Source organism: Nasonia vitripennis, chromosome 3 (assembly GCF_009193385.2).
Source record: "Nasonia vitripennis strain AsymCx chromosome 3, Nvit_psr_1.1, whole genome shotgun sequence".
NCBI classification, from domain to species: domain Eukaryota; kingdom Metazoa; phylum Arthropoda; class Insecta; order Hymenoptera; family Pteromalidae; genus Nasonia; species Nasonia vitripennis.
In genome coordinates, this window is record NC_045759.1 from 9,746,341 (window position 1) to 9,868,236 (window position 121,896).

The 121,896-nt window shown below is 46.1% G+C and overlaps 8 protein-coding genes across 25 annotated transcripts; 2 read left to right on the forward strand and 6 right to left on the reverse strand.

Annotated features, from left to right (window-relative positions):
- The first annotated feature begins 3,031 nt into the window (after window positions 1–3,031).
- Window positions 3,032–49,107, forward strand: LOC100119767 (ephrin-B2). Its single transcript, XM_001603440.6, has 5 exons — window positions 3,032–4,083; window positions 35,338–35,479; window positions 36,584–36,887; window positions 37,623–37,952; window positions 41,029–49,107. The coding sequence occupies exons 1-5, from the start codon at window positions 3,965–3,967 to the stop codon at window positions 41,184–41,186; spliced, it is 1,053 nt and encodes a 350-aa protein (XP_001603490.1). The 5' UTR covers window positions 3,032–3,964; the 3' UTR covers window positions 41,187–49,107.
- Window positions 49,108–49,683: 576 nt separating this feature from the next.
- Window positions 49,684–52,452, reverse strand: LOC100119738 (U3 small nucleolar RNA-interacting protein 2). Of its 2 annotated transcripts, none has more exons than XM_001603414.5 (7): window positions 52,248–52,452; window positions 51,686–51,819; window positions 51,512–51,612; window positions 51,205–51,432; window positions 51,019–51,128; window positions 50,406–50,940; window positions 49,684–50,260 (listed from the first exon to the last, which is right to left on the reverse strand). In XM_001603414.5, the coding sequence occupies exons 1-7, from the start codon at window positions 52,296–52,298 to the stop codon at window positions 50,025–50,027; spliced, it is 1,395 nt and encodes a 464-aa protein (XP_001603464.2). In that variant the 5' UTR covers window positions 52,299–52,452; the 3' UTR covers window positions 49,684–50,024. The 2 variants fall into 2 exon arrangements, with proteins under 2 accessions (XP_001603464.2, XP_031782554.1); XM_031926694.2 differs by having other exon boundaries at window positions 49,684–50,272.
- Window positions 52,453–52,530: 78 nt separating this feature from the next.
- LOC100119711 (low molecular weight phosphotyrosine protein phosphatase-like) lies at window positions 52,531–55,807 on the forward strand. Of its 4 annotated transcripts, none has more exons than XM_016984509.3 (6): window positions 52,531–52,625; window positions 52,908–53,098; window positions 53,182–53,343; window positions 53,421–54,616; window positions 54,843–54,958; window positions 55,045–55,719. In XM_016984509.3, the coding sequence occupies exons 1-4, from the start codon at window positions 52,589–52,591 to the stop codon at window positions 53,505–53,507; spliced, it is 477 nt and encodes a 158-aa protein (XP_016839998.1). In that variant the 5' UTR covers window positions 52,531–52,588; the 3' UTR covers window positions 53,508–54,616; window positions 54,843–54,958; window positions 55,045–55,719. The 4 variants fall into 4 exon arrangements, with proteins under 4 accessions (XP_016839998.1, XP_032454337.1, XP_032454338.1 ...); XM_032598446.1 differs by having other exon boundaries at window positions 52,535–52,615; window positions 55,045–55,807; XM_032598447.1 differs by having other exon boundaries at window positions 52,561–52,789; window positions 55,045–55,807.
- On the reverse strand, window positions 55,662–58,247 carry LOC100679490. The gene is made up of 4 exons (XM_031926695.2): window positions 57,061–58,247; window positions 56,668–56,994; window positions 56,180–56,599; window positions 55,662–56,102 (listed from the first exon to the last, which is right to left on the reverse strand). Exons 1-4 carry the CDS (start codon window positions 57,376–57,378, stop codon window positions 55,890–55,892), a joined length of 1,278 nt encoding a protein of 425 aa, XP_031782555.1. The 5' UTR covers window positions 57,379–58,247; the 3' UTR covers window positions 55,662–55,889.
- On the reverse strand, window positions 58,136–60,442 carry LOC100119601. The gene is made up of 5 exons (XM_001603326.6): window positions 60,340–60,442; window positions 59,641–60,244; window positions 59,240–59,566; window positions 58,530–58,949; window positions 58,136–58,457 (listed from the first exon to the last, which is right to left on the reverse strand). The coding sequence occupies exons 2-5, from the start codon at window positions 59,950–59,952 to the stop codon at window positions 58,245–58,247; spliced, it is 1,272 nt and encodes a 423-aa protein (XP_001603376.3). The 5' UTR covers window positions 59,953–60,244; window positions 60,340–60,442; the 3' UTR covers window positions 58,136–58,244.
- A 211-nt stretch (window positions 60,443–60,653) lies between these two features.
- Window positions 60,654–68,150, reverse strand: LOC116415680. Of its 8 annotated transcripts, XM_032598444.1 has the most exons (7): window positions 63,843–64,402; window positions 63,607–63,747; window positions 62,831–62,894; window positions 62,319–62,649; window positions 61,905–62,231; window positions 61,404–61,826; window positions 60,654–61,297 (listed from the first exon to the last, which is right to left on the reverse strand). In XM_032598444.1, exons 4-7 carry the CDS (start codon window positions 62,631–62,633, stop codon window positions 61,085–61,087), a joined length of 1,278 nt encoding a protein of 425 aa, XP_032454335.1. In that variant the 5' UTR covers window positions 62,634–62,649; window positions 62,831–62,894; window positions 63,607–63,747; window positions 63,843–64,402; the 3' UTR covers window positions 60,654–61,084. The 8 variants fall into 8 exon arrangements, with proteins under 8 accessions (XP_032454335.1, XP_031782551.1, XP_031782552.1 ...); XM_031926691.1 differs by lacking the exons at window positions 63,607–63,747; window positions 63,843–64,402 and adding an exon at window positions 68,037–68,150; XM_031926692.2 differs by lacking the exons at window positions 63,607–63,747; window positions 63,843–64,402 and adding an exon at window positions 64,626–66,550.
- A 2,618-nt stretch (window positions 68,151–70,768) lies between these two features.
- LOC100119494 (anoctamin-8) lies at window positions 70,769–90,920 on the reverse strand. 7 transcript variants are annotated; one of them, XM_032598517.1, is made up of 17 exons: window positions 90,597–90,920; window positions 86,341–86,426; window positions 81,850–82,010; window positions 81,401–81,677; window positions 80,888–81,076; window positions 80,310–80,495; window positions 80,085–80,237; window positions 79,863–79,998; window positions 79,312–79,367; window positions 78,440–78,514; window positions 78,101–78,367; window positions 76,894–77,091; window positions 76,251–76,545; window positions 74,058–74,372; window positions 73,717–73,981; window positions 73,265–73,637; window positions 70,769–73,189 (listed from the first exon to the last, which is right to left on the reverse strand). In XM_032598517.1, exons 1-17 carry the CDS (start codon window positions 90,832–90,834, stop codon window positions 73,022–73,024), a joined length of 3,438 nt encoding a protein of 1,145 aa, XP_032454408.1. In that variant the 5' UTR covers window positions 90,835–90,920; the 3' UTR covers window positions 70,769–73,021. The 7 variants fall into 7 exon arrangements, with proteins under 7 accessions (XP_032454408.1, XP_016840085.1, XP_032454407.1 ...); XM_016984596.3 differs by having other exon boundaries at window positions 74,058–74,393; XM_032598516.1 differs by having other exon boundaries at window positions 78,056–78,367.
- Window positions 90,921–94,502: 3,582 nt separating this feature from the next.
- LOC100679394 (mucin-5AC) lies at window positions 94,503–121,694 on the reverse strand. The gene is made up of 10 exons (XM_008215124.2): window positions 121,282–121,694; window positions 108,847–109,197; window positions 108,303–108,755; window positions 101,161–103,343; window positions 100,820–101,087; window positions 99,954–100,613; window positions 98,883–99,302; window positions 98,322–98,705; window positions 96,660–97,214; window positions 94,503–96,490 (listed from the first exon to the last, which is right to left on the reverse strand). The coding sequence occupies exons 1-10, from the start codon at window positions 121,282–121,284 to the stop codon at window positions 95,267–95,269; spliced, it is 6,501 nt and encodes a 2,166-aa protein (XP_008213346.1). The 5' UTR covers window positions 121,285–121,694; the 3' UTR covers window positions 94,503–95,266.
- Between the last annotated feature and the right edge of the window lie 202 nt (window positions 121,695–121,896).

A 121,896-nucleotide genomic window follows, 5' to 3' on the forward strand; every position in this document is an offset into this window, starting at 1 on the left:
ACCTGCGATGTAAAAATCTAATTGGTCATCCGGTCGACGACTCCCACTTGGAAAACAATGTAATAATACAAAACGAGTTTTGATGCAGGCCCCTCGGAGGCGCGAGAAAATTCGAAGCCCGGCGTATTAGTGCGACTAATGACTAACATGACTGTCCGTGGGTAGAGATACCCGTTTCTCCTTCGAGAGATCCGTGCGGAGAGATGCACGTATACACAGCAGCGCAGCGATTCACCCGTTTGGGGGCGCCACTTTCTTGACGGCTCGTGTGTATACTCTGGCAAAGGACTGCGCTGGGGAGAGAGAAGCCTGGCTTGGCTGCTGCGTTGCCGCCGCTGTCGAGAGACTTTCGCTGCGATGCGTAGGCTTACCTGCTTATTCCTCAACTCGTCTTATATGTATACGGATGACAACCAGGCGACGAAAAAACTCTCTTCAAAAAAATATATATCAGAGAATAAAAGTCAACGTCGCTAAAAATAAGGCCATCGATCGCTAAGTGTTCCCTAAAAAACGCTCCCATAGAATTTTTTCCTCATCGCCGCGCGCCTCATCCATTACTCTATTTTCCTTTCACCTATCATCATCCCTCACTTTCCTAAACATTCCAGAACAAAACGCAGCATTCGATTCATCACGCGTCGTGCACATAAAACTCGCCTCGACTGCACTAAAGACACAATTTTTTTTCTCCTCCAAATGACCTGCTCGCGCAGCTCGTCGCGTGTCGGATAAACTCATCCGCGACTCGCTGCGGGGAAAAAAAAGATTCCGTCGCCGAGACAAAAAAAAGCTCTCTATCCGAAATTGAAACGGGAAGAGGGCGAGAGAACGGAAAGCAAAGATCTACGAAGCCGAAAAGCGAAGAAGACGAGAGGGAAGCAGCAGCACTCAGGGCTGCTCCGCTAACCGAAGTCAAGATTAATGTGCCCGACTGCGCGAGATACTTCTAGACGATCGGCTGCTGCTGCTGCTCTTTCTCTTACACACGATACTACTCCCCCGGTTTTCCGGCGCGCGGTTATCGCTCTCCTAGTTTATGTATATAAATCCGGAGCCCCTTGCTCGCTGTAGCGTTCTAGTACGTGAAAATCAACTGATCGCCGGACTTTGTGTATTTAGGACACACACGAGAGAGGAGAGCTCTTTCGAGACAGAGAGAGCTCGATGTTTGAGGAAACGGTTAATCGAGTTTGGACGGCTTCCTGTTGGTTTTTCCATTAGCGCACGCGATTATTTACAATTATACAAAAATAACCGCGAGTTATACGGTATAATTACACTGCTCACCTATAACAGATGAGAACGTACTGCGCGCGAGCTACTCGGCTGAGCAGAACGAATTTTGCCGCTTGCGATGCGAAATTATGCGACATTAGCATAAGACTGATTGTTCCGCGGACTTAGGAATGCCATTCTTCCGATCTAATTGCACGCTTAGGCCTTAATTAGCGGGAGCGTTTATTAACGAGGGACTTCTGAGTTAGTAGAGAGAGTGAGCCGTTGACAGTCGTTTTTGCCGAGAATAATCATCGACTGATTGCAAAAAATCGCTTGTGTCACAAGTACTTGCGAGAGTTTCCGAAAGTGCGCGCGCGCGCGAAGCTTTCAAAAGCGGCCGCGCCGATAAAGAAATTGAGACATCCGACAAGGCGTAAAACCACTTTTTACTCCCCGAGTGTGTATTCTCGGCCTTTGAACCATACGCTCAGGAAAGTCGCCATAAATATCGAGTTTTTCTGTAGAGAGAAAGAGACCAGACGAGCGATGACAGCTACAGAGAAAAATTCATGCGGAGAGACGACGCGAAAAAGCAGCTGCAGCCGTATCGATTGTCGTCGAAAAGTCGCAGCTCCTTGTAGCACATACACTTCGCCGCGAGTTTTTAAATCAGCGCCGCGCTCGCGCGAGGATTTACAAGCGGCTTTCATAAACGACTCGCGCGGGGAAAAAAGATACGGCGTGTGGCTTTGGTGAACATCGTTTTTTCGCCGCTTTTTATCCCCCCTGACATATACGCGCTGATCTCCCGGATTGGAATTCATTGTCGAATAAATTAATAGCGCGCCGTACGGACGAGCGACTTTCTAACGGAATCGAGTGTCGTCGTCGTAGTTTTTTTCTTCTGTGTACGATTCCGACATTTTTACGACGAAACTATCCGCGCCGAATGTAACGTGTACTGTGGGACGTCACTTGCCTCCTCTAATTAAGTTTGATGTTAAATCACGGGATTAGAGGAAGACTAGCGCGCGGAGCTTGGAAATTGTAATCGACCATATAATATTATAGCTTTTTATGGATCTTTTATTTTGGCCTGTCTCGTAAATAATAAGATTGCAATACTCCGCGCGGACTGTAAGTTAAATATTTATAACTCGATTACGGAATGCGAGAGGAGAGTTAAAAGTTCCAGTGTAAAATATGCATGTTGAATAACAAGAGTGAAAATAAAAATGTATAACGTGCGACAGGATCTAGTGTGTTAGTATAGTATACAACAATAATGAGAAAGATATTTTAATCAAATCGTGTGTAATTTATTGTAAATTTATGCATGGGTGTATACAAAGTGCCACAGTAAGAGAGCGTCTCTTTTTTCTCGCAATATAATAATACACAAGTCAGTTCGGAGTTAAGATGTCCTTAATAGTTTCCACTTATATGTCGGGGCAATCGCATTACCGCAATTATTATTCTTGAGTAACGCGCTCGTAAACGTCGATTCCGCGGAAAGTTACGTTACCTCTCTTTCGTGAAAAAAGCACAGACTCACTATACGTATCGCACACGCGAAAATCCGCGCACTCGCGCTTTGAAAAGGCAGCATACGCAGGCGACCGCGAGCGGCGCAGCGTCGCTCGGCGACTGATCGCCTGCTCTCGCCAGTTCTCTCGTCGAACCCCGCGCTCGGCGTTCGCGCGTTCTCGGGCTGCGCTCCGGCAGTTCGGGGGACTCCGGCGCCGATCGGGCGAGTTCGGCGAGCCGCCGCGGCCGCCGCCGGCGCTGTGCGGCCGCCGAGCGCTCAGTCGCTCGCTCGCACCGCCAGACGCCTCCGCGACCCCGAACTGTGAGGACGGTGTGCTGTGCCGCCGTGTAGTACACACATCTCGTCAGCCCCGTCAGTGTATAGAAGAACAGCTAGCTTTTGTCAGCAGCTCGAGAGCCGGCGTGCATTATACGTGCTGTGCAGTGTGTGAAATTTTCTCTGCCGACGGATAGAGTCGCGAACGCGATTCTCGTCGGTTTTTCTTACTTTTCGTTCGTTTCTTTCGAGTTGTGCGCTTTTCTTCGAAAGACAAGCTCGAATCTCCGTGTGCTCCGAGAACGAATTCCAACGAGAATCGTTCGTGTGATATGAAGCGCAGGAAGCAGGAGCAGGAGCAATAAGCAGAAAAGTTGTTCGCTGAGCGGACTTGCCGAGACAGAAAGAGCGAGAGAGCGAGTGAGAGGTCAAGTTCGGAGCGGAGAAGTTGTGTGCATCACTGCGAGAGCGGAGCAGCGTCGGATCGCAGCCGCCCGTCGGACGCTTGTGCGAGCGCGCGATGTCAGGACCGAGCGCTAACATAATCGACGGACGCCCCGATGGGTGAGAAATCGCAGCCTTGTGATTTCCGCGCGAGTGGATCGTGACGATTATTATTTGAAAAAAAAAAAATAAATAAATAAATAAATAAATAATAATACCCAGTGATCGAATAATACGTGCGTGCTTCTTCGGAGAGATCGAATACGACTCGAGAGAGAACATCGGCTGCAATAATCCGAGATATAGTGTGCTAAAAGTGCGAGACAAAAAAGAAAAGAGAATAAATATCTCTCCCATCGCGCGTGGTGTCGTGGATGTGGCTGTGTGACAAAAGTAGTGGTGCCAGGTGTTGCTGGAAGAAGTTGACGGAGCTGGAGTCCGCGAACTCAAAGAGGACGACGGCGTCGGCTTGCGGAGCCGAGGACTGGAGCTACCATGGTGTCCACGTCCATTGTCACCCTCGTGTTCCTCGTGTGCCTCCAAACGGTGCTGCTCTCGACCGTGAGCAACTGCGCCAAGACCATCAGCATGTACTGGAACACAACGAATTCGATGTAAGTCCCCTCAAAACACTTACGCTTCATACCGACGGCTCTCTTATACTACCATCACTAGTGCAGCGCGTCGTTTTAGTTTTCTACAAGTGCGATGAAATTTCCGAAAGGTTATTAACCAGTAGTGCGACGACTCTCGGTGCGGCCGCGCAAGTGCGAAACACACGTAGGAGAGCGCGAGTAGCGCATAGAATTTACATTAATAACCGCGCAGCATTGTATTTTAAAGAGAGGGCCTGCATAAATCCATTTTTCATTGCTCTCGCGCGCGAGCAAGCGGCTGCAGCTTCAATTTTTCAAAACTCGCCCCGCGTGAAATTAATTTTAACAACAGTGTTGCAGAAAAACAAACGAGCTTCCTGCTGCTGCTCGAACAGAAAAATTTACTCAGTGTCGCGGGCGAGGTTAAAAATTGACGGCACTTAACGGCCGAGTCGATAAATCCGGAGATACCGAATCCGAAATTTTTTGTATGCAAATTCCATGATTAGAAGACAAAAAACTCTCTCGCGCGCGATATTGTATATGGAGCCTCGATGTTAATGAAGCAGCAGCAGCGGTGAGATAGAGTCCGAGAATAAGTGTCCCATGATAAATAGCGAACACGTTTTTACTCCTCTCGATATACGGCGATTTTTTTCTTTTAATGCGCAAAGCTTGTCGTCGTCAGAGCGCTGCAGACAGGCCGGGTTTTCTTTATCTGGAAATATCCTCTTGCTCTCTTGCTCTTTCTCTCTCTCTCTCTCTCTCTCTCTCTCTCTCTCTCTCTCTCTCTCTCTCTCTCTCATGCGCGATAAACGTCGTCGACGAAATTCCTCGGACAATGGTGAGCGGGAGGCAAATATTTTTCGAAGCAACGAACTTCTAACGAGGCAAACTCTCATGGGGCGAGCGCACTCGCGCGCAAGGCTCCGCCGCGTGTTATAGGCTCAGGAACATAATCGAAGAAAAATCCTCATTCTCTCTCGTCGTCGCTTTTCCGTTTTAAGGAAGGAGCAAGAGCCTCGTTTTTCTCCTTTGTCATTACGCGAGAGTAAGAACCGGCAGCTCTACACGACCCCTATATACTTACCTGTGTGTGTCCGTCCGTCTATGTGCTTCCGTATACTCACACCTACACACGCAATTTCGCGAGATGCAATTGGCATGCGTGCCAAAGAGACTGGCGCTTCTTCCTTGGCGAGCGAGAATCGGTTCCTCGCGCGAAAAACGGCTCCGTATGTGCAGAGCGAGGTGCCCTTCTTGCGTCTCGTTTATTCAACTCGGCTCTATTCAGGGATGTACAGGGGTTTCCGTGTTATTAATTCCCCCCCGACGTTAGTTGGACACGGATTAGTGCACCTTTCGGTCGTTGACATACAACTCCACATCAATTGCACGGCAGAGATGCAGCGTCAGCCGCGAGTGATCTAGTGCACAGTTTCTCTAGAGGAGGAGAAAAAAAGAAACCAGCGAGAAATGTGCGGCATAAATCTCCAGCGGGGTTGGAAAAAGGGCAATAATGAAATTCTGATTAATTTCTACACGATTTTTTAATGATGACGAATTACGCCCCATTCGGAGTTTTTCACCGAAGCGCGCTTCGTCCACGGGCTGGCCCTCGAAATCGTTTTCTCCGCAGGGCCCGACGACTTCGACGAACGAGAGAGCGAGGGCAAAAAAAATCGGGGAGAAAGAGACGGAAAAAAAGCCGAGCCGGAGAGAGAGAGAGAGAGAGAGAGAGAGAGAGAGAGAGAGAGAGAGAGAGAGAGAGAGAGAGAGAGAGAGAGAGAGAGAGCAGAAACGGAAAGAAAGAAACCAGCCGAACACTGTACGTGTGTACTTCTTTATGTACGCGCTCCAACAATGGAAAAAAGATACATCTCGCGCGCTCGCAGCGCGCGTGACTCTCGAATAATCGCGTATCGCTCATGGAAATGCGGAGAAAAAAAGGCTAAAGCCCGAGAGAGAGTCGGAGGAGGCTCCCTCCGAAAAATAACAAAAAAATCCAGATACTCGAGATCTCGTGAATTTTTCCCCCAATACCGCGGATCCTCTCTCCTCCCAAAAAGTCCGCTTTCCAATTATGCGTTCATCGGCCGATTTCTGACGGTGCGGAGACTCCCGAAATCGGTTCTCCTCTCTCTCTCTCTCTCTCTCTCTCTCTCTCTCTCTCTCTCTCTCTCTCTCTCTCTCTCTCTTTCTCTTTCTCTACCTCTTTCGCGACAAAGGGGCAAAGGTGGAAAGAGGGACAAGTCCTCTCTTTCGGATTTTAACGACCTACCGGCGACGCGACGACTCGTTCCGCAATCGGCGAAATTGAAAATCGAAAAGTGACTCTTTTACTGTCTCCTTTTAAAGTTTTATGTTATGACGATGATTGCAGCGAGCGAGTATTCATTGTATGTACAGCCGGGGCCCAGCCGAGCGGAGTAATTTGCTTTTGCGGCTAACGTTTCATTGAGATAAGCAGGAGCGTGAAGAAGGAAAAAAAATGGTCAACTCGCCGCGAGAATATCGACGCGTTGGTTTGATTAACGCGGTGAATTTCGCGAGAAAAAGAAGGAGGTCGACGATATAATTTTCGAGTGCACTAGATCGCGGTGAAAAAGGAGTCAATAACCTCGTCGGCTTCCGCGAACAGTTTAGTGAAGTACTTTTGATTATCGCGCTGTCGCGTACAGTTGCGTGAAAAATTTTGAAATTCGTCAGGAGTCGTGTAATAATAGTCTGTCGTCGCGGAGACTAACAGCTGACAAGTGTGCAGAGACGACTCGACCCGAAAAGTCGTTTGAAAAAAATGCCCCAACGGACAGACAGTTTAACTACTGACGCACCGCAAATGAGAAAAAGCCCGCAGCCCATTAAGAAAAACCGAATCACCGCTTCGGAAAAGAAACGAGGTCGGAAAAGCCATTACACTGCGCGCACGCACACGCCGCCGACTCGGACGGTCGACGGCTGCAGGAGACTTCGATGCTAGGACGAGCCGTTTCCTCTCTCTCTCTCTCTCTCTCTCTCTCTCTCTCTCTCTCTCTTTCTCTCACACAGACACACACACACTCTCTTCGCGCAATCGTCGATCACACACACACCTATACACATCACGCACACGCTTACAGAGGTCAAGTCGATCAACGTATCTCTTTGCTGCTGTATTTTCGGCGGACAGCCGGGATGATTTGCGGCTCGTAAAGTCTCGCGCGCGGGGCCGAAAAATTACCCCTCGCGACTATACGTGTGTGCGTGCGATGATAATTCTTCATTAATACACACGCGCGTATGCACACACGGCGTTAAAGCTTCGTCCATAACGTGCTATTACGCTCAATTTGTTTACGCAAGAATGTGCGCAGTGATAATTGCGCGCCGGGCAAAAGTGAAGAACTGTATTTTGATTGAGGAAAAGTGGCGCGCGTCTATAAAAGGCCGAGTATGTACAGCAGTGAGCAGCGGCCAGTGCGCTAGTAAACGTCTCCATTAAGGCTCTAGACTAATTATTACGGGATACACTGTAAACTGTCAGAGAACGTAAGGGCCCCGCGTGAGAATGAATGAAGCTTCAATTATTCTCTCCCTGGCACATGTGCTCTTCGACGAATTTTCACGACATTATATTCCCGATATGTGTATGCGTATTGAGCGAGAATAAGGGAGAGCATAAATAATGCCCAGACGACAGAGGAAACGAGCGGAAATTTGGCAAGTGTCGTGGGGCGTCGCGACGATCGGGCTATTCTTCATTTTTCCTTTCGGTAGAGTAATCGCACAGAGGGAGAGCGATCCGCGCGACAAGGTCGTTCACCGACCTTAGAGTACTTATGTCTTTTCCGAAATTACACGAATCTATCCCTGCATCGTTATCGCCGCATTCACGAATATTTAGAAGGTATTATTATTACAAGAACAACAATAAAAGTCCGCACTTCCTGGTCATTAAGCTCGGATTCCCAGTGCACACAACCTATCCATGCATCGAGAGAATTTATTAGCCGATTCGCGGAAATAACGGAAAGCGAGAGCAAAAACCCTCCTCGCTCGCGTGTGGTCTCTGGCGCGGAATAAATTGAGCCGTGCGCGAGCGCGCAAAAAATTCTGTTTATTGTATTTTCGCGCGGCTGTGGATTAGGCGAGCTTCTGTGTTAGAGGTATATGGGCGTTTTTTACCGCTTCCCTTCCTCCACACCGGCGTTTTCAATGTGGCGTGTGAGCCGGATCTTTTTAGAAACCCGCTCCCTTCGCGATTTTCGTGCTGCTACCGGGCTCTCTCTCTCTCTCTCTCTCTCTCTCTCTCACTCTCTCTCTCTTGGATGATTACGGGTCCTAGGAACAGCGCGTGCCGCCATTAATTAGGAAGATTATCGTTATTATATATTTTCTGCTTAGATTTTCAAAGCCGGTAGCAGCTGTATACGGAAATTGTAGAAAATTCTCCCAAAGTGTGTATTACACGCCGTCGTCAATTACAGTACACTATACAGCTTATTTACATTCTCGCATGCGAACAATCAAATAATTAATTTCATTGGTAACCCCGCAGGGCACGTATATTTCCTTTCCTTTCCAATACTGTGCAGCAATGCACGATAATGCATACTTTCGCTTTACGCTTGGCTCTTTTTTTCAACCGTTTCGCTATATGTACTGGGAGTCACGAAACGAGTGACAAAATTGCGTACACGCACGCATCACGCATGTGCATATTTGTGACAGGTCCGTACGCTTGGGGGACTTATGATTTCGAGGACGACTGTTATTTTTTTTAATTTCATTTTTCAAACGACACGCAATTGCAGCTACGTGTAATCATATTTATTCTTCATTGTCGTAATTGCACGTCTGTGTTCCGCTGAAAAAAACGGAGTCAACCGCACCGAAGCCTAACGCAGGCCGTTCTATGAATCGAGTGAGTCTCCCCCGAAACCACAGGCGCGCGCGAGCTGGCACATAATAGAGCGACACGAAAATTGAGTGACCGACTATACGTGTAATATGGTTTCGCCAAGTGACTCGGACTAGTCCTACGAACATTTTTTTTCGCGTCTCCAGCTCTCGCGCGGTAATACCCATCCCCACGGGGCAAAGTAATAACGACGACGATCTCGAGCGGGTTCTCTGTGCCGGATGGAAGAGAAGAAGAAGGAGAGGCGCGATCGAGAGAGAGAGAACAGGTTGCAGCCACTTGTACAGCATCGGCGGCGGTGGTGGCGGCGGCGGAAGTGCGCGCCGGGGGAAGTCATCGTCGTCGTCGCCGCGGCGCACGCGATCGGAAAAGAGCTCACATCGCTCGCGCGCACACTTTCCTTTCGCGCTATATACTCTCGCGCGCTCGAGAGCTGAGCGGCTTCATAACGATCTCCGCCGAGGCTTAAACACAGTATAACGCGTTACTGCTGCTATGCTACTTCTTCGTCTTCTTCTTTTCGCGTAATCTCTGTCCTGGGAGAAACGAAGCTGTGATGCTACTACGTGCAGTGCCTTGTTTAGGATCGATTAAAGTCGTTCTCGCGGCGCGCCGCACAAACGTTTACACCCGACGAGTCGCGACTCTGCCGAGTTTTTTTTTCCTCTTCTCTCGTTTCTCCTTATAATACATGATCGGCTGCTGCTCTACGAGGGGTAAAAAGAGAAGAAGCTGCACGGCGAGAGTCGTTTGCGCGAAACGTGCAATTGAAATCTCCGAACGTGAAATTTACTCGCGCGGCGGCTCTCGGGGGGTATCACAAAGCTAACGATACTGGAATTCTGTTGTTACGAAAACCATACTGCTGCAGTAGTCCATTGAATAAGAACAGGTTAACAACCTCTCCCTGTGAGTCACGGCGCGCACTTATCATTCCTTATCATTTACAAGATGATGAAGAAAAATCGGCGCGGCTTTGATTTACGGGCCGGATCCGTTTATGGGCATTTCGGCGCGCATTGCGTGAGCCTAAAATGGACAAAGGGCGAAACTCTTTCCGAGCTGCGCGCGATATAATGACGTTTTAATTCCGCCGGTTGCGCATAATCCTGTAAGGTATATGGTTGTGTTGCGCGCCGGCAGCGACCGGCGATAATTGGCACTCGAAGCAAGAGAAACTCGCCGTCGCTGCCGTCGAGAAACTGTGTGTTGTTTATAACGATACGCACACACACACCCCGGCGTCGCGCGCCGAGAGAAAAGCGGCGCTGGAGACAAAACGGAGAGCGAAATAAACTGAATCGATACCACGCCACCACGTGTTCGCGTAATAGTAGAAAGAAAGTCGCGAGGGAGCGGGCGCTTAATTAAACGACACATCGCGAAAACTCGTTATAACGAGTCCACTACATGTGCATCGCGGCGAAATAATCAGGGAAAAGTAGCCGGGCAGCTGTTACTCCTACCAACAAAAACCGAAAACCACGGGGGTCTCTTCTCCCTTACACACATACGTAACGCGGAGCTTAAAAATCCACTCCTCTTTAATCCGCGGCTGGTTTATACAGCCCGCGCGCGCGATTTTACGCGCTCTTACACACTTATCTCGCGCTGCATAGTATATAACGCGATTTGGGACTCTGCGGCTTGTACACTAATTTATCGCGCGCGGCTCGTAAAAGCCGCGCGATTTCGTGTGAGCGGCTCGTAAAAGATGAGCGTTCGAGCGCATTATCCTAGGCCGCTCGCGCGATAGATGACGAGAGAAATGCTCGCGCCGCTTATAAGAGGGGCTTTAAAATTACATTCGAGACAGGCGAAAGAGAGAAGGAGATATTCCCGTGTCTCTGGACAAGGTGTACCGTGTACACACGAGTGAAATCTGGAAAATACCACGGCTGCTTTTTTCTCCTCCGATGATTTATCCCCTCGCGGTCGTTTAACGGCTCCGCTGCTTTTGTAACTCTTCGTTTTCTCGTGAATCGTTAAAGCCGCTAGCAGTCCGTCTCTCTGCCTGCAGCGGAGCCGAAATCTCGCGTACGCGCTCGATGAAAAACCACAGATCTATCGCGGGGGCTATTTTGAAAGGCTAATTTATTGGTACAGCGCGAACGCGGCCTGCCGCGGCCGAGCTTTAAACGAGAGTATAAACAATCAACGCCGTGCTAGCTCGCGACATAAAAAAGCTTTCAAGAAAATCCGTGGATTTTCCGTTTCCGTCCGCACACACATAGACGCTACAGTCTTCCGGGTCTCTCTCTCTCTCTCTCCCTCCCTCGTATACAATGGCGATTTCCGGCTCTCCGCTATATGGGAAGATATTTTCCGCACGCAGCGAGCGACGACGGCGTGACTGACGTAGCTGCGTCGAAGAGAGAAAAGGGACGAGCGCGCTGCAGCGCGGAGAGTATAAGGCGGAGAGCGAGAGAAGATTGCAGTACAGTGCGTGGTGGTGCATGCACACACGCGGAACCGTCAAGCAGATTACACCTCGGGCTCGTCTCGGGGCCCAATCTCGCGCGCCCGAGCTCGTATAGGCGCTGTGTGGATGTGTGTGTGTGTAAAGAAAACAGCGCGAGGGAGCAGCGGCAGCAGCTCTCCTCGAGATCTGCGTTCTCATTTGTCTCCTTCTTTCGCGGCTCCCGCCGCAGCTCTTTCATTTCTTTCCACGTATCTCCCTTTATCTCTCCACTCGCTCGCCTCTCTCCGCTTTATATTGTCCCGCACGCACTGCACCTCGTTTTCGCCGCTGCGCTTTTTTCTCGCCGGATCTTTAAAGGGCAGCCGAGCAGCCGAATCCCTCATTGTCGACTCGGTAATTCGAGGAGGATCGAAATAACCCATTATCCAGTAATGAGCGACGGCGGCACAGCGGCAGCGCAGTCCTCTGGTCCTCCCTTATATACATGTATATATTCTACACACGTGCAGGTAATGCGCTTGAATGTAGAAAACGGAGAGGCTCTCTCTCTCGCTCGCTCGCAAATTGTGCTATTCATATTTTTTAATGATGAGTCATGCAAATTATGGATCCGTCGCGGCGACGGCGCTCGAGAAGAAATTAATTACCCGGTGTAAAACATATCGATTAGCGCAACGTGCCGGCTGAAAACGCCGCGTACTGCAATCTAATGAATGAACCAAGTGGAAGCGCGAACTCGTGGCGCTATGCATCTCGCCGCGCGGAGAGCAAGAGCGAGAGTGCATCGAACGCCGCCGGCTGCCAGACGACACTGCCAGCGCCATCTCTCGGACAGACGGGCAAGCTCCGGAGGAGAGCTCACCGACCGCGAGCTTGTTCAAGGCTCCGTGCGGCGTTATACCTGCGCTGCTGCTGCCGCTGCCTCTTCTCTCTCCCTCTCTTGTAATCCTTTATTTTTTCGCGCACTTTTTCACGGCTCTCTCTCTCGTGCGCGCGGTCTGACGTCACGATGCAATCGAGCGCGAGTTTGCCGACCCCCGCAAGAAGATCTCTCTCGATCCGACCGAAACGTACTCGAGCGTTGAATTTTTTTCTCGCGACGCTCGCCGCCGAGATGTATGGCTTGTTTGCTTATGGGCGCGAGGGAAAAAGCGTAATTCTACGTTGAGTCGATAAACGAAAATCGTGGGTATATAAGATACGGCCTTTTTTCTGTCTCTGTCTCTCGCTCACCGTCCGACAGTCGCCGTAGATCACTCGGACTCGCCTAAAATGGAGATTTGGGTCGCAATTAAGGGACGCGGCGCTCTATTAGGCCTCTCGCTCCTTTTTTCGGAGACTGACGAGGGAATTCTTTCACCGGGCCGTGAAAGCGCGAGGAAATTAAGCGGCGCTCATTAAAAACATCGGAAAGCCTGTAATCAAGCGGCCGTTCTTAATTTCTTCTTCTTTTTTTTCGAGAAATTTAGTAACGCTTTATTTGTACAGCTGAGGACTTGTCATTTTTCTCACTCGCCGCTGCTTCGTAACGAAGATTAATCCTGGGGCCTAGGCGCTTTAATAATTCACGCTCCTCTTCCCCCCCTCTCTCTCTCAAGCTCTCGATGAACTATCGAAAAAACGAAATTTCATTATAACGGTGTATCGCGCGTGTAATATCCTAGATACGGATGCAACGGCGTTAAAGTACATTCGCGACGATCGTAACTCACGCGCGCGGGCGACGAAAAAAGGAGAAGCGTCGAAAGGACGCTTTAATATCTGGCGGCGTACGTACAGTCCCTTCAGCGAAAGAGCGTAAACAGGATAGAGGAATAATCTGCATGAAAAAGCGAGAGAGGAGAATTTTTCCAAGAATCGAGTTCTCGCGCGCGCGCGTGCCGCTGCTATAGATTTTTCACGGCTCGTCGCGCTTGCGAAATATCTCTCGCGGCGCAAGAGATCGGCTCATTAATACCTGGCAAGTACCCGCTAATGCAGCCCAGCGGCGTGTCGTCGTACAAAAGCCAGCTCGCTCTCGCTCGTCGGATTATTATTCCGCTCGCATGAAAACTTTCAATGGCGAGTTTCCTTGAAGAGCAGCCAGCTCTCTCGTTGAACGGCCCAGCTGTAGTCGAGGCGCAAATTTTTTGATGAGTTATTAAATTCTCGCCGAGCGAGTGGCGGCGTCACGATTGACTCGCCGCGAAAAAAAGAATAATAACTTATTCATAACTCCGTAACAGTGCTCGAGATCGACACTTGATAAAGTGCGATTGCTCTCCCTCTCTGCAGTTGTAATATCGAGCGCGTGTGTAGGAAAAAAGCGAGATCGACTTTCCCACGCGGGGACAAAGCTGGCTCCCCGATATCCCCCGCAGGTATAGCGCGTGCTAATGTCCTAATCAAGGGTTCAAGCATGTGCTAATTCACGCGAGCGAGCGGGGCCGAGTTTTGAGTGGGTCCCTGAGCTTGCTCTCTTCTTCCTTTTGCGCTTCTTTTTCGCCTCGGCGCATATCGCACAATGCACCGGCACGCTTTCTCGGGCGCTACCTGCAGCGAGCGCGCGCGCGCGCGAGAGAGAGAGAGAGAGAGAGAGAGAGAGAGTCTGACACGTCGACCCAAAGTCCTTGGCTCTTCTCTTAATTTCGGGCTTTCGTCCAGAGCCGAGAGGATTAATGGGGCCTTGGGCCCTCTCGGATCCCATATACTCTTTCTCCTTATTCTTCCATCTCTTCCTCCTCCTCCTCCTTCTCTGGTATTTTTTCCTTCTTTTAAAACCTCCCTATCTCTCTCTCTCTCTCTCTCGTTCTTTCTCTCCCTTCTCCTTGTCCCATTTCGAGCCGCCGCTACTCATGCCGCGTCGTCCAGCGTGTACCTCGGGCAGCGCAGCGTTACCAGGTTCCCCGAAGCCAGGAATGCCATAATCTAGATAACCGCGGCCATAATGGAATACCTGGGCAGCAGCCGCCGCCGCCCCGCCGCCGCCGCAGTCTTCTCTCTTTCTCGTCGACGAGGTAAACGACGACGACGTCGTCGGCGGTGCGACGCGCCCGCGCCTTCTATTTCGCCGTAGCGCCTTCGCTCGCAACTCTCGGAGAGCAGCTCCTTTTTATCTGCTCCTCGATTTTCGCCCCTCCCACAGTTCTCTGTCTTCTTCTTAGTCTTCTTTTTTTCACAATCTTTCGCCGCTTGCTCTCTGCTGCAGTATAGAGGAGCGGGGCGTCCTTAAGATGTGAAAGCGAGTAAAAATGCTGATAACGTTTCCTTTTATATGCGCGCTGCGCGGAGCTTCTTCTTTTTTGTTTCCCCCGTGAAAAGTCGCCGACGGTTTTATACATTTTTCAAGGAGCCGCTGCAGCGACTCCTCTCCTTCCCTTCTGCGCTTATACATATCGGCGTATTCTCCATCGCGCTAATTAACGGATAAAGTCTGCGTGAGTAGCTCGCTCTTTCTCACACAACTGCAGCATTTTTCGGCGGAAATATTAAGATAATTGCCTCTCGGCTTTCTTTTTATTTCGAGTGCTCGACATCAGACTCGCACACACACACCCAGGCCTTTTTTCGGTCCTTCAAATAATTATAATACACGCGCGAGCGAGCGCAAGGTAGAAACTCAGGGCGATTTCACGCGATAAGACGAGCGCACGCGGCCTAACCAATCAGCCGTGGAAAATTAGAGATATTTCGCGCGGCTCCTTACTTATTATTACGCTCTCTCCGCAGCTTCTCTCTTTCTCGGCTCTGCGGGGCAGCTCTCGAGAAAATGAAAAAATTCTCGGAAGATATACACGCTTGAAATATAATAAGACACTTTGAGAGAGAGAAAGAGACGAAGCGCGGCGGAGCAGCGCTCACATCAGAAGCATTCCCCGCGTCCGAAAAAGTAGCATCACACGCGTGTCATTTTTCCGTGAGCTGTGCCGAGAGAGAGAGAGGAAAATTTCTGCCAAGGCTTCTTCTCTCCTGTATACGTACATACACGTCCCTCCTGTGCACAGGCTTTGTGCAGAGCAGCAGCAGCGAGGGGTCGTGTGTTCTTACACACAGCCGGAACGTCGGGTCATTCGCGATTGTAGTAGGAGGGAAGAAGAGAGAAGGGGGAGAGGGGACAGTATGCAGACTAACACACAGGGAAACGTGTGCGTGATGGCCGGCCGGGTTCTCTCTCGCTGTGCGTGAAAGGGCCGTTGCCGAGGGTATGTGTGCTGTACGCGGCGAAGACGCCGCTGTGCAATATTTCATAGGTTCAATGGGATGTGATATTAATGCCTGGCATTGGCAGCGACGGAGAGCTGCTTGATTTTAATTTGAGATAAATTTCAGTCGTCAATTATTAGCAGGATTAACGGGGGCGCTGCTGTACTTGATTTCTTCGTCAGCCTTTTCCCCCCTCTTTTTTTTAATCGAACGGGCTCTTTCGTACGAAAGGGAAATTAATTCTTTCGCGAGACAGAGGGCCCGGACGGAAACTTGTTTGAAAAAGCGCGCGCACGTAGCATCGGCCTATACAGATTTTTATCGGGCATTTCTATTAATCGGCCGCTCTCGATGTGTGCAGTATATATATATATAAATAAATTGATATTCGCTCTCGGCGCACGTGGTCGAGAGCGAGAGCCGCGAGCTCCGCCGCGGCGTTAATTTATGGTCCCGCGTACGAGCTGCAAAGCGCGGCGTAAATCAGCCTTAAAACTGTTTTTCGAACGCTTAAAAATTGCCATTATGTCGTGCCGGCTCTCGCGCGCACTTATTTATTCAAACAGATATTTTCTCACTTAGCTCTCTCTCTCTCTCTCTCTCTCTCTCTCTCTCTCTCTCTCTCTCTCTCTCTCTCTTTCTCTCTCTCTGGAGAAGAACTCGTAAATATCCCCCTTTGTTGGCCGCGCACGGCTAGTCCAGCTGATGATCATCATCATCATGATCATCATAAAAGAACAATCTATATTCGATCGTCCAACGCACGCGCGCATATAATTAAAATCCACACTCAAATACACACACAGAGAGGATAGTTCCACGCAATATCCGGATTTGCATAATCTATCCTAAGAGGCCATTTCATTAATTCCGAATGGACCGCGTATTTCCATATTAAGAGCGAGCGTATGCCATAGGGATATATATCGCCGCGCGGTCGTCTCCAGAAATATATAGCGGCGGCGGTGGAGTGAAATATCCCGAAATTTCATCTCGCATATGATGCTCTTATCTCGCCGATCCTCGGAGGAAAACACGTGTAAAGCGGCGACTACCGCGACGCGCGCCATACGGTCTTCGTGAAAAGAAGAGAGCCGCCGCCGCGGGAAAGGAAACTTATGGTTTAGCATATACGTCGAAGGTGTGTATCCGTGACATGTGCCATGGGCGGCGCCGGTAAAACCGTTCGGAAAAAGTCCTGCGTCTGATGCACTTCTTCTTTCACTTCGACGAAAAACGAGAAACGGATGTATGTGGAGTGTCTCACACACGTTGTATTTTTTTTTTCGATCGCTGGAAAATCTGGAGAATGTTAACCACGATCGAATGCATTAGCATCCGATTATCGCCGCGCGATATTCTTTATGCGCGAATAGACTCATTAGCCCGTGTAAAAAAGTCGCGCAATGATGAAGCGAACAACATAATCGTAAACACTCATCCGGCTCTTAACTCATAAAAGCCATTAACGGATCCCACTCCTTGTGTTTTTTTCCTTCTTTGAGAAATAAAGTAGAGGCTCGCTCGCTTCTGGGGCGTTAAGTTTCAAATCCCCCCGAAAGCAAGGAAAACGACTCACGCACTCGTGCGCTCGCAACTTATGACCCACAGGCGCAGCGCGAGACCTCCTTCGAAGCTCTTCTATTTTTTTCCGCAGCCAAGAAGAAGCGATGCAAAAAGGGAAAAAGGCTAGACAGTATACCGGTATGCAGCGCACGACGAGACTGCGGCGGTGGCGGCAGCGGCGGTTGCACAGCCGCATGCACGCATATCGGGCTTCTCCTTCTCTCACGGAGATAGGCGTATACGCGGGAGCCGGCTACTCGCGATATCGGATTACCCACTCGCTCGCTCGTGTGTGTCTGTACGCCCTTGGTCAACCTCCGATTATCCGTGTGTATGTGTGCGTGTAGGGGCCCTTTTCTTTGTGGAAGACGATAAAAACGCGCGCTGCTGCCGCTGCTATCGCCGATAACGCACGTTGGCCCGCGCGCACTCCGCTAATAAGGCGGTTCTCAAGCTGCTGCCGCTACCGTTGTTGACGCAACGTGGGCGCTTTTTTACACTTTGATAAAAGAGAGCCGAGCTGTATCTCTCCTTCAAGGAGCTTTGCGGATAAAGCACCGGCGAGTTTCTCCAACTCCTCGCAACGTGTGTTGTACATATCCGAATAATCGATCGAATAACCTGTTGCGCGCCGATGGTGAATTTGAATTTTCGAAAAGTTCGCGGTATTCGGAATTTATCCTCCGAGAAGGTATAAGTCATTCGCGCGATTTTTTCTAAGGCAAGTGTTAATTAAACACTCGATCGCGCGCGTGCGAGCTTTCTCGATTCATTAAGCGACGGTCCCCGGGCATAATCACAATAAATTAGAATACATTAAAAGCCCATCAATCGACTACACGTATAGAGAGTGAGGCTGCAGTGCGTGGCCCGGCCGATAAATATATGTAAAAGTGCATCGGTCTCTAAAACCGTTGCGCAGATAAATCACGCGACGACTGACGCGTCGAGTCCGCGCGCAAGAAACCGAGCGAATCAAACACTTTAATACGCACTCGGCCAATGAATACAAATCGGCGCCGTATAGACACACACACAAACGCGCGGAGGGCAAAACCACGCGCGTCGTTACCGCGGCGGGCTTCATGAAATTCCAATAGCGCCGCACCGGAACGCGATGCTGCACAAAGACTCTCTCTCTCTCTCTTTCTCTCTCTCTCTCTCTCTCTCTCTCTCTCTCTCTCGTGGCCCGTAAAAAGCGCTAATTGCGATTCGCGAGAGGATCACGCTCCTCTCCCCTCTCTCGGAACGAGAGAGCTACCGCCGCTGTGCATTTTTAATCGGCGGATCATATAATATACATGATCGCTAAATATTCGAATACGCCAATAACGCTTGAACTTTTCAAATTACCTGTTGGGAAAAAGTGTATCTCGAGTACTCGGGTGCGCGCGCCGCGGTCTCGTTATTGCGGCGGTACAACTCGCCTTTAAATCAAAAGGCTCTCGCTTGCTCGCGCGCGCGAGAGCGTCGGTCAGATCGATCGATCCGGTAATTAAATTAACCGGCGGATCGTTGCGAGGGCGTCGGCAGCCGCAGCAGCAGCAGCAGCTTCGAATAAAGCGCAACGTCTTGCCGGAGGCCGATGGATGGCTGTGCGCGCACTGCGAGAAAAAGAGTGGGGGTGAGCCAAATCGTTTTCTGCTGCAGCCGCTGCACTGCACACGTGTGCAGTGCACGCGCGGCTGCATTCTCGTCACGGTTCGCTCACGCATACCCGAAGCTATAAGCGCGTGTGTGCGTGTATCGAGAGAGAGAGAGAGAGAGAGAGAGAGAGAGAGAGAGAGAGAGAGAGAGAGAATATTACGTACAAGGCGTTGTTATAACCCGAGCGAGCGCATGACTTCTGTCGCTGCAGTGCACGTATGTGCACAAGCTCGTCTCCGCGAGCGATTATGGTAATAATAATGCGAGCTAGTGCTATATGGATCGATAATAAAGCGCGAAGCGGAAGTGCGCCTGTATTATTACGCGGGAAAATTAAATCGCTTTATTGAATGATAATGAATGCGGTAGTGGTGGTCCTGACTCGCTGCTTAAACAGTCGCCAGTCCTGACTGGCGCGACATCCTCTCGCACTGAAAAAAAAATATAAAGCAGGATGCAGCACAGCCGAGCGTTAAATTCGAATGTAATCCCGTAATATCTCAATTCGCAGAGACTTCCTTCGTTCTTCGGTAAATACACGAGAGAGAGGGAGTACCGTTTTCGATTGTACGCATCAGAAGACGCGTCGAGACGCTGCACATGTATACGCAGGAGAGAAAGAGCAACAGCAAGTCGAAATACTCCTTTTCTCATATCACGCATATTACGCCTGAATCCCGGCAAAACCCGTCCGACGGCGGAAGCCGGCGATCAAGGCATCACACACACGACTCGCCTTTCTCGTATACGTGTATCTGCACGCGCGTATATACACTGCCTTATTTTCTAAGCGCGCAAGCGAGAATATAATTCTCCCGCGCGCTCACGATAAACGCGAAAAAAAGGGGCATACATATAGCGAGCCTAGAAACAGGGGCGTTATATTATAAGATCCTCGCGCTTTCGTAATGCCGACAAATTGTCGGGTCTGCAGCTCGTCACCTTCCGGCGGTGGCGGCATTCTTTTAAATAGGGGCACCCCGCGATAACTTATCGACAATTGACGGTAATTCCAGGCCGCGCAGAGGCGCGAGCGCATGCACACACACATACACACGGGCGCGGAGAAACGATTTCTCGAGGCTCGTATCTCGAGCTTGCGGCTGTAATCGAGAGCGGGCTCCGCCGCGCTGCACCGACCATCGCCCGGGAATGTAATTCTTCGACGACGAGGAGGAAAATAAGGGATCCCTTTAAGGCTAGGCTCTATCGCCGCGGATCACCCGTCGACGTTGTTTATTATTTTATTCGCAATCGGCGAGGAGGTTGATTAAAAAATTTCGTTTCGTGGCATATACCCTCACACGTGTATATAATATAAAGAACATTTTTTACACCCTCTCGGGCAACGACACAATGCGGAGTGTCTTGCACAAAAGTGGGAAGTGACAAATCGCGCGCCTGCAGTTCAGTATTACAAGCCACAGAGAGAGAGAGAGAGAGAGAGAGAGAGAGAGAGAGAGCTGGAGGAAAAAAAGAAATCGTGCGGAGCGGAAACGCCGTCGTCGATTTACCTAGAGAGAGAGAGAGAGAGAGAGAGAGAGAGAGAGAGAGAGAGAGAGAGAGAGAGAGAGAGAGAGAGACGAAGCGCGATTCAGATTTCGTTGAATGGAGGAGAACCGAGAGAGTGAATGGAATCACAGCGTCGTGTATGTGTGCGTGAATGGCAGCACGTCGCAACGCGCGACGCATTATATCGCCGGGGGTATACCTGCAGCGTCGAAAGATCGGACAGAGATGCACACAATGCTTGCGCGCGCGAGAGAGCGAGGCATATGAATGTACGGAAAAATGTGCCTCGACAATGCTCCTCTTCTTCTTCTTCTGCATGCTTCTTCGCCTCCTCTCCTTCAGCAGCGGCGGCAGATTTTCGGATTTGCGGTGACCAGCGTGTGTTGACTCGACTGCTTGCTCCTTTTTTCGATAATCCCTGCTACACGCCGCTGCCGCTGCTTCTGCTGCCGGTGGCCGGTTCTGATGTTACCCTCTTTTCGGATAATCTCTCGTACAGGCCTGATGCGCGCGCGTTCGCCTCGGTAAATAATATCGGCTTTAAATTCAGTTTTTTCACTACTTGCTTTACTTGTTTGCACAATAGAAGCTGCAGCCTTGGATATGTGGATTCTCGCCCGTGTGCTCGAGGTTCTTCGATTTTAAACTAATTTTTTTTAACGCCTGATAAAGAAAGAATTTTCCCACGCGGGTATTTCCTTTTCCCCTAAAATTCCATTTATATACGCGCATCTTTATGCAACGTGAAAATCCCACTGAATAAAGCCGAGACAGAGAGAGAGAGAGAGAGAGAGAGAGAGAGAGAGAGAGAGAGAGAGAGAGAGAGAGAGAGAGAGAGAGAGAACGAGAGGATATCCCCGGTGAATGGACAGGACGACGGGGGATACCCGCGTAAGAAACACTTTTCTGGGCAAAAACGAGTCCGGTCATTTTTTTCCTCTCCTCCTCCGAGAACGTCTCCCGGCCGCGCACATGTCCCCCCGGGTTCGGATGAATAACAAAGCGAGGAGACCAGCTCGTCGCTTTCACTGCGGGGGGATGAAAGGAAAACACGCTCTACGGGGACCTCCATCGCACACACACGCATACGAGACACATTTCGAAAAAGCATCGGTCCGTTTAGCCAGAAAAGCCGACGCTGGACCCAGAGAGAGAGAAGCAGGTAACGCCTCGTGTTGCTACGATGACCGGCCACAAGTGCGCGTCTAGTCCTCCTCCTTCTCCTCTGGCATATAAGTGGAAACGAGGAGAGGGACGACTGATGGCAGGGTGGGAAAGGAAGGCAGATGCAACCCCGGCAGCTGCAGGCGTGTCGACCCTGTAATGTACCTCCGCGTATACGTGTGTGCGAGTCAGTGTTACAACACAGGCGTAAGTCGAACGAAAATCGACTGCAAGCGCACGCGCGCGCGATCATTTTTATATAATGCACGGGAAGTGAGTCGACGAAAAGAGCTATGTACCGATGTGCGTCTTATCGGCGCGACTTATCTCAATTTTTTTATCGCACCCTCGCGACGAAAAACCATACAGCGCGCTGAAAAGGAGAGAGAGAAAAAACAACGACAGCCGCGTGTATGTATACAGCCGCGCTATTTCTCTCTGCCCCCCGTTCGAGCGTGAGCGTCCGATAAACGAATCGCTTTTCATGGGGATCGTGCGAGTGTAAATCTGATGTTGCGCGCCGTAAATTCACGGGCCTTGACTTTAATAACGCTTCATTAGCCGCGTGTGCGCGGCCGAGAGCGCCTCGACTCTTCCTCTATCCTATCTCACTCTCTCTCTCTCTCTCTCTCTCTCTCTCTCTTGCGTTTTCGAAAAAATCCAGCCCGGATTTATCTGGGCCGGGTATCGTACACTGCGGCGGCGGCGGCGGGGCTTAATGCGTTTGCGATGATGAGAGCTCGACGTGATGTTTTAATCGAATTCCCCTGCGCGCGCTGGGATATGCGTTGTATTATACGCCGCGCGCGCGTGTTCGATATGGGAAAGGAAATTTCAAGCGCGAGGCACGATAAACGCTCGAAAAATTTGTCTCCGAGGCAATCATCTAATTAAGCGCATTAAAAGGCCGAGGCTGCGCAAAAAGGAGAGGAGCGAATTTTCGGGGGGCGCGCAGCGGCGCAGTGCATGCGATAACCCGGCACGTCGTTAATGAACACCTCTCTCCTTTTTGCCCGCATAACTGTCCCATCTCTAAAAAATAGAGCCGGGCTCGCGAGAGCATTCGGAAAGAGGAAGGTGGGGATAACCGGGTCAAGTGTAAAAAAGAACAGCCCAGCTCGTGTATACATATCACTTTATTCGCGAACTCGCTCCGCCGCTGATCAGCCGTGATTTATACGAGGTTCGGGTTAAAAATTCACTTTTTCGCCCGCTAAAAAATAACCGTGTATTTATCCATTAGTCGCGGCAGCGAGGCGCGGCTCCCTCTCTCTTTCTCTCCGCCATAATCGATTGCCATACGCGTATGGCTTTTCGCCTCTCCTGCGGAGCTCTCGAGAGGAGGCAAAAATTTATACCTGCGCCGGCTGCGCGATGCAGCGGACACTGAATGGAAAGAGAGAGAGAGAGAGAGAGAGAGAGAGAGAGAGAGAGAGAGAGAGAGAGAGAGAGAGAGAACTAGAAAGAGGAGAGGCTAGCTTTGGGCATTCAACGCCGCGTGCGCACAACTGAAACGAAAAATATATGGTTTCTAAAAGAAACGACTATACGCCGAGGAAGAGAGAGAGAGAAAAAAATGAGATGAGCGCCGACGAGGGAGTATAGCGTATAGAAAGCAAAACCGGGCCGCTGCTGCTGATTTCCAAAGAGAGAATGGATTCTTTGAATTTTCGAGCCCCTGAAGATTAATGCCGCGGCTCGCTTCGGACATCCATAACCGCCAGCTATCTCCTCCGCCTCCTCCTCTGGGAAGGAGAGCAGCGGTAGGGAGAGAGTATTGTCGAAAGACGAAGCGCGGCCTAATGATGAATTCCCTCTTGTACAATGTGTACCTATACACGTACATTACACACATGCGCTCGCGCCGCCGCGACGACGACTACTGGCTTCTGATGCGGCAGGTATGTGCGCGTATGCGATCCGATCGAGGGGGAGATTCCTCGGGTGGTCCCGCGGGAAAGGAGATATCTGCAGATTTCCTCTCCTGCTCGCTCGCTCGCATGATGACGAATGAAGTCGCCAAAATCCGCTGTATGCTCGCGAGCGCATTATCGTCGATTCATTCATCGTCCGGCGATGACGCGGGAAAGACGCAACGGCAGCGGCAGCAGCGGCGACGGTCCTTTATTGTAACCTCGCGGCTGCAACTCAATTCGAAAAAGATGCGCGCGCGCGCGAAGGGATCAACGTTTTTTTCTCGGTATCGTTGCAGTAGTGCATACCAGCGATGAATTAACCGAGAGCGGAAATTAAAAAGGAGGTTACGCGCGATATATACTAACCAAACATTTTTTTCGACATAATTTTGAGATATCGGCGCCGATATCAATAGGCGGAGATCTCATATGAATATGATTAAGTAGCACGCTTAACGAGTCGAGGAGATGCGAAATTGCCGATAAGTATCTCTCTCTCTCTCTTTCTCTCTTACGCGCAAGCGGGATTTTTTAACCGGGGAAATCGCGATCGAACGGCACACGTGCGCTGATATTTTTGGCTCTCTTTCTCCTCTTTTTTCCTCCTCGTTTTCGGCGCTTCTTGGAAGCTTTGACATTTTTTCCCTTAATAAGCCAGACGTCGGCGCGTCGATTTTTTAATTGAAATTCTAATTACACCCTTTCGAGCACGCCAGCTCGTATACACTACGTCAAAGTGTCCTCGGTTTATTAATTTTTCAACGCAGTAGAGAGAGTCTCATTATACTTGCGTCGATATTTATACATCCGCTCGAGAGAGGGACGCTCTCGTCTCGGGACAATGTTTAACGCCGACACACAGCGCGTACTCGAGAGAGAGAGAGAGAGAGAGAGAGAGAGAGAGAGGGAGCGGGTCGATTTTTCAAAAAATTTTCCGAGACATAAGCTCCGTTCACGCGCGCACAAAGACCGCATTCCTCGAAACTCGAAAAAAAGCAGCAGCAGCCTCTCCAAGATTTACACGTTCTCTCTCTCTCTCTCTCTCTCTCTCTCTCTCTCTCTCTCTCTCGTCGCGCGTTTTTGTCCATTGTGTCCGCAGGAGAGAGAGAGAAAAGCGCTGTATAGCTCGAACACACATTCTTAATCGCGTTTTCTCGAGTGTGCGCACGGACGACGTATAAGGCGCTTTTCTCGCCCTCGAGTGTCCCGTCATTTCTGCTCTTCGAAGAATGAGCGAAGAGAAAAAAGGCGACACACACATGCAGACTCTCTACGGTGATTTTCGAAAAAGCGCCCGTGTCCTACTAGGAAAAGGAGCCTATTGGGGGAGGCTGTGTATAGAGAGCTCTCTGCCTCTGAAAGGCAAGGGCCAGTTCATAATGCCGCGGTAGGTACTTTATAATAATGCCTGAAGGACTCGCTCGATCTCTCTCGGGGGTGCGCACAAGCTTATGGATCTCAGGTATAGGTACACGAGTCCTTGGGAAAGGACAAAGCCTCTATAGTCTCTGTATACACTGCCTATACACACTGATGCCTTGCATTTGTCTAGGATCTTCCTCCGCAGCGAGAGCCAAAAGATGCGTCCCATGGAGCAAACACAAGAGGAAGCCCCAAAATTCCTCTCGAGAGCTGCATCACAGTCGTAAAGTCGCGGCGCGTGCGAAAACGACTGTGTACTCCGCTGTTTACCTGGCCGCTTATAGCTCTCCTCCTCGTCGTTAACAAAACAGCGCGCGCGAGCGGGTGTGTCTTTCCCATAGGCACCGGAAATGCGCCCGCTGAGTGCGGCCTCTTATACACTTATACTTCGCCGAAATGGCTTTTTGCTTGTCGAGTGGATTAATTCCCCTTGTCAATCGATGGCCTCCAGTGTTTTTCTGTCTCTCCAGAGGGACAGAGTTATGGCTCGCGTTAATTAGGTAGAATCAACAGTTACAGGGGGGCAGCAGCAACTGAGAGCGTTTCTCCGAATTTTTCCCCGAAGAGCCGGAGCGGCGCACTCGCGAGGCTAGATCAAATTACTAGGATTCAATCTCTCTTTGGCGGAAAGCTGGAATCCAGGCTACAGGAGTAACGGATGCAAAGAACCAACTGTATGCACATGCTCTCCCGCGAGACACGCTAAATCTCGTCGGCGGCGACTCGAAAGGCGGTCGAAAAAAAATGGAAACGCGCTAAGCTCGGGGTGGAAAAATCTCGCGAAGTAGGTTAACTTACGGTGATTCTCCAGCAGCGGCGGCAACAGTGGGATCTCGATGCATGCGCGCACGCGATCTAGCGCATCTTCTTCCCTCTCGAGGAAGTGGGCTACAGTGGAAACTGTGCGCGACCGTTAAAGTCGATCGGCGCGAATTTATCGGCACCGCGGCGACAAATGACACGTGTCTCGAGGCGTCTCTCTCCCTTAGCGGGATCCCGAGTCACGCGAGCGGCGCAGCTCGTGATCTCCGCGGCGCATCCTCGTCGTCCTCGTCGTCGTCCTCCTCGTCACCATCGCGCGCGCACCGGGAAGTGACCCGAAAACGTCCTTCTCTCCCACCACCACCACCACCACCACCATCAGAGCACCAGCACCGCATATTCTCTTGCCGCACACGACAATGCCCATAAACAATGAAGCTATCTCCGGGTATCAACACGACGGCCGACCGAGGATCTGACCCCATAGAACGGGGCCCTGACCCTCCCTACTACCGCTGCACACAAGGTCCCTATCTATGCCATATCGCGCGCAACGACAGAAATGTCTCAATGTGCCGCGCAAGCAAGCGAGCGAGAGAAGGAGAGACAAAGGGCCGCATGTGCAGCGCTATTACGTTATAGCACGCGGCGCACCGGCCGGTGATTTGTAGCGCCGAGAGTTTTACGGCTCTCTCTCTCTCTCTCTCTCTCTCTCTCTCTCTCTCTCTCTCTCTCTCTCATACTCGGTGAGATCGGATCTTTACGAGGATTTGGGAAAAATTTTTCAGATTTTTCAAACACGACGGCTTGACTCCGGCTTTTTTTCTCTCTCTCCCCGCCTATCTAGTCGTGCGGCGCGCCCTCGAGATTGATTTTACAGTGTAACGTGTGTGAGACAGAGGAAAACGTGACGGACTCGTGTGGGAACGCTGTATTTTTGGCCTCCACGAGTGTTGAGTTGCCGAGCAGTACGTACACGCCTGCTTTCTTTCGAAAGTCCTCCACTTCACGCAACGCTGGAAACGTTTTTCCAGACGCGGAAAACTCTCGCGTTAATAATAGCGAAGAATTTAATCTCCCCCCGAATTAATAAGCTCGCTCGTTCCCAGGGCAGCAGGAATTTTAATTATGCAAAAGCCGCACTGCAGTAGTAGAACGTGCGTTAAAGAGCGTCCGAAAAAGCGGCAGCAGAGGTTCAACGATCGGTCTCTTTTTGCATAGCACGCGGCATCGCAACCGTCAATTACAGAAGTGCCTGCTTGCGGAATCGAGGTCTCTCGGAGAAACACGAGCGACTTGACGTGTGTACCTAGTAGCTAGCGGCGAATTGCAGAGGTCAGCATCGTCTTCCGCGACCTTGAGAGACAAGTTCCTTGCTCAGAGTGGATTCTAAATTTACCCTTAGCTGCTCTCTTTTTCCCCGGCGTGTACACACAACGCGCAGTGCTTCAGGCAAGGTGTTCTTTTTCCGACTGCGACCGAGAAAAGCCGAGTGTTTGTCAATCCGATCAAACATCTGCAGGCTGCATCCACGCATAAGTATAACAGTATCGTCGAAAAGTCGCGGTTTCATTCTACGCATTCATCTCGCCGCGCGCGCATCGTTAATAGCGCGAAGGGGCAGCCCAGCAGCAGCAGCAGCACAATGGCCGTTCGGTAAAACTCAATATCCTACACTCGGCTTATTAATCTCTCCTCTTCGCTCAGCCTCATTCACTTTTTCACTCTCTCGAGAGAGAGGAGAGTTGGCCTGCGCGCGTCTCCCTCTCTTTTTTCGCTTTTTGCGGTGCGCGCGCGCTCTCGCATGCATCCTCCCATTACAAGTCGTCAATGGGTCTCTCGCGTTCGTTCGTTCCTTCTCTCTCTCTCTCTCTCTCTCTCTCTCTCTCTCTCTCTCTCTCTCTCTCTCTCTCTCTCTCTCTCTCTCTCTCTCTCTCGTTGGCTTTTTTGCGGCGCATGCACCGACACGTACAGCGCAGGTATATGTCTCGCGATTTTTACGGGACACGCACACAGCAGCTAGACAAGGCCTTAGAATCGCAGCAACAGCAGCAGCAGCCTGGCTCCGACAGGTGTGTCCGATCGGGAAAAGGGATTCATCCTTTCATCGCTCTTCGTTCTTCTGCGCGTCTCTCTCTCTCTCTCTCTCTCTCTCTCTATCTCTCCTCTTCTTATGTATTCGCGTCTTTCTCTTTTTCCTTCTTCTTTCCCTCCGACGAGAGGTGCCTCCCTATCTCGGCCGTATACACGTTGCTGTATAAGTGTCCTCCTTTCCTGCTGCTAAATAAATGGCTTTTGCATCAACGAAACGTCGCGCGCGCCGGAAATAAAAAGTCCGATAGAAAAGAAGCTTATTGAATATTGGATATTTCCCATAGTCGGCTGGCATTACCTTTCAGGTTGTATCATTCTTATGCGAAAATTCGAGGAAAGCAAAGTAACGAACCTTAGATTAGGTCGTGTCGCGATTCAGCATCGACTATTTCTTTCGGCGAGTCCTCTCCTGTGATCTTGCTCTTGACACTCGGCGGCTGCGGCCTGTCCCACGCCTCACTTGTGTACGCGAAAAACGAAGAACATACCTACGCATGTACGAAACGTTCTCTCTGAGCTTTTAATAGGATGCAGTGGCGCAGTGACAGCCGGCGGCGTGTGTATAAGGGACTTGCGCTCGCGCGCGCGGCGAAACACACGTAATTCGCAGCGACTGTACAGCCGCACGCATCATCGATTTCGCTTGCTTTAATGTTTCGTGTCTCTCCTCTCGGCTAGAGGATTTAGAAGAGAAAGAGAGGATGAAAGGACACGTCTTCATTCGACGCGATTCTAAATATTTGGGGGAAAACTCGAGAGCATAATGGCTCCTCGGAAGATTCCTTCTCGAGTGTTTGGACAGCCTCGTCCCCGTTAATGGAGCGATAAACGCTGGCTATCGATCGGGTGTATCGTATAAACAGAAGTGGATTATAATTATTGCAATGTTCGCAGTCGCGAGTTGGCGTAGCCCATAGGTATATAAAGACAGAGAGAGAGAGAGAGAGAGAGAGAGAGAGAGAGAGAGAGAGAGAGAGAGAGAGGGCTCGATGGAAACGGACAAACAAGTCGCGCGACGTTTAAATGTCGCATCTACGCACGTGCACGCTCACGCGGAAAATACGCGAGGCGGAGAATACGATAAATATTTGAAGGCAAACTAATAATAACGCGCGTGCGAGACGACGGCCGCGGCGGCGGCGGCTGCGTTCACGCGTGAGGGAGAGACGAGAGAGCGAGAGAGGAACTTGAAAGGGAGCCGCCCGTCCAATCGCGACGAGCGCGACTGTTCATCGTAACTTCGCATAACTGTTTCTCGTATTACATCGCTGCCGACGACGTCGACGAGCTGCAGCTATATCCTCTCTCTCTCTCTCTCTCTCTCTCTCTCTCTCTCTCTCTCTCTCTCTCTCTCTCACTCTCTCTCTCTCCCTCCTTTGTATCTTCATTTTTCTCTTCGGCTCGCTCTTCTGCTGCGGCAACTCTCTTTCTCTCTCTCGCTTTGTCCCTTTTCCCTCGCATTTCACTCGTCTCTTACCTCTTTCTCCTCTTTTGCATTTCTTACTCTCGGCGGCGAGACTGCTCGACGTCGACTTTTCCAAAACGCCATTCTTTATTTAGACAGTATACGCGCAGGCGCGTATAAATTTTTCCAAGGGTATTTAACGGGGGCCCATCAGTTCGCTCGCTCTTTCCGAAAATATGACTGACGGTAATTCAGCGCACGGCGAAATTGAGCATTATAAATAATGCGCGTTTCTTATCCCCGTCGCTGCCGATACACACACACACACACACACAGAGTTGGCGCGCGGCGGCGATAATTTTGCCGGAGAAGAGCCAGCAGCAGCGCGAAAAAAAGAGAGTCGGAGATTTAAAGTACGAAATAAAAAAGGAAAAACGTGCCCCGTGGCGACGCCTTCCGTGGGAATGGCTCGGCGTCTCTCTCTCTCTTATTCTCGTTCGCGAAATCCGAGCACCCGAGGGAAGCAATCGAAGCATCGGCGGCCCTAACTACCGATGATCGTTCCCGGGCAGGTGCAAACGGGACGTTCCTTCTTCTTCTCCTCAAGCGCGAAATCCGCTTATCCGCTGCCACCTCTCGCTGCTACTTCTTCTTCTTCTTCGTCTTCTTCTCCTCCTCTGCAGAACTTCTAGCCCACTACGCTCGACTTCGCTCGATTGGCGCGAGAAAGCGATTTTCAGGAACGCGTGCGCGTACAAGTTTCTTCGGAAAGACCGGAATAAGCGACACCACTCGCGCACAAGAGTTTCACGCTCGAGCGGAGCCGATGATCGACATCTCACCGAGAATAACCTCGACGACGTCGAGCGTGAAAAGCGAGCGCATTTTGTTGCGCGCGCGAAAGAGAGAGAACTAGAGACTGTATACATACGCGCATTTGCATCGCAGGAATTTCAAAGGCGAAACAATTAGATTCCGGCGCGCGCTTAATCTACCGCTCGCGAGCAGATACTGGCGGCGGCAACTTTTCCTCGCTCCGTAATATCGCGCCGGAGTATCTCTCGTTGTAATTGGCTGCTCTGGTGTCGGCTGCGGCGGCGCGCAATTTGGCCGAAAATCCGTGTAAAGCGAGAAGCGCATCTTTTGCCGCCGCCGTGCTGTACGCACGCACTTTGCGGCTGCTCTCTTTGACGCCTTGACTTTGATATCCCTCAGCTCGTCCGCTCTCTGTGTGCCAGAATGTCCTCACTTAGCGGCTGCTCTGCAACCTCTTAAACTTTTTTGCCCTCTCAAGCTTCAAGAGGACGCTTTCTCCGAAGTAAGCTCCGCTCTCGCTATTTAAGAACAAATTTATTATTTATTCATTGGATCTTCCCCTCCGACCGGCGTGTATTCTTCCCCTTCTCCCACTTTACAGGCCAAACGAGCCTCGCACGTGTTGGCCCTCTTTTTGGTCTCTCTGCGCACCCACCTTCCCCTCGTCGGCCTGCGAAGAAAGCGTTTCTCCTATTTCTAGACTCGCGCGCGTGCAACTCGCTTTTGTCTCTAACAGTATACGCTTTTTGCTCGTCCTCTTCTTCGTCGTCGTTGTCGTCGTCGCCGTCTTCGTCGCCAAGAAGAAGCTTCCGATGCGACAAAGGAATTTCCTAACCTGCCGCTCCGCATTCGACACGAGGCTCTTTTCGCTTCGCCTCGTCGTTCGCGATCGGATTATATCGCGCGCGCTCGCCCCTCTTAATTTACTGGGCCTTTCTTTCATCCGCTGCTGCTGCTGCTGCGTCGTCGCGTATAAAAAGCGCGCGAGCCTTGGGGCCGGACACTGTCACTCGCCGAGGCGACAATGAAAATTCAATCGAGCCGATCGTCCCGGTAATTAGTTTCACGTCGCTCCGTGTGATTTCGCCGCCGTGTGGCGAATCGGCGCAGTCAACTAGCCGTGAGTTTACCCCCAGTATAAATACACCGTAGTGGAGAGAGAGAGAGAGAGAGAGAGAGAGAGAGAGAGAGAGAGAGAGAGAGAGAGAGAGAGAGAGAGTCGCATTCCGCGAGGGGCTCCTGCGATGATGCGCCGCAATGACGATGTAAGTGAAACTTAACGCCGAAAATCGATTTTTCGGATCGCGCGCTTGCAGCTCCTCTTGAATAATCCATTGTGAGCGCAAGCGATGACGCGCTTGGCTAGCCATGAGAATCCGCCGGCATCGGAATTCATGCCCGTGCGCGTATAACGTCTTCATTCTCCGTGCATGGTCTATATAATACATAATACATAAAGCGAATTTTATTGAGCTGGCGATCGATAAGCCGAGAGCAATTTTGAAAATTCGCGGGAGGAATTCCGCCGGCGCCGCGACGACACCCTCACGGCGGCTATATCCACCGCGGCCGCTGTATAATAATTTAACGCAGCGGCAAAATTTCCTTATCGCGCATCGTCGTCCTGCCCCTCGTCGTATGTATTTATCTTGCCCTCCTCCTCCCGTTTTTTCTCTCTCTTTCTCCTTTCGTCTCGCGTGCAGTGCAGTATGTGTGTGTGTGTGTGTGTGTGTGTGGATCGATTTTTCGGGGCGCATCGCGTTCGGCAATATCGACGCTGCTATCTCTCCGGGGCGAGCTCGATAATGACCGGAGACGCGGACCGGATTTTTGTGTGTACACACGTACGCGCACGCACACACGAGAGACGATATCTGTGATTCTGTGGGAGCAGCCTGTGTCTTTTTTCCCCCTGCGTGCATCGCTTTCCTTATACTCGTCACGTTTTCGGAGCGACTAGAAGCTAATCGGTTCCGGTATCGGGCCGAGATTGTATACGTATATTCGCCATACAAATTAGCCGACGTGGCTCACAACTTAGATTCGAGCCGTGAGATTAAAATGTTGAATAAATTAGCGAAGAGAGAAGAGAGTAATCTGATGGAATCGGCCGCTCTGCCATTACACTTATACAAATTATGCAATATATATTTGAGCGTTTTTAATTATATTCCAAAATAATGCTCATTAAAGTCGAATAGCCGCTACGTGTAATCTAGTTAATAAAACGCCCGTTTAAATCCCGCCTCGGAGATGCGCGCGCATCGTACTCAACTGGAGCATAAAAATACTCTTGTTTACAATTTATCTCTCGGCGGGCTTTCTTCGCTCTCCGCGATATCGAATCGTCGATCGCGAACACGCCCACGTTTCGCGATTTCAATTATTTCCCGCGCAACGACCGCGAGCGTACATCCTCCTCTTTCAAAATGACCTTTTTTTCGCACGCGAGAATTTCTTCAACAGCGCATCAGCGGCTCGAGATATTTCATTAACGGCGATAACGGCATTTCGCCAACTCGTTCGCGGCCGTCGCGCACGAGCGAAAATCGGGATGTTTCTGTTTATCCGGCTCATTGGAGCCCAATAATGCGACGCCACGGCTGTGTTGCTCAAACTGAATTACGCAACCGCTAAACCATGGGTAAACAAAGGCAGAGAGATACCGCGCGCCGTGTGTACGCGTTACAATACCTATGGAGAGAGAAACAAGCAGCTGAAGGGATCGTAATAGAGCCCACGTTTTTTCTTCTCTCTCTCTCTCTCGCTCTCTCTCTCTCTCTCTCTCTCTCTCTCTCTCTCTCTCTCTCTCTCTTAGGTTCTTATATAATAATAATAAAGAATCGTGCGGTCGCGCGCGGCACATTTTTCTCGGCTCGCTTTGTTCCACCTCAGCCCTCAAAGACTCATCCGGATCATCGGATTCTGGAGGCTCGCGTCCTACTCCTCGTCGCTTTTCACTCGGCGAAAACTGCTGCGCGCATCGCATAGAGCCGAAGAAAACGTCTGGATGCGATTTCGGTCGCTTCTTTTCTTATACTCGCTTTACTTCTTTTCTCATACACATTCCAGTGCGCGCACGTGTGGGTCAATTACTGATATATTTCGGGCGGGTCAATGCTGAATCTTATATACCCACGCTGCGGAGTGCATCATAATGACGCTCGTATTATCGTGCCTTATGTATACGGAAGAAAAGCGTCAGCGCCTCTTCGTATATAGGTATATCGAAATAAAAAGTGCATTAAAATTTAAAACTCGGCCTGCGGGGATGACGCTCGAAAAGTTTCCTCCAAATATAGAGCCCGAGAACAAAAGTGCGGTGAGAAAGATGCTGCGACGAGATACGTGAAATATTTGTAACGACGTAGTATATATAGAGGGAGAGAGAGAGAGAGAGAGAGAAAAGGAGAGGAGAGAAAAAAGAGAGCCGCAGCGGCGGCGGACGAGAGAGAGAGACAAAGAAAAAACCGAATGATACTGCACTTATGCGGGGCTAGTCCCTCTCTCGACTGCATAGGTGAGCCTGGCCGGCGGCGGGGGAACGGATATTATCGCCAAACGTTAATTTGCTCGCGACCGGCCTACCTTCCAATTTCTCGAGGCCAGAGAGGCTCACACGCCCACCTAGGAGAGTAGATTGTCCCTCGATGCGCGCTTGCTCACTCGCTCTCTCTCTCTCTCTCTCTCTCTCTCTCTCTCTCTCTCTCTCTCTCTCTCTCTCTCTCTCTCTCTCTCTCTCTCTCTCAGAAACGTCGAAACGCGCTTGCTTTCGACGCCCGCGTTTTCTATTCCGCCCTTTTTTCGTAGACCCTATGTGTCTGTGTGTAGCTATACCTGCGAGAAATAAAGGGACAAGCTCTCCTTTTTACGAGGAGAGATCGTGGAAAGATCGTCTGACGGCCTTTTTACGAGCGGCCGAGGTAGAGCGAGTGACACGTGCTCTATGCGGCTGTGCTCGGCTCGTTAGGCCACTTTTACCGAAATTATATGTGTGTGGCTTGACTACAGATATATACTCGCTAAATTAGCACTATATACGTACTTTGTTTTTCGAGAACGCAGATGGCCGGTACGTTTCACCCCTCCAGCAGAAAAAGCTAGAGATTATTGTTCGCTTTTGGCAACAAATATTCATTCACCCAATAATAACTCATCGCATGGAAAAAAGACCAGCCGATCGAGGCTCTCGAAACTCTCGCGAGGGACCGCAAAAAAGGGGGAGAAATAGAAAGAGAGCTGCGCGGGAGGAGATGATCGCGAAGGTAAAATAGGACGACTCGCTCGCGCATATTCGGCCGAAATATATAGGGCGCGCGCTCGATGTGAAGAAGAAGAAACACAGAACTCCTCGTGAGTTATTTCGTCGTCCTCCTCCTCCTCCCTTATGTGTACACGTATGCGCGCGGGCGCGCAGGGAACCGGTTATGCCCTGTAGGAACCTCGAGCAGCTCCTTTCTTCCTTTCTCACCCTGGACCCCTTATACTCCTCTCGCCGTCTCTTTTTTCCTGTATCTCTCCTGCTCTCTTCCTGACTTCTTTCTCCCGTTCTTTTATTTCAGCCTTTTTCTATATACCAGCTCTCGACATCGCTTGTAAATATTGGCCTCGTATCAATACACTCGGACTTTCTTCGATTCCGAGAACAGGCCGAATCCGCACCTGCCATACTCACACGCGTCTATTCCCTTTCGCGCGCGCGCATATATCCTTGACCTTTATATTATCCTCCCCTCGTATCTATCTCTCTCACTCTCTCTCTCTCTCTCTCTCTCTCTCTCTCTCTCTCTCTCTCTCTCTCTCTCTCTCCTCGTCGGCTCTCGTTCACCTTTCTTCTGCGGCGCGACCCGAAGAATAAGAAGAAGCAGCAGTGGAGAGAAGAAGGAGGAGCGTGTTTTTGCGCGTTCGTTTTTGGCAGATCCTCCTCCGCTGGCGCTGCAACCGCAGCAGCAGCGGCAGCAACAGCAGCCGATGTTATTCTGCACGCAGAGGCTCGTGCTCGCTCCTCACTGACACTCTCTCCCTCTCTTTCTCTCTCCGATGCAGCAGCAGTGCGCACAGAGAGAGGGCGCGATGTTAATACGTTGTGAAAGCTTGCGAGAAAAAATCCCTGTTTCTTTTTCGGCCCAACAAAACACTACACCGGCCTCGCTGTATTACCCGCTCGCGCGCACACGATGGAATTCAAGCTCTCTTTCTCTTTCCCTTCTTCGCTCTCCCTTGGCGCCGATCTCTGCCGCTGCCGCTGCTGCTGCTCTTTATTGCTTTGTTCGCCGCAAATAAGATTGTAATTAACGGCGCTGCTCGCTCCACGATTTTTTTTTTTGTAATAGTAGGAAAAAGGATTCGCGACTTTTCTACTGCGACAGAAAAATTCCCCTCATATTTCGTCTAATTGGCAATGATTTAATGTGTTACACGAAGCCACAGCTTTCTAACGAACCAACCGTTTCTTCTGTTTCAGATTTCGGATAGACAATACGGATCACATAATAGACGTGAACAAGAACAACGCGGCGTTCGAGTACGACCAAGTGAACATAATTTGTCCGGTTTACCAGCCAGGCACGTACGATGACGAAGCGGAGAAGTACATTATTTACAACGTAAGTATGCCTCCGCACAGAAAAACTACTACTTTGAGCCGCCGCCGCCACCACCATACGGCGTCGAATTCATTGCTCCGCCAGCGGACGCTATATATATATACACGCACACATACGGCGGCACCGAAAGGTGGTCCAATTGGATTTATGTGTCGTTGGGTCGATTTAGACCGAGCCACGCCGTCGTCGCGGCATCCTAAGACCGAGGCGGCGTTAAATAATAATGAAGCCGACATTCCGAGCCTCGGAATAATCGATTCAACTATCGCTCTCTCGGCGTTTTGCTCGAAAGATAAAAACAAAAGAACGAGCTTTTTGTCGACGCGACGCGTGCGCTCGAGGTCTGAGTAAACACAGAGGCTAAAAATAATGAACGGGCCAAATAAGAGCCATACGGGATAAAGGCATTAAACAAACAGAAATTAGCACCTCTTTAACGTGTCCGCCGCACTTTGCGCGCGCGGGGCGAGACTCGGAAATAGAAAATACTACGCTACCGCCGATCAATCTCTTGGCACAAAATTAGACGCTCTTTCTCGGGGATTGAAGAAACAAACACACACATACACTCGGCTGTTTACGATGTTAGAAATGAAGGAGAAAAAAATCGAAAGCACAAACAGGCATCACCCGCTAAGTGGCTCGTTATTTCCGCGTATCAATGCGCCGAATTAATGGAACGCATCCGGAGCAGCTTTTTTGTCCACACAAAAAAAGAACGCTAGACTGTTTAGACAGCTGCGCGCGCGCTCGCCTATAAATTCGGTCCTTGGTCGACGGCTTCGTCGTAGTCGTGGTATAGCGCGTTGGAAAAAAGCGATCGCGCGCGGTTGAAAACACGTGTCGCTGTGTGCGCGGAGCGCGGGTGATTGTTTTGTCCTTCGCTCTCTCACTCTCCGCTATCTCTCGGAATGTGACGTTTTCTCGCGCTTGGAACTCGCCTTTCGCTGCTCGCTCGCGCGTATTGTTGTCTCGTTGGCTGAATGTTTCCTTATTTCGCGCTGAGTGAAAAGGTAGAGACGGTGGACGCTTTTCGCGATTGATCGTCGGCGGCATCAGAGAAGTCGCGAACGTCCGACTAACCATGTGATGCATGCGTTGCAGGTGTCGAAGGAGGAGTACGAGACGTGTCGGATAACGAACCAGAGTCCGCGGGTCATAGCGATCTGTGACAAGCCCTTCAAGATGATGTACTTCACGATAACGTTCAGGCCGTTCACGCCGCAGCCTGGCGGCCTCGAGTTCCATCCGGGCCGGGACTACTACTTCATCAGCACCTCGTCGAAGGAGGATCTCCACAGGCGCATCGGTGGACGATGCACCACCCACAACATGAAGGTCGTATTCAAGGTCTGCTGCGGCAATGACGCCGACAGCTCGAGCTACCCCGCCACCGCACGCAACAACTGTGAGTTCTTTTTTTTTCATTTATTCCTCCTGCCCTTTGTGTATATCCCTCTAATGTGTGTTACACCTTTCAGGACGTTTTTGCAATACATTTGCACGTGTATACACTATACTCTCTGCTTTCATTCGAATATTAAATTCTCCTTTGGAGCGCCAAAAAAGGCAGCGGCTAAAATTTGACACTCGTTCGCCGGGGAAAAAAGCGCGCCTCTCGCATATAATAATTCACAATAAACACAAGGCGGCGAGAAAAAAAAATCCGGCGCGTTTCATCGATCAAATATCCAAGTACACTTTCCCCCTTTGTATACGTAAAAAAAAGCCATGCACTCTGCGGCTTTTACCGCGGCACACACATACACACACACACGTACACGTACACACCTGCGTCTTCCATCAAGCAAATTCGTTCGTTTTTTCTCGCTCCCCCCTCTCTCTCTCTCTCTCTCTCTCTCTCTCTCTCTCTGTTTCTCTTTCTCTCTCTCCTCTTTTTTCCATATCCTCGCCCTCGGCGTGACTCGGCGTTCGATCCGAGCCGCCGCCGCCGCCGCCTTCTTCTATTATCCCTAACGAGAAACCGAAAGCGGCTTTCGTTTGACCAAATCGTCCTCCGGGCTATATTACTCTCTCGAAATTACCCTACACCACGCACGCAGAGCGGCAATTTTTACATTTTACAATATTATTCTTTTACAACGCGTAAGAAACATCAGGACTAACCGATCTTTTGTTGCAGCGGTGGCAGTGACGAGCAGCACGGTGAGCACCAGCAGCAGCTCGACGAGCACGGCTGTGCAGAACGGCAACAACGCGGGCATGCCCGCGGCGATTCCGCCCTCGGTGTTCAAGGGCAGCGACCGGTTCTACCCCAGCAACGTGCATCACGGACACGATAATGGACATCATCAGCCGGGCAGCGGACAGGACGCCTCGCCGACGCTGTCGCACGTACCTCAGGTGCCCATGTTCCCCAACTACCCGCACCAGCAGCCGCAGCCGCCGATATACCAGGGACCTCCGGCATCGCAGCCGCCCAAGACCTCTATTACACAGAAGAAGAAGAACAGTGCGTACACTATTATATCTTATTGTTAGCGCGTATTGTAATATACGCATATCGTTGGTACTCGCGTGTGGGAAAATCATTATGTGGAGAACGATAATTTAATCATCATCGCGCAGTCTTGAGAACCGCATTAAAGACACAATCCGGCTCGGCATCATCATCATCGTCCAAAAAGGCTGTAAATCAGGCCCAAAGGACGCGCCGGTGTCTCACTACTAAAGCAAGCTTTAATTTCCATTTCCTGAGTAATCGCGCGCAATTTCCTCGCGGGCTTGACGAACGCGCGATAAATAATAACGTTTATGAGCGCGTTTACGACTATGCCGGAAGAATCGAGAGTCTCTCTCTCTCTCTTTCTTTCTCTCTCTCTCTCTCTCTCTCTCTCTCTCTCTCTCTCTCTCTCTCTCTCTCTCTATGTATCAGTGAGGACGTTGGTTTTATCCGTTGACGCTTAAAAAGGTGAGAAGTGAGAGGAAGAGAAGGAGCCTGGCGACGTCCCTGCAGCGCCGCGTAGCTATACTATTGTCTTCCAAAACAAGAGCGGTAAACAACACTCGGTGCGGCACCCGCCGCCGTGCTGCGCTTATCACGTCTGCGCGATCGGCAGCACGCGCACGAGTATAGGATCTTCCCTCGTTTATGTGCTCTCGCGGATGTATAACGCCGCGTGTATTCATGCTCAGCTTCTCTTGCATTTTTCTCGAGTAATTTTTTTCGAAATCGCTCAGTCGAGCGAGAAAATTCAGATCGGGCGAAACTGGATTTTCGAAAAACAGGAGAAAAGGAAGAGCCGTATACTAGTCGCGTAGAGAGGCCGGTCTTTCATATAAGAAGTTAATTACATAGAACACGAAGCAGTTCCGCGGATGGGCTTAAACGCATGGATATGTTTCTATTTTCTATTGAAAATGACACAGGAAGTCAATCTCGCGTTATAATTCAAGTACGCACACTTCCCCTGCTCTGCACAGTCGCTCATTATACGCGAATCTCGTCGGCCCTTCCGACTCTCGTTGAGTCCTTTTTCTTCCTTAATTTTCACTTCGCGCCCGTACTCGATGCGCGCAACCGGTGTTCAAGCCTCTCGCGCGTTGATTCTCCCCATCTTTCTCGAAATTCCTATACGCACATCGAAAAACGCTCCGAGCGGGATAAATCCATCGCGCGGCGAGTACGTAATAAACAAGTTAATTATTCATCCGCGTAGAGGCTATCGTGTTACTCTTTCTCTCCGTTGGCGCGCGGTCACCGGAGAAGCGCGGCTGTCGGGTTCAGTGAGGGCGCGGAAGCGTCAGTGACGTTGGCGAGCCGCGACGGCTTTCTGTGCTTTTTTTTCCTCTGCGGCGATCCGTCTGAAAAGCCGACCGCCGCGCGCCGCTCTTTATTTTCCTGCGAGTGGAGCTTGCTTCCTCTCTCTCTCTCTCTCTCTCTCTCTCTCTCTCTCTCTCTCTCTCTCACTCACTCACTCCAGCTCTTCGCCGCGGCTACCACACACACATCCGCTTCATTTTTCTTTATACACTGTATGTACGTGCGGATACGCTTTTCTTCGCAAATTAGCGTCGGCGAGTTCGCGCTAAGTAATGGACGCGCGGCTTGAAAATCAGCAGCAGCATAGCTGCGCTGGAGTCTATAGATAAGGGCCTTTCAGCCCTTCGTTCTCTCTCACTGCACTAGCAGTATGTATGAATTATGTGCGGGGTTTAGAAATCTCCGCGAATGAAAGAAGCTCTTGTTTAGAGGCGGCGGAATTAAGAGATTCAATTTGGCGAATTCAGGAACTTCCTCGTCGGGAGCAAAAAACGCGCGCGGGCGTCTCGAAGGAAAATCGAGTTTTCTCTGCTGCAGCTGCGGAGCCTTCTATGTGTGTGTGAGTGAGTACAGTCTGAAAAAGAGCTTGATAAAACACGCGCCGGCACAGACCGCCCTTTTCACGTAGCACTCACAATAAATGCTCTTATCATCATTTTTAATAGGAAAGCGCGCGCAGAGCTCGCCTACTATATGTATATAGAAAAAGCCCTATTTTGAATAGAGACACGCAGCAGTGCGCGGCGAGCAAGAAAGCACATGCACACACACACACAGGCAGAGAAAAAAGGGGGTTAGCTCTTCTACTAGCCTTTCTGTCTCTCTGTCTCTCTGTCTGTCTGTCTGTCTGTCTCTCTCTCTCTCTCTCTCTCTCTCTCTCTCTCTCTCTCTCTCTCTCTCTTTCTACACACTGCAGTCGAGAGGAGGCCAGTGGCGCTTTTTCCGACGGCCGCCATCTGTTCAAACGAAAGGGAGAGCCCCGGCTAGCTCTCGTCTTTCTCGTCGTCGTCGGCGGTGGCGGTGGCGGCGACGTCACCTAGTAATTTGACTTCGAAATAGGCTCATTTGCATCGGCCGATAAGTTTCACATCGAACGCGTTAATAAACGCGTGTTGTCGCACCGGGGGCGACAACCGATCCATAGAGGTGAAAGGTGGCACCTAGCCGAAAGGAAGTGCCGAAGCCTCATCGTCGGCTCACGTTTCCCGAGAGTCAGAAATCGCGCCCAGCCAAGAGTGAAAACGAACGTGCATGCGCGCACTATATAGCGTCTGTCTCGCAGTCTATACCTTAGAATTCGCGCTTGCTCAATCATCGCACTCTCGGTATACTATACATATACGACGAGAATTCTCGCGGTTTGCTTGCTTTTCTGCATAATGACTAGCGGCTGCTGCACCGCCGCCTACTACTGCTGCTGCGGCTCTTGCGCAATTCAGCATCAGCTCGCTTGGATATGGAGTTCTTCTGTTTTTGCATTTTTTCCTCGCTCTCTCGCTCGCGCGAGGCTTTTAGTCTTTATTTTTCGCTCTCTTGAGCGAAAGAGCTTGTTGATTAGGCAGTGGGAATACATTGTGTCTGGGATTTTTGGTGTCGCGGGAAAACTGGGCTTGCGTGTCGTTTCACACGTAGTTCTCTCTCGCGTTTATCGAGCACTCGTGTTATGTATGCGCGCGTTTACTTGCGGGTTGCGAGAACGCCTCGAAATTATTTACCATTTGAGTATTTCTGTGCATTAACGTGAGAATTTTTTTTTAATTTGCAGAGGAGTACTCGGACCACCCGAACGAAGTGGTGAAGAACGAGGAGCTGACGTACAACGGAGCGAGCTCGCCGACGCTGCGAACGCTCTCCCAACAGCAGCAGCTCGCGTGGACGCTGACGCTGCTGTGCGGCGTGCTCCTGCCTTATCTGCTGCGGTGAAGCGACTCACGGGCCACGAGTCGTTGAATCGAGCTGCGTCAATGAACAACAAACAACAAAACAAAACCCCCTTCTTCTGTGATTGTAATCCTACGTTTATAATTCATTTCCGCGAGAGAGAAAGCGAGAGACACCGCAGGCCGCCGGCTCGTACACGAGCGCGGCCAAGCGTCTCTCGACAGCACGCGGACGATGCAAATTTATGAAAGAAAAACGTAAACACGAGAAATGAACAAAAAAAAAAGATACGAAAGAAGCAAGTTGACGACGATATGAACTCTCTCGAGTGTGCGTGTGAGGATGTGCGTGCACGTGCGACCGCGCGCGGTTCGACGGCCAAGAGAAGAACAGCAGTAGCAGCATTGGAAGAGAGCGACAAGCCATATTAACTGTTAACGTCGGAGCGAATGCGATTGTGAAGAACTCTAAACTACTAGGCACTACCATAGTACGCCCACTATTATCACTATACTCTAGAGCGAACGAGCGAGAGAATATAAGTGCGGAGCGATAGTCGTGTATTTGGTTGTCATTCGTTATCACTACGCTATATGATTCTATTCCGAGTTCTAGGCGTGCGCGTGCTATTCGAATTTACGAAAACACAGACGGCGGAATATAGTGTCCTCGAGCGTGGAGCTTGTCCAAGTGAAACATCGTGCCTCTTGAGACTACCGTAGGCCTATGCCTGTGAGAAAAGCCTCTTCCGCGTCTCGAACCGTGCACGGTTTCTTCTTGTAATGCACAGTCGAGCAATCGAATCGCTCAGTGTATCGCGTACGCATTATCGGTTCATTTCTCAACTGTCGTTTATGTTGCAGACAATCGCCGCGAGTCGACCCTCTCCCAAAGTGCACCTGAAATTGATGCCATTTTCACGAGTATTAGTTGCTTTGAAGGAAAAAGAAAATTGTACATTTTTTTGTTTTGACTCCCGGCGATTCGGAAGTTCGAAATTAGCGTTGTATAAAGGAAGCGATTCGACTGGCCGATGCGCGCGCCTTATTAAAAAAAAACCGCGTCATTCCATGCGAAAGATGAAAGGCCCGGGATATCGTCGCGGCGCGCTCGATCGCGTGTCCTGGGCATAACGACATAAAATGAAATTAGCACGCCTCTGTGTAAATAAGCGAAGAAGAATATTAAGAATTAATCACAATTCCTAACGAGCATTGTACAAGCGGCTCAACGGGGAGGTCTAATGAAAAGCGCTTTTTGTAAAAGAAAAAATAATAATGGACAAAGGAACGTGTTCGCGTGCGAGAAACATGAGATGCAACGAAAGTGCATTCGTCCTTCCTCGGCGAATATATAAACAAAGAAAAGTAAATTAAAAATATCCTGCCTTTGTCGAGGGTGTGCTCTCGCCGCCGCCGTTCCGAATAAAAAGAGCCACTGCCAGGAGCGCTTTTGTTTATAATAGGCGACGAAAAAGCAAAAACAAAAAAACACAAAAAAAAAGCAAATTGAATTCGGACTGAAGAGTGTCCCCGCGAACGCCGCGAGAATATTACGAAATCCACGTGACTGTCAATTTCGCAATATTTTTCTTTGTGTTAAACTTTCTGTTTTATTTTTATTATTATTTTGTGTGTGCGTTAGTAAGCGACGACGTGAGCGAGCGAATGGGGGGAGAAAGTGCGATATGCGCGAATATGTGGACGTTGCACGCCTGAAAGAGCGAGGGATGCGAGAAAGAGGAGAGAGATATGATGGTACGAGTGTGCACGTGCGAGAATGCGCCACTAGCGAGAATGTTTAACCGAAGACTATTGTATCATAGCTGTATTATACCGAGACACCTATCTATAGATCTGTATTATATTTATTATCTATTAATATTACGACACTACGAATATTTACTCGATATTCTATTATTATTAGTAAAATATCAAATTTAATAGTGAATAAATTGCGAAATGGAGTGGGCACGTCCAAATAATGCGCCTGCTCCGTCTTGTTTTTATATACTACTTGAAAAACCGACGAGGCATTTTATCCACTTGCCAATGCACGATTAGACACCGTTCGTTTAACTCGACTTTCCTAGACCCCACCCTTAATTCTACATTTGTTCTTAATCACAAACTTTTATTTATTATACAGCGTCTGCAAAAAGCAAAACAAACGATATACAATATATACATACAAACGTGTGCACCCGAGCGACCACATCGATTATGGAAGGCAATGTGTACTTCGCGAGCATAATAATGTTTTTAATCTGTCGACTTATATACATATTGTATTGTTTACCGACTTTTTGTCAAAGCCTCACGCATATCATGTTGTAAAAGTGAATTTTCCGTAATGCCCGTATGAATAAACAACACTGCAATACCGACGAGATTTTCCGTTTGATCGTTCGAGGTGTTTTAACTAACGGAGATTGACTGTTCTGCGCCGATGATTTTTTTATTCGCGCGAATCTTTTACGATTTTTATCTAGGATGTATAAAAATTATTTTAATCCTAACTTACACACTATTAGAAAATAATTTTTATATGTGTACATAAAAATTGTAAAATATGTAGCATTATATATATATATATATATATATATATATGAAATTATAAAAATTCTTATTTAAAAATTATTTTTTAGTTGTCATTATTTTTCTTTGTCTCCATTATGCACTTATTATTTTATTGTGTTTATCCTGCATGTAAATTATGATTTCCTCCTTTTCCATTTTTACCCTCGCGCTTATTTGCGCGCTGCGGTTTCGACGTAAAGATGCGCCTCTCGTTGAAGCAATCGACATCGCCGAGAGAAACTGTCTTCGAGCGTACCGTTATGACGCAAGCCGCGCACTACCATGTAAATTTATACAAATTCGCTCCTACCCACGTTTATTCAATGTCACGCAGTCGGCAAAACGGTATTGTGCAAACAAATAAATCGTCGCGAAGCAAACAATGTTATATTCTATTTGTAACGAGAACAAATCTCGGTCACGCGTACAGGAGGGAGAGCACGTATCTCCGCGATACAGAAACAAAACGAGACAGCAACGATAGTCGGAAAATTATTTATAGCTCTGTTATTATATATTTCGCGCGTAACTGATTGGTTAAAACGGAAACATCGGCAACGAGAGATGTCTCAATGTATACACATCGTTCAAAATTTTCAAACCGTTCGCTTCATTCTCCGTGCGTCTGTTTACGCTTCGCCGTCGAAGGCAGTGTATAACCGCAAAGAACGAGCGGATCGTGTGTGAATTCGCAAAACGTACACGGGCGATATATGCGCGTCACGATGACCGCGGGAGGGTGAGCTCGCTGAGGCCGGCTGATGCTGCGAAAGAAAGAGCGCACGGATTCCTAAGCGCCTTCTAGTCAAGTGTTTCGCTAGAGAGCGAGAGAGCCGAGAGCGTGGAATTATTATCTGCAGCCGCGGGGCGGACGTGAGTGCATCCTCGCGATTTCTCTCGCGACGAAGCTCCGGTGCACGAGCAGCCAGGATTTCTCGGCCGACCTTATTTCCTCGACACTTTTTTCCTTTTTTGTTTCGTAGACAACTTTTATTCTATAAGAGAAATTGATTTATGTATCATTGTGCTTGGTTTTGTTTAGTGCACAAAGTAGCGCATTTTACTTTGCACGTGTAAATATACGATTTTTCGACCGAGAGCTGCATCAGGTACAATTTTGCGTTCTCGTTGAGGGAAAAAAAGAGCTGAGGACGGTCAGTCTCCTCGGGCGCAGCGAAACGTTCGGACGAGTATAAGAGAGAGAGAGAGAAAGAGCCGATGCACATACTGCGGGATATTGCCGTTATTTTGCATATGCTCGATTTCGTTTCTGCCGTTCCTTTATGAATGTACATGCAGCGAAACGTTTGGAGAACGATTCGATTAAATTGCACAACGAGCATTTTGCGATTGTAATTTCACAGAGGAGGTGCTGCGCGCGAGGAAAGGCACAGCGTAAACATCGCGCTTGTAATTTATACGGCTGCCGCGCGCAGCTGAAATATACATGCATACAACGATTTGCAATCGAACTAGATATGGTCACTCACACACACGTGCTTCGACAGACTTTTTCTCCCCTTTTTTTTATTATTTCTTAAATGCCTACTCCTCGACCGAGCCACATACCCGCAAAGGATAGAAAAAACGAATTTCGATTCTTTAGATTGCTACCTCAAACAACAATGTTATCACGTCATATGTACTTTTTCAAACGATTGAATGTTGAGAGATTTCCACAGACGAGATTTATTATTGTAACACACTTAATAGCTCATAAGCATAATACTGCCAATTTTTCAGTACAAGATGAACAATAGATGTACGGACTAGTATATTCAAATTTCGTTGAATGAGTATTCAAAAAGAAGGAAGACTAGAGAGAGAGAGAGAGAGAGAGAGAGAGAGAGAGAGAGAGAGAGAGAGAGAACAAAAAATTTGACTTTGGGCGATGATACTTAAGAAAAGAAAAAAAACGTAATCCTGTTGAAAGAAACTATTTATTGTTCGAAGAATCGGCATTCGTACTTTTTCAGCTGAAATCCCCTGCACGTCCATGATAATGCCGCATTCCTTGCCGAATTTCAATGATCCCTGGCGCTTCGTCGACTTTTCGTATGTTTAATATGACGTGTGTGCAGTATATAATATACATTTATACATATATTACGTCTAGAACAGACGTGGGCGCATTCAAGTGTATACAGCCGTTTATATTTTGGAATTTCGTCTACGTTTTCAACGCTTGCGCATATAATTATGAATTTATGAAAGAGTAATGATAAAAATGTCTATACGTTGTAAACGAGAACGAGACTGCGAGTATAACGAAATTAATCGTTTAAAGTATAATCTAGTCAATTAATCTCCAATATATCATTTATAACAACAGTTTTTCTCTCAGTATAATTTTAAACTTCGCAATGCAGCCATTTATAATCAATTTAATCAATAGACATACAAGCATAACGCATTCACTCACTCACCAGGAATATATAAGTATGGTATAATTATATTGTTTTATGCGCCACACACACCGATGAGTAATTGTAACGAATATAAGTATCATACGCATTTAGTAATTTAACAATAGTACGCGCAGCTATTGCGCAGCTGCAAACACGAAAGCCAGATTTTTGCATATTATATGGTTATATTGTAATATCGAAATAGAACGAAATAGAACAATCTGATTTACAGACACACAACACACACACACACACACACACACACACACTGCAGCATCAAGAGACAAAGCCCACGTCTGACCTAGTTGAAGTCACAAATCGCATTCTCAAAACGGCGCTTGCGTTCGCTAAATGAGGCGCGAGAAATAAAAAATACGCGAGCTATAGAGAGGCGATAGGACAACGAGTCGAGAGAGGAGAGAAATAAAGATAATATACAGATTAAAAGAAGAAAAGAGATAAATATTCACAAAAATGCCCACTTGTTTACAGAACAAATACGAGACGAGGTTGCTCTCGTCGATCAACGATGTACGTTATATATAAATATTATATATAAATAAAATATAAATACATATAAATATCGAAGAATAGAGAGGACGTGGAGGTTGAACGAATTGTCGAGAAGCTTGTACATAATTATCTAGGACGATGAGAGAGAAAGCCAGGAGTAAGAATGCGAGAGAGAGCATATAACGACGGGGGAGAAAGAAAAGTAAGCGATTAATGAATTAACGATATATAAATGAGTATAAAAAAAGGCGACGAAAGAGACGCGAGACGAAGTTTATATTAAATACATAGTAGGTACAAGATAGGTTTCTAATAACGATTTATTATAAAAGTGAATGTACGTTGATGTCTAAGATTTTTAAAGTGCGATGGGTAGGGAGGTAGGGTTCGAAGCCGGCGCGATATTGTAAACGTCGATTCGAAGGTCAGCTGATAAGAGCGAACGAAAAAAAAATAACAATCATCGAGTTAACGGAGAAACGCAAGCTGCAGAGACACGATAATTCGCATTACGATTATGATTATTATCGGCCGATATAGGTGTGTGTACTAATTAAACTCGACACGACGAGCAGAATATTGCAAATATAAACAACTAATTCACATAAGAATGTAACGAGATTATTTTGTGACAGAGAGACATCCCGTCGGTTCGCTCGCGCTCAGCGACGAGAAAGAGATCATGGATATACAGACACAATTATATTATATATATATTAAACATTACGAGAGCCTGGCCGCCCGATCCGCCACCTGCGACGCGATCGTCATCCTCGAATTATTATTGTTCTCCTCTGCGAATATCACGTGTTTCTTTCATTTTTAAACTCGCGTATATAACGAATAACTCTGAGATAAGGGGATTTTTCATTGATATATGAATATAATATAATATATGCGCGGCATTGTTGTTGTTGTTGTTATACATGCATACATATACAATTATACATATACTGCGGGATGAGTATATAAGCTGATGTCTATTATATACGCGAACTCGGCCTAACCATTCTGTTTTCATTCCGGGGCAAACGAAGATCGTGAATACGTACATACAATTGAGTTGAATTTTTTTTTAATTATATCTTTTCTTACAAGTGTAACGACGACATAGAAAACAGAAATTCATCACTCACACACAGACACTCATTATAAGAGGAAAACAAAAGATATAAATATGAAAGTCCCATCCGACGCATTTAGTCGACTGTATGTAATAAATAAAAAAAAATATGTAAAAGTGTATATCGATCGACTTTGCGATTCGTCAGAGTCACTCGCAACAGTACAAAGCAGTTGAAAGATAAATAAACGAGATGAAAAAATTATAAAAAAAGAAAAAGAAACGAGAGCAGTGGATCGCGCGCGGCGGATCGTGCGCGCGAGCGGTTCCGTAAGCAGGGACAATTTTTTAAAATAGGTTGCGTGTGCGCCCTGCACCAGCAGGCAGACGCACATTACCAAGTACAGATACGTCGTTCATACAATGCATTACAATACAATACAAAGTAGCGTAGAATTCATAACAGTAGTCCATCGTAGCGAAATAGTGTTTAAACAAGAAGAAACAGAAAATAAAAAACAGGAAAAAAGCGACATAATCAACAAAAAAATTGCAGATAATCGTACGTTAAACAGAAACAAAAAACATGGAATAACAGATGATCACATTATACACACATACACAGACAGTGCTAATATACGAGAATATGCGTGAACCCCAGCCCCTACCCCCCTCCCCCTCAAGTATTAACGAATTACAAAAGCGCAAGTTTAAAAATTTAATCATTTTTTCAATGCGTATGAAAACTATGTCCAATATTTCTAACACACACACAGACACCAGCATCACCATACCAGCGAGTTTTTCTCACGGGCAGATTATTGTTTGATTCTTTATACGTGTAGCGTGCGAGCGGATTGCGAATAAAAGAGAAAGATCGAGCGAAAGAGCGAAAATTGAGAGCGACATATGCGTAGTGTAAAAGAAACCAAAGTACTTTATAGGGATCTCGGCTGGGCGACGTCAAGAATTTATATACATTACGAGAAGAAATTTGTTATTTGCATTGTATAATCTCGCGAAAGCGTATTCTCCGCGACGACGCGAGAGTCATACGATGAGGAAAGGGAAAAAAAGTTTCGTACAGTCTTTACTTTCGTGGTGACGAAAAGAAAAAAATTGTTTTCGCGAAACGCTTGTAATCAGCTATTATACATTTATAAAGGTGGAAACTTGTTTATATTTTTCTTAAAAAAAAAATAAAGAGAAATGAAGATGACGACGAAGATGAAACGATGAGAAACGGTTTGACGATGATGAAAAATTTACGTACTCGTATACATACAAGACGACTGTAAAAATTTGATAATTTTCTAAAACACGTAGAAGTTAGTGTGAAGAGAATGTATAAAAAACGATGAGAGTGAAAGAAAATAAAAAAACACAAAACTTCAAGATTACGATGCTGCATTCGTTTATTCATTACCTCATCCCTCCCTCGCGCAATTCCTCGGGCAATAAAAATCCGCTGTTTTCCTTTGACGTCGCAATTTCATAATGTATTCGGCCTATTATTTATTGCCGAATTGATGGCACGTTCTCGCGATGCCGCGGATAACAAAAAAAGAGGAAGAAGCGGATGAATGGAAAAAACGGGACGAAATGAGCCCCATCGACTCCGGCACGTTTGTGCTCGCTCTCTCTCTCTCTCTCTCTCTCTCTCTCTCTCTCTCTCTCTCTCTCTCTCTCTCTCTCGAGTACTTATACGATACACCTCGCGTGAGAATCGTCTTTGCAAGTATGAAATGATGGCTCGAGACACGATAATTCAGCGGGTAATTTGCTCCTTTATAGAATCGCGCGCCGACGTAACGGAACGGAAGAGCGCCGAAAAAGAATTACAGATAATGCGCTTTTTCGCTTTGGAGAGAATCTGAAAATGCGTCTTGTTTGGAAGTGCCTACATATTTATTTTTTTGTAATAGTTTTCAAAGAGACTTGACGAAATAAAAATTAAAGTAATGGAAAACAAGATCTTTGTATTTTTCTTCGAGTTTTATTATTCAAACAATGATTCAAAAATTATGTATAACTGTTGAGATTTTATGTTAGACTTCTATGCCGAGACTTCGAGGTAAAAAAGTTTTTTATTGCTTAAATAAAAAAATTATTAACATTACTTTGTGTGCTGTGTATTCAAGGTATAGATACAGTGTCTTTCTTAAAAATATATGTCACTCTTTACTGTACAATAAAATTTCGTAACAAAATTCTACCAAGGACAGTAGTTACAACATTTAACGATGCTTCCCGATAGAATGTATAACACCTCTGGCTGGTCTGATGATCACTTACTTTCTAGACTGATTGTTTCAAATCACGTATTTGCTTGATTTTGGGTAAGTGGAATTATGGCTATACTATTTCTGGCTTCTGGAATTCGCCACCACCGACCCAGCCGGTGCTCCTGCCCTATTCCAGCGATGAGATACTTTCCGTCAGGTGTGAAAACGAGCGAATTGATGAAGCCAGTTATTTTGATGTCGAAAAGAGGTTGTAAGCTTCTAAATGATTCTCCGCATTTCCATAACCTTATGACTCCGTTACTGGCACCTGCAACAGATGCTAATTTTTCATCTGAACTTGTTTACATATGTATAAAACTGCAATTTTGCACTTTTAAACAAACAAATTTTGAATATACAAATATGAAATGAACGTAATGTCAATTTTTATAAATTAAGCATTGATTACAAACCTGAAGCGACCAAATCTGTGTTCAACAACGTAGCAATACTAGATATCCACATTGGTAAATTATTTTCTTCGTTTTTTCCATGAGCCTCTTGCACACAGCATAGCGGTTTCTTCTTCAAACAACCCCATACACACAACTGTCCATCATCACCACAACTCAAAAAATTTTCCTCGTTTATTAACTTTACAGAATCTATACTACCACCATGTCCATTGAAAATCAACTGTGATTCTTCGACAATCTTCCATATCCTCACTGTTCCATCAAATCCACCACTTGTGATGGCTCTTTCGCGTGCCAAAGCATCAATTGACGTTATACCATTTTGATGTCCAAACAGAGATTCGACATAAGCCATGTCATCCAAATTCCATACTTTTACACACCTATCCATAGATGCGGAATATAAAGTATGCGTGTTTTTTCTGAATACAAGACCAGAAACGACATCTCTGTGACCTTGTAGATCTTTTATGTGACTGAGATCTGCAGGTGAGAACACTTTTATATTTTTTGTTCCGTCACACCCTACGACCTATTGAAAAAACATTTTCATTATATCTTGTCATAAGATGAAATATTTTAAATTGACTTAAATAGCCTTTAAACTTACCAAAAATTTACTATCCGTACTGATTGCTATACACCGTATACATTTCATTCCATCGTGATTTTTTCCTTTGCCTTTCAAAGATTTTAATTTTCGTTTGTCGGATAAAGACCCTTTAAAAACAAAAATATGATTTTATATAAATTTCTGTGACAATTTTTCATCATGTACAATTTTTCTGATGCTTACATTTCACTAAGCTTCCATCTTTAGATCCAGAAAATAAGAATTGTCCATCATTAGAAATGCAAACGCAAGTAACAGAATTGTTGTGATCTTTGCATCGAAGAATGCATGGTTCTTTGTGTCCTGTGTATGTGTCAGCAACTACTTTTCTCAATCTGCCCTTTTCTTCCAAATATTCTTCTTTTAATCTTTTTGCAATGGCACCTTCTTCAAACTCTGCTCTATCTTTTTCTAAAATACACATGAAAAACAATGATCATCAATAACGCCATGAGCAACAACTATAATAACTGTTATTTAAATGGTATACCTTCTTCTTCAATTTCTTCTAAATACTTTTTGGCTAGCCTAAGACGCTTTTCCTGTGGAGTCTCTTGTTCTTCCTCTGATTCTTCGAAATCATCTTGATTTCTATACAGTAAAGAAGTAAGATGATTAGTAATATTATATTATCATCAAATATAAATTAATAAAAGAAAACTACCTGTTTTGCTCTTCAGCAAATTCTTCATCTGTACTGCCAATACTTTCGTTGTCATCATTTGTATATTTCTTGTTTATTTTTTTCTTTGACTTTGATGCTGTACTTTTAGAATCCTTAGTACTTGCTCCATTGACCTATAAAACATGCATTCTGATAATTAAATGGATAATAAATAATTTTTTAAAATTAAAAGCTTTAAAACAAATTTATGCTCAAAAAGTCATATCTATCATTTTATCAGCATATAAACAAAGGAGGGAATTGCATACATACGTGAAATACATAAATTTGATATTGAAAAAACTTACGGATGTAAATACTTTTCAAGTAACTAAATTTTAGTAATAATCAATGAAAAATTCCAAGAATAATGCAATGTAAATTTTATTCAAAGATGTAACAAAGAATTACGGTATAAGGCAGTCAAAAATTCTACCAATTGACATAAAATATGTAATTTTAACAGTAAAATATAAAAATATACAAAGTTTATTCTAACCTAAAAAATCGAATTAAACGCATGCTACTAAATTTTGTCGTATCATTGATTATAAGAATTTACCTTTCGCTTAGGGCCTCTAGTATCGCGTTGATTTCGGATGAAAAACGACATTTTTAATGTAAAAACAACTCAAACAACAAATATAATGATATTATTCTATCGCATCGCTAACCACATGGCCTCAGACACTCCCGAACTCTCTGAAGTATGAACACAGGCTGCGCAGTGAACGAACTGCGCTACTCAACGCATGCGCACTGCGAGTGCTGCAAAGTGGCGCAGACGCGAAGTTTGATTTTTGAAAACTGGATCTAATTTTATCGACTTCGTTCGATGCCAAGTATGAATATAAGCAACTAAAATTTAGTTCACAGTGTTAGTTTTGCGCAGTGGTCAAAAACATGTCGAAGAAGAAAAACGTTTTAATGGTTTGTTTTGGCAAGTAGTGGTTTTTTTTAATGCAATATTTTCAAAGCTCATTATCTTTGAGTTCTAAATGTATATATTGATTAAATGAACGATGTTAATGTGCCTTTGTCAATAGCCAATTTTATCGCTCAGCATATAATTCATGTTTTAATTAGTCGAGTCACTTATATAAGGTGCGATGATGATAAAAAAATTGTTAAAACTTCACTTGCATTTATACATTCTTGTAAATAATTGTTTATGTTTCGTATTTGAATATATTAAAATGACTATATTATGTTCTACTCTCAGGAAACACTTGTCGCTCTCCTATAGCTGAAGCAGTTTTTCGTAAATTCATCGAGAAACATAACATGAGTGACGAGTGGGAAGTTGACAGTGCTGCATTATTCGGATACCACGAAGGAAAGGGTATCAATGCAAAATCTTTGGAAGTCCTTGAAAAAAATGGTATCACCGATTATAATCATATTGCACGAACGGTATGGTTATTTTGAATCCTAATATATTATATCCGTTTAAAAATAATTCTAAAATGTTATATTTTTATTTTATTTTATCATAGATAAATAAGGAAGACTTTGAAAATTTCGACTGGATTTTCGGAATGGACTACTACAATATTGGGCACCTAGGTCGCATACAGCCACAAGGAACCAAGGCAAAAGTTGAGCTTTTAGGTCTTTACGATCCTGAGGGAGAAATCGTTATCGAAGATCCATATTTCGTATATTTTTATACTAATTTTATCATAAAAATTTGTAATTTTATCATACATTATATTTTTAAAATTTTTTGTTTTAGGATAATGATATTAGTCGGTTTGAAAAGGCTTACGAACAGTGTTCGAGATGCATTCCAGTATTTATTCAACGTCAAGATACATCGTAACTTTCATTTGATTACATGTGCATTTTCAACTCGAAAATAACATATATTTTCATTCGGGAAAATTGCTCACTGGTTTCACCTATTGCTAAAACCGATAAATGTGTTAGGGAATATTTTATCTGACGTTCGTGTATTATTTACAAAGGTCTTATCCATAACTGCAAAGCTGCTGACGTTATTACTATCAGATTTCCGAATCTTTTTTTTCTCACTCATTAATGATCTCGGAGTTTTCCTTCGTAACCTGTTAAGTGTTATCTTTTTATCTCATATGAGGTTTTATGAAAAATTGATCATGTATGTATGTATATTTGCTCATGTGATAAACTATGTTTCGTACTTTTAAGCTACCTTTTAAGGAAAGTCGTTGTTTTAACCAAAAAATAGTTCTATAAAGCGATTTTATATTTGTATAAAGCTTGTTTTTATTCGTTTGCTATTTTATCAATTTGAATTTGGCGCGCGCACGCACAAACTGATGAAAGAACATAATTACTATATATAACAACAGCTCGCAGTGGTTTTTGCATTCTCAAGTTGTAACACTGACGCGAAATCACTATAATACGCTAGAAGCAGTAAAGTTTCGGTTTCCCGGGGCACCTATAAGTATTTCCAGACGTGAGATAACTACCTATATATATAGATAAGCCCATCATGAGTAATAACAAATACGTTTCAAAGATGGTGCGGACAATGCTGTTCAAACGTCAAATCGCATTGTGATATCAATCTTAAAAGTTAAAGAGTAACGAAGTATCGATGTACAGAAAAAAATGACTCGCTCAAGAATCCAGAGGATCAAGTTTTTCGTTTTCCTACTGATATTCCTGCTATCTCAGTTGGCGAGTTGCGACGGGAATTTCCGAGAAAGACGTCAAGCCGCTGAGCCTGTGCCTTTAGATAATAAAAGTGGAAGCAAGGAAACCGCTGGTAAACCCGCTGCGGCAGAGAGAAAGGATGTGGTCAAGGAGTTGCCTGCACAAAGTAGCGCAAAAAATGCATCTGCCCCGATTGACGACGTTAAAAAAGCAGGGGTTGACATAACCTCGAAAGCGGCTCCTGGAGCCGCTTCGACTACTGCAAAGTCTGCATCCTCGACAATTCCGGTAAGAATTTATTATTTAAATACTTTTGAACATGATATTTTTGTATCGATATTATTGTGTTTATTTTGTGTGTACACAATAATTTTGGTAATGCTGTGATACAGCTATACTATTGCGTTATGCATTTTACTGTCTGTTTTGTTAATATAAAATCAATAACATTCATTTGATATGTTTCGCATTTTTTGAAAAACCTTACTTATGAATGAAAATATATGTTTTAAAGTCAACCAATGGGATGGATTTATCTTCTATGAATTCTGGAGCATTAATGAGGGGTGTTTTTGTTATACTCGGCCTTAGTGTGCTTGTTATGGCATATATGGTGTTCCGTAGTTTTAGGTAGGTTTTCAATAAATCCATTTTCACGTATAAAGATATTTTTCCTAATTGCAATGACACAGAATATTTTAATCTGTTTCACAAAGGTTAAATAAGTCACGTGCTCAAATGGTTAGGAAGTATGGTGTTCTTGCGCATAGGCAAGATGTTGAGATGAGGCCACTACCATTGGATGAGGATGATGAGGATGACACAACAGTTTTTGATGCAAGTAACATCTCTTCGCACAGATTGCAGTCTCAAGATTCATAAGTAAAGGTTTATTTTTTATACTTTGTAAAGGCAGGTTACACTTATAGTTAATTAGTGAAACTTGAGGATGACATTCTAAACAAAAAACGAATTGTGAGACTGAATTTATAAAAGTGGAGAAAAGTTAAAAACCCCTCTAAAGCTTTTTCTAGGTGTGAAAAAAAGATTAAAAATAGTTTATCGATGATGTGATACAATTTTTAAGATCATGTTTTGTGAAAATGCTTCTTGCTCAAAATTGCAGTGTCATGTCATGTTTATTCATATACATTGACTCTGCAGTTTCCTCTTTCTGAACTACATGTGATACATAGGTATATACATATATATATATATAAATATACATATATTGATATGAAAAGTTGCTATGGCATTTACTAATGAATATGCAATAGCCGCAAAAAAGTCATCAAATGAGTAACTAATGAAAAATGCTGTTAAACTAAAATACTACAGATTATGTATATTTTATTTAATTCTAATGTAATAAAGATAAAAATATCTCTACAGAAAATATTGAACTCTTTATTGTCGGTTGCAGTGACTCATATAAGAGTGTGTTTTAAAATGCGTAAATACATATCTTCGATAAATGCACACATATATCTGTACAATACCGTCAATCTGAAAAAAAGCTTATGATTGCATTAAAATCTAGCTATTTTGTCATGAGTAGTCATCATATAAATTCTTTTTCCACAGCATGTAAAATGATGTCAGCAAGTCTCTGTCTGTCTTCGGCTTTTTCTAGATTTGGCAATGTATCCAAATCTGCAATATCAGAAACTTCTTCCTTTATTGAATCTAAATCAAACACTGCATTCTCTGGTATTAAACTCAAAGGCACATTCATTAAGGCAAACATCAAGCCGTACAACGATTGCTCTTTTACCTAAAAAAAAGATTTATAAACTGTAAAGTATTGCTATAAATATTCAATTTTTGCTTTTGTCGATTTTTGCAATTTACCTCCTTTTGAAAAGTTTCCCATGAGTAATGCACATCTGCATCAGTTCCAAGTAGTTTCATTGTTTTTGTCAGTATGTCGTAGTATTCCTTCAACAATGTATCATAGTATCTGTCTCGAAGTTTTTTATCAGTGCATTGGTAAATGAAAAATACGACGTCGAGGACAGGACTCGCACATCTAGCAATTTGAAAATCTAGTATTAGAATCTCGGTTTTTCCGTGTTTCGTCCGACGCATCATAAAATTTGGCGCCCATGTGTCCCCTTGACTAATAACCGACGTCTCCGCATCTTTTTTTGCGCAAATATCAACTACTTTTTTATATAACTTGTCTGGTTCGTACGAGTTGAATACTTTCTCTCCTTTGCTGCCGGGGTATTCCTTAGCTAGAGCATCTCTTGCAATTCGAAATAAATCATCCTATAAAAATCACCTGAGTTTCACTGCTCATTTAAAAAATTTGTATTGATATTTGGACTAATACCTACGTTAAAACACTTGAACGAAGTTTCGAAAATATCTTCTCTGTAAAAAGTTTCGTTCAAAAGAGAAGCTATGCGTTCAAACTCCTCTCTATGTTCATTTTTATAAGCAAATGAAATAGCATGGAATTGGGCAATTGCTTCAATGATGTATTTGCATTCTTCATAATTTAGGCACGCATGACGCGATATCGGACTAAATCCCAGATCAGTAACATCTTGCAAAGCTATGAAGTCATTATCTCCGTCAAGGTGATAAGCAAAACAAAGAGGTATGCTCAATAGTTGAGCCTGACCCTTGGACTTCAAGTATTTCGAAAATCTCCTGGAGATCTAAACAGATAATTACAGTTTTTATTCGAGAGAAAATTGTTGATCCACTTGAAAAGAGAAATTCACCTCTGTATAAAAGATGATCTCATTGCGAAAATATTCTGCACTCCTGAGCAATTTTCTTCTAAACACGTTTTCCGGCATAGATTTTACAATAATCCTCGTTTCTAACGTTTTTTGCTGAGCTCGGCTTTTGATAAAAAGTCTATCGACGACTGATAAGTAATTATCACCCTTGCCGCTAATTTTTTCAAAATTCCAAGATAGAATTTCAATATCACTTTTATCGATGCTCTTCTCTTCGGCAACAATTTTCCGCAATGTGTTCTCGTCAAAATACGCACTAACTTTTTTCAACAGATCGAAATCTTTATTAATTTCCATTGCTTGATCAAATTGTCGATAAAACGCACAAAATTAAAGTTGATATCAAATAAATTTAAGTTTGATGCGTCTAACGAATGTAGGCTTTGTGAACATTCAAATAGTTAGTAGTGGACAATGTTAGTTGCGTAAAAAAATGTGATAAAAGTGCATGTGGAATTCGTTTATCTTCTTGTACAGCACTATCACTTCACGTAACAAATATTTCACTTAACTGTTCAATTGTAAGCTAACAATTTTTTTTTCCTAACGCGAAAACAATTTAAAGCACAAACTTTCTATCCTGAATTTTTATTTTATACCTCAGGGGTGACAGTACTTTTGATTACGCCTGCATGAGTCTGCAGACCGTGTGAATACGGTGCAACGTGCATAGCCTTTTATTTTATGTGTGTCAGCAACATTGAGGAGGGGAGTCATCTCTCTTGCAGACTTAAAACGACGATAAAAGTGCATATGCACTCACGCTCGGCGGATATGTACGCGTTGACGGAAAAAGCCTTGAAAGGTGAGCGGTAATTCGAAAGGATAAATGTGTCATTATTTGATGGTTTTCTCATTAACAATTATAGAGAATTAAACTTAAATTGATCATTTTTGCGTTGAGAAGAAAACTATATAAAATTCCCATGACGATATTTATTTGAAAAAAAAAAAATCTATTGAATTAAGTGTAAAACTCACTAAAAAAGAATTTAATGACTACACGTGACCTTTAATTGACTGATTTTAATTATTTGTGTGAGATTAAGCAAGGTTTTTTTTCAAACAAAGATATACTGTTTATTAAAATATATGTAGAATACTGAATATGTATAATAATATTGGGGTACAATTGTTCCTTACAAAAATATATAGATAAAGTTTTACAAAAATCCTCTGTCTGCTGCATGTAAGATTATGCCTGCTAATCGACGTCTATCTTCGGAAGTCTTTATATTTTGCACAGTCCAAACATCTGCAATATCTACTTTATCTTCTTTTATAACATCTAAATCGAATGTTTCGTCCGCTGGCAGCATACCAAACGTAACTGATTCTAAACCAAATGTTACTCCATGAACAAACTGCTCTTTTACCTGTAAACAAATTTTCAAAATAACCTTGTAATTATTATAATTTTATTAATTTTTAAAGAAATGTTTTTTTACCTCTTTTGAGAACTGTTCCCAAGAGTATATTTTTTCTGGATTAGATCCAAGGACCTTGATAGTTTTTGACAGTTCATTATGGTAGATTTTAAGTAAATCATCAAAATGTTTTTCTCGCAATGTTTGATCAGTACAAGAGTATATAAAGAAAGACAAATCTAATACTGGGCTCACACATCTTGCTAGTTGAAAATCAAGCAGCAATACTTCTGGTTTGCCAGTTGGATTTGTTCGTATCAAGAAATTAGGAGCCCATGAATCTCCCTGGTTAACAACTGATGTGGTAGCCTTCCACTGTGAACAAAATTCAGCACTTTTTTTGTACAATACACCAGGGGGGTAGGAGTTGAACTGTTTTTCTCCCTTACTGTTAGGATATTCTTTAGCCAATGCATCTTTAGCAATTTCAAGTAACCTTGCCTGCAATAATAGATTCATTTTATTCTAAAATGTTGATAAAAAGTTCTAAATGAAATTTTTCACCACATCTGCACCGAAAGTACCACATTCCCTCCTGGGCGCCTTGAGAGGAATGTGCATTTTCGGTGCTGGTGTGAAGAAAAATAGTATATGCACCACGGGAGGAAAATTGAACAGCCCATACCTCGGGTTTGCCACCCTTGCCTCTGGCTCGGGTGACAATTTACACGAGATATGGACTGTCCAGGTTTTTTCCTTCCTAGGCACGTAATATACTATTCTCTACTCACATGAAAACGTTTGTACCAATTTTTGTACAATTCATCTGTAAAGTAAGTTTCAAAAATCTTGGAAGTTATCTTCTCAAAGTTTTCTTTGTGTTGATCTTTATAAGCAAATGATACTCCATGGAATCGAGCAATTGCTTCTAACATATAACTGGATTGCTCTAATGTAAGGCAGCTTTGGCGAGCTGCTTGACCAAAACCAAGGGGACTAACGTCTTCGAGTGCAATGTAGTCATTCTCTCCATCCAAGTGGAAAGCTAAGCAAGTAGGTAGAATCAGCAACGAAGACTGATTTTTAGACTTCAAATATTTCTCATATGTGGCAGCAATCTGAAAATTACAGTTGTTTCATTAATATGTACAAAATTGATATAAATAAATGTTTTAAGCAATTTGATTAATGCCTCAGTATAGAACATAATTTCGTTATGGAAAAAGTCAGCACTCCTGTAGGTTTTTCTTCTTCCCATGTTGTTTGGCAATGATTTAACAACAATCTTCACATCCTTTTCTTGATTCTTCACTTTAGCCTTGATAGTAACTTTGTTAACAGTTGATAGATAACTGTCTCCTTTAGCATTTGCATCTCCAAAGTCCCAGGATAGCACCTCAACGTTCTTAACATCTTCGTTACTCAAAGTGCCTACGATATTTTGAAGTGTTTCCTCTGTAAAATACTTGCTGACATCTTCGAGCAGACTTTTGTCTTTAGCCATGGTGTATTATTTATTTATTGATAATTATAACACTGAGTGTAGAAATCACCTTCAGGAAGCCAAGTTACAAACTACTTGATACAGAAGCAGAATTATCGGTTAAATACTGAGACGTTTATCTGGTTAGTTAGAATTGGTAGATTAGCCCATCACTGACAATTCAATGGCTAAAGAACACGTGTCCTTTAGTCTCCTCTTTCAATTTTCATCGACGTCATACTACTGTCTACTTATTTTTTTAATTTTCTCCACGCGTCGTCACGTCTGCTTTGGGGGATTCACATTGTATAACCTACAAACATAAACATTCACATTCCAATATCTCATAGTAAACTATTCACTGATAAGGATTATAAACATATTTATCAACAAAGATATAAACTTTACAAGAAATGCTCGTATCGAGCAGCATAGCTTCGTTCATTTTTTGACTTTCTCCTAGATTAGACAAACGCGCTATACCCTTATATATATATATATATATATACAGGTGGTCAGCTGACACGAGAACAGGCCAATAAGAATCGGCGTTATCCTGGAAGCCATGATTCGAAGTTTGAAATAACGTGAGGTGATTGGCTTAAAACTCGAGAGGAATTATTTAAAAATTTTTCAAGTGATTTATAAGGAATAATTCAAAATCAGCGTATACGTATTTATGAAAGAATGAAAAAATAATCTTATCATTAGAGCAATATGCATTTACTGTACGAGTGTCGAATATACATATTTATTACTCGTAATACCTACATAGGTACATGCATACATTTCAAAGCTAGATTGAGAGTTGTAAAATGCTTAGTTATCTTATGTAAGCAACGTGTGGCTGTTCATAAATCACTCTTGCTTTGCTTTTCGTTTTTCGAAAACTTACATAATTGTCAGTCAAAGATTTTCATTAAATTTTATTGTCTGCGCTACAGCAGTGTAAATACGAAAATATAATTACATGCAGTCTTATTCCATGGTAAGATCATAAAAACATACAGTAAACATTAATTCAAAGTCAGCTTATTTTTAAAAATACAATGAGCAGTTCGTTAGGAATTGTGCGTATTTTTCACAGGCTTAGAAATTCTGTTCTTACATAAATTCGTCTTAATACTCGCGTTATCACATATAAAATGCAAAGTTATATAAATCCGCTATCAACGGCATTCAAAATCATCTCGGCATGTCGCCGTCTATTCTCGGCGGACTTAATATTCGGTAGAGTCCACACGTCTGAAATATCGACTTGATCTTCTTTAATCTGATCCAAATCGAAGGCTTCTTCGGGCGGCATCATCGTGAACGGAACAGCCTCTAACGCGAACGTAAATCCGCACACCGACTGTTCTTTTATCTGCAAAAGACGCATTTATCAAAAATCGAAGTACTGATAAAGCAAAAATTCAAGCTCGCTCGCGTAAAAAGTGCGAGTTCTGCTATTTCTACATTGTATATCGCACCTCTTTCTGGAAGACATCGCGTGGATAGACCACGTCCGGATCCACACCGAGCAGCTTTACAGACTTTACGAGCTCGTTGTAGTAATCGTCGAGAATTTTCTCGTAGTACTTGTCCCTCATTCGCTGATCAGTGCAGGCGTAGATGAAGAATGATAGATCGATTACCGGACTCGCGCTTCTGGCCAGCTGAAAGTCGAGCATGAGCGCTTCGATCTTGCCCGACTCATTCTCTCGAGCCAAAAAGTTCGGCGCCCAGGCGTCGCCCTGACCGATGACCGCCGTCGGCTCGTGCTTTCTGTGGCAAAGTTCGATGGACTTTCTCACTAAAGCTCCAGGCCCGTAAGAGTTGAAGACCTTCTCGCCCTTACTGCCTGGATATTCCTTTGCCAAGGCGTCTTTGGCGATCCTCGTTAGGACCGTGTCCTGAGAATACAAATTCCTACGAGTCAGGAATAAATTGACGAACGATCAAATGTTAAGGTGAGGTTGCTCGAAACTTACAAAGAAACGATTGTACCAGTTCTCGTAGATGTCCTCTCTGTAGAAGGTCTCCGTGAGCATGTCTGCCATCTTGGCATATTCCTCTGGATTCTCGTGTTTGAAGCCAAACGAAATCGCGTGGAATCTAGCGAGACTCTCGGCCACGCATTTACATTGCTTGTAGCTCAGACTGGCTTGTCGACAAAGCGGACCGTAGCCCAGTAACCCGACGTCCTGCAGAACCAGGAAGTCGTTCTCCTTGTCGTGATGGTAAGCGAGGCAACGAGGAATGTTCAAAAAGTCGCTCTTTCCTTTGGATTTCAGGTACTTCTCAAATCTTGGCGCTATCTGTGGAAAAGTACAATGTATAGTATACCGAATTGTTAACTGTAAAAATGTCTTCGAACTCTGCTTATCATGATCGCTGAAGATTACCTCAGTGTAAAAGATGATTTCCGTATCGAAAAATTCGACGCTTCTGAAGGTGATTCTCCTCGCCTTGTTCTGGGGCAAGCTTTTCACGACGATACGCGTCTCGACAATTTTTCCATCGATTTTGCTGAGTATTGTAACGCGATCGACTATTGACATGTAGCTATCGCCTTTAGCCGACGCGTCGCCGAAGTCCCAACTCAGTATTTCCACGTTGTTTGGATTTTCAGGCGCTACGACTTTTTTCAGCACATCTTCGGTGAAATAGATGCTTACTCTTTTCAAAAGACTGACGTCTTTGGCGTTTTTTCCCGACATTTTGATGATGTATTCTCTGAGATTAGAAGAAATGTATTACGATAATTAAATGCTACAAAGTGCGCAGTTGTTTTCTAATAACGATAATGATCGAACGAATTAAAAATTATAACAATATAATAGATAGTGGATAGTTGTAAAAGAATAATATAGGTTTATTAAGATAACTCGTGGAAAAATAAGTGAAAGCTTATTACCCGACTAAGTGATAAAGTTGCTTTAATTCAAGTCAGCAGTTGCCATGCGTCCTTTCTGGAGATTCTGGAAGACAAGTTTGGACTTTTAAGACGTGCCGTATCAGGACCAGAGTATAGGCGCGCCTGCTTCAAACACTAGGCGACGACTGAATCGCTTTGAAACACGTGGCCTTTAGCTTCTCCCACTTGGGACACACCTATACGTACTATAGTGTGTTTCTCTAATAATTACTATAAAGCTACAGACGTTCAAAAATTGTTTTAGATGTTTCATGATAAAGAGATAAGATGCACTTTTAACGTCTGCAACTATTATGTTATAACTTTGTTAGTATACATATCAAATTTAATGTAGAAAGTCAGTCTTTATCTTGTTTTACGCAGAATTTATGACAAAAAATACCGCAAGAGTTGTAAACTTGAAACAAATCAACATCTAACCGAATTTATTTGAAACAAGTTAGTATCTTATAAAAATATCGCATGTAGCATGCACCATCATGTATATACATTGTGTTATCAGTATTTTTACGTCAAGATAAAGTTCATTTTTAACATATACACTGAAAAAAACAGTCATTTCTGCTGTAAAGTCCGGTAGTTTTAACCGTTCTGCCACCGTAACGACTGTTCAGTAAGAACAACGGTGTGCCACTGGTAGTATTGGCGAGTCGCGACTCGTAAAATTGGTCGCTTACACGGGACACCAGCAAAAACGACCGAACTGATTCTTTAAAACTACTGAACTCTACGGTAATTTTGGCGAGTCTTCGTACAATGACGGATTACTGGTGCGATTTCAGTTAAAATAGCTGAGTTTTTTTTCAGTGTAGCAGTATCTCCTAACTTTTAGTAGTACACAACAAATCTTGATATGATAAAGTGGAAATCTGCACAGTTTATGCCCTCTGTATAAGCTATAGAGAGAATAACAAACTTTAAAAACATATCCGGATTAAACTACATTTGTCCGGATGATTAAATGATGTTTCAGACAAAAAGAATTTCCTACACTTTTACAATAGCTCTTATCTACTTTTATCAAAGATATCTCTCTGGAGCTGTAAGCTTTTCAGTCTGACACGATGTTCATTGTCACTTGATAGGTAAACGACTCGCACGACACTGTAGTGCATTATAGAGATACAAGGGAGATGGAAGATGCAATACAAACACTGAAAAAAAAACAGCCGTTTCTACTGTAAAACACGGTAGTTTTAGCGAGTGCGGCACAGTAGCGACTTTTCAGTAAAAGCAGCGAGTGTCCACTGGTAGTTTTGGCCAGGTCTCGGCGAGCTGTCTCTATCTCGAGGATATTTAGGTTATGTATCACCTTTTAAAACACCAAAAATCTTAAGAAAATAATTTTTTAATGATAGCATTATGATAAAATATAAAGTAATGGCCAATACTGGACTGATAAGTAACAAAGTTAAAAATGTTCATGTAACTTATTTGCTAATATTTACTCTGCATGCGATAATGGGATGGTAATAAGTTGATGGTTCTTATTCAAGGTATTTTTCTCTCTTATAATGATTAATAATAATAACTTTAATTTAATTAATCATATTACTCATTAAAAAAACTATTTTCTTAAGATTTTTGGTGGATTAAAAGGTGATACATAACCTAAATATTCTCGAGATAGAGACAGCTCGCCGAGACCTGTCAAAACTATCAGTGGCCACTCGATCTTTTTACTGAAAAGTCGCTACTGTGCCGCACTCGCTAAAACTGCAGTGTTCTATTCTATTCTATTCTATTTGTGGTTTGTGGCACCAGGGGTCTGTACGGTTATCAACAGACTGTTGGCATGCAGCGCATGCGTAGAGAAAATGCGGGAGAGTTTGAAAATGTGTGAGATCCCAGCTCCGGAACGTCAGCACCCTGCAATAGAAGAATGAACAAAGGTAGCGCCTCCCAAGCCCATCAACGGGCCCGGAGGAGACCGAAGGCTCCCCGGGCCCGCAGGGCGGGCGTCAAGGAGGCACTGCGCATCCCGTGAGGGATACGTGCTGCAAGAAAGAAAAAGAGTGCGAAGGGTGCATGCAGAGAGCAAGACAGATCAGGAGCTCGGGAGCTCGGAGAGGGAAAGAGCGGGGTTAAATGTGTAGGTCACAATCGGTTAAAAAGCGAAGGAGAGAATCGATTAAGTCAGGTCGAGGCTGGTAAAGAAAAGAAGAGATAATGAAGGGATGGAAGAGCTTGCATTTGGCAGAGCGTTGAACGCCAAAGCGGGAACAGGCCCAAAAGACATGGTTGAGGTCTTCAACCTCCTCTCCGCAAGGGCAGAGGGGGGAGTCGACAAGGTTCTTGTTGTAGAGGTTGAGGGCAAGACTGTAGTGGTTGCTGCGCATGCGACAGACAGAGGTGATTGTTGAACGATCCAGGAGAAGAGAGTTAAACCAGGGTTTAGTAGAATTGAGTTTGTAGACAGAGAAGTAGTTGCAACATGTGTTGGTGCGATAGTGGTTGAGGTAGTTATTAAATTCAATGCGGGATAGAGGGAGACTAAGAGGGAAGAAATCGGAGTAAGGAAGCAAGAAATCGAGGGTAGAGCCAGCGCTGGAGGCTTCTTTAGCAAGCAGGTTGGCTGTTTCGTTGCCGGGAATTCCGAGGTGGCTAAGAATCCAAATAAGGCGAACACTTTGGCTATCTTCAGAGAGGCGGAGGAGAAGGAGCTTAATTTTATAAATGGAAATTATAGGAGATGTGATAAAGTCTTCAAGATTAGAGATGGCTTGAATGGTGCTTAGAGAATCAGTAAAGATAGAGGAGTTGGGAATTTTATGGTCCAGAATATATTCCAGGGTAAGCTGAATGGCGAGGGCCTCTGCCGAGGCGATAGAAGCATGAGAGGAGATGCGGACTCGGAGATTGAGGTTCAGATTTGGAGAAAAGATGCCTAGGCCGACATAGGATCCCTCAGAGGATTTGGAACCATCAGTGTAGAAAGTAGTGGAAGAAAGTAGAAGAGATTGAAATGAGAGTTGGAAGGTTCTGGGCGGATTAGGGGAGCGTTTAATGGTGGGACCGAGATCCATGTCCGTGTTGGGGACAAATATTTGAGAGTCAAGGGAATAAATGAAGCAGGGTAGGACGTCCGACGAGTGAATGAAAGGGCGATATCTTTTGAGGCGTGCATATGCACGGAGTACTGGGAGTTCGAGAAGATTGAGTGTGTTGTGGTTGTTGAGAAGAGTGAAAGGTCAAGGTTGCAGGAGAAGCTGCTGCCCCAGGCTGTATTGTGGCAGTTGAGATCACCTGCCAGGAAAATAGATCTGTAGGAGGAGATAGAGTCAAGAAAATTACTAAGGTGAACATAATTAAAGGGTGTATTGGGGGGTCTGTATGCAGAGATGATGAGGAGTTCGCCTTGTGTAGTTTCTATGAAAATGGCGTTGGATTCCCAGTGATTGAAGGAGTTGTAGATGTTGACCGTTTGGAAGGGGATGGTGTTGCGGATGCAAATTGCTGTGCCGCCACCTCTGCCCACTGGTCTGTCATTGCGAGCTATCACGAAACCTTGAAGCGAGAAGTTGTGAAGGGGGTTGATGTTTCGCAGAGAAGGATAACATCATAGACTTTAGAGAGATCAAAAAGTTCAGCTTTACGTTGTCTAAGAGAGAGAGAGAGAGAGAGAGAGAGAGAGAGAGAGAGAGAGAGAGAGAGAGAGAGAGAGAGAGAGAGAGAGAGAGAGAGAGAGAGAGAGAGAGAGAGAGAGAGAGAGAGAGAGAGAGAGAGAGAGAGATAGAGAGAGAGAGAGAGAGAGAGAGAGAGAGAGAGAGATAGAGAGAGAGAGAGAGAGAGAGAGAGAGAGACACACAATTCACTGGACTAGACGAAGGTTTTTAGGCTGTTGCTGGTGTGAAGCCATTTTGATAGTTGAGGGAAGAGGAGTCAAAAAAGCTTGAGCAGGCTTTTGTGGTCTGGAGAGCGACGTCGGTTAAACTAGCTGCGTTAAGAGCAGGAAGAAGAGTTTGAAGAACTCAATTTAAGAGAAAGTTGATATGATTTGATGCGACGGATGCTGGGAGGGCAGGCCCAGGGATTGGAGTTGAGGTTGAGAAGTGAGAGGAATTAGAGGTAGTGGTGATTGCTGAAGAAGAAGGCATCACTTGAGAGTTGGGCGCAGAGCGCCCGTTCAGGAAAAGAAGGCAGTTGTTGTGGTCTGCGCGAGAGAAAGAGGGCGGGAGATCAAGATTCAAGCCAGGGGGATAGTGAAGGTTGAAGCTTGGTGGTTGAGAGAGGCTTTTGGGGACGGGGACGGGGCCGAGCGAGCGAGGGGGTTTGAAATGGCCTGGTTGGGACGAGGCCGAAAGAGGGGGTCTGTAGGAGCGAGAAATGGAGGCGTAAGTTGGTACGGGGGAGGGAAAGTTCGGATTGGGATAAGGGTTGGGAAAGTGGGTAGGGTGCAGAGATGGGGAAGATGTAGAGTCGAGGGGGGGGGGGGGGGGCATGAAATCAGTGAGAGCTTGGTGACTAGACATAGCGGTTGTTTTAATGCGGTTGTGTGTTGAGCGCGAGTTGTGTGTGGGGGGGGGGGATTTATACGCAACACATGGGGGAGCCTCGGTGAGAGAAATGTGAGTGGCAGCGTAAGTGCGAAGAGAATGCTGAAAGTGCCATTCGGGGCAAGATTTGTCCTTTGGCAGATGGTTTAGCTTGCAGTTCACACAAACGAGTTGAGATTGGTAGCAGGAGCAGTTTTCTACGGAGTCGTTGTCAGGTTGGCCACATCTTTGGCAGATGGGTTTGTTCCTGCACTGATCCTTGAGGTGACCGTACCTAAAACATTGGAAACACATCTTAACCGGAGGAACGTAGACATGAACAGGGTATCTAACGTAGAAGAGGTTGATAAAATCTGGAAGGTGTTGATCGGTAAAGGTTAGACGAATAGTTTTGGAAGGGACCAGCTTAGATGTGGAGTCTGGGAGGGTGATTGGCCTGTTGAGCCTTTCTGCTTTAGATACATGAGTGAGTGGAGTGAGAGATAGCTCAGCGAGGATGTCTTCATTGGAGATATCAAGGAGGACATCTTTGATGATGACCTGTCTGGAGAGTCGATGGGTTGGAGCACAAAAGCGAAGGTTGTGAGCTTCGAATGATTTGTTGTTAATGAGGTGGTTAGCAGATTGGCGGTCCTTCATAGTGATGGAGACTTTGAGGGAGCCCGAGGCAGAGATGGAAGCGACATTACCTTTATAAGTGGAGGCTACCAGTCTTCCAACGATAGTGGGATGAAGGTGGCCTTTCACTGCGTCTTTGTTGATGGGCTCTGCGAAGACCACAAAGGGCCCCTGGTTGAGAGCAGAACAAATAGTTGGAGAATGTGTAACCTGAGAAGGGTTGACGTCCTTTTGTTGGCTGGGGGTGATGATGTTGCCGGTGGTGATGGTAGTAGAGGTAGTGGTCGTAGTGTTGGTGGTGAAACTAGCTGAGGGGGCAGTGGACGAGACTGTAGTTGGAGTTGCAGTAGAAGTTTGCAGCTGAGAGAGTGCGTTGTTTGGCTCATTTAAGCGACTGTTAAGCCTGTGGATGGTCCTTTTGAGGAGGTGGTGATCAGGCTCAGAGGAGTTGCCGTTGGTCTCAAAGGCGGCTCTGTTCCTTTTAAATTTGCTGGAGGCATCACGACATCCGACGGAGAAGCATTGTCAGTCCCATCTGCAAGGTGTGAGATAGAATCAGATATTGCAAATTGGTGAGAGGGGAGGGAAGGTTGGTGTTGGCTACAAGCAAGGAGAGAGTTGGCTGCGGCCAGCTCAGGGTCATCTGAGGAGTTTTGGGTAGCATTGAAATCGGAGAAAAAGAGAGAATCAGAAGAGGAAGAATTAGGGAGAGGAGTTTGAGCGGGAGAAAGGGTTTGGTTTTAGTTTTCTTCGGACTCTAGAGTAGACATGGTGTTAGAAACAGGTACGGAGGAAGGCCGGCGGCATCCCGCCGCCTGATTGAGGTTAGGTATGGGAAGCAAGTTTTAAAAGGTGCGTTAAATGAGATAGAGGTAGTAAAATAGTATAGAGGAGAATAATAAGTAAAAGGCATTCACCGCGCAAACACTATTTAAGCACTAAATCACAGTTAAACAATCTTAAAGAGAGAGAGAGAGAGAGAGAGAGAGAGAGAGAGAGAGCACAGAGATCACATCCACTCGGTTTCCCACCGAAACGGACTCCCTGCCGTGTTCTACAGCAGAAACGGCTGTTTTTTTTTCAGTGAAGAGATAAATTAAGCAAAGTGACAGCATCTCATAACATGGGCTAGTGCCATCATCATTTCCGAGACTGCAATATGGTAAGAACAGTAGATGGTATGTTGTACTGAAGTTTGACTAGCTGTCGATAACCCTGAGACCATTTCCATCGATGCAAGGCATTTGAAAAGTGCGATTTCCGTTTTGCAAATAGAATCGCTTATTCTCGTTATGATGCAACGACACAGTTGGATTTTTTTTTTTACATGTCATTTGGAACTCGAAAGTTCATCGCCTCATCTACGCAAGCCTTCCACGCTGCCCTATATTGTGTCAACCCCACCCAAGATGCACCTCTCCGATCGACACCCACCCGTCCTATTTCTACTAGATCCGCTTTTATGTTGTCCTCCCATCTACGTCTAGGTCTACCTAGAGGTCGCGTTACCATCGGCCTGCCCTTCATGACACGCGCTGCCGTACGGTCGTCTCCCATTCTCGCTACGTGCCCTGCCCATCGCAATCTGCGCGATTTTAGTATTCTGTTAATATTTGGTGACGCGTACAGATTATGTAACTCATCATTGTGTAGTCTCCTCCATTCCCCGGTTTCCTCATCTTTCTTCGGCCCGTATATTTTTCGCAAGACTTTATTTTCAAATACCCTAAAACGGTTGTCCGCCTGCTTAGTGAGAGCCCACGTTTCGCACCCGTACAGAACTACCGGCAGTATTATTGTCCTGTATATTCTTATTTTAACGTTTTTAGACAACAGCCTCGACTTAAGTAAATTACTCACGGCGTAGAAGCAAGCATTACCCGAATGGAGTATCTTATTTATTTCGACATTAATCTCGTTTCTATCATTTATGGTCGTACCCAGATACCTGAATTCGCTAACCTTTTCAAAAGTAAAATTCCCAACTCTGAGATCTTCCTCCCCTCTGCAGATGCCTAGCTTATCCACAACCATGTACTTTGTTTTTGATTCACTCACTTCTAACCCTGTATACTCCACCGCTTTTATGAGGATTTCCGCGTTTCTTGCTACCGTTTCCCTACAATCCCCCAGTATATCCAAATCATCTGCGTAGCCTAGTATCTGCGTTGTTCCATTAAGCGTTGCGCCCAGCTGGCTAACCTGCATTTTTCTAACGGCATACTCTAACGTTAAGTTGAACAGCACCGTAGAGAGCCCATCCCCTTGTTTTAAAGCATCGCGTATCATGAAGAGTTCTGATACATTACCGCCTACTCGGACCTTTCCCGTGCTTCCGTTCAGACATATTTGAATTAATCTCACGAGTTTTTTCGGTACACCGAGAAGTACTAGAATTTGATTCATTTTGCTTCGCTTAATAGAGTCGTACGCTTTTTTAAAATCTATAAATAGTTGGTGTATGGTTTCGCAAAATTCCCACTTTTTCTCTAACAACTGTCTTATGGTAAACATTTGATCGCTCGTCGATCTGTTGCGCCGAAATCCGCACTGATAATCTCCTACTATATCTTCCGCGAATGGAGTGAGTCTAGCTTGTATTACGTTTGACAGAACTTTGTAGCACGTTGCTAAAAGTGAAATACCCCTATAGTTATTGCAGTCTGTCTTATCCCCCTTTTTAAAAATCGGTATAATGATAGATTCCTTCCAATTTTCGGGTATTGTTTCATTTTTCCAGATGGCACATACTAGTTTATAGATTCGACACAGCTGGATAGGCAATAAAAATAACTATCGTGTGTAACATTCTTTGATTTTTTTTATTATAGCAGATTTTTTCTTTTATACAAAACATCTAACAAACACATATGCTTAATGGACATGCCTGAACCTCATCTTTGTAGTAATAAGAAAGCGACTAAGTAGTAACTATCGATTTTCGATTTACATCTATACATCGAGTCAGGCATTGAATGTTTATGTGAGTGTGTGTGTATTCTAAAATAGTGTGCAATATATAGGTTTCTGCTCGACGCTGTCGCCACCTTCGTCGAGGCGTCTAATTAGTAACTATGAGTAGTGCGTATTTTCCTTTTTTTCTTTCTTTTGTCTTCTGGTCTGAATAAGGTACGAGGCATCTCTCAAAAAGTTTCCCTTGTTCGTCGACATACACCTTCATCATCAGCGACTGCGAGGACGGGGGAGCGCGCGTGTGCTAGGCCGTGTACAACGAATTTTACAAAAATTATGGGCCTCCGCTGCAACGAGCTTTTTTTATTTTATCTAATAGTTATGTACAGAGCGATCCCTGACATTTTTTTTTTTGACTTCTCATCCACTGCAGAGGAAAAGTCATCCGAAACTGTACAAATGAGTCTTGTGCACTTTTGCTTGCGTTGGAAGAAGGATAGAAACGAGAAAAGACTGCGGCATGTGTATGTTCGCAAAAGCCAAAACTTTAACTTATCTGAACTTAGGAATCGTATATAATCTTTTCAGTTTTCGTCTCAGCTGTGCATTTTTCAAACAATTAGTATACATTTACGCGTCAAACGATCAGGAACGTCTATTTTGCAATCGGAAAAATATACAAAGCATGGCTTGCGTTTAGTCGTTTTCGGGGCACTCGAAAAAGTGATCCAAGACTCACATCCTCAGGGATAATAACAGAAACATCATGTCACTGACTTTATCGCAAACCCCTTCGGCTCTCTTAAAAATGTCGCATGTTCTGTACAGAGACCTCTTTTAGCAAAAAATCTAGTCAACAGTGGGTAACAACTTAAAATTTAGCAACAATAACAATTATGTTTCACCATCGGTGGAGCGTACTATAGGTTCCATGCTAAAAAACTGTGTCTGGTGGTGTGTCGTGTTCTATACACAGGCTAAAATTTTTCATTTCACTTACGACAATTAGAGCTTTACAAACTCATGTATTATCATCTGCTTTTGTTTGCTCTGTGTGTGGATGGTATGGATTCTACTCTATCCTAGCCGCGGGCTTCCCTGTAACTGTTATCATATTGTTCGTTTTTATTTTGTTCATTATTGCATTGTGTTCGTAGGTTTATTCCACGTATCCGACCATAAAAATTCGTCCTTTTTTCTCGCGTCAAATAGGATAATTGACATAAATTTAATGCGGTTTTCCGGTTATCCAACCGAGAAAGTCATTATACGTTTGGTGCGCATGAAAAAGAATCGGCTTTGATCATTTTGTTCTTCTTTTATATTCCCCCTCCCACGACGACGTTCGCGATGAAACGAGGAAATGAAACGCGCAGAAACGAAGAGCCCGAAAAAAACTTTACGATCATTCCGGCTGGTGTCGTTACTTCGTAGTATCTGATCCAAATTACAAAGAAGCCTGCTGCTGTAAGGACAGGCCGTACATTATACGTAATACTGACTGTTTTTGCGTTTTTCTGCTTTAATTCATATTGCTACGCGTAACGACCTAAATCTTCGAGAGCGTAAAATCGAAAAACTATATTTTTCATCAACGTACTGTCCGGCTCGATTCTCTTTCGTTGCGTAGCACTCAAATCCTTTTTGGCTTGCGGACACGTCGTCGCGTGCCTCTTTATATCTGTTCTATTCGACGGAGCTTTTCAGTCGAAAAAGTCTTATAGAAACTGCTGCTGATGGTGATATATCGCGCGAAGACAAGAAGGATCTCTCCTACGACTATTGAAAGTATATAATACGACGACGAGAATTCAGTGATAAAGTCGATGTACAAAAGAAACGTATTTATACGTAACAATTATATTATGGTAAAAAAAGGGGCATATAACAGTATATCATATCAACGCGAGGAAACGCAATTATGCACATTATTTACAAAATCCAAAACGATTCTCAAGAGGCATATGAAAAGTTGATGCGTGACGCATAATTTCTATGAGACTTTTTTCAATCGAGAATCTCTCGCATCGTCCCAGAGGATCCGCTTTCTTCGCGTTATCCTAAGGAACAATATCAGCTCATCAGCGTCGCATCGCTGCCGTATCGGAATTAAGGATAACATAAAAAGCAGCAGCAGCGGCAACTAATGGTTCATCCTGCGCATATCCATCGCCGCGATGTCCTCGACGGATATAAGCTGCTCTATGGGGATGCATGAAAGCTCGCCGCCCACGCACGACTGAGGCTGCTGCCATCGTGCCTCCCTCTCGGCCTCTTTCGCCTTTACCTCCGCCTCTCGCGCCCTTCGCTCCTGAGAACAGAGATGGTGCGATGATATATTTTTACATCGGCATAATCGAGTTATTTTCATCAAACGCATACGTACCTTCAGTTTAAGGGAAAATATTGCAACAGATCGAGCCCTCTTCATCAGACTCTGCTTGACCCTGGTCTTCTTGGCCTCGCGGTCCTCCTTCGAGGACTCCTCCTGACTCGACGCCGTCCTACTGGAGTCTGACGCGACGCTCGGTTCCTTCTCCTTTTCCTTCTCCTTCTCGTGCTGTTGTTGCTGTTGTTGTTGCTGCTGCTGCTGTCGGTCTCGATCCCGGTGCTCCTGGACCGAGTCTCGGTGCAGCTGGTACTGCTGTATCTGCTGCAGCTGTTGCTGGTGCTGGTGCTTGTCGGCCTTGCTCTTCTCCTTCTCCGGCGAGACGAGGAACTTTTGGTTCCTCGGCGACGGCGCCCACGGGGGTATTGACCTGAAACCAGACGCGATTATATTCGCTGAATTTTCTCACCGGAGCCACACGTTGCTCGAAGGATGCCTGGACGGCTTACCGAAGTAGATCACTGTCTGACGAGGCCGCAAGCTCCTTGGAAACGATGCAATCGGTCGACCTGTGCAGCGCCATCTCGTCCCCGCTGTTGCTTCCGGTTCCCACCCCGCTGATTTCGGAGTCGCTGGACTTCCTGCCGCCGGTCTCCAGGCCCAGCCTACGCACCCAGTCGACGCCGCCGTGCGGGCCGATCGTCAGATGATGACTGTAATCTCCGCTTCCCGACGACTCCTGCTCGCCCGTTAGCCAATCCCTCGGCCTTCGTCCTGCAATTACGCGTACCATATCAGCCCTCCTCGTCTCTCGCCAAGCCGCGTATCGATCTCGCCGCGCTGCACTCACCCTTCTCTCCGCCAGGAATGCTGCCCCTGGGTATGTTGCTGATGTCCCTCGCGTTGTCCGCGAGAAAGGGGCTGCTGTGATCGCTCCCGCTGCCGGTGCTGCCGGGTGTCTCGGGCGGCAGGGTGGGCGTCTCCGCGATCCTGGGAATGTTGTGCGAGTGCGGAGTTCCTGGGCCGCTGGGCGTCTGGGCGCTGGACGACGGGACGGTAGGCGTGCCCGGCTGACTGAGGCCCCGGTAACTCGAGCGAGCGCTGGCCAACTCCTCGGCGCAGCGCTGCTGTTGCTGGCGGAGATCCTCTTCCGACGCACCGTCTGCTGGACTCACCACGAATCTCCCTGAGTGTTCGAGCGAGAGTAAAGTAGACCGCGGGTGGGAACGCCGCGATTATAGCGAGTAGTACCGATAGGACAAACACGAGACGGAGATTTTTGCTTTTTCTTTTTTGTTTATACTGCGGGGAGTGTGCGGGGATCGGTGCGCTTAGATAATTATGAACTGATTTCGGCTCGTTATTTTGCTCGACTTACCTGCTGCGATCGGTAATATGTAATGACTATTATTGATCGGGCGAGATGTGCTCAGTTATTGCGGTTAAAATGAAGAGCGTAGCTCTTTATTGTGCAGTACACGGTATATGAGAGATGATGAAATGGCAATATCGGTGACTTTATTTTTTAAAACCACATATTTACTCGCAGGTATCGGTGCGTGTGCAAGCACGTAAAAAGCTCATTCTACACTGAATGTTTGAATGTATATGATACGAGAGTGTGCTTAACTGCAAGTGCTTTAAACGGTTAAAAAATGTATCTACGTTCAGAACTACCAATAAATCGATGTTAAAGAATCTGAATAATGGAGAGATGATAAAAAGGTCGAACTAATAACGGTACCTTGAAAAATTAAACGAAAAAAGCTGATAAATATATTACAAACTGTAACTTCATTTATTTTGGTATTGAGTAAAATATTACTGTAGTAAGTAATGCATAATAGACGTGGGAAACATTTATTTACTGAGAAATTTTCTATCTACTACTTGAAAATTTACAAAAAACAAAATAAAAAAGAAACTTCACTGTGTTTCGCCGATTTAATACAGCATGCTCACTTATGTTACAATATACGAATAATTAACTAATCTGATTTATCCAAGACTAATTATTGTATACGTGTAAAATAGAGTTTGAAAACTATAATAGCCAAGCATAAAGGCCGAAATTTAAACGAATCATGTTGCGGTTACTTATTTTCAAACAAATTCAATGATCACATAGATAATTCGTGCAGACTTTTTTTTTATAAAAATATATGTATATATTACAAACACGCTGGTGATGCAAACTTCTAAAATTAAACGCGACCCTCTTGGAGGAGGCTGGATCAATAGATGTTTGACTGTTTTCTTGCAGTGCGGGGAAAAAGAATGACCCACCCTCTGGGTCGGGCATCGGCAGAATTTAAAAAGCAATACACGTGTGCCATATGGAAGCACGCTATCTCTTTTTTTCTTATAATACATTTTATATATTCGAAACATTCTTTCGCACTGGTAAACTTTAATCTCCGAGATCAATGTGTTTGGCTATTCCGTGCGGATATTAAAGGGAGAAAAAAATATTGAAAAAATATCCGTCGCACGTTCCAAGGACTCTATAGTATATACACACAACTTATGTAAAGAAAACTGCAAATAAATTTAACAGTATAATAAAATGGTTAGTTCGTATCTTATCGAATATCAACCGTACGGAGCTCAAAATTAAATTATGCTCGTATGCTCGTGGTTGATATTGGATATTGATTTATCTCGCGGATGAATCCCTCGCGAACATAAATCCATTTGCCTAATAGAATCGCAAGAAAAAAGCGCGGCTTTCAAACGCAGTGAGAGAAGAAGTCGATGTCTGAAGCATGAATATCATGTACAGGCGCGTGCTCCCGCCGAATCGATTTATGTTCTCTCGAAGCGACTCCTCCCTCGAGTCAGGGAGTGTAAACCCAAAATGTAATATATAATACACATCGTGATGAGCGCAAAAAACCAAGGAAGACCAGCAGCACTGAGATTGGTATGATCGTATAATATAATATACAATAGTAATAATAATAATAACGGCTCTGGATAAGTAGGGTCGAATAATATATAGATAGAACAGCGATATCGAGCATCATACGCTGGATTGGCATACCTATGACGGTCGCTGGCTGATGATCCGTAGGCGAGGGCGTCGAGGAGAGCCTCCTCACGGCCTCCCTGCGCAGAAACTCGACCTTGGCCATTTCGGTGGCGACCCAGCTCGGAATGTCCGGTATAGCGCAGATGATGACGAAGCGTATGGCCAGCATTATGTGCTCCAACGCGACTATCAGCAGTATTGTCTGCGTCGCCGACATCTCCGGGAACATTCGCTGCACCTGTCCGCTGAGACCGATCAGGGCGCAGTTGACCAGAATCGCCACCAGACCCATCGCCTCCATCGCGTTCTGAAATCACGAGACATTTTTTTTCTCTTTCTCTCTCTGCACTCTGACCCGGATATGCAAGCGAGCGACTCGGAAATTCTCAAGCTTACGCAAATGATTGTCGTGACGTGTTTAGAAAGAGCTTGCGAAGCTTTCGCGCGCGGGGCTAGACTCGGAAACTGGGTCAATCAAAATCTCTTTTAATGATCTGCAGCTTGTAAGCTGATTGTGTACATTTGTGTTTTGTTAAGCTCCCAGAGCTCTCTGTAGTTCTCAAGACGCTGAGAAACTTTCGCTCACTATTTCTTTTGAATGTAAAGCTTCGTCGTGTACATATAACGAAGAAACGCAAATTTAGCGCAGTCGTACCTGCCAGGTTCCGATGTTCGATACTCGACGGCCGAAGGGCCGCTGAAGGACGAAGCAGAGCTTGAAGGCATCCCCTCGCAGTTCCAAAAGGTTGCCCAGTAACGCGGCGAATGCGGCCAGCGGAAATGCGGATGAGAATAGGCAGACGTAGCCAAGCTGGGACAGCATTTCCAGGTGTTCGGAGAAAGCACCGTCGTACTGCAAATTCGAGCATTTCTTTCTCTACAAGCCGAAGGGTTATCCTGCTCCGGTATAGTTTTGTTGTTAATCGAAAATTTTGGCGCATGCTTTTAAACGATACATATCTGACTAGCTCTTCTGTCAAAATTTTCGATTACCGTGTGCTAGTATATTATTTCGTATGATTTTTGTGCAGACTTCGTGCGCATAAAACAAGTTGTTATTTCTATGCACAAAGCGAACAGAAAATAATGTGCTCAGTGAGTATGAGAAAGGGACTGAATTTTAATGATTTGAATTTTGACTATTATATTAAATGTATACTTTTTCTCTAAAGTCACGACTTGTTGTTACGTAATAGGTATACAGAAATACTCTTTAAACTTGGATGAACGTGATCATATTACCTTTTTTGGTGGTACCTGTGCTTCGTTGATGGATTCGGTGGAAAACGGAAAAAAACTATTTTAATCTGCAAAAAGTATCGATCAAAATACAAGACAACAATCATCACGCGACAAACGACGATACTCATAAATTTACGAAAGATCATTCGATACACCGCGAAAGAAAGACGCTTTTGCCTATCGATTCTAATCTTGTCTTATTTCGCAAGGCATGTGGGAAGAAGTAGAATAGTACACAGTGAGCGTGGAGAAAAATGCATGCGGTTTTTGTTGATGAAGATGAGAAAACTCTGAAGACAAACCGTCTTTTCGTTCCTCTTACGGTTTACCATGAGTACAGCGATATATCCTGATGTAAAAGAAATCGATCGACCTTACCTGCTCTCTCCCGAAAAACGTTTGAAAAATAATAAAAGTGGATATATCAGCGGTACCGCAAGGTAAACCATAAGATCAGCCACATTTAGATAGAGAGCGGGCACAGTGAGACAGAGGAGTAAAAAACAATAAGTAAATAAATGAACGAACAAAGAAGAAAAATTCGAAAAGAAAGATCGGCTAAGTCTAGATCAAACCTTGAAAGCAACGTCACTAAGTAGAGAATTAGTTGGGTGTCCTACTCTGTAGAGCGAGCTCTCCAGTTCGGCTTGGCTGACGTTCCTCGGCTGTTTGGCCTTGTGTTCCTTGTCCTCCTCGTTGTTCGTTTCCGCTGCCTCTTTCTCCTCGCTGGGCACTTCACCAGGTGGCGATCGGGCCTCGCTCGGACTCAGTGCGCCGAACAGCTCGAAGCTCAGACGGGCCAGCCTCAGCTGCTCGATCAAGTACGGCACAGCCGATTCCTTCAGGTTACCGATCACCTGCCGGGCTATCAGCAGGGCTGCCAATTGCTGTAATTTTATAATTAGAGTTAATTCTCTGGTTGGATTTTTTTCAGAAGTTCGTTAATAGAATGGGCTCACCTCTTTAAGTCTTTCTTGATCTTGGATGTAAAACGCAATGTAAAACAATGAGAGAAAAGAGTTGACGAACTGAAACTGAAAGTCGAGAAGGTCCATTTTATTGCTCGATGTTGGCGATGCCCGCGGCATTTGGTAACATTTAAACATTCAATAGCAAGGCACTACGGCACATGGTGAGCTACCCTCGAAATCAAGCTGCCGATTTTTTTCTTGCGAGGTACAAGGTCAATGACTCATACACAGCAGAGAGTTCTTACACCGTTCAATTATGTCGTCTAAATATATCTTCGACGCTTTTCATTTCGGCACTGTTTAGCACTTTCTAAAGGCACGGCCTTTATTTTCCATCGCGCAAAAAGTTTAAGACTTCATGTAAACGAGAAAGGTTTAAAAAAAGCTTTAGTGCCATCCCACACGTTACTACATCGGTAAGAGTCACTCGAGAATGTCTAAAGGCTCTAGAACACTCGTTGGCGTGTCTCGGCCGTCATCCACATTTCTTTCAAATCTTCAAGGTCAATCTTTCTCTCCCTCTTTGTTCTCTATCCGCTCGCCGGAATGGTCTAAATTATACAAAAGCTCGCCCCCGAGCTTCAGCTGTTTCAAATGTTTTCCTCGCGATCGTTTGATATAGATTCCACGTTTTTTTGTAGTGTTCATGCTCAAAGATACACCGGCTCGATATAAATTTAGATCTTATCATCGATCGTAATTTGCTTGACGATTGAGGGTAACTGCTGAACAACTGATCGAATGTTATGATGGATATAAGAAGATGCGGAACTATATATAAGTGCAATAGACCACACATACAACAACAAATGAGATAATAACGGCGATAAGTCACAAAACGGTTAAAGACTTTTCATTACCAGCGCCACTTTGTAGATCAGATGATTCTCGTACTCGGTGTCAAGGCGATAATTTTCTGCATCCAACAACAGACGAAAAAACCATAGATTCTATTTCTACCTCAGATGCGTTTATAGTGTTCTAATGAAATATCTAATTTATGTTACTTCGTTGAGGGATCAACTTTACCTTTCTATAATAATAAACCACTTTACGTTCGAAAGAAGAAAAGCAAAGTTAATCGCACTTCGTACATCTAATGAAAGCTAAGAGTAGTCTAAATGTGTTAAAAAAACTATAATCGTATAATACACAGACGTAATCCGAAAGTAGTCTTCCGAAAAATAAACTCGAATATACATTGCAAGCCTCGAACAAAAGAAGAAAAAAATTGAAACTCCCGCCGTTCATCATCGATTTTCCGAAGGAGATTACGCAAGTAGTTTGGCAAAAATCAATACAAGGTAGAGTCTGTGAAAAAGCTTCGGCGCAAATGAACCGTCGGCCAAAAAGGCTCTCCCTGCATTGTCTGCAACGAAATTCGGAAGAAGAAAGTCGATGCAAAACATACCCATGTCGTTGAGCCACACGGCGACTTTGAAGTAAGCCTCGTCCATCAGGGCGATTACGACGGCGAGGAGCACCTTTGGAACGTAGCTCAGCCAAAATCCATAACCGGCGGCCTCCAGTCGCCCGTCCCACCAGTCCTTCGTTCGAACAACACAAAGCACGCGATATCAGAACTTTTGCAAGTTCAAAAACTTTCCACTTGTATCATCGATTGTTATCTCACCTGAATTTGGAAGCTAAGGATCATGACTATAAAAACGAAGAATAAACAAATCGCGACGATCGGCACGCTGACGAAGTAACGAAAGACGTTTCTCTTCCACCTCGGATAGGTCGGTTCGAGCCGCCCCGTCACCGGCGAAATCTCCAGAGTCCCCTGCAAGTCGAAAGCGAGAGATCCTCTCGTTGGCTTTTACTCTCCTTTTTATAAAAAACTCGTATAGCTTACCGTAAAAAGTGGCCTCGGCTCGACGAGCAGATCATCCCTCTGATCGAGGGTTCCCCACCTGTAAGCGAGCTCGGCGCCCCTGCGCTTCCACGTTTCCAGATAGACGGTCGCCCATATCACATTGAAGACCGAGAACAGCACGTAGGCCACGTCTTCCACCGCCTGATTCCTTCCGATGATGCCGACCTGCGCATCGAAAAGCCATTTCCATTTCTCAGTATATGTGTATCTTTTATATTTTTCCCGAAACGTATATTTTCCGTAACGAGAATCCTTATCGGTCTTTGTACACGATACGCTATTAGCATTTTCGCGCAGGGACGATGGAAAAATTTGCATAATACCGAGCGCGAAGTTTTTTCTTTCAAAATAAACTAGAATTTACAGCCCCAGCGCGTTCAAACTTTCCTTTCCCGCGCGCGCGCATCGTGCGTTTTTGTTCTGTATGCAGATGCGAGCTTTGAGAATTACGACTCCGGAAGCTTATTCAAAGCTGCGAGCTTTGTATAGAGGCAATGCGAGATATGAAAAAGAAAGCTCCGCGTGTATAATATTGTCTTAACGAGAGGAGACATTACCCAGTATATGACACCCACTGCAGCTGGAACAATGAGGGCGGTGGTGTAGTGGCCCAGCCACGCGAAGTACATTGTGATCTTGACGCCGAAGTACCTGGAAATGTCGTCGAGGGGCTGTGGACTCAGAAATGCCCGGACCCACGTTCGCTGGAGTTTCTCCAACGCCGGCAATTCGTGCAGCGGGAAGACCTGCGAACATAATCGTTACGCACGCAAACTGCCTTTATCAAGTGCCACTAATACACCCTCGAGAACGATCCATCTCTCGGGTGATGCAACGGTTTATTCTGACAAATTTCTGTCCTCGAGCTTTCGAGCTTTCCGTATTACATATATACGTTGTACGAAAGTTCGAGCGCGTCGCGCGATGGAAAAAGTTTCGTACATCAAAATATGTCGGATTAACATCCGTTTGTTTCGTGCTTTGATAATCGACTTTCTCAACTTGCGGCAATTTGTCAGTAGTCGACACAAAGTTTCGACGTTAAGTGGATATATCGACAGAAGAAGTACCTGTGAGATGATGCCCGAAGACAGGCATTTCGGAATGATCGCCTGGCCGTCGACAAGTTTGAGGCCCGGTATACAGTTGAGGTCGTGGGGACCGGCCCGTAACGTGTGCAAAAGGTGGAGCACCAGCGACTGGCGTTCCTGGGTCGTGAAAAACAGACTCTCGTTGTCGCTGCCCTCGAAGCACATCGCTTCCGAGCCGACGAATTCCTTCAGACCGCCTCCGTACTCCTGGCGCAGCCGCTTCGGTAGGTGCACCTCCTCCGCTGCTTTCAGAAGCCTGCGAATAACGCGCGTCATGTACAGTTATACACCGTGTGCGATGGAAACTTTTCGGAGCTTAAGTGCGGAAACTTTTTCGCTATTTTTCATCCCTCTCCACATAGAGGGCTGTGAAAAATTTTCGTTGCGTGGGTGGAAGAAAGCGTCGATCAAGATAATACGCTACTCACACCGCGAACGGGGCTGTCAAATAGAATCCATAACTGTCCGACGACGCGTGATGACGCACGTGCACGACCAGTCCCGGACTTCCTGCTCGGAGTCGTCCCAGTAGCCACATCAGGGTCTCGTCGTTGCTGCCGCTCGGGAACATCATCACGACGTCGCATTCCTGTAAGACAGAAACTCGCTGTATACACACATCCCACGGATTAATTATCCCCGATATCGCATTATAGCCAACGTCGTTCGATCATCATCAGCGAGCAGGTCGGGTAATTGAGGCAGAGCTTTTTTCCGAGCTTAATAGAGCGCGAGCTGCCGGTAATAACGGCTCGGCTCGCGAATAAAAGAAGAGAAACGCGCGCGAGAATCCTCTCGCGGAAATCCGATCGAGAGCGCATTAGAAAAAAAGTCGCTGCACCGATGCGAGTGAAGAAAAAAAACGAGCCAGTCTCTTTGCCTTATTTCCAAGGCTTCCTTCCCGTATAATCGCCCTGGCGGGAGGGTACAGTTCGATACGGATTCTGGCACGAGGGCGACCGGAGAAATGGAGATGAATAGCGGCGATAGATAGACGAGAGGGAGAGAGGAAAGAGTATATATAGATAGGCTGTGCGGCACTGGCTAACGTCCAAATTTTCGAACGCGCGTGAGTCTACACGTGCGGACACGTCTGACCTAGTCGGTGGTCCTACTACCGGAGGCATAATCGCACGCGCGGGGATTAGGCGGATGATACGAATGTTATAACACAACGCTTCTTCTTTCTTGTAATCCTCCTGCGGCCATTGTCGCTTTGTGCTGAACGTATTTTCGGTACAGGAAGAGCTCAATCGAAAAACATTAGCCCTTCTCGCGCTCCTTTTCTCGGATCGGAGGGTCGAGGCGAGAGACGATAAAAATATTTACAGACGCACTCGACGTGTACTTAAGACGACTGTAAAGACACTTTTGCGTAGCGTCGTATACATTTTCATAGCCAATTCAAAGCAGGGAAAACAACGGGGTTATCAGACCGTCTCCCTTGATCTCTCTACATACGAAGTCCGTAAAATACAGCAGCCGTTTTTACAACGCGTGTATACGTACATGCATACACACACCCTCGCGCAAAGAGGTCGTCGTCTATTTGTGCAGCGGCGCCGTCGCATCGGATATCGCGCCAGCGAGAGGGAGAACTGCGTGGTGCTGGAGATCTTCCAGACGACTGGTTCGCGCGGGCGTTGAACGATTTTTCCCCCTGCAGTTTCACTCCACGTTGCAGTCGCGAGTATTTTTTTTTATTTCAATCTATTCTTTCATACACTCGTCGCTCCGATCATTGTCGGGTATCACGCGCTCGGCTAGTCTCGAATTCGCCGATTATCCGCAGCGACGCGATGGAGAGATTTTTCGATTTTAAATCGATCGGCTGTGTGTATAACGTAAGCTCGTGAGAAAAAAGTGTCTGCGTGTGTATGCAAATGGCCGCTTTTAAATAGAGATTTATTTTGCGTCGGCCCGCACTCTAGATTCGCATCTATCTGGCCTACATCGCTCGGCAATTCATAAACCATTTGGCTTTTTGCGGCGGCTATTTTCACGCGTGATTCGGACTTTTCTTTCGGAACGTCGCAGTTGGTATAGACCGTGAGGCTAATTTTTTTTGCTATACAGGATAGATATGTAGGAATCGTCGACGTGTTCTGGTTCCGGTGCAAAGGGCAGAAAAAATACAGCCACTTGAGAAACGCTTAAACAAGTCGACAGCGCGCTCGTGTGCGGGACGTCTCGAATTTTTTTTAAATCTTGGCATATTTATCGCGTATAGCGAAGGTTCTTGGCACCGCTCTTACACCGAGTGAATAAACCATGTCCATTGGTATTCTATTACCGTTTTTTCTCCTCCGTAATAAGCATATCCCGGTAGTTTACGTCCTCCTTATCTATACACCGATGCTATGTCAGTGTACACACATACACTTGCAGCCGTATTTATTTGGCCATCCATTTCCGAAATTCGGCGGTGCCGCGATATCGAAGGCACGACGCAACCTAGAACTGTCAGGCCTAGGCTGCATTCATAAATCCAATACCGATCGATTCTCCGCCGATATTACGTCTCAAAAGCTCTCCCTGTCCCTCGGCTGGGATTATTCCGTTAATGCGCAAGTATATAGTATACATTGATAGTGTCTCGCGGTTTCTCCAATAACGCGTGTCCGCTATAAATATCCCCCAGCGCGCGGCTCCGTAATTATAAAATAGCGTCCCCGTCCGAAAATCGATAGCGCATTAATTAAACGTTAATCCCGTAGTGTATACTCGCGTATTAGTTCCGCGAGTGACGCAGCCTCGAGGTAACTCTATACAAGGTTCCGCAACAGCTGCGCAGAGAGAATTGGAATACGGGCGCGCGGATTCGAATATTCCATATCCACGCGTGACAGAGGGCGAATCAATAAGCGCGTCGTCGCAAGCTCTGAGCATTACTCTGAGCGCCGCCGGAAGGAACTACATAGTCGCCGTCGTGTTATTTCTCCCACAAAACGCTTGTAGGTGAGCGTGTCGCTGAAGGAGTGACATGTTTTTTCAGGCTTATCCGCGCGATCTCGGCTTAATTAAAACCGATTCTCCTCGTCCTCGTCGCGCCTCTCATGGAGCTGTTAGCCCGAGAGAGAGAGAGAGAGAGAGAGAGAGAGAGAGAGAGAGAGAGAGAAAGCTACATAAATTTCCCTGTTTGGGGATTGTTTCTTGGGTAAACAGGTCGACGGTTTATTTATGCGAAAAGTTCTCTGTGCTGCTCGCGCTAATGATTCGAAAGGGCCGCCGCTATACTGTAAAGTTTCTTCTCGCTCTCTCGGCTTATTACTTTGCAAACGCGTCAAAAAATGAATCGTTTTCATTCTAAACATATTATATCGGAATTTATAAGCAGTGCGCGCGAGACAGGAGCACAAAGTGCGTTAATCAGCGGAGGAATTACGGAACAATGCCAGAAATGCGGCTGTCTATGAGATCGATGCCGCACGCGCGACTGCTATTATATAACGGAGCTCTCTGCGGGGCGGCGTCTGGAAATTCGAGATAAACTACTTATCGAAACCGCAGCAGCTGCGAGAGACTCAACAAGTATTATATATTGTACGCGTTTGCAGGTGTACGACGTGGAGAAAATTGCGGGAATTTCAAACAAGTCCCATATTTTCTTGCGGCTTATTTCGAAGCTGGATGCGTCCGATTGAGCGACGTTCGGATATGGTATTAGGTTTAATTTGACGAATTCGAGGAGCTTCGAAAGTTTTTACACTCGGAGAATTATCGTCGGCGCTTCCAATTTCCATTACACCGCCGTAGGTATACATACCGAGAGCTTCGAAATATAAACGAAACGACTCCTCGTCGTGTAATCTTATAAATCAATTTTTAACGGCTCGGCAAACCGCGAAAGGTCACGTACACTTTTCCGGAATAGAATAGCGGTTTCTCAGAGTGCTATGTATAGTTAGGCTCTCTTGAAAATTTATAACTCCTTAAGAAACATTAAAAGCTCCCAACTCGAAAAGCTCCTTCAATCCAGCTTAATAAGTAAAAATTCTCATCCCCGCGCGCAAGCTCTCGCGAATTTTCCTCCCATGTACGTAGAGATCGTCGAGGGGGATAGCGCGCACACAGGGATGATTCGATTACTTCTGCTCATTTGCGATATGCAAATTCAGTGACGTAAGCTGGCGCCGAAGGGCAAGCGCGTCGAAATTCGCGCTTTGATCTAATTATGAGGCATGTTCGCGCGTGTATCAAGGGTCAGCTGTTGCCGCGATTGTTCGCTCGGGCTATTGTGCGTTATATCAACGCGCGGGCATGACAAAACCATCGCTAGTTTCGACTAATTATCCAAACCCATGACAATGAGTGTGCGGAGTTTGTGTAACTCGCCGTCGTTGGGGAAAAAGTTTTCGAGTGTAAAATCGCAGGGATAAAAGTTTCGCTAATTAAATCCGTTATAAACGTAACGACGAGTAAATTTTTCGCAACGAGAGCTCGACCGCCCACTCAATTAGTCGACCGGCAATTTTTCCTATGTATACACTCCGAGAGCTTAATCACCGCGTTGTATAATACACGTGGGGGCTAGAAAATCCTCGGAATCAGGTGCACCGCACGTACAGCTGAGCTTGCGCTAATAGCAAGTCGCTATCTTGCTTATTAAGGCCTCGGCGCTGACCCTGAGGCGATGAAAAGCTATACGCGACGGGATGATTGTAATGAACGATTTAATAAGCGACGTAGAGCCATTAGATGCGCTTGTTATACGCTCTATGTGCAACGGTGCAGCTTGAAAGGACGCGTCAGGTCGATGCGGCGCCGAGATACGATAGACCGAGTGATTTACGGCTGGGAAATACTCTCGGAAAGCTTTTCGTCCTGCCGCTCGCTCGACGATGAATCGAAGAATATAGATTAGCTGTATATACTGATGGATTTATAGTCTGTGTGTGCGAAGAAAGAGAGCGACTCACTTGCGTTGGAACCTTTTGGATCCATAGGCGGCGGGGGGTCATTAGGTGGCCGGTACATGGTATCTTGCGCCTCAGGAGACGAGAAGCTGAAAGCAGAAAGGAGAGAGAAAAAAGTTATAATCAAGAAGGTAATTGTTACGAGAGGGCTAAGCGATAGTATAATTGAAGTTCTCTCTCGGGCACGAAGCACGCTTATACTTTGAAACCTAATTAGTTGCAGCCTTAATCTTCCAGATGAGTTATTGAGCACTCGCGAGCTTACGTATTATAGATACGCGTCGTCTGAATTAAAAGGCGCCGGGCGGCGCGTAATTTGTTTCGCGCGATAAAGTCAATTTCCCCTCGGCTTTTCGTGCAGCGCGGCGCAAGTTTCGAAGGTTCTGATTATCATTTCTCGAAAGAGCTTATAAGTCGATGGGGGGAGAAACTAGGCCACGAGGCATATTCGATGACCACGTTTGTATTTAATAATCGTGCGCAGTTTTTCCAACTTCCTTAATCATGGATTTCGACACAGGGTATACCGTTGTTTTTATTTCGATTTTTCTTCGAAACGATCTTTCGTGATACCAGGAAATAGTGGCGTACACGTCGTCGTCCCGTCACGTGTATACGCGGATACAAATCAAATTACTGCTCTATACGTCTGTCTCGGATAAAAGTAAATACGCTTCTCAATATTTCATTGCACATCAGCGGCCATGTGTGTGTGTGTGTGTGTGTGTACATCGAGTGTATACCATAGCCGGCGGATAAAATCAAGGCACAAATTGCATCTCACGCAAGAATTTATATCTGATTTATTTGGCCTTGTTTCGACTCCGCTCTATGATTTATCGTGTCAGCTTCGCGATTTCTACGCGGCCGGCTGCGAAAATCCTTTCGATTTTTTCGTTTGATCGATGATCCACGAAAATGCTTGTTTGTCCTGCTTCATTCATATAGGGACCCCGTTTTTATCGAACGACCTATACATATACCATACACTGATTTATTTGGAGAACGATCGCATATATCCTTCCTCCGAATTTTAATTCATCATGTGTGCAGGGAGCGACGTCGACGCTTTTATTTTAGACTAAGCAAAAGGAAGGTCGCCTCTTTGACGTTCAGGCGCGATGAAGGGGGATTTTCGAGTTTTTATATGCGGCTCGTAAAAAAGCTTCCGCGCATAATAAAGGCGCTCGCGAGTGTGTCATTAATATCCTCGCTTTTAATAAAGCCATACCTGATTTTATTCCTACGCTACTGCGACGCGCTTAATTCGCAGACGAACAAATGCGTAGATATGGTTTTACGCCCCGTCCGATAACTCAATCGTCTCGAAAATTGCAGAATCGATTCGCGGCACATCATAAGCGCTGACTGCAAAGAGTCGAGCTTGCATAACAAAACTTGATATACGTGCAGTATACATCATAACACAGAGAGAGAGAGAGAGAGAGAGAGAGAGAGAGAGAGAGAGAGAGAGAGAGAGAGACGAGATCGTCGGTGTAAACGCGATCTTTGACACGAGGGTTCGCGTGCTGCAGCTGAGCGCCAGAGTCGAGCATTGGCCTGAAAAGCTCGCGCGCCGAGAGCATGGAAATAGAACTTTATTGTCGGCGCGCCGCAGTAGTGCCGCACACAATATTCGAAAGGCTGGTCCTACACACTGCACGACGACGAAGTCCGGGTTCAATCGCTCGTATGATTTCCGCGAAAGACGCGAGCTTTTTTACTCCCCTGCGCACGAGTGTTATCTCGGCGAGAGAAAGAGGCTCGATTGATATAGTTTCAGCCGAGAAATTGAATAGAGTGCTTGCTACTTGCTCGTTATTATAGGGACGCGCGTGAAGGGGATTAACGCAAGCGGAGGAGTATAGCGTGTGCGTGTGTTGCTTTTATTGATTTATCGACGCGCCGACGGCAATATTTTCGTCGGGGAAGAATACAAGCTTGTTATTATAGATCCGCAAGCGTCGTTTTTCTCGAGTGACGGGGTATTAATTGACGGGTTTCGCTGTAGAATGTTGTTCTTCGGTATATCTTGGCGGATGCCGTATGCTTTTTGGAATTTCCGGAAACGCAAAGTACCCGGCATTATTCTCCTTTGATATATCGCGGGCGGAATGGCAACGTCCGTTCAGCAATTTTCGAGCTTTATTCCGAAGTTGGATGAATAATTTTCGATTGAAATAACTCGAAAATCCTAGCTGTATGGACGAAGGTATTCGCGCTTTAACGTCGACGTCTATTCAGAAAATAAAGCGTCGATGCGTAGCAGGAGCAAAAGGCGTGTTCGACAGAAACTCATAGCGATGAATAGTGAATAACCTGTGTAACATCGATCGCCAATACACGCGAGGAGCGTCAGTTACAGCGGCTTTCGATTCTCTCTCTCTCTCTCTCTCTCTCTCTCTCTCTCTCTCTCTCTCTCTCTCTCTCTCTCTCTCTCTCTCTCTCTCTATTTCTTTTTCGCAAAAGGAATATCGCGAAACCTCAAAACACAGAAGCTACTCGATTTCCCTCAAATTCCCGCGATAACTAGACGTGCGGATCGTCGAGAGAGATCCAATTAACCGTTCATTCTCTGATAGTAAAAATAGCGATTTCACCTCTGCTGCTTCGAAAAAAGCGCGACGAACGAGTCCCGGAGCGGAAACTTGTTAAAATGCTAATTCATCCGAAGGTCTTCTCTGGGATGACGAGATTAACGCGATGTACAAATCCGTATTACCAGCGAATTACATACCGTTATGACAGCGGTGTGAGCAGATCGTTTTTGCGTGTGCGCGCGACCGAGTTTCTTTTTTATCGCCGCATCGTTGTGTAATCGTCCAGAAGTTGTTACACCGTCAATTTCACCCGAGTTTTTATCTTCCCCAGAGGTATCGAGCTTTGCACTCTCGTTTCGTATACACGATAATAAGCGACCTTAATTACATTTTTTACAACCATTTCGCGAAACAAAAAGCTGATGTCCGACGGAATTCGCGTTAGACTACTGGAAAAAATTTAGTTCCTCTATACAGTCGTCTCATACAGCAGCTCTCGCGTTATAGCCCGTATTATCTAATCCCGCGCGCGCTCATCGAAAATGCGAAATTCGGTCAAATCCGTGTCAAACGTCGTCTGTGTCGCGTGTGGGCTACATACGCGCGTTGGGGGACACGTCCAATATTTTGGGCACAAATCGTCCCAATCGCATTACTGCAGCGCCTGTCACCGAGAAAAGTAAGAATTGATGCGGCCGCTGATTGCGTTTCGGCCCGGCATTATCGGACTTGATTATACCTCGCGTTCGCGGCGCGCTTTCGGCTGAATTGGATCGGCTAACGATTTATGGGCTTTGCGCGCGAAATTTAATATCGACGATTGATTTTTGGAACGAACGTGTGTACGGACGTATGCACAGGCGAGTTTCGTAGTTTGGCCAGCCCCGCGCTAAACGAAAACAAAGGAGCGAACAAAAGAGCACATTTAGGGATTCCTTGTTCCGCTGTATAGAAATGGGCCAACACACGGTAAATTATTCAAGCTAGTTTGATATTCGGCGCCGCCTCTCTGTCTCTCCCCGCGAGATTTAATGGATGTAACTATTGTGGGCTTTTCATCCCGTAAAATATTCTTTTCAAATCGCCGCGAATATTGCCTTTCCGATGAATGAATCTTTTTTCGCCAAATATCAAAAGCGATATGCCGTCATTGTTTAAAGCAAAGCCATTCATAGAATTCAATGAACACAGAATGTAATGTACACAAGCTATATCTTAACGTTCTATAGGGAGAGCATTATTGTGCCTCATAATTATTGCACGAAATCGACCGTGAAACTTTCGCGGCGGTGTGTAGAATACATAGCCGAGAGCGAAGTTACGCGCTTATCGAACAGTTATGTAAAAACGTCCGGAATTACAGAAGCACGAAGGTGACTGATCTTAATACGCTTTTTGGCAGCATATCGAACTCTACTGTTTTTCGGCTCCGCCTCGTTTTAATACAACTCCGCGAAAAAGACTGGGCGTTCTTCCCTCTCCGCCGCGTTGAAGCGAAGGAAACTCGAGTCGAATAGGACCTCCCGCGAGTCTCTTCGTTAAAAAACTTACTACGACAAACTCTCGCGCGCGTAGATCGATGTCAAAGCAGCCGCAATAAGGTCATTGCCCAGCGTTTTTTGCACCCGCACTTCACTTTCTTCAGTTTCATGCGCACTATATGCGTCATCACGCACGGGAACAAAGTGTGTGCGTGTGTGTGTGTGTGTGTCGACTCACCCTTGTCCAGGGTCTCTTTAGCCGCGTGTATGACCTTTCTCCTCCTGAGGCCGTCGGCCGCCAGTGTGACAGTCGGCTCGGCTGATGCACTTGTCGCAGCGGTGCTGTTACCGTTCGCGCACTCCTCGTAGCTGGCCGTAACCGCTGATGCACTGGTCGTCATTGTCTCGGGGCTATCGCCGCCGCGATTGATCGGCTGCTGCTCAGCAGCCGCCGACCCCTCGCCGCCTGCAGGCATGCTGCTTCCGAAAGAGAGAGCTTTCGAGCCGACCGCTCCCTCTGCCCTGGACTTCTGCGCTTTTACTGAAGCCAGAGACGCTCGCTCTCTCACTCGTTCCTCTTCGGCTCGCTACTGCTGCGGCTCCTCCGCTAACGCGCATGCTCCCCGCCACCCCGATCTCTCAGCCCTGCGCGCGTGCAATCGTTGTCTCGCTGCTCTGCTGCTTCTTGCGTGTACACGTCTGTCCGAGCTAGCCTACATTCGCTTTTTCTGCTCTCGGCTCATAACTTCCTTGGATTTATTCTCGGCGCGGAAATGGACGGAGCGCGAAACTTCCTCGTCTCGTTCCTCGCTCTCTATATATACTCTTATCTCGTCCCTATACGACAGGCTCTACACACGCGACGACCTTCTCGACACACACACACACACACACAGGGGCGTATACCTTGCATTGTCGAAACTCGATGCGCCTGTACGCTTTTGGATATGTTCCTCGGTGGTACGTCGATAAAGCGCGTGGCGAACTTTTTTTCCGCTGCACAGTCTTTTGAAAAATGGCGGGAAACGCGAAAAGCACATCGGTCACAGTGAAAAACGAGCTCTCGCGACTCTCGTCGATTTATAACCCGAGGAATTTCACTTTTCAAACTACGTAGTGCGCCGTCTGAGTTACGGATTAACGCCGCCGCTCTCCGCGAGCATGTGTGCGTGTCTCGCTGGCGCGCGCGCGCGCGAGAGAGATTGATTGGACTGATTAATCGATATCCGATCGAATTTATCCGCTGATTGACTGGGACAAGCGCTGCGGCTGTCTCTCTCCCTGTGTGAAACGTCACGGAGATGCGATTGAAACGCACGATGCATACACGCTTGATTAAAACGTTATTCCCTCTGCATCCGATGTGATTTCGAATTTTGAACGCTCGCGTGATTCCGGAGGGTTAAACGCCTTTCTTGGTATACATTCGAGGAGAGACACACACTCCCATCGCAGGGGAAATCATTGCTGCGAACGATGATGCGAAAAGCTCGTCTCTCTCTTATCCGTATACAATCGTCATGGGAGCAGTTGGCTATATTTGTACGGGCCTGACGCTACTCGGCTTTTACTACTTGCGCTGGTACTATATTGAATTTTAACGCGCGAATAGTTTTCTTTAAAAAAGTCGAAGGGAGGAATTTAAAAAAAAAGGAGCAAAGCACTCTCGAGAGTCTTTTTTAATTTTCTTTCAACCGTTCTCGCGGCGCAGCGCAATTCTGAGAGCTATTTACTCTGCGCGTCTAATTCACGTAAACGGATGCCTCGGTCGCGCTATATACATCGTTCGTTAAACTCCTCGGGATTCCTCTGTAAACACTCGCTCCTATAGAGGAAATCACGTCGCTCGAACTTTATCCCAAAAGCGCAAAACGACCATTCGATCAGCTGTCTTCCTAATTCAATAATCTCCACACGCACCAAAGGAAAAAAACTCTCGCGATGGAAGCCGAAAATTAGACTCCAAGTGTGTGTGTATGTGTCCAGAGCAGTGTATACCGGAGAGATGCCCGGCACGCCATCTGGAAGCGGCGGCGTTCCTTTCTCACACTTGCGGGGGGTAGTTGCGCGATCGATCGCGGGGGCGACGGCGCTCGCGCAAAAAGGCACACGATCGCATAAATTGTTGCGCGCTCGAGGCCCGCTAATGACGGATCAAGAGGATGGCCCGAGGAGCTGCTGTTCTCATCCTCTTCGGACGTAAGGACGAGACGAGATAAACGACGGGAAAAGAGAACAATAGACTCCGACGCTGTGTATAAAAGAAAATGGCCAATTTCCAAAGAGGAAACTTTCCTCGGAACATTTCGCCAGAGAAGAAGTTCCTCTGCTCGCGAATATCAGCCGACGACCCCCAGGCGGATAAAACTGGGTCGATCTTATATACCATCGATCTCTCTTTCTCTCTCTCTCTCTCTCTCTCTCTCTCTCTCTCTCTCTTTTCGAACGATCGAGTTAGCCTAATTAACGCATGACTTGCCTCATGAAAATACATATCCTCTCGTTCTCCGCTGACACGGCACTCCGGCGCAGCATGTGTAAATAGAAATTTAAAGAGAGAGAGAGAGAGAGAGAGAGAGAGAGAGAGAGAGAGGGTGACGCTGAATTCGTAAACCGTCGCGAGAGGGTATACTATACACGTGTGCACGCGAGGAAACGATAAAAAGACAAACGCGCGTGAATAATTGCGAGGAGAGCACACGTATAGAGCGGTGCAAACAAAGGCTCGAGAGCATTGTCTCGCGAGCTGACGCTCTACGCTCTCAAGTCGCCGGAGCTTGACGTCGCGGTCAGCCGGAAAAAAGAGAAGCATTAATTCCACGCACTGTATAGCTACAGCTCTCTCGTCGAGTCGTCACGAGACGAGAGTAGGATTCATTTTCATTACGCCTCGCTGTATACGTATACTTACAGCCGGAGAGAATGAAGTGGGAGTCGTGTAACGTAGTGTGTGAATTATCGCCCTTTTTTTACTCCTCGGCGCTGTTCCTTTTGAAAACGCAATTTTCGACTCGGAAAGTAGCTCCCGGTGAATAATGCACGCGCGTCACCCACTTTTCTCGCTTGATTCGCGTAATTGCGGACGTGGAATCACGCGCGGTTCTCGCAACAAAAATTTACGGCTCCGAGCTTTTATGTCTTTTTAAAAATAACTCCGGCGCGGGGGCCGATCGATGCGAATTATCTCGATATTTGAACTAGAGGGAAGAAGCGCAGTGGTTAACGCGCCGATTTGCTTCGTACCGCTAAATTTTAACGAACTCTCGTAAATCAGCGCCGAGTTTGAGCCGTAAGCAGGTTACGGGATGACTAATCCCAAATGAGCCCCCGCGAGAGAGAGATTCCTGAACTCTACCGGCTATATGACCTACATCCTGATGTACTCGGATGTGTAATTGCGCAGCGTGTGTTGATGAGAAGCTACGCGTTACTTATACTTACGTTCGAGTAGATTCTATGGTTGAAGAGCTGGTGAAAAGATAAAAAGTTTGATGAAGAGTAGAATCTTGTGCCGCGGTAATGGAAAATAAAAAAACTTTTACTCTTAGATAATATTGCATTACGTGAGTATTAAATGTTATCCTGGCCTTTTATAGGTCTTCGGCAGGCTCTCGAGCGAAACCGCGAGACACTGGATATCCCGAGGGTCTCGTCTCATCCGACCCTTTATCCATGAGAATAAACGCTTTTTCATCTCCTTAGATACGCAGCTGCGTTTACGCCATTTTTCGAAATATGAGTATCCAGTACTACGAGTAGGAAACGTTCTTTCGAGATTTTATAAACAATAATTTACCGACGTTAATCATTGAATTTCAACCCGTCGCTCGTTGTTTTACTCTACTTTTTCTCGGCTTTTTATCTCTCCCTCGGGGGAAGAAATACGTTGCTTCCCCTAAAGTGGATTTCTGCCCACGTCACACGGTGTTCTCTCGAAAATCCCGCACACGAAGACAGACGGCGGCTCTCCGTAAGAAGGACATTATCCGCAAAGAATAATATATAAAAAAGCTACTCGGCGGTTTTTTGCGCGGATGCGACGATATCTCGTTAGAGCAACGCTTCGCTCGAATGCAATATTGGAAGCATTTCCGGCTGTAGAATTAAGGTGACGTAGAGGTAAAAAGTGAATCGAGGCCCTTGGTTGTATTTTAAAAATGTTTATTAAAATAATGTGTGTTTTCGCTCACCTTTTTATTATCACGCTTAGTTTATTACAATTATAACTTAAATACGAGCGGAGTATTATCAATTAAATACACTTACAGAGCTATGAATACCTTAATTATTATACGAAGGGATTACGCGTATACGTAGTACATACACAAGTTATATAATATATACGCGTTAAAATTAAATACAAAAACTCGCTTCTCGTCTCCGTTTGCTTGGACGGATCCTGGTGTGTATCGTACAGAATTTAAAGCGGAATATTAGTATACGCGGATTATATGTATAATAATAATTTTTACCCTTAGATCAAAAAGAGAGCAACGTTGAGTACACACGGCGCGTCTCTCTTTCTCCACATACGTGTGCAATAACTATACAAAATCCGTCGCCTTTGCAGTTCCACAAAGATTTTGGGCGCAGCCCGAGAAGTAGCGGGCCAATAATAAATACGTAACGATCGCCCCTTCCCCTGTCCTCTTTTGTCATTATTTGGCTTACTTATACGATTGGGTCACTCTCCCTCTGCGATGCGATGAAGTATAGGTATAGATTTGAAAGGTGATTTCGAGATGAATTTCAATAAATACATATATCAGTGCCCAGTGACGTGTGTGTGTGTGTACGTAATGAATTTGACAGTATAGATTATAAACCGATTGCGACAAGCTGTGAAGTTCGCTCTGATCGACAACTCCAAAGCATCATCATCTCAGCTGGCTTCGCGAGCTATCTCCTTCATCTCGAGACGCCGTCCTTCTTCGGTTTCGACATGACGCAGCGTCCGCGGTAGCAGATCTCGGTCATCTGGGACACTTTGGTCGTCGTCGAAGTCCTCAGGATCTTGCCGAGGTTCGTCTCCAGCGAGGTTTTCTTCACCGGACCGCTGCTCATCATCGACGGGACGAACGGACCCAACGTCGCTGGTTCCTGAGTCGTGGTGGTGGTAGTGGGGCTGCTGCTGGAACTACTGCTGCTCTGGCTCCTGCTGTAGCTGACCCTGCTGGAAGTGGACACCGAAGTCTTGATTTCTGGCGGAGGTGGGGTGGTCGCCTGCTCGGCGAGCTTGGCGCTCTGGTGGTGCTCTTCGTCGGCGCTCTTGATGCTCTCGAAGATGGCCTTGACGTAGTCGGTGACGCTCGAGTTGTCGGCTTCGCTGCTGCTGGCCGTTGGCTGCTGCTGTTGCTGCTGCGCCGACTTGTCCTCTGCCGTCAGGTTCTTGGTGTTCCACTTGGCGAACTCGAAGAGGGACTTGTCGCTAGGGTAGCGGACCTCGCTCCACTTGGACCTGTGGTTCTTGGGATGGTCCGGACTGTCCTCGGACAATTTGGACTTCTCCTGGCTGCGCAGGTACTCGCTGAACGCCGGGCTCTTGGTCACGAAGTAGCGCAGCGAGTTCTCCCGATTCAGCGACTGGATCACGTTCTCGCCGCTGTTGTTGTTCTTCGACTCTTCCGTGGACTTTGGCGTCGTTGTGGTGGTTGTGGTGGTGGTGGTGGTGGTATCGATCACCGTCGTTGGCAGTTCGGTGTTATCGACCAGCTCTTCGTTCTTCTGAGTCGTCGGGCTGAGGGTCGTTACCTCTTGGGCCGGAACGATGGTTGAGACACCGGTCCAGGAATCTTCGTCGTCCTCCTGGGAACTGGTGACCACCTCGGGTGCTACGGTGGTCGGCACCTCGTCCTCCCCGAGCATCTTGTCGAGGAAACTCTCGAACACGGACTTTTCGGTCTTCGGTGGCTCGGTCGTCGTGGTAGTCGTCCTCGTCGATGTCGTGATCGCGGAAGCCGTGATGGTGGTCGGTTTGGCGGTGACGACGAAGAAGTTGCGGAACTTGTTGGCCTCGCGAGGCAGGTTGTTCAGCGAGGAGTCGTAACTCTGGCTCTCGGCCGTGACGAAGTCCTCCGCCGAGGCTCCAGCCGGTCGAACTCTCACTCGGACTCGTCTCCTCCTCAGACCGGCCTGAAAAATATATAGGCCAGCGTTTGCATTTCGTTATTATTTACGCAAGCACCTACCGGGAAAGTCAATAGTCGCGCGGATGAAATTCAAACGACACTATTCCGAGCCCCAGACGGTACGGAATATTTAGCCCGAGCCGAGTCTGTTTATTTTTAGATCAGCGCCTCACCTTCTTAAACGTGGCGGTGTTGGCCCTATTAACTTCCGGAGTGGTCTCGGTGGACGACGTGCTCTCGGGAGTGGTAGTTGTGGTAATCGCCACATCGTCGGTCATCTCGGTGACGCCCATCTTCTTGCCGAAGTCGATCATCGACTCCATCATGCTGCCCATGATGGTCTCCTCGGAGCTGGACTTGTGCTCCTCTTGCTTCGTCTCCTGTTCTCTCTTCTCTTCCGGCTTCTCATCATCGGAGCTGACGAGAACCGTGATGGAGGGCACATCGGGTCCTGCGGTGATTATCTCCGGAAGATCCCCGGCCTTCTCCTGGCCCTGACTCTCGGAATCCTTGCTCTCGCCTATAGGCTGGTTAGGGGTGTAGCTACTGGGCTGGAAAGAGTTTCCGGTGAGTTTCGTGGACCACTGACTCTCGGCGCCGTAGATGTCGGAGGACGAGGAGCGACTGGTCGTCGGTCGATTGTTATTGCGACGACGCTCTTCGTACTGGTCGTCGCGGTTGCGGTAATTCTGCGACGCGCCGTAGTTCAGCAGGAACTCCTGGGGGTACTGGAATCGAGAGACAGAGACGGGACACGTGTGTGAGAGGATAGTATAATACAATTTCTTTGAGAGGGACGGGCCTGTCGCCTGGGGAAATGACGCTGGCAATTTCATCTCGCCTTGCAATTTTATGACGTTATTATATTTTTACCGTCGTTCTTGGTAAAAAGAATTTCAACGGCGAAAGCGGCCCTTAAATTTTAATTCCGCGCTATCGATCTCGCGGAGCGACGTGCGAAGGGTTCAAGGCATTATCCGCGTCCGTGACTAATTGCATCGAGAGGAAAAAGAGAGAAAATAAAGAGAGAGGAAATCGAAATTAGAGACAACCCACGAGAGAGAATGAAAAGGAGATAAGATATATACTAGTGTAGGAGTGCAAGAATCGCAGAAGAGCATAGCATGCAGCGACTGCAGTGGGAAAAATTCAGGACAATCGATTGCCCGCCGGCGTAAGTGTGCTAGAGCGTAATGCGCGCCGCTGAAAATCCAGTCGCGCTGCTTTCTTATTTTCCTTTTTTATTGCATATTGCCAGCGCGTGGGCGGCGACGGCAGCTCCGAGGAAAATTTTAATTACGCGCGATTTATGGAAATCAGATATGTATGCTAATTTCTTCGATTTCGCGAAACGTCGATGTGCCCGGCTTGCCCAGCGAGATATCAAGCAGTAATGCTATCCGCAAATGAGATGGTTACTGTGACTTGTTACTTTTGTTATTCTTTATTACACAGCGTTTAATAATATTCATGACATTGTAATCGAGTCGTGTTGTTACGAAACAAGGGTACCTAACACAGTTTCTAGTCTCGATGCATATATTCATGGACATTATTTTACATAACAATTATATAGTATAATTTAATGCACTAGAGAAATATAACGCAGCAGCGGGCAATTTTCCACGATAAAAATCTCCGAAAATAAATAATCACAATTTGTTCGTATGTACACACAACATAATAGGAGTTCAAACGAAGCACTGGCAAACTGATCACTCGTATAGCGTTACGCAAAGGAAAAACACGCACACACCCATTGTATTCCCCACGAGAGATCTTATCGACCCCGCACCAACGTAACGCCTTCTCAGGCGCATTTTCTATACACTCACGTTCTCGTCAGCGAGATCCTCTCCGCGTCTGGCGGCGTCCTGTTGTATCTGTCCCGGATGAATCCTGGGGTAGTTCTCATCGAGGGGCAGCTCGTTGTTGTCTTCTAGGGTGGCTTCGGTAGTGGTGGTCACCCGCCTCCTGGCCCCGGGTCTACGCAGTCTTCCACGAGCCTTCGTCGGTTTAACTGAGTCGGTTTGGCTGCTGCCACTCACGCGACTACGTGGTCTGACGGTGTAAGCCGTGTCATCGGATCTCGGGGTTGTGGTTACTCTCGAACTGCTGGAAGCTGGCCGACGGCCGTTGGCTGACAAATACTTCGCGCGGTTCTTGAGGATCTGCGACTGGCTGGACTCGGCTGTGGTGGTCTCGGGGATCTCGGTTATCTGGAATATCATATCTAGCGTAATTATATAGAGCGCTTTCTTAACGCTTAGAAAGCGACTTTCGTTCTGACCCGAATCGCGCTTATCGATTTGTGAAGTAGAAGAGCCACTTCGCAAAAGAAGAGGAAGTCCCTCGCTCTGTGTACTCTAATTAAAGAGCAAGCGTATAATACCGACCTGCGCCTGGGTAGTTTTGTAATTAGTCTGCTGCGCCGGCCTGTAATTAGGCTGCCTGATGAAGCCGTAATCCTCCTCGTCTTCTTTAGGCTGTTCCTCGACGGTCGTTCTCGTAGTGGTGCTGGTAGCGGGCTGTCTGCGCGCGCTGCTACTCTGTATCCTCACGTACTCCTGTCCCTCCGTCTGTATCGGCGAGTTACCGCTGGGCTGAGGTCGAGTCCTGGGTCTAGCTCTCTGGCGACCGTTGGACCTCGAGGAGCTGTCCTGGTTCACGGCGCTGAAGCGCACGTACTCGTCCTGGGAACCTCGTGGACGTGTCTGGATGGCCGAGTCGGTTGTGCGACCTCCTAGACGTCCGCGGACTCGTTGACGCGTTACCACCGGAGTTTCGGTTGTCGTCGTCGTCGTAGTGGTGGTCGTCTGCAAGGTATCATATTCGAAAAATCATTGACCCGGTATGAAATTGGCCTACCGGCTCGAAAGTTTGCTTGTGTGTATAGGTGCACAGCTTGCACTTCAAGGATCCGCGCGTCTGATAAAGATAGGCAATCGAAGAGTAGAACCTTGACTTTCTCCGCACGCGATACCAGTCCGCGCCGAGAAGTTTCTCCGAGATTTTGCTCGCCCTTAGCTTAAATGCACGTGCAAATTGATTAAGATCAGTTTGATTAACTGGAAAAGTTTGCGAACTGAATTATTCATTCGACCACTGACGAGACCCAATTTACCGGCTGTTTTCACACACGGAGTGGCTTAGATTTGCCATCGGTTAGTTCGTCTTCAAATATTTATCTTCATTAACGGCTATTGATCGATGCTCTCTTTACGCTCTCGCACAAAGTATATACAAGTATTTTGAGCTGACAGCCAATTTCCGATCTGTCGAGGGAGAAAAGTCGTATCGATCGGTGGGTGCGCGTGATTGAATCCAACGAAGTCCTTCGGTTTCGAAATAATATCGGTAATGAATTCTACGCGATAATATGCGCTTAAATAATTGTTTCTCAGGAGATAATCGCGCGACTAATCCGTTGTAAGAACACGTGTAGAAAAATCGAGACAAGAACTCACCTCGGGAGCTTCGGTTGCGGTAGTCTGATAAGAGTACTCCTCTTGTTTATCGTGGGAGATCGGTAAGAAGATCGGCGACTCCTCTTCGCTGCTGCTGCTGCCGCTGTTGCTGCCGGTCGATTCACGATAGATCGGCCTGGGAGTCTCCCCGGAGTCGAAGGAATGATAGACCGGCGAGAAGTCCTGTAACTGGGACCTCTGCACGTTCGGCAGATCGGTAGTGGCGATTGGCTCGAAGAGAACGCTCTCGGTCTTTCCAGGCCGGAAGTACGGGTAGTCCCGGGTGGTGTGGGTCTCGTGAGTCCTGTAGTTGAACCCGTTGACCGGCTGCTCGTCCACGTGATCGTAAGAAGGCGAGGAACTGGAGAAGCTCGGAGCGAAGGTCGACTTCCGGGTGTACTCGAGGCCGCTAAGTGGCAGGATGGAATCTGAAATGCTGCCGGTCGAGTCCCGATGCGAAGAGAAGTTGTCGACCGACGAAGCCGTGGAGGCTGAATAATCGTCCTGCTGATAGACCGGGATATTTAAATCCGCTGTGGGTGCACCACCGGAGGAGGCGGGAGGGGCGGAATCGATCAGGGGTACGTTTTCGTAGGCGTTGCCGCTGCTGCTGCCGACGCCGCGCTGACCTTGTTCACTCGGAGCATTTGAATCTACGATCTGCAAAGTACGTGAGGCTTAGTACGTGAGATGCGTTTCAGAGATAAGCTTTTCGTTGAGATAGCCAGCTTCTCTCCGCCGAATCGCTCCTCTGAATTCGTAGAAACTTCGATTGAGTTTCTCTCGTCGCGTAGTGAATGCGTCGGTAAACTTTGGAGACTTTGAAATTACGACTATTCACCTTAAAAATAATTCTTTCTACGCACCTGAGTCTGAATGGATTCTTTAGTTTCCTCGTCGCGAGGCTTGTAGTGAGAGCGAACTGTCGGTCTTCTGCTGTGACTGTCTTGGTCGTCGTATCTCGAAGTGGTGACGGAGTTTCTTCTCGTGGGATCGTACGACGAGTCGTTGTATTCTTCAGTAGTGGTCGTGTACTTTGACTTGGACCTATTCACCGGTCTCCTCGTCGCCCTTTCAGAGTGTCCTCTGCCCGGTGGCGACAGAGTGGTGGCTCTGGGTGCGCTAATTCTGCTCCTGTAAAACCATATTCATCCATTATTAAAACTGAATTCACAATCTTGCTTTGCACTAGTAACGTTGAAATTACCTCTGTCGCGAACGAGGCCTGTAGGTCGTCGTAGGCGCTTCGGTTGTCGTTGTGGTCGTCGTGGTGGTAGTGGTCGTGGTCGATGGAGTTGGTGGGTGGATGGTACTCGGTATGGGTATGTCAGGTTTCTCAACCAAGGCATTCACCAATCCAGGGAGTTGGGGAGAGATGGCCGGAAGTTCAGCAGGCAAATTATACTGAGCCGGATCGTCATAGTTGGAAGGATTCGAGAAGTACGTACTGGTGACGGAGTGACCATTAGGATCAACGGGGAATCTCTGACGAGCTGGTTCACGTGGAGATTCTGATTCGGGGAATCGGTGGTGACTCGTTTCGCGTTGAGGTTCTGGGTCAGGGAAACGGTGGTGAGTCGTTTCGCGTGGAGGTTCTGGATCAGCAAAACGATGATGAGTCGTTTCGCGTTGTGGTTCTGGATCAGCAAAACGGTGGTGAGTCGTTTCGCGCTGAGGTTCTGGGTCAGGGAATCGAGGGTGGGTCTGCCGATGATGACCGACGTTCTGATCAACCAGATGAGAATCCACACTGTGATGCATAGGCGGTTCTTCCTCGTGGTAGGAAGGTGTTGACTGCGGGACAGTTTGCTCGAAGGAAAATGCGGATACCGTCTTCGGGCTGAAGTAGGTGGGCGTAGTGGACACTTCGTTGGGATTGTAGTAATTTCTGGTCTTCGAAGGTCGTTCGAACTTGCTCGTCGGAGTTCGCTCCTCGTGATAAGAAGCGGCAGTTACTGCGGATGGTATCTCAGTCGAGGGCTTATTCTCAAAGAAACTATCGAATCTCCATTTGGTACTTGATTGACTAGCAGGCAAAGACGATACTTCGTATCTCGGTGTACTGGATTCTTGAGGGAAAGAAACCGGTGTACTGACATCGTAGGCAGACAATGGCTGGTTGCTTACAACGTAAGAGTTAGGTTCTATCAGTGGGGTCGGGTGCAGATTTTGATTCTCATGCGGCTTGATTTCGACGTTCTCTAAATTGTTGATCACTACCGAACCGATGTGTGGGGCTGGGAAGGGGATTTTCGAATAACCAGGTGGGGGTTCAAAACTCAACGGTGCTACGAAGAAAGGCAGTCTGTCCACTTTCCTCTCCACGCGATTGTTCTCAATCGAGGACAGATACGGTAGATCAAACTTGGCGTAACCCGCTGGAGGATCCAAATTTCTAGGTCCCACGAAGACTCTAGGAGTTTCAGGACCAAAGCTATCGAGTACAGCTATGGTTCTGGCGTTCTTCAGTGTCTTCAGTACGTCGCTCAATTGAACGCGATTGTGGTCAACCAGAGAGCTTCCCATGTACACGGAAAGTGGCGGCTGATTCGGCGAAGGAGTTGTCGACTGGGATTCGGCTGAGTCGTGGTACTCCGGTTGTTGTTGTTGATGCTGTTGATGGAAGTGATGCTGCTGTTTTCGCGGCTTGTTTCTGTGCCTGGACGGCTTGTTGCTCTTGTGCGTCACCTCGGTCAGATGTTGATGGTGGAGCTGGGTATCCTGAACCAGCGGTTGGGCATCAGGATGCTCTTCGTAACTTTGGGTCTGTTGTACATCAGCGAATCCGTGGTCCGGTCTCGTTCTGACATCGTGTTCACGGCTCTGGTCGTATTCCTTCTGACGTTTCAATTCCTTCTCCCTCTCGTACGTGGAAAATCTCTCGAACTCCTTTCGCCTCTCCTCTTCTTCCTTGTCCTTAAGCTCGGCCAATTTTTTCTGCTCCAGTCTCTCTTGCTCCCTGATCTCCTGTATTCTCTGAAGCTCGCGTTGTCGCGCCGCTTCTTCCATCTTCTCCAACTCCTTCCTCTTCTTCTCGGCTTCGCGCTGCCTCATTAATTCTTGTTCCTTCCTGACGGCTTCTTGATGCAATCGGGCTTGCCTCTCCAATTCCTTCTGTTCCGCGTGTAATCGAGCGATTTCCTTCTGGCGCTCCTGATTCAGGTACTGATTCTTCTCCTCGTGCTGTCTCTGCAACTGGTGCAGAATCTCGCGAGCGTACGCGTCGTGGAACGGCAAAGCTGTCGAGGCTGATTGTCCATGATGTTGTTGTTGCTGTTGCTGTTGTTGTTGATGATGACGATTGGGATGATGCTTTCTGGGTTGCGACTTGTGAAGCTTGGCATGTCCTCGCTGTGCCAACGTCTCGGCCGGTACGTAAACCAACTGAACCTGTTAAGGAAATTGTTGTATCTAGAATATTCGACGACTGGCGCAAGCGCTTAAGCGAGTATGTATAATATATATATGAAGGTGTGTATAGATATGTGAACATGAATATTTTTCTGGACGATAGGCTCGGCGCGAGCATCAAGCGACACGATAGGCAGTTCTAGTCTGGCCCTCGATATATATGGACGGGTGATATTTTCGGAAGCCCTCAAGTATGTTAGACTAAGAGGTGGAGAGTGCTTTGTTGAGGTCATCTCTCTTGTAACTACAATAAACTCTATTATAACTACACTGCGCCTATTTTACATTTTACTCTGCTCCTATAATCCTTAACAGGTTATGGGCCCAGGAGCGTACTAGAGTAATAGTGCAAGTGTGAAAAGTGATAACATTGATTGCATTATATTTAAGTATACCGCAAACCGAAGCGAAGACAATCAACATGGCAACAGCGAATGAATCACCGATACACCTCAACAAACTCGATGGCACAAACTATCAATTATGGAAATTCCAAATGCGCGTAACACTAATGGCTAATGGCGTATTTGAAGTAGTCGACGGAACCACCGAGAAGCCAGCAGATTTAACGAATACCGATGGTAAGAAATGGATTGCAGACAACGCAAAGGCTATGTGCTTATTGGCAGGCTCTATGATGCCGCTTCAGCTTGAAAATTGTATTACTAGCGATACTGCCCACGAGATGTGGATGAAGGTCAAGCTCATTCACGAGCAAAAATCCGAAGCTAATAAAGCGAGCTTGCTCCAGAAGTTTTATGCATGTCGAATGGAGCCAACCGAGTCGATTGTGCAATTTTCCACGAAAGTGATGAATATGGCTCGAATGTTAGAAGACTTAGAAGAAAAAGTATCGGAGCTTGGAATCGTTGCTAAAATCCTGGGCAGCTTACCAACGAAATATAATAATTTTGTGACAGCATGGGACAGTGTCGATGCCAAGGATCAAACCCTAAATAAGCTCCAGGAGCGATTAATTAAAGAAGAAAAACGTCTTAGCGAAATTGAAGAAGAAACGAGCGCGTTTATAGTTAATACGAAGCCTAATATTTATGAAAAACAAAGATTCGATAAACGAACGACGAGATCACACGATAACAGAACATACCAAGGAAGAAAGACAACAACAGGATTAACATGTTATTATTGTAAGAAGACTGGTCACTTCGCGAGAAACTGTCCCAAGAAGAAGAGAAGCTATCATAAAGGTAAACAAAACTCCGAATCAAACGCGGTCGCCCTTGTAGCGACGATTAATGATAGACAGTTATATTACGACGCTGCGAACCAGCGAGAAATTGCTAGAATATTAAAGCTTGATAGCACGGACGTTTGGCTGACCGACAGTGGCGCCTCAAGACATTTAACTTATCGAAGAGATTGGTTGCAAGATTTTTCGGTATGCAGCGGCGAAAGCGTGACTCTCGGGGACAACGAAGAGTGTAAAATTGAAGGCAAAGGAACAATTTTTATTAAAAAGCTTGTCGATGGCGAATGGATCTCTGGAAAAATCGTAGACGTGCTCTATGTTCCACGTTTGCGAAAGAATCTTGTTTCGGTCGGAGTATGTACATCGAAAGGATACCGAGTTAGCTTCACAAAAAAGTGGAGTTTTTCTTTGAAGGTATCAAGGTCGCACAAGGTATTAATCAGGGGAATGAAATATATCGGATGCTGTTTCGAATGGTCGAGCGACCTGAAGCAAATGTATCTACAGTCAGCCTGCAACGGTTACACGAGCGCTGTGGCCACGTCAATGAAAAAACGCTGTTAAGTATGGTAAAAACGGGCATTGTAAAGGGTGTTGATGTCAAAGCCGAATCGATTTTCTCGTGCGACTCATGCAAAATTGGAAAGTCGCACCTACACCCACATAAGAAGGACCAGGAGCATCGTAAATGGCTGCCGGGTGAACTGTTTCATTCCGACGTGTGCGGTCCGATGAGCGTAACATTACTAGGAGGTGCGAGGTATTTTCTAACTTTTATTGACCACGCTTCTAACTACAGAACGGTATCTTTCCTCAAACACAAGGCGGATGTCTATGATCGATTTAAAGCATTTGAACGTCAAGTCAACACGAAGTTCAATCGTCCAATGAAAGTTCTGAAAAGCGACAATGGCACCGAGTATTGTAACAGATCGATGAGAAAATTGTTGGAAGATAAAGGTATTAAGCACGAAACGTCTGCGCCCTATGCGCCGCAGCAAAATGGGAAGTCTGAACGCGCCAATAGGACCATTGTAGAAAGCGCACGGACAATGATGCTCAGAGCGAACGCACCGAGATTTCTATGGGCTAAAGCAATCAATACAACCGTGTACCTGTTAAATAGAGCAACCTCAGACAAGGAATCAAACTCTACGCCTTTCGAGGCTTGGACCGGACAAAAATCCGACTACAGCAATCTGAAAGTATTCGGATCTCCAGCCTATGTGAACATACAAAAAATGTTTCGTAAGAAAATGGACGCAAAAGCATTCAAGGCAACCTTCGTTGGCTACGAAGGAGATTCCAGGAATTATAGGTTCTATAATCCGGCAACCAAGAAAGTAATTCAGTCAAGAGAGGCGGATTTCCATGAAGATGGTGTCGGAGAAGCATCAGAAGATGCGGTCGATTCAGCAACTATTTGGAAGCATAAAGGTCAACCTTGGGAAATGGAACGGGAGGAAGCTGTTGAGAGAGACTCTCCAGCACCTCCATCTCTAATTCCAGAACCGCCGTCGTTACCACCGTCTCCTCGACGAATCGCGGACCATGCGGCAAGGCCAGTAGCGTCGCCACCACCGGAAGTCGAGCCAGTACCCGCTAAAACGACGAAAGCAGCATACTCAAACGATCGCCAGCTGAGGGACCGGAGCAACATCAAAAAACCAAGCAAGTATCAAGTTAATATAATCGAGTATAATGATTTACAGACCTATCAGGAGGCAATCACGGGACCCGATGCTGTGCGATGGAAAGCAGCAATTAATGACGAACTACAGGCGCATGCTAAAAACGGCACATGGGAGTTGGTACCAAAGCCTACCGGTCACAGCATAATCGATTCGAAATGGGTCCTGAAGTATCAGGCGGCGAAGGCCGGTAAAGAGAGTCGCTGTAAAGCGCGCCTCTGTGCTGAAAGTTTTGGACAGGAGTATGGCAAAAATTACCAGGAAACTTTTGCCCTGGTAGTTAGATATGACGCCTTGCGAATGCTGCTTGCTATTGCTAATCAAGAAGATTACGAGATTGTCCAATTCGACGTAAAAACGGCCTTTTTGCACGGTGTTTTAGAAGACGAAGTATATATGGCCATTCCGGAGGGACTAAATATAAGAGGCGAAGTTGACGATGTGGTATGTAAGTTAAAAAGGGCCTTGTATGGCCTAAAACAAGCTTCCAGATGTTGGAATATTACCTTTAAAAATTGTATGTTAGACCTAAACTTTAAACCGTGTGACTCAGAAAAATCTATATTTGTAAGCGAGAAAAATAGCGAGCTTGTATATGTTATATTATTTGTCGACGATGGTCTCGTTATGGCCAAACAAAGTAATGTATTGACTAATATAATTAGTGCGCTAAAAGAAAGATTTGAAATTACTGTGTGCGAACCGCGTACATTTGTCGGTATGCAGATTGAACGCGATCGGGCTAATCGAACCATGTTTCTTCATCAGTCAGAGTATGCGTGGAAAATTTTGAAGCGCTTCAACATGCTGGACGCCAAAACAGTATGTACCCCTGTAGAGAAGGGAATAGATCTGAACTCGATGAAACAACATGATTCTGAGACAGTGAAATTGCCTTACCGAGAACTAATTGGCTCTTTAATGTTTCTATTTACGGTCACGCGTTTTGACATGATGTACGGAGTAAATTTATTTAGTCGTTTCTTAGATAATTATACGATTGCACATTGGACAGCAGCGAAGCGCATTTTGCGATATCTTAGAGGTACAGTCAATCACGGTATACTGTTCAAAAACAGCGGGAGTAATCACGAATTAATTGGGTTTTGTGATTCGGATTACGCGGGCGACACAGAAACGCGACGATCTACGTCCGGATACATTTTTCGTTACTGTGGCGGTCCGATTTCGTGGAATGTTCAAAGACAAAAAAGTGTAACACTCAGCACCACCGAAGCCGAATACGTCTCGGCTAGCAACGCCACGCGAGAGGTCGTATGGTTGAGAGAGCTTTTGAGGGATGTTGGATTTCCATGCACAAAGCCTACCATTTTAAACATTGATAACCAAGGTGCAATTCAATTGATAAAAAACCCTGTTTTTCATAGGCGTTCTAAGCATATAGAAGTCCAGCATCACTTCGTTAGAGAGAAGTATGAGTGTGGAGCGATCGATGTGAAGTATGTACCAAGCGAAAATCAGCTCGCCGATGTCTTCACAAAAGCATTAGCGCGGGAGCTTTTTGTAAAATTATGTAAGAATATAGGTTTAAGCTTTGTTGAAAATCTTAAAGCGATTGATGTCTCGGAAAGCGGGAGTGTTAAGGAAAATTCCTCGACATTGTATCTAGAATATTCGACGACTGGCGCAAGCGCTTAAGCGAGTATGTATAATGTATATATGAAGGTGTGTATAGATATGTAAACATGAATGTTTTCTGGACGATAGGCTCGGCGCGAGCATCAAGCGACATGATAGGTAGTTCTAGTCTGGCCCTCGATATATATGGACGGGTGATATTTTCGGAAGCCCTCGAGTATGTTAGACTAAGAGGTGGAGAGTGCTTTGTTGAGGTCATCTCTCTTGTAACTACAATAAACTCTATTATAACTACACTGCGCCTATTTTACATTTTACTCTGCTCCTATAATCCTTAACAGAACCTAGTACGAGATAGGGTATTTTTAAAATATTGCGATATCGGGTAAAATAGCGTAAGAAGCTTAGAGCTCCTAGAAGCAAAGTGTAATATATTACCTCTTCCTGTTCATCGCTGTCGTCTCGTAGAACGACGCTCGTGGCCGGAGTGACAAAGTTCACATGAGAAGGCTCTTCCTTATGCCTCTGCGCTCCCGTCTCGTAACGGCTCTTGTGCTTCGGGCGGTAATCTTTTTCGCCGTCCTCGCGGGGACGACTAGCTCGCGGTGGAGGTATCGATTCCTCGTGAGTTCGCCGGTAATCTTGTTCGGAACTCGTGGATTGTGAATTTTGCTGTTGGCTACGGTGGCCGTGATCTCGTTTCAGGTCAGTTTCCGGATGGAAATTCTGCGATCGGAATACCGGCGGTAGAGCCTCGGAGGATGGAACTGGCGGCACGAGGACTTCTGGCGCCAATTCGGGCAGCGTCTGGAGATTGACGATAGTGCTCTGGTGCAAGGCCTGCTTGTCGTCCTCGGCATTGGCGAAGTTGTTCGGTTGATAGGCTTGCGACTGTTTTGAAAATTTTGCGTTGTAGAACACTTACCACAAAATTCTACTTTGTCTACTATCTCCACACACACACACACACACACACACTTACCTGCAAGAGCTGCTGCTGGGCTTTGAGCTGCTGCTGCAGAAGCAGAAGTCTCTGAATGCTCTCCTGCGTCTTCTGCAGCTGGACGAGTTGCTCCTGGTACTGTTGTTGCAGAGCTGGTGGAAGGGTCAGGGCTTGAACTTGACCAGCAGCTTGGGCACTGCTGTCAGTGGCCACAGCCGGAGCTGCAGCTTCCGCAGGAGGTGCGACGTTCTGTACCCTCTGGCTGATACGAGGATCAGCCAGGGGTATCCACTCGCTGTTCGCTATTTGACGCGACCATCTGTCGCCATCAGCCCGCACTGTACACAGGATCCCGATGAACACAGCCCATGTCAGTGCTTCTCGCACGATCTGAAGAAGAAAGCCGAGTCGTTGAATTTAACAAAAGAAAATTTTGTCACAGAAAATGCACAAACGTGCCGCTCATCATTCCGCTGTAATGTAACATAACACGACGAGGGGCTAAACGCGTTGCAAAAGCCTGGCAATTGGACATCATTAAAGACGGTGCAGTTATCATAATAAATAAGCGCGCGCGCGTTCTGGGAACGCAGCAGCAGTCTTGTTCCGAGACGAGGGACGTGGACTGGCTGTGCAATTATACGAGAGATAGAGAAATGCCAGCGCAATTCGTCTCGGCATATAATAACACGAATATAATGGAAAGTGATTTTAGAGAGAAGGACGCGCTCGCGGAGCTCTTTTATGAGAAGCAGCAGTTTCAGGTCGCCTGCGGTGGGGCTAATCGTGGGACACACGCTCTTGAAGAATTTTAATAGTCCTATCTCTCTCTCGGCTCTTTCTACGATTTTATTGTGCCGATTGCAGGCGTTTGTGGCAAATCGATATTTCTTGCACGGGCGATTTCGCGCGTTGCGTAAGACGAGGAACACAATGAGATGTATTTTCGCTGCGGCTATGCAGCAGATGTAACTTCGGCAAATTACTCAATCAGTGCCGATTGTTTTTACTCCCCGTCCGCGTCTGTATCTTCCGAGACATGGTTTTACGACTTCGCGGAGATCCACGACGATAAATCCCGTCATCCGTGACAAGCTTTTCCTTAATTTTTGCAGAAACATCGATGTTTGATTTCGCGAAGCCGGAAAAAAAGCCTTCGCATTTAATTATCGTCCCGGAGGTTTAAGTGCCGTCATTTGGCTGCTGTGCTTGCGCGATACGCGCCGCTAATGATTTACGTGTCTGAATGTACTTCATCATCATTCGTGCGGAAAGCGGGTGTATACGTATCTCCTAGCATACGTGAGAAACCTTTTTCCGTATAATTATTAGATAATTTTCGCGTCTCGAAGACTCGCATTAAATTTCAACTTCGGCGCGGTCTCATTTCCTTCGGCTTAATTCACGACGTAGACTCGAACGTGTACTGTATACAGTGGAGGCTAAAAAGCAATCTGCGAGAGATTCGTTAATGAAATAATGAAGTGTCTGCGCCATCAGGCATGAAAATGCACAATAGGCTATTACACGGGCTCTGCGATGCGGAGAGAAAAATTTTAACGCCACTACAGCTGCCCGAGAAATAAAACGATCGGCTCGTAACGCTAAAAGCAACCGAGACAGCTGCAGCGCACTCGCTCCTTTTTCTCCTTTTTACCGTAACTATAGCCTTTCCGTCCCCGTAGAAATATCTCTCCCGCGAGAGGTGGCGGCAACTTTATAGCTGCAAGCCTCGCTATTCTCTTACGCTCGAGCTACACTCCGTAGCAGCAGCAGTGGTGAATGTAGTCGACCTTACAGTTTCTGCGGTTCTGTCGCGCGAAACGCGCGAGTGAAATGAGCCGCGATAATAAGTTCGCGAGCCGGCGGTTCAGTTGATTTTAATAAAGATCGGCGAGCGTTAACGCCGCTCGCTAACTTATTAGAAAGTTTGATTATTTCATTTATACACGACTTTCCACGCAACGAATTCGAGGTTGTGGGATTCACCGGTGCTATCTGTCGTCACACGTAATCGCGCGAATTTTCGAAAGACACTTTCTGGGTCTAGGCTAGCAAATCGTTCAATCTTCGCGCGCGACCGCATACCTCGTGATTGCAGTGTACGCGGCGCGTACACCTAAAATTGCGCTGAATCGCTCTTTAATGACCGAAACTAAAGGATATACCGCGAAGCAAACGAATTACACTCGTAGAAAAAAGAAACAGGAGTTAACCTGACACGAATACCCGATACACGGATTTCTCGTATGCGTAATAACAATATAAACGTTCGAAAAATCAATCTCTCGCAGCTGATAGCCTCGAAAACACCTCGTGTGTGCAAGAAGCTGCATCTTAACGAGAGGCTGTATTATACACCGGTGTGTGTTTACGGCATATGTAACGGCGACGAGATTATAGCAGCTCGTTTGCGATGCTATCGTTACAGGGTCGCGCTGTGGAACGAGGATATCTGGAGTGAGACGCGGCTCTAACGAACTGCGAAGAACAGCGCGTGCGTGATACGCAGCGATGCTGATGATTTTCTAATTGAACCTACTCGTGTCTCGCCCGGATCCGGAAGTTTTCTCCGCCTTGGCTAGAGGAAAGTGACGCGACGGCGAGATAGTTTCTTTTATTCTCTCTGCTCTCGTAATCGCGAAGAATTCTAGGCTGTCTTTTTAACGCGCCGCAGAGACATGAGGAAGCTGTTGAAGTGTGTACGAGTGACGGGTTTATTGATTTCGGTCTTCCGCGGACGAGTTATGGCTTTATATTTATGCTGTTTACGGGCGAAACTTGGATTATTTTTCTAGCGGAAAATCTTATGGGATCGCTAGCGCGTGTGTGTAAGGTTTGATTTATGCACAGTGTGTTTGAAAAGTAATAATGATTTCTGTCCTGATTAGCAAAATGGAAAGTAGGTGTAATGAATTCGATTAACGATTATGATATTAATTTTATGGATTATCTATGTAGAACGTGACGCACTATTTAGTATACACTGTAAAGATAGGTGACACCGAGTTACTATTAAAGAGTCTGTTATAATATACTACATTTATGTATACTTATTTGCAAAAATTGAATAATAAGATCCTTGTCGGTTCGAATTTCTCTTCACAGATTCATACGATCGATTTATCTTCGATACACTTCTACTCCTATTCGGGGACACCCAAACCAGTATCGAAGTATCACGTTTTCATTCCCACTCGACTGTATAAATTATCGACACTTCCCCCCTTATCGAATCTGTAAAAACCAAAGTGACCCGCAAATTTTACTTTCTCCACACACATACTCTCGCGAGCGATTATGCCTGATAAACAAACGCAAAAAAAGAATTTCTCTAACAGACATGATTTTCACCACTCGCCGTGTGTACCATTGGATTCACACATATCCTCAAATTAACAGCCTCTTAAAAGTGAGCAAACATCGTTCAACTCGTTCTTACGCGCGTATTCGTCGAGGCTTTTCCGATTTCCCGTTTCGTCGCGGCGACATGTAATACGCACGTTAGTGTCACCAGAAAGGAAAATAAAAGGGGAAAACCGATCCGTTGCGCAATATTAACTCTCGCGCGAAATTCCACTGCACAGCTCTAGAAAGTCCGTTGTTTGTCCATTAGCGCTGTACGCGCCGATTTTTCGAGGGGCATAAAGTGTCATTGCGGCTGAGGTTACGTGACTTAGAAAACATCGGCCGAATTCATCTCGAGACGAGGAGAAAAGAAAGGAGGCTTTTCGAACCGTCGGTGCAGGTGTAAAGCAAACTCGACAAATTTCTTATTTGCTCGCTCTTCCGGCTATCGGTTTTCACTGTCATTGACGTGATCTGCTCCTGTGATGTTTCATAACGGCGGACTTTCTCGTCGCCGCGATCGACCGAATTTTAATTATCCCGGATCATTTACTCGTGAATAAATTACGTTATGCTCCTCGACCCCACGAGAGAAAGACATTGGTATTCTTTCTCTCCGATACCTTACTCAAAGCGAGCGAGCACTTGTTATAGTGTTGATTAAAAGTCGTTATACAGCAGCAGCGTTAATTAATACAGAGAGCCGGCTGCAGTAATGCCGCGAGAAAATAATGGTCCAGTGATTTACGAAGTCCTAACTCGCAATTAGATAACTGTTGTACCCGCTGCATCGCGCCGAGACAACTGTCATCAGCGGTGCAAATTGCTGTTTGTTATTTCAACGCCGTTATTTTTTCCTAACGATTTCTTCTCGTTACAGCGACAGCTCAGCGACGATCATTTCGAACTTTCCCTGCTCAGCCAAAGATGAAAAAATTCTGACGCGTTACAAATAAGCCATAAATCCTTTTTACGCGTGTCCGTGAGACGCAGCGCACGCGTGAGCCGTTCCGATCCAGCGAAAGTGGCGAGCTCATCGTCTTCAGAGATACGTCGCGTAAAGAAGAAGCACAGCGGCGTTATTTTACAAATCTCTCGTGTAAACAAAAGAAGAAGTATAGAGGAGAAAAAACGCTAGCTCCATTCAAATCATATCCGCTCCGAATTCCTCGCTGTCATTGTCTGGATTTCAGCCTCGCGGCTTATCTCGCGAGGAAAACGCCCAACGGCCATTAGGAAGAAAATGTGAGAATCATCATGGGCGCGTCTCGCGAGATCGGAATCGTATCGCTTTTTCCTGTCTACGGCCGAGATGACTGCGCGCTTTTTTGGGCTTCGTTATCTTAGAAATTGTCGTTTTTTATTCGCTCCGAAGAAACTCCGCGAAAGCAGATCGTCACTCGAGTAAATTAGTCAAAGCTTCTGTGGGAGCTAATGAAACAGAACTTCCTCGTATCGGTCGACCTATACAAGCGCAGCGCACAATCGGTATAATTACTTCCACTATCGACTCGTGGAGTCTTCATTAGACCCTGCATGAATTATTAAATTTCCCTCGTGCTGACCCACAATCCGTCCCTCCGAATTCCTCGTCCATTAAGCCCGTGTACGAGATTACCATCTCGTCGCGCGCGCGAAAAAAAGATATTCGGGACGCACATCATAGACGTGAATGACTTTCTCCTAGAGGCGCGCCGAATTATTGCGATTCCGATTTCCGAGGTTAATGCGCGCCGGAGTAATTATATCGATCGCGTTCTTGCGGCTATATATACCTGTGTATAACTTGCCGCGAGTGGAAGAGAGGAAGAGAGAAGTATAAGGCGGGCGCCGAAAGGAGGTCAGCGCACCTTTCTCCGCGAGCGCGAAGAGCCAGCATCTCTCTCCTTATACTTACGGACACAGACACACACATGTAGGCGCGGTCGAGTCACGCTGTGCGTTGTAGTTGTTGTCGGATATGATTTGCGAGCGTTGGATTTTGCGGAAAAAGGAGTAGATGCTATTGTGCATTCTATATTCGATTATGTTTTTATGAGAATAACAGCGACAGTAGCTTATCTTGGATATTTTTAAACGGCGGCTAAACACGACTCAATCAGTAGCCTCTCTCAGCTCCATAAATTACTCTCAATTATAAGATCCGCTTGTTTTCCAAGCAGCCCGCAATTTCTCGCTTTTAACGCTCCGATTGACGGCGGCGCAACAACGTCGTTTCGAAAATTGCCCGCGCGCGTACTTCCATTTTCCGAGAAAATATTCCGCGCGATGCACACGTTCCTGCATCCGACGTATTACGAGAGAAAAAAAACGATGCTACTGCACTCTCAACCTTTCACGCTCCACTTGCCGCGGCGTCGCGCGAGCCGGTAGTCATATGCTGCACTTTCGATCGATTCGAAAATTCGAAAATGCTGCTCTAATGACGCGGTTTCTTTTTTTCTATCTATTTTTCCCGGCAAATTGACGATGTTTTTGTTGATTTGCATAGGCGCGTGCGCCTAGCTGATTTACGAATGTTTTTGATTTCACTATATGTATCGCACGCTTCTATAAAACCGATGCTATACGAGCTTTTTGCTCGATAAAATTCTTATCGTGTGTGTAAGTAAGTATACGTATGATGAGAAAGTTGGGAAATTCCCGTTGTGCATACGGTGTACTTCTAATCGCTTCGTCAATACTCCGAAGGAAAACGTAAATATGAAAGTTATACGGGCGCGGAAGGAGAATTTTAAGTCGATCAAAGCTCGCGTTGCGAGCAAAGTTTTTGGACTAATGAATTGTTCTCTCGCGTAAAAACTTTCCTGGTAATTTCCTCGACTTTCCCGGCGGCGGCAGCGGCGTTTAAAAGGGGTCATTTTTTTTCTAAATTAAGGTCTTTTCGCGCTCTGAATAGTGGATGATGTGTTTTGTGCGCGAGCCGACGCCACGTGGGGGAGGAATTTCTCCGCAAGATCGAACACACGAAATCCGGTCTTAAACGCAGAGTATAGGTATAGGTATAGACTTTTTGTCCTTATAGGCGTCTCACTCGAGCGATTAATGCAAATCTCCGCATCGGTGTATAAACGAGCGTTTAACGATCTCGCGACTCCACCTCGTATCCTCGTTTGGATTTTTCAATGAAATCAAAGGCGTTTCTCAGCTTCGCGCTTTCAAACGAAGCCGTATAATATCCGAAAGCTTATTTTCGCTCGAAATGAAAGTGCCGCCGTCCGAAAATAACAGCGAAAGAATGTGCATCGTTCGCTGCACTTTCTTGTGTACCTTCGCTTTCGCCCAATCGACGTTTTTTTTTCTCTCAAGAATAACCGGTCCTCGACGTCGTCTTCCGGAGAAGCGCACAGCATCGCCGCTTGCGAAAACTTTCGACGGTTGCGAAAACCGAAAAGATGACCATCTAGAGTACCTACGTATGTGCACCTATGCGTGTCGAAACGGCTAATTCGATCTACTTTGTAATTCGCGGATTTGCGAAATTGGGTTGATGATACTGGTTTTTCTGCCGCGATGACAACACGACGACGGGATATGTCTAGTATTGGTCATCGTCGTAACTTACTCGCCGCGCGGCTTTATTACCAACGAAAGTAAAACGTACTTTAGTGCCTCGTTATTTACCGGCGCGCCGCTGCAAATATGAGTTTTCGGAGAGAAATCCTTCCCGCTAATTATACGCGTTGTTTACGATGACAAGTGCAATCTTCTTCTTCTTATTCTTCTTTTGGAGAGCCGAAGCGCAAACTCTCGCGAGGGAGTAATTATTGCATGCAAAAATTTGTTTTTCCCGCCGGAGTGAGAGTATGCACCAGCCCCGTTAAATTCGATTGGTTCCTCTACAGAGTCTCCGAAGCAGAAAATAAGAAACAAAGCGAAGGACACATCCGAGCGAGTTTCAAAACCCTCGTACGTTATGAAAGCCAACGAGACAAGAAGAGGCCGCAGAGTATAATAAGGTGTATACCATCCTTGGCGCTTCAGCCTCGGACTCGTTGGTAATAAAGGAGCCAACTGCAGCAACAAAAGCGCTCGTCTCGCGTAATCCGAGGCGGTCCGGCGTGACGAGCTATCAATCATCCCTCGAGCCTGCGGTCGGGAGAGAAGAAATTCTCTTTCCAGAGACCGCAGGAAAAAAGAGAGAGAGAGAGAGAGACGAGACAAATGCTACTGCTGTACAGCGCCGTGTAAGGCCGTAAAAAAGCCGGCGGTACACATATATAACACTATATGCTCGTCGTTGTTTACGAGGCGCAATTAAAAAGCGCGCGTCCGATGATCTCTGCCGAGTGTGCTGGCTGTCTCTTCCTTGAGCGTGTAATTGTAGCAGACGAGGAGGAAACCTGATGTACGGCTTGCGTAAGGCTGCAGCAGCTTCCGTCGAGTGTATGCCTCTCACGCGTCTCCGCAGTCGGAAGTCGGGAGAAATTTTTGGTCTGATCGTTTTGATTACAGATTGTTATTGAAAAAATCGTAGGTGTATGATTATTTCCATTTTCGAAAATATATACGACCTGGCAATTAGTCGCTTAAGGAGCACGAGCTACTTTCCCTATTGTAAAGCCTACAATTATAGCTCATACACACCGCGATCATATAAGGAATACGCGAACGCGGTGACGACTACACGTATAGAAGAAGAAGGAAGTGTCTCTCTACGGCTCATTCACAGATCCATTTCTGCCTAGTGTCAGCGACCCTTTGTTACTCAGACACAAACCATCTTTCTTTCTTTCTTTTTTATCACATATCCTAATACGCGTCTAGCGGCCTTTCTTTTCCCCTCCGCTGATGTGTATTATATACATATGCCTGTACACAAGCTCTCGAAAACTCGTCCGAAAGCTTATCCCGCGACGCGCGTCCTTTGGAGGTTTCACTTTTTCTTTCGGCATTTCGATCCAGTTCCGGAGAAAGAGAAATTCCAAGAGGTCCGACCCATTGAAGCACTGCATACAGAAGGTCAGAGCTGAGCGGATTTTTTTTCCGTCGGCGTTTACTTTATACCAGCCATTGTCATAATTATACGGCTATTTTCACCTGCAGCCGCGAGCGAGGACGTTTAATGTATGATAATTTTATGAATCATATACGCGAGCGCGTGCGACGCCGGAAAAAGGAATCCGAATGAGAAAGTGAAATCGTAAGTGTTCTCGTTATACCTTTCTTTCGGGTGTTTTCGTTTTTATGCGGCACGGCGGGCCGCGTGCATATTAATTTTCGTGAATGTAAATTTTAATAGTAGACACGCTCTCGTTTCAACAAACGGTTCTTTTAGAAGCTATAGCCATAACATCTCAATTTCAAAGGGGTGTCGATCGTCGAGCTTACACACACTTTGCGCAACGCTTGTATCCAGATCAAGAGGTCGCGGCGACGTTGGCTGTGGGAAAACTGGAAATTCGCGCCCAACATCTTCCGGCAATTAAGGTGCAGTGTCTCTCTCACTCTTTCGAAGTGTCGGAAGTCGCAGAGCAATTACACGCTTGACGCTTGAATCGCCGGTCCAAGACGACAAACTCTGGCATTTTTAATTGCGGCAATTTCACTTTCCAAGAGAGAGAGAGAGAGAGAGAGAGAGAGAGAGAGAGAGAGACGGATAAGGAAAATGTCCGGTGACGATTGGGGTGGAAAAAGACACGTCGGTAATAGCGGTTACGCGATCGCGAGTGTAAATACACGCGCCTCGATATAATGTCTGGTTATATTAATAGAACCGACGGAATGTGTGTATGTGTTTGAACGAGGAAATGGAGCTTTTGGAAAAATAAGCCCGCGTGACGTAACGCGTACAACCGCAAATTAATCAGGAAACTTGATTGTCAAACGCCGATACGCGCAGAGCTCGAAAGTCAAAATTATATCCAGAGCCGCGCGCGGAGAGTACTGTTATACGCGGCTATTTGCATACTATCGCCTCGCCATTACGCGGCACAGCGGAGCGTGGAAATTCGGGAAAATTTTTGAAACGCAAAGGGCAGCGTGTGTGATATTCCCACGCGTTGGGCTGTAAAAACTCGTTGGGGGGATTTTTACGCGCGAAAAAAGTTGAAAATTGAGTCGACGATTCGTTATCGGCATTCTTTACGCAGTATTGTCAAAGGATCTAGCCTCGCAATAGCTATTATTCAGTTTAATTGTAGCCCGCACTTTCCCACGAAATTTTAACCCACATAAAATTTTTCCGCATAAATTATATAGGTATACGTTTGATTATTAGCTGCGCAGATATAATAACGATATTATTGTTTACACAGCTTATCCACCATCGAATCAGCGCTGCAACCGCAACTCGACCGTTGCCCAACGTCCTCGGAAAAAAATCTCTTCAAGACTCCGCTCACCCCGAAAACTCAGCGATAAATCATCCTCCGAGAAATTTTTACAGCTTTCAAAATTTATCACACCCCGCATAAACCGCAGCTCGCATTGCACAAGCTCTCGTTCGATTCTCGAGATGTCCTATAAGAGAAAAAAACCGGCCCCTCTGTCACATCCGCATTTTCTCTCGGCGGCATCGCGCTCTGCAGTTCTCGGAAGAAAAGCCTCGATCGGGCGTCGCACCGAAGCGAAAGTACGTTAACCGCACAGGCCAAAGAAAGTGTAGGCAAGAAAAGAGACGAGACAGACGGAGATCATCGATGTCGCAGCCTTGAGCGTGCAGAGAGACGACGAGGACGAGAGAGAGAGAGAGAGAGAGAGAGAGAGAGAGAGAGAGAGAGAGAGAGAGAGAGAGAGCAAAAAAATAAGAAAGCCTCGGCGGCGGGTCGGTAACCTCGCTAGGCGAGAGGCTGCTCACACACTGACCCCCATTTTACGTTGGGACAAGAAGAAGAAGCAGAAGAAGATCCAGACGCGCGTCGCGAGAATGTGTGAGGCAAATTTCCGCCTGCTCGGATGTGTTGTTTTTGTTTCTGCTACTAATGCGGTGGCTAATTGTTGTCGATGATTACCCTGTAATTTCGTCGCGATGATGAATACTATTAATTAGTCAGATAACGCGCGCGGCGTTTCTGTCGGGAAAAGCGCGATTTTTTTTCGGCTCTTTGTTTTTTAGAAATTCTTCGGAAACGTATTTACCAGGCTCCAAGGCGTAATTCACTCGATGCGCCATTAATTTTCTTATAAAAGTATAGCCGTATAAAATTAAAAGCATTCTAATCGCGAGTTAACCCACTTTTGCGGATGAGAGACCGGCGTGTATCTAAGTGTACAGCGCGAGCGGAATATAGCAGTTGAATGAGCATTAGCCGGACTTTTATGTCGGAGGATAAATTTTTTCCTAATTATAAGTACTTACTCGCCCGCGAGAGAATCGCGCAATAAGGGGCTACATCTTTTTCAACTATACCAACGCAGTTGTCGATGTCATTACTTTTAACGGGCGTAATTAATTAATAATCATCGGTCGTTATTTCGATAAAGTGACTGTGCTCGTTGTAAAAATTAAATGATTGATTGTAAATACTCGAGGGAGAGAGACTTTCACTGGCGATTTTGTGCAATAACCGATAAGCTCAAACAAACTGTGACCGTACACAAATAAACGTTCATCATTCGCCCGCCAGTGACAGCATATAGCGTTGCATAACAGAATCCTCGTCACGCGGCGATTTTTCACTCCGAATAAACAATTTTTAATCCCGAGAGCGCGAGGCTCGTCGCCGTAAAAAACATCCACGTCTCCGAGAATAAAAGCCGCGGCGCGCGGGTGAGATAAACGACGAAATAAAAGCGGAACTGTTAAATTCGCTAGTGCTCTTTTTTTATAGACGTCTTCGGTCGCGTTTTATGCTCCTCTTATACACGAATCCCGTAAAATTTTCCCGCGGAAACTTTTCCAATTTGCAGTCTAATTAAAAAAAAAGGAGTGTAAGAATCCGTTGCCACCGTTTTCTCATATTATTACCCGTTTACAACCGCAGCTCGATAGCTAGATTCTTGTCCGATTCGAATCCGATGCTGTTCTCGTTGTTGCAATTTGCGGAAAATATGTACCGCGCGCGAAACTTGGGCAATCATTAATGAGGTGGGCCGTAATTAGGAGCGTTGCGAATCGTTTTTCACTGCGCGCGGTATTATACATATAGGGTTCATTTCGCGTTCTTCGATGCTATGAAAAAGCTATCGCATCGCACGATTAAACTCTGATCTAACTTTTTTGTTGAATACGTAACAATTAGACACACTCGTGCAAATTATCCGCTCCATTTTATGCAATTAATTTAACGTAATGACATTTCTCGCGGCGCAAGCACATTCAAATAGGAATCGACGTGCTCTTGTAAATTACGAAAGACTTTAAAGTAAACAGCCGACAGCCATAGCTCTCGCGATATTATTGCGCAACTCCTATCGCCGCGCTGCTGGAAATTGCAGGAAATTAGTAAACACTTCCTAATAAACTGAATCATATAAACGTGAAAGTGTCTATGCCCCCGCGAGTATTTATGTAAAACTCGAGGGAGCTCGATATTGATAACGAAAAATGTCCTTACGTAAATTCTAAAAACTTTATGCCGACAACAAAAATAATGCTAGTTCCGAGCTGGGCGAAGTGATTTTTATAATACGTATCAATCATAGCTGGACGTTCGAAAGGGGAGAGAACTGCGACGGTGTCGAATGTCGGGCGACGACTGATATTATATAGAATCGTTATTGCACAATATGGAAAAGTGCACTTAATACACTAGCCTATACGAAATTCGAATTGCACACGTACAGAGCTGTATGATTTGCCACTTGCGTAACACGCGCTGTAACGAGATGAAAAAGTACCCGTAATTATCACACGCCCGCAGTGTGTACACCGAACTTCTTCTGTTCTCGTTTCAATCGTTCGCGCGCAATTATAATACGATTATACTTCGAGCGAGGAAAGGTTTCGCCAACGCAGTAGCTTATTTTTCCACGCAGACGCATCGATGGGTCGTCGATGCTTATATAGAAGCGCTAGTCTCGACAATTTTGCAACGGTATTTATACGCGACGGTGTAAAAGTCCGAATACGGCGCTGTGCCACTTTCGTTAATTAGCAATTTTTCCATTGATCGCGATTTAATGTGCATTTTCTTGGCCCGCGAGAAAATCCGGAAAGGAAGAAGAATCTTTGGAAAAACTCACCATGATTGCAGAGACTGAAGGGGAGCGCGCTTAGGCGCCGGCTCTGAAATATCTGTCTGACGCTAGCGGTCGTCGCTCTACTTATCTCCGTACTTATATCTCTCTCTTTCTCTCGTGTCCCTCTTTCTCTCACTGTAGCACTTCGCACCACCGATCCATCTCCTCGCGAGCACCCCGAGCACACTGTCTCTTCTCTCTCGCTTCCCGGGTCTATTTTTTAGTATTGGAGAGAGAGAGTAAGCGCGTAGAAAAAAAATGAAATTTAATCTCGAACGCTTCGTCGATTAATAAATAAGTTTGCTCTCTCTCTCTCTCTCTCTCTCGTTGCTTCGCGTCGACTCTCCACCGCCTTTCGCGGTCTCTAAAATGCGAGTGGTAAGATCCGGTGTCCGACTGTTTGAGTCGGCTCTAGTGCCGGTGAGGCCTCTATATAGGGCCCCCCTCCAGGACCCTTTCTCTCCGCGCGGCGCTCCTCCCGCCTTATTGCTCGCGGGTACACAGAGTTGCGGAGAGAAAGCCTCTCCTTCTAGCCACCGCTGACTTTTCTCCCTACTCTTTATGTTCCCGCACTGTACTGTCTGTGTGTGTGTCCAATATATCTCTTGATCATGTCTG

What these genes read in the sequence shown, in the direction of transcription:
- LOC100119494 (XM_016984593.2), bottom strand. Translation starts at nt 90,834, where the DNA reads ATGCCTGCAGGCGGCGAGGGGTCGGCGGCTGCTGAGCAGCAGCCGATC. An exon ending in AGCCGAGGCCACTTTTTACG is followed by an intron (nt 80,238 to 80,309) that starts GTAAGCTATACG and finishes TTCGACTTGCAG; the next exon opens with GGGACTCTGGAGATTTCGCC. An exon ending in TTAGTGACGTTGCTTTCAAG is followed by an intron (nt 77,116 to 78,055) that starts GTTTGATCTAGA and finishes TTCGGCTTGTAG; the next exon opens with AGAAAGAAATGCTCGAATTT.
- LOC100119767 (XM_001603440.6), top strand. Translation starts at nt 3,965, where the DNA reads ATGGTGTCCACGTCCATTGTCACCCTCGTGTTCCTCGTGTGCCTCCAA. An exon ending in TGGAACACAACGAATTCGAT is followed by an intron (nt 4,084 to 35,337) that starts GTAAGTCCCCTC and finishes CTTCTGTTTCAG; the next exon opens with ATTTCGGATAGACAATACGG. An exon ending in CGCCACCGCACGCAACAACT is followed by an intron (nt 36,888 to 37,622) that starts GTGAGTTCTTTT and finishes CTTTTGTTGCAG; the next exon opens with CGGTGGCAGTGACGAGCAGC.
- LOC100679394 (XM_008215124.2), bottom strand. An exon ending in CCCAGCAGCAGCTCTTGCAG is followed by an intron (nt 108,756 to 108,846) that starts GTAAGTGTGTGT and finishes TTTTCAAAACAG; the next exon opens with TCGCAAGCCTATCAACCGAA. An exon ending in ACAAAACTACCCAGGCGCAG is followed by an intron (nt 98,706 to 98,882) that starts GTCGGTATTATA and finishes ATGATATTCCAG; the next exon opens with ATAACCGAGATCCCCGAGAC.
- LOC100119738 (XM_031926694.2), bottom strand. Translation starts at nt 52,298, where the DNA reads ATGTCGTTTTTCATCCGAAATCAACGCGATACTAGAGGCCCTAAGCGA. An exon ending in AGATGGAAGCTTAGTGAAAT is followed by an intron (nt 51,129 to 51,204) that starts GTAAGCATCAGA and finishes TTGTTTTTAAAG; the next exon opens with GGTCTTTATCCGACAAACGA. An exon ending in GTACGGATAGTAAATTTTTG is followed by an intron (nt 50,941 to 51,018) that starts GTAAGTTTAAAG and finishes TTTTTTCAATAG; the next exon opens with GTCGTAGGGTGTGACGGAAC.
- LOC100119601 (XM_001603326.6), bottom strand. Translation starts at nt 59,952, where the DNA reads ATGGCTAAAGACAAAAGTCTGCTCGAAGATGTCAGCAAGTATTTTACA. An exon ending in ATTGGTACAAACGTTTTCAT is followed by an intron (nt 58,950 to 59,239) that starts GTGAGTAGAGAA and finishes CTATTATTGCAG; the next exon opens with GCAAGGTTACTTGAAATTGC. An exon ending in GGGAACAGTTCTCAAAAGAG is followed by an intron (nt 58,458 to 58,529) that starts GTAAAAAAACAT and finishes ATTTGTTTACAG; the next exon opens with GTAAAAGAGCAGTTTGTTCA.
- LOC100119711 (XM_032598446.1), top strand. Translation starts at nt 54,284, where the DNA reads ATGACTCGCTCAAGAATCCAGAGGATCAAGTTTTTCGTTTTCCTACTG. An exon ending in CTGCATCCTCGACAATTCCG is followed by an intron (nt 54,617 to 54,842) that starts GTAAGAATTTAT and finishes TATGTTTTAAAG; the next exon opens with TCAACCAATGGGATGGATTT. An exon ending in ATGGTGTTCCGTAGTTTTAG is followed by an intron (nt 54,959 to 55,044) that starts GTAGGTTTTCAA and finishes TGTTTCACAAAG; the next exon opens with GTTAAATAAGTCACGTGCTC.
- LOC116415680 (XM_031926691.1), bottom strand. Translation starts at nt 62,633, where the DNA reads ATGTCGGGAAAAAACGCCAAAGACGTCAGTCTTTTGAAAAGAGTAAGC. An exon ending in AAATCATCTTTTACACTGAG is followed by an intron (nt 62,232 to 62,318) that starts GTAATCTTCAGC and finishes ACTTTTCCACAG; the next exon opens with ATAGCGCCAAGATTTGAGAA. An exon ending in ACTGGTACAATCGTTTCTTT is followed by an intron (nt 61,827 to 61,904) that starts GTAAGTTTCGAG and finishes TTGTATTCTCAG; the next exon opens with GACACGGTCCTAACGAGGAT.
- LOC100679490 (XM_031926695.2), bottom strand. Translation starts at nt 57,378, where the DNA reads ATGGAAATTAATAAAGATTTCGATCTGTTGAAAAAAGTTAGTGCGTAT. An exon ending in CTTCGTTCAAGTGTTTTAAC is followed by an intron (nt 56,600 to 56,667) that starts GTAGGTATTAGT and finishes TGATTTTTATAG; the next exon opens with GATGATTTATTTCGAATTGC. An exon ending in GGGAAACTTTTCAAAAGGAG is followed by an intron (nt 56,103 to 56,179) that starts GTAAATTGCAAA and finishes TCTTTTTTTTAG; the next exon opens with GTAAAAGAGCAATCGTTGTA.